This window comes from Sinohyriopsis cumingii, unplaced genomic scaffold, assembly GCF_028554795.1.
Source record: "Sinohyriopsis cumingii isolate HCF-2022 unplaced genomic scaffold, ASM2855479v2 utg000198l, whole genome shotgun sequence".
NCBI lineage: Eukaryota > Metazoa > Mollusca > Bivalvia > Unionida > Unionidae > Sinohyriopsis > Sinohyriopsis cumingii.
The window spans coordinates 4,326,311-4,460,007 of NW_028315875.1; the positions used below are offsets into that span (position 1 = coordinate 4,326,311).

Genomic DNA, 133,697 nt, shown 5'->3' on the forward strand with positions numbered 1-133,697 from the left:
ACGTTCAGGAGCTTTATAGATTGTTGCCAAGTGTGGACCAGAATGGATTGTATTTCAATGTGGTTAGGTTGGTCAGAGATTTGATTAGTGATAACCTCAGTGGTATTGGGTAGTGAGTCTATAAAATATGTTGCCAGACCCCCTTTTTGTTGTCCTTTGGACCTGTTTTTAAAGTATACAGCTGAGTACCCTGGTAGTTTTGGGACATTCTTGGTGTCCTTTGTCAGGTGAGTTTCCTGTAGATATATTAAATCAGGTTTTTGTTGTATTGACTCAACTTTATTTATTAGTTCGGGCATATTGTTAATGATCCCGCGGCAGTTCCACTGCAACATCATGAAGTTTGGGATGAAGTTTGGGATGCATAATGGTACCTTTTGTTTAATACTTAGTTTTTAATTTTGCTACTTGAGTGTTTGTGGGTGAACCTGAGTGTCTGGCAAGAATATTGTGGTGAGTTTATATATTAGCTGGTGCATACAGTTTGTTAGTACTTGTCCATTTTTTATATTTTGGAGGATGTCATTAGTAAATTCTTTTATAAATTGGAATGGTACTTATAGTGGGTATGTGTGTTGGTTTGCTCTATGGGATGTGTGGGTTTTATCCTTATTTGATTTATCTATGTCAGAGTTATTTCCCTTGCTAGCTCTAGTGTTATTTGTGCTGTTGTTAGTTTGAGGGAGGGTTTTATTGGTTTGATTTTTAGTCTTTACTGGTTTAGTGGTTTTATTTGGGCTGATGTTATTTTAAGGAAATGTTTTATTGGTTTGATTTGTAGTTTGTTCAGGTACAGTGGTGTTCTTTATAGGAGGGGTGGGGTATTGTGCTAAGAGATTGTTTTTTGCCTGGCTTGTTTATATCGTATCTGTTCTTGGTCCATGAGTTGGACAATTCCAAATTCCCTAATGGTGTAGTGACATTCATGAGACTTAGGGTGGTGTGGCCCTGTGCAGTTTGCGCACTTAAGCTCACTTCTTTTGCACCGACCCCGTGGGCACCCCCACAGAGGTTACACTTTGCTGAGTGCCTACAAAAGGTGGTAAAGTTATCCCTACCTTTACAGTTTGCGCAAAAGCGGGGTTTGTTTTGATATTCCTCTAGATGATAGCGAGTTCCATAGGGCCCTAGTGTTACGACTGACTGAGGTGATATATTGCATTCTATAATTGTGGTTGATGTTTTTTTGTGAGTTCTTAAATTTATATACCCTGTTTATGTTGTGACCATAGTATTTGAGTTCAGTTTCCAATTGTTCGTTTGTTTTATGCTGTTGGCTTTTGGGGAGTTTCATGACTTTTGTGTAAACTGTTTTGGAGTTGTTTGTTGGTGGTCTTGTAACAATGTAATTTCCTAATGTTATCCTATCTTGGATTTCGGTGGTTGTGGCGGTCGTGGTTTTCCTATCTACATTATTTTCTTCGTGAGCAAAATGCCTTGAGACTGTGACTTTTATTGATGACAATGATTCAATTTCCATGTATTTGTCTGCCTGTTTGGTTGTGTTTCATTTAATAATGACTTAGTTTATATTAGGCCTTACTATTGTGAGTCCAGCCCGTGAGACTTAGTGAGTTCACTCGCTATGGCTCTATGTCCAAGACTGAGGATGTTCGAGCTTTTACTTGCTATTTAAATAGTTAGATGAATGGGGTGGAATTTTTGTCTATGCCTAGAGTTAAATTCTGGTTGTTGTGGGTTTAGTTTTGTTTTTGTTGTGACTTTTTGCTTTATCCCTTGTTCAGTTGAATGATGTTTAGTTTTTTGGCATGCATGATTTGAGTTACGGTCTTTCCTGTTTTGATTGTTGTATTGGGGTTTTCTTAAGGTGTTTGTTTTTGTGGGGTTTTCATGGGTTGTTTCTCTTTGCCTATATAATATTTTTGGGTTGCCTGCTTGGTATTTGGGTTTTGAGTGCAGAAAGGGTTATCAAGTGTTACGTGTTTAGGCTCGAGTAAACAGTAACACAGAAAGAGTGAAAACAACAAACTTTTCAACATTTAACAAATAATTTGTTTTGTTGGAAAATTCTGTAAAAATAAAAAAGGAGAAGAACTTACGGTTTCAAGAATCAAATCCAAAAATAATCTAAGAATAATCCACGAATTAAATTAAAAAAAGTCTTAGTAATAATTGTTCTAATAATTTCAAGTTCGAATCCTGATGGAAAATCCAAGATAGATGACGATGACGTATGCTGCAATCAGTCCTGTGCTTCTCTACAGTTCCTTGTAGAAATACCAATAATGGCACTCCTGTGTTACACTAGCATGGCAAAACTCACTTTTAGATAAATTAATTGTCAAACATGCATCTGTGAGGTTGTCAAAGAATTTCGGAATTGTTGATAAATGTTCTTTGCAGGTGTCGTTGTAGATGATGACATCATCGATGTAGGCATCACAATTGTCTAGACCAGAGGTAATCATATTCATGAGGCGTTGAAATGTACTTGGCGACCCTTTCATCCCAAACGGCATTACTTTATATTGGTAAAGTCCATCTGGAGTCACGAATGCCAAAATTTCCTTTGCTCTTTCCGTTAGTGGAATCTGCCAAAATCCCTTCAGAAGGTCAAATTAGGTGACATACTTGGCATTCCCGATCTTATCAATACAGTCATCGATTCTTGGTAATGGGAATGAATCTGTTTTTGTCACACTATTCACCTTCCAATAATCAGTACACATACGGAAAGTTTTATCTGGTTTTGGAACAAGTATGCATGGTGAACTCCAGTCACTTTTACTGGGTTCTATAAAATCATTCTTCAGCTAATTTTGAATTTCCTTTTTCAAGTATTCCTGTTTGAAAGGGTTCATCCTGTACGGGTGTTGTTTGATAGGTTTGGAATTTACAATTTCAACGTCATGGAAAACTGTGTTTGTCCTTGTCGGAACATCTGGAAATAAGTGCTCATATTCAAATAATAACTGCTTAAGTTCATTTCTTTCTTGCTCTTGCAAATGTGAAAGTTTCTGGTCCAGATCTTTCATAATTTCTGAATTCCGATGATTTTGTCACTCCAATGTCAGTAGAATCTGATGATATTCCTTTACTTAAATCTTCACTGAGTGGGACAGGTACAACTAACCTGGATATCTCTTTCAAAATAATGGTACTCCTATAATTTATTTAGATCAAAGGAGCACTAATATTATAATTTAACTCATTTTCTTCTAAACTTTGTAAGGGCTGTAATATCTAATCTGAAGAAAAATTCGAAGAATGAGCAAAACAGACAGTACTCCATTATTACATAACTCCAAAGTTCTCTCCATTATAATTCTGCCAAAACATAACTTCACTTCTGACTTGAATTGCTGAATGCAAAGTTCAAGCAGTATAGGCTGAAAAGTTTCAGACCTAAAATTTGACTCTTGACCCAATTAGATAGAGTTAAAAAGGTCAAACTGAGTAAAAGACTTTATCACAGCTTTTACTATTATTTTAGATTTTATATTCCTCAAGGGAATTGCCTCTGGAAACCTTGTTGACACACACATAATGATCAACAGGTATTGGTTACCTGACTTGGTTTTAGGCCAGGGACCAACACAATCTGCCATAATTCTACTGAATGGTTCGTCAAAGGCAGGAATATGTTGTAGATGAGCCTTGGAAATTTTCTGATTTGGTTTTCCTACCATTTGACAAGTATGACAAGATCTACTTCATTTGGCAACATCACTTTTGATTTTTGGCCAATAGAAGTGAGTTACGATCTTGTGATAAGTTTTATCACAAGTATTTTCTAACTAAGTATTTTCTGTCTGTAAGATTTCGGAACTACAATTAGATAGTTCACTGACCATTCGTCATCAGCAGGTACTTCTGGAGGTCTCTATTTTCTCATAAAAATTACATTTTTAATGAAATAGACAGGAACTTCAGTAGCTTCAGTTTCACTAATGACCTTTCTAAACAAACAGGAGATCTCAGGGTCTTTTTCCTGTTCGACGACAAGTGATTGTCGTTTATCACCCTGATTAAAATAAAGAGAATGAGTCATTAAAAGAGGACCACTGTGATCAATACCTTTTGATTGATCCAAAAAATGTAAAAGTGACCTCATCAAAAGCCTGACCAATACAAGTGTCAGCCAAAGGAATACTTTCCCTATCAACGTCATTTCAAGAGCTTTCTTTGCCATATCTCTGGTAACTGCACAAGCTGTAAATACATGAGGAAATTCTTTTTCAATTGGATCGACTTTCTGATCCAAGCAAGGTTTGTCAGTTACAAGTGGATTAACCACAACTTTGTCTCCCGCTAGGTCGTTGCCTAGTAATAAATGAATGTTCTCAACGGGTAAAACAGAGACTATTCCGACTGTCACGTGTCCTGAAACTAAGTCTGATGAAACATTTACACAACAGACAGGAAAATCAACAAAGCCGCACTCTATTCCCTGAATAAGAACACTTTCATTAGAAGAAGACTTCTCAGAAAAAGGCAAAGTACCCGATAATAAAAGACTGTGACAAGCTCCCATGTTCCTTCAAATTTTAATAGGGATAGGTTTGGCCGAATCAACCAAGTGTGATATAGAACCCTTTGATATGAATGGTTCATAATTCTCCATAATCGATCAGACTGGGGTTTGTTAGACCCAACAATTGTATTGCTTTCAATACATGACCGTGACCTCGACCTCTTAGAAATAAGAACATTTGGAATAGGTATGTCTAGATTCTGATGCCTATTTTTCAATTTGTAGCAATCAGAAATAAGGTGTCCTTTTTTTCTTGCAATAGTTACACGTAGGAAGAGACAATGATCTTGAATCAAGCTTCTCCGAAGTTTGATTTTTAGAAGTTGTGCCAGTTTGAGTTTTAGAAGGGCTTATATTAGGCTGGAATACTTTTCTGCCAAAAGACTGTTGAGTAGAAGTCTTATTTACAAAAGGAACTTTACCAGTTAAAGAATACTCATCAGGAGCTCGAGCAGCATTTTCCAAGGTTTCAATCTGATGCTCATCAAGATAAGACTTAATGTCACTATAGACACAGTTTTTGAAATCTTCAAGCAATACAAGTTGTTTGAGACTTTCAGAATCTCGTTCAACTTTCTTGGCTAAGCACCATCTATCAAATAACAACTCTTTTTCTCTAGCAAATTCGACATGAGTTTGTCCAGCTTCTTTTCTATAGTTTCTGAATTTTTGCCGATAAGCTTCGGGGACTAACTCATAACCTCTTAGGATGCATTCTTTAACCACATCATAGTCATCACTTTGGTGAACTGACAGTGAATTATAAATATCACTAGCCTTACCAGTGAGTACACATTGTAATAACTGAGTCCAATGCTCCCTTGGCCATTTCAAATTTTCAGCAACGTTTTCAAAACGAATAAAATATTTGTCTGCTTCTCTTTCTCTGAAAGGGGGCACCTAATGTTCTTTGCAAGATCAAAACTTCAATTTGAATTTGAAGTAGGAATGTGTTTTTCACTTGCCAATTCCATTTCTTTCATTTTACATTGACATTCCCTCTCTTTCTTCCTTATCTAATTGCATTTGTTTTTCTTATAACTGCATTTGTCTTTCTCTTCTTCTTCTGCTTGCAAATGCATTTGTTTTTCTTGTTATAACATTGTTCTTTTTATTTTTCTAATTTCATTTGTTCTTTCTCTTTCTCCAACTGTAACTGCAATTGCATTTGTGTTTCTCTTTCTTCTTTCTGAAGTTCCAGCTTCCTCAACTCCAATTCTATCTTGTATTTTAATTCTAATTCCTTCATTTTTGTGTCAGTCTGATACAGACGTACTGACTGAAACTAAAGCACTTTTATCCAAATCATTCTTTTCTACCAAATACTGAACCAAAGTATTTCTTTTTTCATGTTTCGTTAAGGAAGCCTTTACTTCAGAAAGATCGTATTTTCTGGCAAGTTGAATCAAATCATCTTTTTCAAAAAGATATAATTGTTCCTGGGTAGGATTTAAAAGAAAGATTTCCACTTTTTATGCCATTTTAGAAAAAGCTTGTCGATCACACTAAAGATTTCAAAAACATGGAGAATTCAAATTTCAAGAAACCCAAAGTTTTCTGAAATATTTTAGCCAAAATTCAAATATCCAAGAATAAACGCCCAATTTCTGTGTTACGTTTGTAGGCTCTAATAAACAGTAACACAGAAAGAGTGAAAACAACAAACTTTTTAACATTTAACAAATAATTTATTTTGTTGGAAATTCTGTAAAAAAAAAAGGAAAAGAACTTCCGGTTTCAAGAATCAAATCCAAAAATAATCTAAGAATAATCCACGAATTAAATTACAAAAGTCCTAATAATAAATGTTCTAATAATTTCAAGTTCGAATCCTTATGAAAAATCCAAGATGGATGACGATGACGTATGATGTATTCAGTACTGTGCTTATCTACAGTTCCTTGTAGAAATACAAATAATGGCACTACGATGTTGGAAATCCAAATTAAATTTGTAAGCAATGTCTTTCAAAAGTTTCAGTGTGAGCACTCCTCAAATTTATTCTATAGAATAAAGAATTAATCCTTTTAAAATTCAAATGATCTGAAGAAAAATATAGCTCAAGATCTGGCTACAACAAATTAACTTGACACCAGTGTGCGAAACCCAAAACTGAGAAATCTCCCTCTACACATCTCTATTAAAACTAGCAAATGCGTTGTTATGGAAAAACCAGATTTGCGAATTCAAAGGGGGGCGGGTCACGTGATCATGTTTACATCGCGTACACGGATTATGACCTTGATTAGACCAATAATTTTCTCTACGAAAAAAATAAAAAAATAAATGTGTTTACATCTTAAATGTAATCCCATTATGACCTTGGAAACAACCAATCATTTTAAAATAAAATAGAACTTTGTTTACAAATATTGAATGAAGGTCAGAATTTAGATTAACACCTGGTGTTTATAAACTAACAGTCAAGGTCAACCAATTTTCTGAAAAAATATCATGTCAAGTGAATTAATTTACATTACAATAGCATGTAAGAAAAATAAAACTTTAAAACTGATATACAAACAATGAAATAAATTATATATATATATATATATATATATATATATATATATATATATATATATATATATATATATATATATACATCATCGATGTCTTGGTTTGTAGGTCCCTTAGATGGGCCTTTTGGCTACTGTGGATTGTTTCTTTTCTGATTGATCTGGTTTTGGGGTCAATTTGTTTTGTTCAATTATTTCAGAGTTGTGTGGTTTTATCCTGGGGTTTTGTACTGAGTCTGAAGTTAGATTCTTGATGGAGGTGGTTTCTGAGGGTCTAATTGTATCTTCTCTACATATTTGGATAGATGTCGCAGGTTTTTTTAGGGGGACTTACTCCAATTATTTCCAGGGCATTGCTTTGTTGTTTGGGCCTTGCGTAATGCTAGTATTTTGATTTGAGAGTGGTTTAGCTTTTGAGGTTTCCGTTGGAATTGTGTCATTTAGGTCAATAATTTCTGCCTTCGGTCCTGGTGTAATTTGGTTAAGGTGACCGGTGAGGCAGTTGGTAATGCAGGAGAATTTTGATATATTGGTTTGGGTTGTCGGTTGAAAGGGGTCCATGTCCTAGTTCCTGTGCTATTTACTAGGGTGGATGAGGTAATGGGGGAGGGGGATTGGTTGGCGTGAATTGGAGGGGTTGGTGTGTTAACATAGGTGAGGATGGAATTATTGACATGACCTCTGGTGACCTTTTATTGATGGTCGTACTGGTAGGGCTGTTATTGCAACCAAAAATGATCGCATCGGGTTTCGTGGTTGGTGCGTTGCTTGGGTTGTTTTCCTTATGAATTTGGTTCGTTTTGGGGCTTTGAGACATTTTCCTTTGTAGTTCTTGATATTGTTGTTATTTGTTTCATTTAGTTGAGACATGTACAAGCTTTGAGCTATTAAGATTGTTTAAATGGTTTGATAATTGAGTATATTACAGTTGGATTTGTGGATATATATATATATATATATATATATATATATATATATATATATATATATATATATATATATATATATATATATATATCACTTGGGGGAAAGTCTAACAGTGGTCAATAGGGCTTATTGACATGAAAGGAATCTACCCAGGCGGTTGCTAGGGTGATTTATAGCGCCTGTTGTGTTTGTTAGAATCAATTAGTCCAAAAGTTCGGCTCAATTATGTTTACCTAGGTCTTTCTTTGTTTGATAGCTTAAGGCCAGTATCACTCAGAGTTCAGCTGCCAATCAAACATATCCCAACATAACTAGCCTGGTTTAGACTTAGTAATTTTAATGCCGACCGAAGTTTTCAACTTCCAATCGGAATTGAGTTTATGTCTAGCTTAGGTAACTTAAATTGCGACAAGTTTATCTATATAATTACTGAACTACGGGAATTTTAGTATTGAATGAGAAGTTTGTAATTGATTATTTGCAGCTGATTTTTATTGTTTCATTTCACGTGACGAAAAATCTCACAGGGGTCAGCAAATTGTGCTTTCGTTGGCGTGCAAGGATTCCGTCCAGTCGAGTGCTAGTGTGGTTCCTAGCGCCTTTTTTATTTTATTTTTTTTTAAACAAGGTTTTCCAACTGCTCATATCAATTACTTTAATTAATTGTTATGCAATAGAATATGGGAGATCAGATACTAAAGTTATTGGAAATAGAATTTAAGGTTTCAGTCATTATTAAATAAACAAAATGATTTTACTAGATAAATTATTTGATTTATGAAATAAATTATTTGATTCTTACGTGAATTTTAGTTAGATGAATTAGTGGATGGATGTTGAGGTAAATGAGAAAAACAGCACAGAATATTGGTACCCTTTGGTTTAGTACAGACTTGCTATGTTTTTCCCCCTTAAGATCAAAAATGTCGTGTAGCGTATTTCCTTTGTTCTGCTGGGCAGGCCGATGGGCTGCGGGGTTGATTGTGTACTCTGCTGGGCTCCTGGTGGTGGTGGCTGTGGTGGTTAAAAGATTTGATACGATCTAACAATCCCTTCACTGGTATTCTGTTTTTTCTTAATCATAACCTTTTTTGGTATCAGGGCCCACTTCTGTAGAATGGTAACCCCGTTGGCGATATTGCGGTTGTGTCGATGTATTCAGTGTGACGTGCTCTTGCTGAATCATCTTCCAAAGAGGGCAATCCATACGAATCAAAATACTCCACACAATCTTCTTTAGGAATGTAGACGGCTAACCAGTAGGTTCTTGGAAGATGACTATCGTCCGTGTTGATGACATAAGCTTGATGGTCTTGAGGATTGCGATGAGGCAGTTGTTCTTTACAACACACAACAGGATTCCTAGAAGTAGTATACGAACGGTGGTTCAAAAGGTAATACAGTTCCCAGGTATCCGTTTTTGTGTTGTTTTTTATTGTTGTTTTTTCTATACAGATAATGATAAGTCATCAATTCAATCCTGACGTTTTGCTTGAAAATGTCTGACAAGTAACCGTTTCTTCGTTTCGTTTCTTCACTCTGAGCCAAGACAGCTTCAATGTAATGGATCCCCAAAGTCATCAGTGGAGGAAAGGAATGTTCACCCAAGTCTTTATACCACTGATGCAACACGGCTTCTTCTGAGATGAGACTCCAAGCTTCGTCCAGATACTCGTCAAATGTTTCTTCTTGTCTCAGCATCAGACAATTATCGTGTTGCATTTGACTGGGATGATTGTTTTGACATCCATAGCAATCCTTCTTGATCAATTAAGTAATTTTGCCTGCCAGGTGTTTGGCAAACAAGAGATTAAATGTTTTTCTTGTCCTGGCCATCTGGACTTCGTCACTATGTCCTTTTCGTCTTTGTCTTGGTGTTCTACTTCCACAGTCTCCTCCCATGCCATGTCCATAGATTTTTCACCATTCAAAGAGGGATTACAGTCTTCCATTGCTCTGATAGTCTAGAATGACTTCTCTCATAGTGTTGATTTATGTGGTATTGTCGAATTCGGCATACAAGATGACGTTCACCGTCTCGGTTGGAGGTATAGTAAATTGAAGTTCCACATGAATCTGGCCGGATTTTATAAGGTGGAAATGTCCTTCGTCGCTTGCCTTGGTCTGGAGTTAAATCAAAAGCCTATAAAGCATAGCCTATTGCGTAATCTTCGTACGTAATGTCGTGACTGGTGTTGGATCCTAACTGTCCGGTGGCTTCGTGCAGGGACAAGTACGATCTCAAATAATTCTCCTGGGCAAAGTTAGGTTCAAAGGGTCGGTACAGAAGGTTTTGCCATCGCGACTCACTTCGATTTTGGCCACCTTGTTATGCTTAAACTCAAATGGATTGGCAGTGACGACTCCGTTTAAGGCTGTATTGCTGCGATGCCAATGATTAAACGCTTGGGTAACTGGCCTTGAAACAGATGATCTTCGATCATGGATTGATGGTGAGTAGGAATGGTGAAAGTTTTCACTTCCACGCGTCGCATCGGAGACTTGGAATTCGTTCTGCTGAAAGTGTGACTGATGTCGTTTCCCACTTTAGGTAACACTTCCACAAGTCGCACGTTGAGTCGGGCTTCTTCGATGCTGGTTTTGTAATTGGTAACATCAGCCATCAAATGGAAAGCGACGCTACTGAGATTCAGGCTCAGGCGTACATCCACGCCATTTAGCAAATACTTTTCTTGCAACCACATGTTCAAATGCAAACGATCAATCAGTTCTATACTACGTCCTTGCTTGCTTTTCTGTCGTCGAGAGACATATTGTGAGGATCGCCTTCTTCTGATGATATTACTAAATCGTTAAACGTGTTTACAACTGCTGTGTCAGGTTTCCACACCACACAAGCATCCAGATGAGTGTTCTTAGCTTCTTTTCCGTACGTCAATAGATTTTCCATGTACACTCGGTAAGGGTAAGTATCCTTGCTGCTACTGACTAGTTTGTTATTCAAGTACAAATCCACTGAGCTGAGCAAGTAATGCATACAATTGTTGACGGAGCTACTTTGACATTCTCTCCCGGTTTGGTATTGTATGCCTCTTTTTTCACTTGGACTTTCAAGTACAAGTAGCTACTGTTCAGATCGATGTAATCTTCGGGCTGTCCTTTAATTGCAAACTCAATAGGTGCCGAATCTGTCAGTGAGGAGACGGGATAAGATTCGACCCATTGGGATTTTTGCATCGTCATTATGGTGGGTGGTATGGAAAAAAGACCCAGTTTCGATTGGAACAGGCGCAAAAATCTCAGTACATCATTTTTTTGTCTCCATGATTTAATAATCAAAAACGTCTAAGTCTCAGACGGTTCTTCTTTTCTTAGTCTTTCTAGCTTTTTGAGTATGAAGAATTCTGAAGGGGTGTTTTCTTCGTCGTTTCTTTCTGCCTTCTCCTTGCTGTGGTGTCAGGGAAGCAGGAATGCCCGACTCGGTAGCGCCCATGGCATTTATAGGCGTTTCTCGTCGACCCAAAATGTCTAGGCCTGTTTGCAACAAGACATTTTTGCCTGCTCTCAAGAAAGCTTCTTTAGGGTTTTGTTTGTCGATGATGACATTTTGGAGAAATTCTTTGTCTTGCGTCAATGCTGCGTCTTTGAAAGCGTGCAATCCTCGTGTCACCATCGGTTTCAACACGGGGGCCACCGAACGAAAGGCTAATTTCAACATATCTCCTAAGCCATGTCCTCGTTGTCGAGCGACGCCTCGGTACACTGGTTACATGGCTTACGATTCGTTAGAGAATATTTTCAAAAATAGAGTTTCACCGTGACTTTCCATTATTGTGAATGAATATTTTGTTCCATATCTTCTTTTATAGCAATGTAGACAGTGTCAATATACGACTTACTGACGGGTAAATAGTGAGGATGTACAAATTCACGGTGAACGTGATAGGTGTTTCCACTTTCCTCGTCAGAGTTCGTGACATAATCTACTTTGAAAGGAATGACACAGTAACAGCAAGGAAGTTTGTCCCACCACGTTGTATTCCACCACATCGGAGTATACAAAGGTCAAATTCAATCCTTGGTTCAGTTCTAATGGGGAACGAAAATATTTCACAAATTGCGAGTTGTGGTCAAAGATTGGTATATTTCTTATGCTCTTCACATCCTTGATCATCTTGAGTTCCCCTCCCAAACTGTCATACAATTCATGGCAAAACCTAATCCCTATACTTTTGTCCTCACTTTCAAATTTCATTAGTAGGCTACTAACCACTTTATGGTACTCGATGGTGACACGTTTTTTTTTTTAGTGTGGTCAGAAATTTGTCAAATGCTGCATTGAATCTGCCAGCAATCTCGTTCACCAGATGTTGACCGCTAAAATAATGTCCTGAGTTAATTTTAAACTGAGAGATGTACCTTGTAGGACTAGTGTCGGGTACTGGTCGACTCACAATCAATTTTTGATGTTGTTTAGTGTTAATTATGGTTTGTTGCACTGCTTCGTCCAAATCTTCGACCTCAAAAGTGTTTTGAGTTTCAGTGATGTTTTTGACTTATGTATTGTAAATCATTTCCACCAAAGCCACTTCCCAATAGGCATCGTGATCCAATTGGATGGCCTGAGGTAATTTGGTCGTCAACACAAAGTGTTATTGGATTGGGAAACACCTCCATGGAACTGTCACTGGGTAAGGTTAAGTAAAATTGATTGTTATTGTTCATAATTCCAGAGTTCTGCAGTTGTCAGAGGGGTCACTGGAAGTCAGAGGAGTGTCTCAGACCAAAATGTTTGAGGAGTATTTCATGGAAGGATTGGGAAGAAGGTAAACAATTCAACTGCTCAATACAATGGTCTACAATTGTTTGTCTCCTTGTTGCAAACTCAAATTGGCAATGGCAGCACCGATGGCACAATAAACCACAAACATTTGGCAGAAAAGACGATTTGCGTTTTAGGCACACGTTCTCCACACCACACCCACACGGGTTGCTTTTGCAGATCTTGCAAAGAAGAACTCGGTGAAGGTGTGGTCACTGCAGTAGTAGCGGTAGCTGAGACAGTGTGGAAGGGCATGCTGGTCACTTCTTTTTATAGTCTATGACTTGGAAAGTGTCGATCCAAGAATCAAAACTGGGAGGATATCCTTTCCAACGCACGTTGAATTCTTGTACACGGCGTTTTTCCACTTTACGGGTTTTTCGTTCAAGAATGCTTTCGATGTCGTACACGTCTTCTTTTTTGGTCCTTTTGTCTTCTTTTCTTTTTTCACTTCTGGTTTCCCTTCTTTTTTTTTGAGTTATGTCGAGGGAGGAGTGGACATAATCTTTTGAAAACAAGCTTTCATTTCTCCTCGTTGGGGTGTGGGGAAAGAGTAAACAAGGACGCTTTAATCTTACTAGGAATGGGAGCTGCTGATGATGTTTGAAAGACTTGTCGTGCCTCTTCTTCCTCAGGTATTCGTAGGGTTGCGTCTGCCTTGACCACTGGGGGTAGTAGTGGTGATGGTGATGGACTGTTCCTCAAGACCTTAAAATCTTTGAGAGTGGGCATAGCTGTTTCGTCTAAAGCTTTCTGGTGAAAGAGTTGTAGTCGTTGCAAGAATTGACCGTACATTTGCTATTTTTCTGTTTCGGATAAGTCGTTGCGATCGATCAACGACTGCGATTCGTGTTGTAACTGGGGCATCACGGTCAAATTCGGATTGGGAGGCAAATGCTGGGTCCATTGTTCTTGCCAACGATGGCATTCCATCCACCGAATGTAAGCGATTTCAAGGGTTACGTCTGAGTTTGTCGGACTCCAGAGGTCCCTTTTAGCTTCTTGGTCCTTTTTATCTTGCTTCCACGAGTCCTCCCACCATGGTTCCTAATACTCCTTTCAGCAAGGGTCCTAACAACAGAGGCAAAATTCCTCAGCGTTGTGCCAACATCTTTTTCTTTTGACGAATGGGGATTTTCTTTTGAACCATCTGGCGAAGAACATGATGTTTGGCTAAGCATGTTTTCTGGTGTTTAGACAAAGGTATCGTGCCTTTTAAGACGTTCAAACAATATTCGCATACGGTATCGATGAGGTCTTTGGAGGAAGTTTGAATGAGATTTTCTCGCATGGGTGGGAAAGCTTTGGACTGGACGGACAACATGTCCCCATGTTTGACTAAACGAAGAGGCAGTCCTTCCTTTTCTTTCCCTTGGGTTTAGAAGGGGATGACTTCTGGAGAGTGACATCTTTGTTCAGGGGCACAGAAAACAATTACGCCTTTTCTTAGCCTCAGGCCTTTTTTATACTGGAACGCGTCGCCACTGATTGTCTTTACGTCGTATCAATTTGATGACAGGCATCACGCATCGTGGAGGGGTTAGCAACGGACTAAATCGGGAGAGTTCTTGCTTGGACAAATCCAGTAAACTATGTGACATGACCGATCTCTCTTGGACGTTGCTTTCGGGAGCAGGTACTTTGTGAGCAGCTGCTACTGTAGCCAATGAGGAGGAGGGTGTCACCGCTGGAGGAGACGCTTTTGGAGACGTGGGTTTCCATTGTTTCATCAAATGAGGAAGAACGGGTGTCAGATTGGATTTGGCAGCATGAACAACAATGGAGAAGTTGATGAACCTGAGGCTACTGGAGACGCAGTCACCGTCGCTGCATGTCGTGTTTTGCGAATGTAAGGTTGCGTCCTGGCCGAAATGTCTCTTTCGTGGGTAGAAGCTGTTTTCTTGGGGGGGGGGCATTTCCTTTTTGGGTGACTTTTCTTTTTCTTTTTCTGTGGACTTTTCTTTTTCTGCGGTTGTGACCTGCTTTTTGACACCACTGCCTTTTTTCTTCTTTGCGCTTTGTTTGGCTTTTTTGGGAGTGACTTCTTTCTTGGGGAGAACTTTGGGGGCATTAGGATCCCATTTTTAGAGGGAGCGAATGATGACACCTCATAGGGCACCGTTCCCTCCAGGTTTTAAAGTGATTTGTTTTTTGGTTTGAGTGTCGATGCGGTGATCAGCCACTTGCTTCAAGCTACTTTGTTTCTCTCAAAAAAGAGTTTGGCTTGATGAGGAATGTGAATGATGCCTGGCAGTAATTGACTTCCTTTCACCGTAAACCATCGAAAGACTTCCTTGGGACTGGCTTCTAAGACACGAACACGTATTTGTGGATTTTTTCGCGACGGATGCCATAAAAGGTACGAATCAATTTAAGGGAAGATGAAACTGAACGGACGCAATGTTGATGTTGTGTGAGATAGATCTAAAGTGTCCGAGGTTTTTATAGATTTGTTTGGTTACGTCGACGACGGGGGCGTGTACAGGACAGGTCCTCCGTCTTGACACCAGTGGTGAAACAAATGGGTATGAAATCGCAAATAATCGTGGTGGAGTGGGTTGTAAATCAACGAGTAGATAGGCGTGTGTGGTTTGAGTGGCATCGTCGTACGCATGAGTCAGCCAGTGCGTTCCTAACTGTTTGGCTAAGACTTGCACTTGCGATTTATCTATAGGGCTTTTAAACAAGACCAAGTAATGAGCATTGATACTGATGGTGCGATGGGCTTTACTTTTTGAAACAAATTTTGAATAAAATGTAAATGACACTGGCATTACGATCATGCCCTTTGCGCGTAAACCACAGTTCAATTTCTTCTTCGTCTTCTCCTAACATGTCGAAAATGACTAGATGCGTTTGACTGGGGTCAGACACGATTCCATCGCCTTTGCTATGAATACCTTCCATAAACACGATGGAATCGCCTTGACTTTCTTGCAAGAGGCTGTACACCACATATGCCGTTGAAGTGGACGATCGATCGAATGATGTTTATGTTCGATCAAATTCGGTTTTGCCTGAACCACTGGGTCAGGCAATTAACATGTTAAAGGGATGGCGAAGATACAAGGTCTCCCACCAGGTACGATCTAAGTGTTTTTCAGGACACGTTTATTGCAAGTTAAAATGGAAGAACACGAGAGACAAAAATATATAAAAGCCAAATGTTTAAGTGCAACAATACAAAACACATCAAAACGATCAATGTGGAATATAAACTTGTGTTTGGTAGCCAAAGTGTCCTAGGGACAGTGTGTACTGTTCTTACAGTCTGTACATGGGGTGTAGTCACACAGGTGTTTCCCTGGAATGGTCTTTCGGAAATGTCCATGACAGCCCTGTCCTGAAGGAAGTGGTTGTCCTCGGTGACGGGTTCTTCTAGCACTGTCACTAACACAGGTTTAAAAGAGACCTTTTTCCTTGGATGTTTGAATTGAGTATCACAACTCTTGAGCTTTTGGGCCACTTCTTTGGTCCAAAACTCAAAACCCCAATATTTCGAGTCACGTATATTTGCCCAATGAAGGTGTAAATCACAAGCTACATGCACATCGTCATCCATATCTTCGGTACCTAAAAGTTGACGAATCTTTTTTTTTCCCGTAGAAGTCGTGAAGTATCGGATGAAAACGCAAAGGTTTGAACAATACGAGTCTCTAGTGGACTTTAAAGGAACCACTTTTATGTTTTATATGGTGACAAGTACTGTTCGTAAAGAGTCCACAAGGAATTGGCTGATAATCGAAATCCCAGACAGAAAGGAAGTCACTAAGACACACAACTTATGACGACCCAAATTTAATGGAGACAGTTCTCGTAATAAGATTTGGTAATCCTCCACTGTTTGAATAGTGTCATTGATTTCCTTCGACGGAATCTGTTTAATCACGAGTGATAACGGTCGGGGCATGGTAGCGTGTTTTCTACCTCTTTTTTGTCGGAGACAATAAGTGTACTTTCTGCATAGAGATGATTTTACTTTAGTGGCAAGTCTAAATGGTTTAGTCACTAACTTGCATATCATAATACACCGTTCAGAAGTTTCCTATTCAACTAAGTTTACGTTGTGTAAAAGATTTTATCAATTCTCTTACTCTTCCTCTGTAATTCGTTGCAGTAAATTTACCTTGTAGTAAAAAGAATGAGACACAACAATCCAATCCTTTGTGCCAATGGGTAGCTGATCAATGTCTGACCACTTGAACACTTTCATCTGAATTATTCCTTTTATAGCATTCAGGTACTAGTGGTTTAAAAACCGGTGACGTAACGGATGCAAACGTTCTTTGCGATTCACTTGTATTTTGATCACCTCTCGGTAAATTCGTTTTCACAATTCCACAGGCAAACCACTAATGTTCTCTTGTAAATTATCCATGATCATGTCCTACTAAACCCTCTTTTGTTGGCGGTAATATGTGTACTATTTGAACAGCATCGGTTTTATTTTAGTTCCGTATCAAAATTATTTAGTCACTAACTCATACACCACACGTCGTACAGAAGTTTCCTCTTCAACCAAGATTTCTTGGTGTAAAAGATTTTGGTAATCCTCTAACTCGTCTGTTGGAATTCGGTGTTATAGGATCACTTGGTAAGTAGAATGAGTGGAATCCAAAACTATGAATCTCACGCTAATCATCAATGTCCGACCAATGGAACACATTGAAATGAATCAGTCCTCTTATGCGATTAAGGTACCAGTGGTTCCAAAATCGGTGACGTAACGGATGCAATTGATCTTTTCGTTGCACTTGTATTTTGACCAGCTCTCGGTAAATGCATTCTCTTAACTCCACAGGTAAACCACGAATGTTCCCTTGTAAATTATCAATCCAGGGATTACTGATATCGTCCCACTAAAGGTAGATAGTAGTGACAATTCGGAGACCATCGAGCATTTTCCAGGGATGCTGAATCTTATTGTTCTCACTGGTGTAGTGACACACCACAACTGAAGCACCTAACTTTATACCCTTCGCCCAAGTAAAAAATCCGGCTCTAGCTAATTCCTCGGGGGTAGGTCCTCCAAGATATTTAGGCCATTTTCCTCGGAACGATTGAAAACGATTTTCAAAGTCTCAGTATTCAGGCTAACGCACAGGGAACGAATATTTGTCTTTCACAGGTTCGTTTCGATGAGGGCAGGGTGATATCGACAGGAGTTTGCCCAGTTTTGGATGACATCCGTCGGGTGGTAGGCGCATGGTCTCACGTGAAAGTTGACACTGACAATGAAAACCAGTAAAGAGTCCCCGATAACGAGTGGCATCGCTTTCACATCCGACAGGTTTGACACGCACAGCATCACTTTCCATGGTAGGTGAAGTGGTAATAGTAGTTATAACAAAGTTTCCATGATGCTTTACTGCATCGCTGTGGTCACAGTGTACGGCATCGCTCTCATCGCAAGGCAAAGCATCGCACTTATCGTGAGAATCACCGAATTTGAATGATGTCTGTATAAAAGGATTCATCTTTTTCGCTTGGTCTTGGTAGTTACAATGAACTATAGATCTTGTCCGTTGTCCGTTTTTATATGCTGACCAATATCGACGTGACCGTATGGTAAAGTGAAGTGGTTGGGAATCCGCACTCGCTTCTGGTACACGATTTGATACAGCTTTTTCAAGGGTCGACTGAAAATTTAGTGAGTGGGTAAACGTACAATCTTGTGCGGTTCGTAGGTGGTCACTGTAATGTTTCCATCCTGTCCAGTCTGCAAGGCTTCTTCCAATACGCCAAAGTTCACCACTTGACTGATGTGATAATTGCGAGTAAATCCTTTCACTTTACACTCGGTGTGCACTTCTCCTTGTTTTTCCCGGTATTCGTAGCCGTAATTGTTTAGGATTGCCACTAGCGAAACTTAAAATGTTCTCGTCGGGGTGCTCGTCTGTCCAGGCTCCTAAACGGTCTCCTTCGATATCAGGGTGACGTTGACCTGGGCGATCGACGTAGATGCAACTGTCCGTGTCAAAGTACACGCTTCAGCACAAGTTCGGCACAAGGGAAACATTAGTTTTCCTTGGCAATGGTGAGGTAACACCGGATGGTACCAGTCGGAAGACTTTACATTTGATCAAGCCTTCGTTTTGTCGAATGTTTCCCAAGTCAGTGTATTTCGTCAGCAATTGCGGATGCCCTACGGAAAAGTGACAATATCTACACTCGTAAGGATACAGCGAACACACGTCTAAATATTTGATTTCTTCTCCTTTCTCTTCGTCAGCGTGGTACAGCAAACAGGTGGCATTCGTCCGTCCTCCGTACAAACTATATTGAGGGTTTAGTGGGTCCACCAGCTTGTAACTTTCCACGATCCGTTTTTACTCGGGTTCGGTTTTCAAACTGTTCGTGTTCCCACATTTCCACCACATGGTATCCTTGCTGTTCCAACTTCAAACGCCTTTGACAAGTGGCCTTGTAGAAGTCTTCCATGGTCCGTTGTAAAAACTGATTTTTAGTGCCACGAGGGTAACAAAGGGTACATCCGTGAGAAAAGCAAACGTTAAACTCGTACACGTTTTCGGGGTTTTCTAAGTCGCAGCCATCCACCGAATACGTTCCGATGGTCTTTTCATCTCCTCGGCAGAGGCGTGCTGAATCCATTTTTCTTCCTTGTCGTACAAGTAATGTAGCCAACGTAGGGCTTTGACTGAGTATTGACGTTTGACAAAGTTCGTATTTTGAGGACTAATGACCGCTAGTGTGTTTTCGGGCATGAATCGTTGACGATACACTAAGGAACATGCTTTGGCAATGGTGCAGGCTTCTTTCAAAGGATCGATCTCTCTGTGTTCCATGAACAATTCTCGAATTTTCCACAGCAACGCCGTAAAATGTCCACGCCAGAACGACAGTACTTTAACATTTCTTCCTGAAAGTCGAAGGGGTCCGAGGTGTGAGCCTGGTACCAGCGAAGAAAGCTTCTCGTTGTTCGGTACCCATGTTGTCGGGTTCGTAATCGTGAGCCTCAGGCAAATGGGATAGAACGAAAAAATGCGGAAATAGCCTTTGGCCATTTCTGTCATTCCAAACGTTTTAGGCATTCGACTCAAAGACATGGCGAAGTAACTCATCGAATCTTTAAACTGTACTTGTCCTACTTGCATGGAAATGATTTTGGCTCCTTTTAAAGTCACTTTTGTACGTTCGGTTCTTTGTTCTGTATAGTATCTCAAAAGAAACTGACCATCTTATCCGAAGAAATTGTGAGCCATCACCGTGGCATGGCGATGAAAATCTCCATAACGTTCGATGTCATCTTGGTTTCATCTCTCGTCGATGGGGTCTAAGATCCCTTGGGCTAAATCGGCCAGCGTGTTTGGTCCCGGAAAGATTTTTTCACGTCCTCCAGGAATTTTGCTGCAGTAAGGGCAATGACTAAACATAGGTTTTTGGGTGCACTTCTCGCACGCTCGATGAGCCAAGCAGAAACTGGGAATGTGAATGCCGGCCTCTTGCATGCATTCGAAATCGAAAAGGATGAAATTGCCTTTCTTCTGATCATCGTCATAATATTTGATGTTTGGAATGGTAATTTTGAATGTAACATTGGTGTTCCAAGTCCACGATTTGGTGACCAATGTGATATAGTTTCTTTCCTGAACATACGTGTGCCTTCAAATTATTGGTACGTATACCTTGTGCACAAGGGGGGCACAATCTCAGGAGTTGACAAGCACTTTTCTGCTTGAACCTTGCGTCTTCAGATGTTGTTGGTAACAAGCAGGGCTGACAAAAGTGCGCTGACAAACGGGCAATGCACTCGTTCTTGTCCTTCGTCCAGACAGGCTTGAGAGGCCAAACATCCTGAGGATTTCGACCCACAACGCTTGTGTTGCTCTCGGTTATTATAACCATGGTCACATTTCTAGCAGTAATATCCGTATTCTAGGAATGCGGTGACACTGGTGATGGCATCGAAATGTTCATCGTGATAATAGACGTGAATGTGTTTTCCGTCTTTGAAATATTTGCCTCGAAACAGTAAAGGTCCGAACACTTCTTGAGGGTGCACTTTGAAGATGTAACGTGGAGCTAGGACCTATTGCACGTTTTGCATTCAGGAATACCACAGGATGTGTCTTTGGACAGACCAGCTTGCTGGAACAGGAGTTCTTCTCTTCGCTGTTTGGCACGATTCGATTTTTGAGTAGTTTGCCAAGCTCTTTTCCATTCTACAGTGTCGTTCTTGTCGGCATACGTTCGTCCCACCACGATGTTATGGGCTAAACACATCTGGTCTTGAGGGTTGTTAATTTGGACGAGGCTACGCTTGATACTACGAGGGTCGTTCACCAATAACACTTTTCCCTCTTGTCCGGCAGTGTCGCTTTTCCATCATGATGTGAAACTTTTCGTTTGATTGTCGCACGTGTTAATTCTTGTCGATGACTTTGGACGGTGTCAATTCTGCTGGGTTGCTAAACTTGATTCAAACGGGGGACTTCAGGCTGTCGTGATGAATGGAAAGTCTCAAGCGATCGTCTTTTTGGCTTCACATTGTCGTTTCAGTGTGGTTAACAAAGAATCCCACACCTCAGTGATGAAGCCCTCTGCTTTCTCCAGTGGTCTGTTGGACTTGAAATCTTTAAGCTTCACTGTGTAAGTGTAAGCCGTCGTTCTAAATTTTCTAGAGGAGCGCTTTTCCGTCTCTCGAATGTGGTAGTATTTTTCAGGCTTTACTAATGGTGGTGAACTTTGCCTGGATGTAGACTCTGGGTCTGGATTCTTGCTCACTCATGTCATCTTCAAAATCACTGACATGAATTTGTGTCAAGACTTCAGCTATTGTGCAAAGCGATAAATCACGTTTCTGCCTCTTACTTTCGTCTCCTTTCTCCACGACACAGACGCTAGCGCATCTATATAGGGAACGTGACGTCATAGTCCGCTCTCTTCGGATTGGAAGACTGACTTCGTTTTGTGACTGAATTTTGTAAAACGCGTGCTTGGATTGGTACATAGTCTCAATCCGTTTCGATCCGCCCTTCCCATATAAATAACCCCGTCCAGTTCATTCCCTTCACCTGTTCTCGTCACAAGATGTAGACAAACGTAGAATCATTTAATCTCGTATCGTCAATGCTCTTCCGTACGGACTTACCCATGTATGTGAAATCATCATGGACAATTATCAGGATCACCGATACGAGCGTTTAGAAAAGAAGAATTTATGTGGAGAGACAAGGCTATTTGAATAGAGTTCTCATCTCCGGCCTAGAAGTAAGAAGACGTTTGATGTTGTTGTTGTGGGGTTTAACGCCATTTTTCAGCACACGATAGGCTATACATGGCGGCCAGATTAATGGTGGAGGGAGAACCTGGGAAAACCCCGGAAAGAACCACCGACCCACGAGAAGCTACTGGCAAGCTTTCTTACATACCCACATTAGCTGAATCCGAGACTCGAACCGCCGCAGACAGAGGTGAGATGGCAGTGATCCGTAACGAAGAGCGCTTTAGACCACTCGGCCACTCGGGGCCCCAGAAGACGTTTGAGGAAGAGAAGAAGACTTATGCGTTGCCCTCAGTGTTAACGGAATGATGTTAGCATAAACCCATAGGCCTTTTTCAGGGCCACTCATATGCCTCGAAATGATTTGCTTTTTTGCGTCATTTTTGATTTAGTTGTATAGTTGTTTGTTTCTTTTCTATTGTCTGTTGTCTGTGTTAACTCTGTCTCTGTACCGCCAGTTCCGTTCCCGCCAAGCATTCTAGTATCCCCCCACCCCGTTTCGTTAATTGAGGTCAGCTTCTTGCAACATTGTTGCTAATCGTTAGTACCGCGACGTCACCTTCCCTGTTCCATTCCTCTTGTCCTTATACAGTCCCAATACTTTTGTCCGTATATAGTCCCAAGGTGTTTTTGTCCTTATATGGTCTGGGGGGTGGGTCTGTAATGTATTTTCCCATTGTCCGTATATCGTCCCACTTCACTACTTTTATCGTTTGCAGATATTCGTGAAAACATAAACTATGCCGTCTCCATTTTCTGCTTTTACTTATGTAGACCTAGATACACTTTGAAATAAACGTCAGTCATTTGAAGATGTATTTGTATCCATGGTCCCATGTTTGATAAACTTGGATCTGAAAATGCGTAGTATGCTTGCCACTGACAAGCATATACCGCGCTATAAAGAAATCCGTTTCTTGCTTGCTTGTTCAACATAAAGGTAGATTGTTCGGTAAACCTTTCTTTGAATTCTAAGTTCTATATATTTTAATTTTTGTCTTATTTATTTGGTTCCCACAACTGATTGATATTATCTAAATATCTATTCTTTTAGTGCCTTCGTCACGGTACCCTCAAAATATAATTTTAATAGTGACTCATTTAAAACAATATAATAGTATCTAGAGCGTACCTTGCGCATGACAAATTGTAGTAGGGGTGATCAACACACTCCAACTGCACATTAATCTTCAACTTGTATTTTTATTTTCAGCAATATGAAACAAATTTTTGGTATTCTTACATACACCTGAATAATTTCAATCGATCCCAGATTTTGCCATTTTCAGCAGTGGAAAAATAAACAGTAACTTCAAACCCAGAGCCACGATATAAGGTTTTCAGTCCAAACTGAATTCCCGCAAACTTTCTCTCACTATTTGACAAATAACTGTATATTCTGTAATGTTAATAAAATCTTAGGGTTGTTATATAAATATAGCTGAATACTAATGTATGTATATGTCTACATAAAATACGTACTCTACGGTTTTGATCATCTTGCTGTCAGGGTTGACATTGCTTGCTGTCAGAGCTGACACTGCTAGCAGTCAGGTTTGACACTGCTTGTCCCCATGTTTTCATCCCAGAATGTAATCTGTAAGTCAATATCTTTCCTGAAACACAGTATGATGTCTTTTATGATGTTTGAAATAGGCAACTCAACTTTCTCCTGAATCCTGTTTTGTGTTTCAACTCAGTTTGACCGTACTTTAAAATGTAATAAAGTACGCGTTTATTGTTTCTTGATGCAGAGATTGTTGCCATGTTAACTCACTGAATATTTATATAATGTCTCTCAAAACTGTGGCGTCTAGTACAATGTAATTCCACTTATTTTCTGTTCTGCTTTTTCAATACCACTGATGTAGCCTTTAATTATCATTTCCATCTGATTCAACAATATGATTTTAATTCGTCTTGGGCATGACATTACTTCAGTCATCAAGTCTGTGAAAGTTTTGAACACTTCTTTGAAACTCCATTTGGTGTTGTAGTCAGTGGCGTCGCTAGGGGGGTGCGGGGGGTGCGGACCACACCGGGTGACACCATCTCAGAGGGGTGACACCAAAATGAAAAACTGCAAATTTTACAGAGCACACACTGCTCGGTCTAGTCGGATTTCATAAGCGGATAGTTAAATACATGATTAGCTGGCACAGCAGTGGCGTCGCTAGGGGGATGCGGACTGAACCGGGTGACACGATCAGAGGGGGTGACACCAAAATGACATTACTAAGGATTCTGTATGGTCTGTTACGGAAGGAGGACCATGGGGGTGACACCATGAGCTACCACACTGGGTGACACCAACCCGAGTGACGCCACTGGTTGTAGTCGTCTCATGACAATAATTGTTGCTTCTTTATTGTTTGTTTTTCATGCAGAACTTAGTGATCACATGTACATATTGGGGTGTTTCAGTAGTAAGTAATATGAGATCACGATAAAGGAATAAATTAAACAGCGAATAATTATTTTGTATTTGTTGTTGTGGGTGGGGCGACTACCAAAAATAACCACACTATTTTAAGTGGAACTACTGATGTTCCGCACTCAGGGCCGCAGAGAGCCATCACAGGCCCTGGGGTAAGAAACACCCGTGCCTCTCCTAGTTCTTGTTCAAACAATTTTTTTCTTTTATAAAATTAAAAAGTGTTGTTCGGATCGGGCCCCCTTACAGGCCCAAGCACCGGGTATATATCCCCGGTTGCCCCCCTCCCCATTGTCGGCTCTTTCCGCACTGTCATACATTACCTACTATCATTTTAAATCACATGGGCTCGTATCGTTGCTTACAACTGGCCTGTCATACATTTACTATATAATAACTAGCTATTATATAGTACCATGTATGACCGGTCATTTGTAAGCAACGATACGAGCTCCTGTGTTTTAAATTAGGACTTTAATAAAGTTATATGAACTTTTGTCTTTTCCCCTTCTTAAAGAATGAAACTTGTATCGTATCGCATGTAACTCCAACGATCCATGCAAGACATTGCCTATCCTAATTGTTTACTTATCATTTCACCTAATATTGAGTCGCCATCATGGTTATATGAGAAAACTTGCCAGTAATTTCCCGTGGGTTGGTGGCTCTTCCTCCACCAGCTTTCCTTGTCGTCATGTATAATCTATCATGTGTTAAAAATGGCATTAAAGCCACAACAACAAACATCCTTGAACCTACAACCCCACCCCTTACTATTTATAAAAGTTTCTTTTCTTGTTGAACCACTTAAGTTTGAGTTACGTCCCCTTCTACAAGTGGCGCACGAGGCATGTATTTACGGAAGTAGACTGAGTGGTAAGGTTGCATGTTTGCGGACAAGCAGGAAGAATAAACCATGTATAAACTGACAGTTAACGGTAGTCGATCAAAATGTCTTTAGCAGAGACAGCCTTGCTCATTATAACAATGTGAATATAATACCAGGGACTCGAGCTCGACGTAAGTATTTATAGTGGACGTGTCCGGAAAGTAGTGGGCTACAATATTATTCGTTTCGGTCAGTAAGAAGAAAAAGAAACAAAATATTATTGATAACACTCGCTTCACTTGACTGGGAGAAGGGGGGTTGTTATTATCAAAAGTTTCTCTTTTGTATTGACAGTAACGAGTGCACATGCTGTTATTATATAAGTCAACGCTGAATCCGACCGATTGTGACTAGTACCTGCAATATTGGGAAGTAATTAGAAGGCTAGTCTGAGTTTCCCACCACATTTGAGATATTTGGACGGTTACATTGGGTCACCAGGCCAGAACATATTCGTCATCGAGACGGTGGAGTTTGCCGAAGTCGGCAGTAAAATAACTAGATACTGTAACATACCCAAACTGGCCTAACGTCATTTGGTTCATTCGTCAGCAGTTGGACTTTATTGCGCCAACGTTTGCCCAACAGTGCACACTGCTGAATAAAGTGGACCCAGCTTAACAGTTTTAGTTACTACTAATATTAGTACCCCGACCTCCATCGTGGATGTGGTACTGATTCTATCCCGTGTCTATCAGATGAGTATTCAGGTGCGGTTCACACCCATGCACTTGGGTAAAGATAATAATAATAACAAAAACAGATTTGGGGCTTAAAGGTCAGTTAAAAGGATCAAAGGTCAAGATCAGTGGCTAAACTAAATAATTTCTGCATAAAAATTGCAGCTCTCGACAATGTATTTTTGCCAAAGTTTGTGGATGACTTAAGATTTGTTAAGAAAGACACCTATCGGTATTGTGGTCAAATGGTCATGATGATTATAACTGAAGAATTAGTTTTATGTCACATATCTGGACCTAGCTTTGTGGATGGCTTGCATGAAGGATGCTGTCAAACATTATTGTGGCTAAATGAAAGATGGTGTTTGCAGAGAAATTTCAGTTTGTGACCATGTGCATTCATCAGAGTTTGTGGATATCTTATATATTGGGTAAAAAGAAGCATAGTAGTATTTAGGGTGTTTTAGGGTATTGGGGTCAGACAGTTAAAGGTCAAGGTGACTTTAACGGAAAAAAGAAAAGCATATTTTAACCAGAGTTTATGGACAGATTGCACTAAAGGCATCTAAGATGCCTATATAAGTGTGTGAAAGGTTAAAAGGTTGAATATTGTAGCCTACAAAAATGGGTTTTACATGATAACTTTTTGGAAGAGCAAGTGCCTTGACCAAACATTGTGGATAACTTGCACTTGGCGTAATGGTAAGTCTGTTAAGGAATTTATGGTTTCAGCACAGTATGCATAGTTAGAGACTGCATATCTTCATCAAAAGTCAAGTTATGGAGTCTAGTTTATTATACTCTCTAGAGCAATCCATGCACTTTAAGTACCAGCATAGAAACAGATGTACAATGTGCCATTTGCTATGATTATTTTTCATGTCAAAGATTTCAAATTAATGCATTCAGAATAAATGTGAATTTACTCTAAAATATTTTAAGATAATAACTTTGATGGCATTTAAAATGTCATCAATTTAACTTGACTTTTAAAAATATGTAATTTAGATATTATTATTTTTAGTATTATTGAGAATAATAATAATGATAATGATGATAATGATAATAATTATATTATTATTATTATATTATTATTAGTATTGTTATTATTATTAATATTATTATAAAAGATAGAAAGAACTATTACCATGCATGTGGAATTTAAGTAATAATCAAACTATTCAGATGACTCAGTGCTTTTTAACAATCAATGAAAAAGTATTTCATCTTAATTTTCAAATTAAGAAATTCAGTCCAATTTTGAAAGCAAGAAATCACTTAACCAAAATTACTGCTACTAATAATATTAATACTTTTTATTTATACATTTTACTTTTTTTAAAATCTTTTTTATGTTGCATTATTACAGTTATAGTAATAATAAATTCAGCTTTAAATAATTTGTATAGCATTAACTGACTTCTTAAATATCAGCCAAATTCCAAATTGTACAAATTTCTAGGTTAAAACCACTGTTATTCCAATCACATTATTGCGGAATGATTAGCATGTAAAAACAAATACAAAATCAATAAAAACTCCTGACTTTTTCTTCCAGAATTAACATTGATTTCGCATTGTACATGTTGTTGATCAGAATAGATCAAAGCTTTTATTAATGAAAGTAAATCTCAGGCCACACATAGGTGGTATATGAGAACACCAGAATTGCTAAGGTGATGTCACTAAGAGATACAAATCACCAAACTGGTCATTGCTATGGAGATACAAATCACATAACTGGTCAGTGCTATGGAGATACAAATCACATAACTGGTCAGTGCTATGGAGATACAAATCACATAACTGGTCATTGCTATGGAGATACAAATCACATAACTGGTCATTGCAATGGAGATACAAATCACATAACTGGTCAGTGCTATGGAGATACAAATCACATAACTAGTCAGTGTTATGGAGATACAAATCACATAACTGGTCAGTGTTATGGAGATACAAATCACATAACTGGTCAATGCTTTGGAGATACAAATCACATAACTGGTCAATGCTATGGAGATACAAATCACATAACGGGTCATTGCTATGGAGATACAAATCACATAACTGGTCATTGCTATGGAGATACAAATCACATAACTGGTCAATGCTATGGAGATACAAATCACATAACTGGTCAATGCTGTGGAGATACAAATCACATAACTGGTCATTGCTATGAAGATACAAATCACATAACTGGTCATTGCTATGGAGATACAAATCACATAACTGGTCAATGTTATGGAGATACAAATCACATAACGGGTCATTGCTATGGAGATACAAATCACATAACTGGTCAGTGCTATGGAGATACAAATCACATAACTTGTCAGTGCTTTGGAGATATAAATCATCACATAACTGGTCATTGCTATGGAGATACAAATTACATAACTGGTCAATGCTACGGAGATACAAATCACATAAGTGGTCAATGCTATGGAGATACAAATTACATAACTGGTCAATGCTATGGAGATACAAATCACATAATTGGTCAGTGCTATGGAGATACAAATCACATAACTGGTCAGTGCTATGGAGATACAAATCATCACATAACTTGTCAACGCTATGGAGATACAAATCACATAAGTGGTCAATGCTATGGAGATACAAATCACATAATTGGTCAGTGCTATCTAGATACAAATCATCACATAACTGGTCATTGCTATGGAGATACAAATCACATAACTGGTCAGTGTTATGGAGATACAAATCACAACGGGTCAGTGCTATGGAGATACAAATCACATAACTGGTCAGTGCTATGGAGATACAAATCATCACATAACTTGTCAGTGCTTTGGAGATATAAATCATCACATAACTGGTCAATGCTATGGAGATACAAATCACATAACTGGTCAATGCTATGGACATACAAATTACATAACTGGTCAATGCTATGGAGATACAAATCACATAATTGGTCAGTGCAATGGAGATACAAATCACATAACTGGTCAGTGCTATGGAGATACAAATCATCACATAACTTGTCAACGCTATGGAGATACAAATCACATAAGTGGTCAATGCTATGTAGATACAAATCAAATAATTGGTCAGTGCTATCTAGATACAAATCATCACATAACTGGTCATTGCTATGGAGATACAAATCACATAACTGGTCAATGCTATGGTTATACAAATCACATAACTGGTCAATGTTATGGAGATGCAAATCACATAATTGGTCAGTGCTATGGAGATACAAATCACATAACGGTCAATGTTTCCCAACATAGCAAGAATATTAAACATGCAAAGGTAATATGAGATCAGTTTGGTAGACATTATTATGACAGAATCCAGTGAGTATCCTGGAGTGTACAAAAGGAAAAAATAATATATCATTATGAAGTATGAAAAACGTTCACTTCCACAAATATTCTCCCGACACTAATATTTTTGTTGTTCCCAGTCTTAAAACTAAGTCATTTGTACAACATTCTTATGCATGCCAGGGTCCAGCGACATTGAATGAATTGTCCATTGATCTTAGATGCAAGGACACTGTGATCTCGTTCAACAGTACCCCTAAAACTCACCTATTTTGACTTCAAGAACAGACTTAATGACTTAATAATGTTTACTTCCTAATGTATTGTCAGTATGTTTTATTTTTCATGGTGCTTGTATTTGTCATCTTCTCATTGTTTGTATGTGTTATCTAATATTGTAAAGTGCTTAGAGCTTCTAAAGATTAGATGTTGTACTAAGTCCACATTATTTTTGTTTCTATTATTATTATTATTATTATAGCACAAAGCTTAATGTATTCATTATTAGTGGGATTGATGTGGCAAGATTTTTGAGATTTCATGATCATTGGTGGAAAATAAAGTTTGTAAGTTTGCAATAGAGGCTTCGTGTTTGTTATGGTTTATAAACTTGCCTTTTCCTTTGTGAAATTTGGGACAAATGAATAATTAATGATATTCATCTCTGATGTCATTTTTATCACAACAATTATATTTTCTCTCCTCAAATAGTGTACTATCCCAATGAATGGTTTCAGTGACTGGTTTCAAAAGAGAGTCTGTGATTAGAAGTCCTAGAGTAAACTGTATTCAGTGGTAAATACAGATTCCAGGTTACAGTAATAAGTAGGTTTTCAAATAATGTTTAAATGATTTTGCCAAAATGCAAAGGTTTTATGGTATGGTTTGAAATTTTGTTATGTATGAAATGATGAAGTAAATCAGAGCTTGAGTATACTTGTGCAATATAATTACTTTCTGTGATTGAAGATGAAGTACAGTTAACAATGGATCTGTTCCTATTTATGGTAATTGTTCTCCCAAACACTACATTTACCTTGTAGTTACAATTTCTGACCCATGTTCATTATATCTTATCAACACGATTCCAGTTAAATACATGTCAAAGGAGCAGTGATGTTTAATCTTGATATGTAATATATATTCAGAGCGAACAATGTTGAATACAAAACAACATGACGATTAATTCTTTCTGTGATGGATGGATGTCTTAATGGAGTTGCTGGTGTCTAATAAGTCATGGGTCTTTGATAGTTGCCACGCAGAACCACATAACACATAAAAATTACTTATTATTTTTGAATTAAAAAATTTAAAACATTTTCATAATTTGTTGCAGAGACAAAATGTACTTTAAATTAAGTGTAAAGTTTTTCTTTGTTTCAACAAAATGTAGTGTTGTGCAAACATGCAGTGTAACATCATTGAGTTGCTGACAGTGTGTAGCATGATTGAGTTGCTGACAAGGTGTAACATCATTGAGTTGCTCACAAGGTGTATCATCACTGAGTTGCTGACAGTGTGTAGCATCATTGAGTTGCTGACAAGGTGTATCATCACTGAGTTGCTGACAAGGTGTATCATCACTGAGTTGCTTACAGAGTGTAACATCATTGAGTTGCTGACAATGTGAATCATCACCGAGTTGCTTACAAGGTGTAACGTCATTGAGTTGCTGACAAGGTGTATCATCACTAAGTTGCTGACAAGGTGTAACATCATTAAGTTGCTCACAAGGTGTATCATCACTGAGTTGCTTACAAAGTGTAACATCATTGAGTTGCTGACAAATAAGACTGCCTACCTGATTCATAAAGCTGACTCATTGCCCAGCTGATTAGTACATTTACATGTTTCATTCAGTTCTTAATGTGGTTAAAATTGATTACCTAATTTTTGCATGGTTTGGGAAAGGAAATGGTCAACTGAATTGATATGTTTATGATGCTTAAACACCTAAACCTTATGAGCTGGGTATAGTCCAAGGTGTTGTTGTTCATCCTTTATTTTAAAGATGCCCAAGACATCACTAACTGCTTTGGTTTCTGTGAGTATGCAAGTTGCTGATCAGGTCAGTTTGTGCTCTGAACTATCTGTGATAAACTGGACTGGTTGACCTCTTGAGGTAGGTTGCTTGATCAGTAGAGGACATGCTGCATTTCCAAGATTTGCATACTGCAGTTCCAAGATTTACATACTGCAGTTCCAAGATTTACATACTGCAGTTCCAAGATTTCCATACTGCAGTTCCAAGGTTTACATACTGCAGTTCCAAGATTTACATGCTGCAGTTCCAAGATTTACATACTGCAGTTCCAAGATTTACATGCTGCAGTTCCAAGATTTACATGCTGGTACTTTAGCCAGTTTCTTTGCACTTTATGGGCAATTCTCCCTTGCTGATAGTCTGCAGCTTCATTATGGATGAGACTGTGCCATGTACGACTGTGCATAATCTTCCCAAGACTTGAGGGTCAGTGCTGAAATGTTTGAAAGACGATTTGAGAGTTTTTCAAGTTTTTTTCTGACCTTACTGAGATTGCTTTCCTGCCTTCAGCTTGCTATTGAAGATTCTTCTTTGGCAGTCATTAGTCTGTCGTCCTGGTGACTGCGACTGCCAATCTCAGCTGCAATGTTCAATTTTGAGGACCTCAAACCCCCCTCTCACTTTGGCAACTCAGCCTCCAACTTTAAATCAGATGGAAGGTACTGTTTTGTTCACTTTGACTGGAATGGTTCACTCAGTTTGAAAGCCGTGTGAGAGGTTCTGTCTGTGTAGATTTCTGCCAATGCAGCATATGCTCTGGGTGGTTTGCCATGTGACACTAGGTCAGTTGACTTTAACAGTTTCAGTTAGAGTTGGAAGATAGCAAGTTATAAATTTTGTTGATTTCTACTTGTGGTAGTTGATTAGTTGCCTCCTCACTGTTAGATTATTGATGAATGAGTATGTGGTTGAAGCATTTCTGCCTAATGTTGTAATATCTTTTCTTTGTCCATGAGCAGTGCGATGATGTCAGTACTAAGCATCTGATTGTTTCGGATGACTGTGGTCTGTAGAGTGCCTTCAAAGCATCAGAGAACTTCTTCATGTCATTCATGGCTGTGTAGGACTGAATTACATCTTGCTACTCTCAGAGTTTATCTTGTACAGTTCTCTTAATAATGGTTTAGGCTGCTTCTTTAGGTGTTGAAGTAATGTCTTCTAAACAGACCTTCTGTAGCCATTGTGTTGAAGTGATGTCTTCTAAACGGGTCTTTTATAGCCGATGTGTCTCATTCAGAATTCTCCGTATTGAAGCATTGTTCACATCAAACCAATCTTGACATTTTGTGTGGTTAGATCAAGTGTTGTGGATGCAGTTGAGTACACAGTCTCTGAAGGACATCCAGCTTGCCCAGATGTTCTCAGAGTTTGCATCAGTTGTTACTGATTTTCTGCACAGTTCTTCAACAAATGTCTGTTTCATATTTTTGTGTATCAGTTTTGGAGACATTGAAATTTTAGGGCATTTTTTTCCTTCTTGGTCATTTGTGAGGCTAAACATGGAAACTGAACTTGGAGATAAAGAGCCTGTTGTCAGTCCAGTATTGTGCATTTCTCATAGCCTTTGTCATATGAACATCCTGTGTCTTCAGATGATATCACAGTGGAGTGTGGGTTCTTCCACAGTGTCTTGTTGCAGTTTGGTTGGCAGAAGACTGTAGGTGGCAGGTGGTATTTGTCTTGTGAAAAGCACAAGAACTGATCAGTACTGATCATCAATCTGCAATTGTATGTTTCTCAGTATGTGTTTACTGTTAAGGGAAGAAACACATTGAAATGGAAGAAGGTTAAAGGTCATATAGGAGGGTAGCATATAATGTAAGTTTGCAGTTCATAGGTCAGATTGGATGGTGGCATTTATTGAGCAAGTCCAGTTTTTAGGTCAGATGGGGTGGGGACACATACTGTAAATTATAAATACATGATTTATAGATGAGATAGTGGTAAAGCCAATGATATAATATATGGGGGCATTTAATGAAAGAATAAAGGAACAACTAGCAAATGTGAGGTATGATTATCACATTCACTTGACTTTTGAGACATTATTGTGGACATAATGCCTCCTAGAATAGACCCAGCATATATTGTAAGCCCACAATTTATAGGTCAGACAGTAGGCTAAGTCTACAGTTTATAAGTCAGATAGTAGGCTAAGTCTACAGTTTATAGGTCAGATAGTCGGGTAACATGTACATTCTGAGTTGACAGTCTATTGCTCAGATATGTGGGTAAGACATATTGAAAGTCCACAGTTTATAGTTTACATATATATATATATATATATATATATATATATATATATATATATATATATATATATATATATATGTATGTATGTATGTATGTATATATATATATATATATTAGTCCACAATTTTTAGATCTGTAGATCTGTTAAGCAGAAAGTAAATGGAAATAACAGAATAGAAAAATATATAAAGAACATGAAAAAAGAGAATGAGGGGAAAAAAACGGGAGTATAATTATAGGAATACATGGAGTCAGTAAGAATCAATTTTATTATCATGAAATTAAACGAAGAAAAAAATGGTTGTTTTATTGATTCCATCTGAATTTTTTTAAAATAACTTCACCATTAAACTAGAACTGGGATAGCAGCACTGAACTTTAAGAAAACTTGCTTGGGTGGGTATGGTTATATACAGTATAACAAAACAGATATCTCATTGCTGTTGGATTTTTCTTGGCCATTAATAAATATTGTATTATTATCATATGTACTCAATTACAAGTCAAGTCCAACTGCCAGCAACTTATAAATATTGCATTATTACCATATGTACTCAATTACAAGTCAAGTCCAACTGCCAGCAACTTATATCCTGATCTAACATTGCATAATACAAAGGCAGATCAGGGTCTGTGCTTTTCGTTCGCTGATTACACTTAACAGACTGCATAGACCCAGATCTGCTGCTGTATTTTTTAGTTGGACCTGACTTATAAACAGATGTAGACGGTAATCAATTTCTATTTTGTATGCCAACTATTGGGAACTTTTGGTTGTTTTTTTTTATTGTTATTTGTCATTTGTTCTAAATCATGGAATTCTAGTTACTCCCTGTGAACATGTGCTCACATTTAGTGATTTAAACTTAATACCTGACTACAGTGGGGTGCTGAAAATATAAATGCCAGATTAAGTTGATGAACATCCATTTGGCTCAATCGCATACTGACAAATTTTCAATTTTATCTTGGCCCGTCATGTTTGCCGGTCACCGATTCGGCAACACACCTGGGTCACCGGATTAACTCAAAGCTGACGTCGCATGACGCAAAACTCGATGCATGCAAGAAAGGGAAAAAATCTTTTCACGGTCTGTTTGGTATTGGCATTAAACCGAATGGTTTAAATCCTTTGGTTGCTGCAAATGTAATTAAAAAGGTAATTTTCCCTTCAATGTTTTATGGAAGTGAATTATGGTGTAACATTTCAAAAAGTGACCTCGCTTTATTGGATAAAACTCTGAGGTATTTTGCCAAACATTTACAAGGTTTTCCAATACATACAAGATCAGACATTGCCCTGGGAATGCTAGGATGGACATCAGCGCAGTCCGAAATTGATAGAAGAAAATTGATGTTTTTACACAGATTGTGTTTAAAGCCTAACAATGTATATACTAAACGTGTGTTTAACGTTGCGTTATTTCACTTCATTCTGAGCGGATGCATGTCAAGCTGCGGGTTAATTTCAAATTTATATTATACCTCAAAGAAGTTTGACTTGCTCGGGTATCTAACTGATTATTTACATCATTCTGAAATTCCAGATAAACATAATTGGAAAGAAATTGTAAGGTCAAAAATTGTTGGTCTTGAAAATAGCCTCTGGAGAGTTCGTATGTCTAATCAAGCAGATTTTGATAGATTCTCTTCGATACACGAATACTTACGACCTGCCTCAGTGTGGCAGTCGGCTAAAACTAGACAACACACTAAGGTATTTACATATGTAGCTAAACTATGGGCTGCTGTTCCACAAACACAGCTTGATATGTGTATTAGATGTGGGAATGTTTATACAGACTTGATACTTCATTGTTGTGTTAGTTGTCCTTATATGTCGAACTTTCGAAATTCTTTCTGGGATTTCCTTACTGATAAATTTCCCCTGAGCCTGCACATTACGTTATTTAATGTAGAAGATGAGCTGCAACTACAATATCTTTTAGGTAAAAGGTTACCATCAGGAGTAATCGACAAAGAAAACTCCAAGCTATTCGTCCTGTATGCAGCATACTTTGTCATGCAGTGTGCAGCTATCTTCTGTAAATAAGGTACTGAAACTTGCAACTTATGAGTTGACGAACACTTTGTTGATTGATATTGTGTAAGAATTTGTATTCCAATATAGAATTTTTTTTTTTTTTTTTTTTTTTTTTATATTTATTGATTGTATTCAGATGATTTATTCTTATATCATGTAATCTTCCATGGAAGGAAATAAAGATGATGATGATGATGATATAAAGAACATGAAAAAAGAGAATGAGGGGAAAAAAACGGGAGTATAATTATAGGAATACATGGAGTCAGTAAGAATCAATTTTATTATCATGAAATTAAACGAAGAAGAAAAAAATGGTTGTTTTATTGATTCCATCTGAATTTTTTTAAAATAACTTCACCATTAAACTAGAACTGGGATAGCAGCACTGAACTTTAAGAAAACTTGCTTGGGTGGGTATGGTTATATACAGTATAACAAAACAGATATCTCATTGCTGTTGGATTTTTCTTGGCCATTAATAAATATTGTATTATTATCATATGTACTCAATTACAAGTCAAGTCCAACTGCCAGCAACTTATAAATATTGCATTATTACCATATGTACTCAATTACAAGTCAAGTCCAACTGCCAGCAACTTATATCCTGATCTAACATTGCATAATACAAAGGCAGATCAGGGTCTGTGCTTTTCGTTCGCTGATTACACTTAACAGACTGCATAGACCCAGATCTGCTGCTGTATTTTTTAGTTGGACCTGACTTATAAACAGATGTAGACGGTAATCAATTTCTATTTTGTATGCCAACTATTGGGAACTTTTGGTTGTTTTTTTTTATTGTTATTTGTCATTTGTTCTAAATCATGGAATTCTAGTTACTCCCTGTGAACATGTGCTCACATTTAGTGATTTAAACTTAATACCTGACTACAGTGGGGTGCTGAAAATATAAATGCCAGATTAAGTTGATGAACATCCATTTGGCTCAATCGCATACTGACAAATTTTCAATTTTATAGGTCACCCAATATTTGTGGACAAATATCCCAAAGATATTTTAGGAATAAAACATCTGAGTTTTCTCAAACCCTACTTTGAGCCCCGTTAAAGTTATGGTTTTGTTGATGTTAATACTTACTGAGTTAGGTGATAATTGAAATTGGGTCAGGACATTGTATTCAGACAATTTTTGATATAATCTCTTTCCCCTTGGTGTGATCTTTGTACCAATATATAAATCGTGATATTCACTGACCCATTCTATCTTTCAAGTTTCATTTTATGGGTCACTGTCTTTGTGTTAGTACCCAGTTTGTTTCAAGTTTCAGTTTTCATTGAAATAGTTGAGTGTTGTAAAGTGCTTTATATTTCATGGCTATAATGAAGTAGAGTGATTTTCTTGCACAAAAATAAAAAAATGAAAACACTGAAAAATTTCTGAAAAAAACTCTTCAAATTGTGTTAATGATAAGAATTCATATAACTTCCACATTTAGTATTTTTGTTAAAATCATTTTTAAGGATTTGGATGACAACCTGTAATGAAGTGTTACACACAACTGTTTTTCAGGAAAGTGAATTTGTTTTGTGTGACTAATGCATTTATAAAGTTGTATGACAGCAGTTGCAGGTATAGTGGAAATGTCCACTACTGGTCAGAGTACAAAGGCACTATGAAGTCACTTACTACACTAAATTAGGTAAAGTACATTTACTTCATAAATTCTTATATGTACTTTTGTGGATATATTGCAAGTGGTCAAGTCTGTCAGTATGCCACTGTACCATTAATAGTGCTGGCGTCTCAGTATTCTTTAGAAATACTTTTAAAATTTGTAATCTATAGAGAGAGATATGACAGTGATGATGATAATAATAATAAGAATAATAATAATAAAAATAAAAATAATGACTTTAGTTAAAGAGTGTAACACAATAAGCTAAGAACTAATCAACCTCAAGGCCCTCATACAAGGGAAATTTATTTATTTTAGCTGTGTCTCTGAAGCCACTGGATATATTGGGTTTGGAAGAAGGAAATAGAGTGTGCATTTCTAATCTCAACCAAAATACTATTCCAGAGCAAAGTTCCATAATATTGGAAACTTTTTTGAATAATTCCTTATTTGGTTTGGGAATTTTATATTGTTTGGTAGACATGGATTGCAGGTGTGGAGTATTACCAGGTAGCCTATACTGGAATTGTGATTGTAAATATTCAGGAGCACTATTAGTGGTTATCCTGTACATTAATTTGGCTTTTCTCAACCAGATTCAGTCTTTAAAAGGTAATACTTTTAACTTTGAAGCTAAATGTTCTTTGCTTTCTTTCTGGATTGATATTAGACCAAATACTCTTTTGAATATGTGCTAGCTTTACTGTTTTTTTATCATTTGAATTACCCCATACTGTATTACAGTAGTCTAGATAGGGTTCTATGTAACTGTTATAAAATAGTTTTCTGTGCCTTTCAGAGACAAAATATCTTATCCTACTAAGAAGCCATAAACTTGAAATTAACTTTTTTAATGACATGTTTGATATGTTCAGTCCATGATAATATCTACCAAAACACCAAGCAGTCTATCGTGACAGACCATCTGCAAATTTTTATCCTTCTATGTCAGAAATAGTTCATCACTATCAAGATTTGTTATTTTTTGCTGTTTTGATATAAGTAATATTTTAGTTTTACCAGTATTGACCACCATGCCATTGCATGTGCACCAGTTGTCTTGTTAGATTAGGGCATCCTATAAAGAAATTTCCAGTTCATGCTTTGTGTTTTGGATGTCTGACACTGTTGTGTCATCTGCATAGAGATCTGTTGATGAAAATGAGTCCTTTACTAAAAGGGGTAGGTCATTAATAAATAATATAAATAGTAATGGACCAAGAATTGAACCTTGTGGCACTGCATATCTACTTGTTCCAGGATGAGACAGAACATTATTTATGTAAACATGTTGTGTTCTCTCACTTAAGTATGAAGTAAACCATGTTATTGTGCTTTCATCACATTGTCAATAAGATTTATTATGTTAGATATTACAATTAATGGAAATAGAATAACTGTTGTGAACTTGTATGGGTGTAAGATCGTAACCCTAGCTTTTTTTAAGAAATCTAAAGAAGTATTGTAAGTATTTGAGAATTCATCAGTTATAATGTATGGAGATTGGAATATTGCTCAAGACCTAGATTTGGATACTTATAATATTTTACATGACAAACACCAACAGTCTAGAGTAGCAATCCAAGACTTGAAAATTGAACTGAAATTAATCAACCACTGGAGAAATTGTAATCAAGACTTAAAGATGTAAACCTGGAGGTAAGTATTTCCCTTGATACAAAGTAGATTAGATTATTGGTTCTTTCTTGTATCTGGTGATATATATATAAATATATATATGAATACAGATGATGTGCTTATCTTACCAGGGTATAAAACTGATCATTTAGTTATTGTTCTTAGTGTGGCTTTTATATTTCAAATTTTGCAAGGGGAAAGGATATTGGAAACTTAATGTGCAACTGTTGAGGGACTATAATTACACTGACTAGGTCAAAAAGTGTATAGCTGACACTGTAAATGAATATTATTTAGGGGGAAATAAAGAGTACTTTCTTCATGTTTCTCATTCTGCAATGATCATTTTTGTTCTTTGAAATTCTGAAAATGAAAATAAGATCTATTAGGAAAACAAATGAAAACGGGTGAAAATTGAACATGAAATATTACATATTCACAGGGGAATGATGGATTACTTATTTGGGGAAACTGGAAAATTTACAGAAAAAGAAAGCAGATATAGAGGAATCTGGGAAAAATACAATAAAAGGTGTTATATTAAGATACAAAGCTGGATGGTGTGAGTTGGGAGAAAAAAAAAGCATGAAGTACCTTTTAAATCTTTCAACAAAAGACATTATGTCAATAAAACAATAAAGGAAATTATTTTAGATGATGGGACAAATATTTCAGACAAAATATATATTTTAGAAGCCCCAAAACAGATTTTTGTAATGGAATTTGACAAAAGTAGAATTGTTCAGCCCAGATCGTAATGATATTCAAGAAACTTAAAATAGTTCTTTGATCACAATATTAAACTTAGTCAAGAGGAAAGAGACTCATGCGAGGTTCTACTTACAGTTAATGAATACAACAAAGAAAAAATTGTCTCAGTAATGGATGGGAAATGGGAAAAGTCCTTAGATGGATTTATGGCAGAGTTCTATAAATTCTTTTGGAAGGTTGTGGGGGAGATTCTATGCAAATCAGTAAATTATGGATATACTATAGAAAACTTTTAAGATTTTAAGACTTAAGGAATCATCACATGTTTACCAAAGGAACACAAAGACAGAAGATATTTTAAAAATTTGAAACATACATCACTCCTAACTATTGACTATAAGATCACATTTGGAAGCTACATGTATGCCAGGTAGGATTATAAAATGTACTTCCATCAATAGCCAGCAATACTAAGAAAGGGTTTATGAAAGGTAGAATCATTGGAGAAAATGCCAGGCTATTATATTATATGAATTAACTAGAGAATAAAAATATATATCAGTTTGTTATTGTTCATTGACTTTGAAAAAGCCCTTGATTCAGTTAACTGGAATTTTGTTGAAATAGCTTTACAATCTTTTAACTTTGGTGATTCTGTTTATAAGTCATTTAGGTTGTTTTGTTATAACGCTACATGTTGTGTTATAAATAATGGAAATATGTCCTCAGCTTTTAGACTTGAAAGTCTAGGGTGTCATCAAGAGGATCTTTTTGCACCGTATTCATTTATCATCGCTGTTGAGATTTTAGCAGTATAGAGGATGTTTGAAATTTAGGGAGGAGAAAATTAGAAGAAATGGCGCGTAAGCTCATTAAAAACAGAAAGATGAAATTTTGGCAGTACATGTATTTAGTTGGAAAGAGGATCTGCAATGTCCAAATGAGAATGTATCCCGTAGCATTTTAATTTTGTTCCACATAGAAAGTTCTGTGAATATAATTGCAGGAAAGGTGCTGGCACTGAAATTCTTAATGACTTAGTTGATGATCATGGTAATACCTATTGAAATGATAAAATGGAAAGAAAAAACCCTCAATGTGACAGTTGTTTGAATACTTATCGTTAATATCCAATTTTCCAAAATCTTGGAGGGGCCCCAAGTGGCCGAGTGGTCTAAAGCACTCCCCATTATGGCTCACTGCCATCTCACCTCTGTCTGTGTGGGTTCGAGTTTCCGATTCAGCCTTATAATGTGGGTATGTGAGAAAGCTTGCCAGTAGCTTCTCTTGGGTCCGTGGTTCTTTCTGGGGTTTTCCTGGGTTCTTTCTCCACCATCAGTACTGGCTGCCATGTATAACCTATTGTGTGCTGAAAAATGGCGTTAAACCCTACAACAACAACAACAACCAAAATCTTGGAAAGATGCAATCAAAAATCATTTGGCTCAGTACAAGTTTGATAAGCGAGAGGATAAAACAGTATACTTGCAAAAACAAAACTCACTGAAGTTTGCAGAGACGCTTTAAAAAAAAGGCAAAGAGGCAACACACTGCTAAGCAAGAAACATGGATACAATTATTAATAAAAATATAAGTAGTGAGGAGTGGTCAGCGATTTATAGCCAGGTGAAAGATACTAAGTATCAACGGTTGATCTCTTTTAATTTTTTATTTAATTCATAAAATAATTGTCACTAATAATTTTATTAAAATAATTAACATATAGAAAATGATAAATGCAGTTTCTGTATGAGAGAGAACAAAAGCATAATAAGAAGGCATATAAGTTTCATTTTTAAGGATTTGGATGACGCATTTAGTATTTTTTTAAAGTCACGTTTAAGGATTTGGATGACTGTGTGTAACGAAATGTTACAAATAACTGTTTTTCAGGAAATGTGGTGTTACTAAGTTTTGAGTGATTAATGTGTGTTCCTAACAAGCTGTCAAGTGGAAATGTTCACTACTGGTCAGAGTACATTCAGTTGTAATAAAGCACCCTGAGGTCACTTGCTACACTAAATTAGGTAAAGTACATTTGCTTCATATATTCATAGATGTGCTTTTGTGGATATATTGGGATTGGTCATGTCTTTTCATATGTCTGTGTATCTGTTGCAGTATCTACTTACAACCAACGGTTGGTTCTAGTGTAACCTGAACTTAATGATCGTGTTGGGGTGTTATTTCAGGTCAGTCAGATGACATTGAAAGTTTCTAATTGTGATGCAGCATTATGGAAGGGGATTGGGGTTGTAAAGTAAAAATATACAATATTTGGAATATTGCAATGGCTTTCTCTTTGGATACTTTTTGTCTCACTTGTAAGAATATGTGGGTTTCATGACAATCATCATTATCAGTGTTGTAGTACAATATCTATTTTTTTGAACGTGATTTTAGATACATTATATAGTGTCATGACCTTTCTGATTTAGTACGTTTTAGTGTGCTTGTTTTCAGTGAGAATTATTGCCCAATATTGCAGTTAACTTAAACGTCTGCTAGGTCGAATATCATTACTACATGTATGTATAGTTTAAGGAACAAGATACTGTCACAATGTTGCTTTAAGTCCATTGGAATTATGAATGTTAATCCATAATGTGACATTGATAATGCTCCTGTGCCAGATTTTACTAATTTCTTTTCAAGTAGGATTTTAGTACAGGCAACTTCATACTCTTTGATTGGACTAATTTTATCCGGTAGGAATAGATAGCTGGACATTTGGTTTTATCCGGTAGGAATAGTTAGCTGGACATTTGGTTTTATCCGGTAGGAATAGTTAGCTGGACATTTGGACATCACGATATGCAAGTGAAGACAAATGACAGTCATGGCTAATTCAATTCATGCAATATAATGATTTCTGAAATCAGCTGAATGAATATGACATTTAGGATTCTTTGATGTTTTCTCCACTGGGAAAGGGTCAAATGGGAGACTACTCTTACCATACATAATCTGGTCCTGCATGTGTTAGCAGCCAAACAAGAATTTGAACTTTGAAGTGAGTTTAAGTTTTATTTATTTATTTTTCTTTTAGTGCATAATTTCAGTCTCAGATCAAAATTCAATCTTCACAGGATTCCAGTATACTAGAGTTCAGTTTAGAGGGGTTAACTCTTGTGTATGTATGTGTGTGTGTGTGTGTCTGTGTGTATGTATGTATGTATGTATGTATGTATGTATGTACAGAGTATGGTACTATTATTATCTATATTTGGTGAACCTGAAGTTTATGGAACAAATTTACCAGTACTTGTAATTTGCTCATAAAAATCCTGGATCACTCATGTGGTCTAAGTGGTTAGAACATCTGCCTTGGCTGTGGTAGGTAGTGGGTTTGAACCCTGGCTGTGTCATATCAAAGACTGATAAAAATGGTACTAGCAGCTGCCTTGCTTGGTGCTGAGCATTAAAAGGTTATTGTTAGGACTGGTTACCCTTGTGTCAGGAGAATGTGACTGGGTGGGACATGATGCTATATGTTTGTGGAATGATGTCCCATTGCCAGACATAACTATAAACTGCCACACTGCAGACATCATAACAATATGACTAAAATTGTTAAAGGTACGTTAAAAATCACAAAATACACCCACCCATAAAAATCCTAATGGGTTAGCCACATACATGAGTTTGAAAAATGGGAAAATTGATTGTGGTTGATATACCTACATCGTTGTCCATGTACACATGTTTTTAAGACGTATTAGTGATGGCTGACTTTGAACCATACTTGTATTTGTAAAAGGGAAGTATTGGTGGTGGGTAGACTTGCACCATACATGTATTTGTAAATGAGAAGTATTGGTTGTGAGCGAACTTGTCCTGTACATGTGTTTGTAAAAGGGAAGTGTTGGTGGTCAGAACTTGTACTGTACAAGTGTTTGTTGTTGTTGTTGTTGTTGTGGGGTTTAACGCCATTTTTCAGCACACGATAGGCCATATATGGCGGCCAGTATTAATGGTGGAGGAAGAAACCGGGAAAACCCCGGAAAGAACCACCGACCCACGAGAAGCTACTGGCATGCTTTCTCACATATCCACATTGGCTGAATCTGAGACTCGAACCGGCGCAGACAGAGGTGAGATGGCAGTGATCCGTAACGGCGAGCGCTTTAGACCACTCGGCCACTCGGGGCCCCTCAAGTGTTTGTAAAAGGGAAGTATTGGTGGTGAGAGAACTTGTACTACTACATGTCTTTGTGAAGGGGAAGTGTTGGTGGTGAGAGAACTTGTACTGTACATGTGTTTGTAAAAGGGAAGTGTTGGTGGTGAGAGAACTTGTCATGTACATGTGTTTGTAAAAGGGAAGTATTAGTGGTGAGAGAACTTGTCATGTACACGTGTTTGTAAAAGGGAAGTATTGGTGGTGGGAGAACTTGTGCTACTACATGTCTTTGTGAAAAGGAAGTGTTGGTAGTGAGAGAACTTGTACTGTACTTGTGTTTGTAAAAGGGAAGTGTTGGTGGTGAGAGAACTTGTCCTGTACATGTCTTTGTAAAAGGGAAGTATTGGTGGTGGGAGAACTTATACTGTACAAGTGTTTGTAAAGGGGAAGTATTGGTTGTGAGTGAACTTGTCCTGTACATGTCTTTGTGAAAGGGAAGTATTGGTAGTGAGAGAACTTGTACTGTACATGTGCTTGTAAAAGGGAAGTGTTGGTGGTGGGAGAACGTGTACTACTACATGTCTTTGTAAAATGGGAGTGTTGGTGGTGAGTGAACTTGTACCGTACATATGTTTGCAAAAGGGAAGTATTGGTTGTGAGTGAACTTGTATCATACATGTATTTGCTAATGGAAAGTATTGGTTGTGAGTGAACTTGTACTGTTGTTGTTGTTGTAGGGTTTAATGCCATTTTTCAGCACACGATAGGCTATACATGGCAGCCAGTATTAATGGTGGAGGAAGAAACCAGGAAATCCCCGGAAAGAACCACCGACCCTCGAGAAGCTACTGGCAAGCTTTCTCACATACCCACATTGGCCGAATCTGAGACTCGAACCCACACAGACAGAGGTGAGATGGCAGAGATCCGTAATGGAGAGTGCTTTAGACCACTCGGACACTTGGGGTCCCATCTTGTACTGTACATGTGTTTGCAAAAGGGAAGTATTGGTTGTGAGTGAACATCTGTCATACATGTGTTTGTAAAAGCTAAGTATTGGTGGTGGGTGACCTTGATAAGCATAGGGGTTTGGCCATGTACATTTGTTTGAAAATGGAATATTACTGGTGAGTAACTTAAATAAGACCAAGGGGTAGTCCTTGTACATGTGTTCTATAAAGGGGAATTTTAACATCAGTAATACATGACCTGTTGCTGTTCAGTTGTGCCTGCACATAAGTGTAAGGGGTTTGCCCCCCTCCAGAATTTCACCTCAGTATATATATATTGGCCTTCATAATGCCTAACAGCTTTCCACTACATGTTTGTCCCCCCCCCCAATCTGTGGGCGCTCCTGTTGCTGTTGCATAGCTTACCCTTTCTGGGAATATAATGAGAATTCATCCTTCCTTAGAGTGACATCCAGAACTCAGTCTGGAAGACAACCTTGTGATCCAACGCTTACAAAGTTGTCCTACATGGTTAGTGGATGCAGTTATACTCTACAGGAATATTGCTTTCACTTGGCAACATGAATTGGGTATTTTTAATATGTGCATATTTATTGGGTGTATTCTTAATACAAGTGTTTTCCTTATTCAAAATTAATTCTCTTGTGGGTTGTTTTTACATTTTAGCTTACATTTGTTCATAACCATGCCTTTTATGCCACCCTCACCATATGGCTTTAGGGTAATATATTTTTATGACTTCATTATTTTAAGTTATTTTTTTTGACTTCTGGCAGGTATTTAGGCCTGATTAGTTTATGGACTCCTTTATCTTAATTTTGTTGAGAATGATGTAAATCTCCAAATTCTTTTCCTTGTCATTTATAAAGATTTTAACTGATGGAAAGAGGTCTCACACCAGCACTAATATTCACTTGTATGTTAATTTGTTCTCACACCTTTAGTCTAAACAGAGTTTAAAGGTGTGAGAACAAATTAACATACAACTGAAAATGAGTGCTTGTGTGAGACCTTTTTCCATCAGTTGAAATCTTTATAAATGACAAGGAAAAGAATCTAAATTAACATACAAGTGAATATGAGTGCTGAGACCTCTTTCCATGAGTTAAAGTCTGGTCAGTATGGACCAAGTGTTCTTTGTTCTTGAATTCTCATACAGTTCAAGGTAATTTCCATCCAAGAAAGAATAAGCTATACAGGAACAACAGGTAAGTATTTATATCAATAAAATTAATTTCTCCAAACCTCTGCACAAAATTGGTAGCGGTTGATCTTAATTATAATTAAAAGAAATGCTTTCTTCAAGAAATATATGTAAGATTGGGTAGTGTTTCTCCCATGTCATTTACAAAGGGTTCATGCCATCCTGTTATTTTCTTTCACATGGTCATATTTTTGTGCAATGGGCTTTTCATTATCTAGTGCTGATCTTTCTTAACCAATAACTTGTACTATTTTTTAAATTACAAAATTTGCAATTTTGTTTCTTAAACAGTCATTCATTTACACAGCTTCATTATTACAATTTGACAGTTATTACCGAACTGGTGGCCTAGTGGTTAGAGCGTCTGCCTCGGAAGCGGGAGGTTGTGGGTTTGATGCCCAGCCGAGTCATACCAAAGACATATAAAAAAATGGTTCTAACAGCTGCCTCGCTTGGCGCTCAGCACTAAGAGGTTAATGTTAGGACTGATTGGCCTGGTGTCAGGATAATTTGACTGGGTGGGACATCATGCTACATGTATGAGGCATGATGCCTCAGTCCTAGTCATCACTATAAACTGTCACACTGCAGACATGTTAGCGATATGACTGAAAAATTGGTAAAGCTACGTTAAAAATTCTAATCAGACACACACACTCACAATTTTTTAATGATCACAAGTGGCAAACACCTGTACCCAAACATATTCATTGTGTAGCAGGCTACTGCAAGTTGATACCGTGTGACGATGTATTAAGGGCAGTCTTTGTTTATTGAAACTGAACTGCTTGGGGCAGTGTGTACACTCACTGGAGAACACTTTGACATGTAGTTGAGTGGATATGATTTTTATGACTTTATAGCCTTAATATTTATAACAGAAAGGAAGTGGAACCAATAATTTGAGCAAAATTCAACAGACTTTTTTTTCCCCTAAGTTAGAAAGTGAAAATGGAAGAGGAACTTAGAGTATTGTGAATTAAATCCCAAATAGTCTTAACTCTTTTATCACAAATCCAACAGTATAGAATGTTTCAGATGAATTCCAGTACTCTTGAGCATCTTGGTATATCAAAATGCTTTTGAAAGAGTCCTTAATAATCCCAAAGTAATGTTTTAGTCTAAAAAGTCAATGAACACCCGTAATTCCATGAATAATTCAAATAAATAATTTCTCTCAAATTATATCTGAATACAGCTATAAACTCAGGTCTTAGATTCCTAAAGACTGATATGAAACAGGAATGAATATATATATATATATATTTCACTTTACCTGCAATACATTATGTTTCTCTAAGGTAAAAAAAAACAAATTTCCAATGGAAAATTCCATCAAATTGTAAACATGTTTACTTCCAGAACATTCTAAGCTTGTAAACAAGGTTAGGTCTTGAACTAAAATTGTAGCAAATATCTTTGAAAATATTACAAAAGTCAGGTAGGCAACAACTCTACCATCAGTCATGGACAAAGTCAACCACACAATATAGATGTGCATAACACTATATTCACAGTAATTATTATTATTACTGTTGTAAAGATTTAAAATTATGTATGTAACTTATGATGCATTTCATTTCCTTTCAGACCATTACTGCCATATGTATCTTTTGCCCATGCAAGATAAAAAGCTGAAGAAAATTAATACTGAGAAAGACCATGTCAAGGATTTTATTCTTGCCATTTTTTTTGTTGCATGGAATAATCAGAAGAAAAAGGACTTTTTATAATTTTGCAAGTATGCTACTCCATAATTTGCTCATTTAACAACAATATTAATAATAATAATAATAATAATATAAAAAATTCTCACAGAAAAAATGTACCCATTTGATAATGAGCTACACTTTTATAGTGCCCCATTTTTTAGTTTAAAGTGCCCCTTTTGGAGAGATGATTGCCCTTTTCAGATCTTGGGGAAGATGCTAATGGGTGGATAGGCTCATCTTGCATGGACTTATCATTCAACAGAGTACTGTGGTTTGTAGCTGGGATACATAGTACAGTGGTTTGTAGCTGGGATACATAGTACAGTGGTTTGTAGCTGGGATACATAGTACAGTGGTTTATAGCTGGGATACATAGTACAGTGGTTTGTAGCTGGGATACATAGTACTGTGGTTTGTAGCTGGGATACGTAGTACAGTGGTTTGTAGCTGGGATACATAGTACAGTGGTTTGTAGCTGGGATACATAGTACAGTGGTTTATAGCTGGGAGACATAGTACAGTGGTTTGTAGCTGGGATACATAGTACAGTGGTTTGTAGCTGGGATACATAGTACTGTGGTTTGTAGCTGGGATACATAGTACAGTGGTTTGTAGCTGGGATACATAGTACTGTGGTTTGTAGCTGGGATACATAGTACAGTGGTTTGTAGCTGGGATACATAGTACAGTGGTTTGTAGCTGGGATACATAGTACAGTGGTTTGTAGCTGGGATACATAGTACAGTGGTTTGTAGCTGGGATACATAGTACAGTGGTTTGTAGCTGGGATACATAGTACAGTGGTTTGTAGCTGGGATACATAGTACAGTGGTTTGTAGCTGGGATACATAGTACAGTGGTTTGTAGCTGGGATACATAATACAGTGAGAAGAATGACATTCTTTGACAGATCAGTTTTCATAATAGTAAATGAAAAGTTACAGTTTACTATGCTTTGATGGTAACCAAAGTAAACATGTCATATATGAAGGTGAATAATGTTATATTTCAGGTAGTTTGTAATGAGAATAATCTCTTAAACGAAGACCAATAACCGAGAGAACAAGTCCTAGAAGTATGGAAAACATTATCAAGCAAGGTTACCTGAAACGAGCCATCATAAGTGATGACTTTACAGTAACCTCATCAAAGAACTTTACCAACAGTTTTAGACAGGTAATTTCTTTTTTATTTGCCTGAGATAAATATTATTGTATGTAAATGTATATGTATTAATACGTATTGAACGGGGCATCATAAAACCAAATCTGCCAATGCATAAAGAGCCAGATGATCAAGGTCTACACTGTTTGCCCCAGATGTTACATATGCCAAAATGCACTATCACATGATAAGCCAGATGTCAAGGTCTACACTGTAAGCCCCAGATGTTACATATGCCAAAATGCACCATCACATGATAAGCCAGATGATCAAGGTCTACACTGTTTGCTTCAGATGTTACATACAGTTACATGGTATCAAAGAAATGCAAATACTCAGTCCTCTCATCATTATTAGACATTACTGCAACTACACAGTCCTCTCATCATTATTAAATTTTACTTGATGTGCAAATACTCAGTCCTCTCATCATTATTAGACATTACTGCAAATACTCAGTCCTCTCATCATTATTAGACATTACTGCAAATACTCAGTCCTCTCATCATTATTAGCCATTACTGCAAATACTCAGTCCTCTCATCATTATTAGACATTACTGCAACTACACAGTCCTCTCATCATTATTAGACATTACTGCAAATACTCAGTCCTCTCATCATTATTAGACTTTACAGCAAGTACTCAGTCCTCTCATCATTATTAGACATTACTGCAACTACACAGTCCTCTCATCATTATTAAATTTTACTTGATGTGCAAATACTCAGTCCTCTCATCATTATTAGACATTACTGCAAATACTCAGTCCTCTCATCATTATTAGCCATTACTGAAAGTACTCAGTCCTCTCATCATTATTAGCCATTACTTGATGTGCAAATACTTAGTCCTCTCTTCATTATTAGACATTACTGCAAATACTCAGTCCTCTCATCATTATTAGCCATTACTGAAAGTACTCAGTCCTCTCATCGTTATTAGCCATTACTTGATGTGCAAATACTCAGTCCTCTCATCATTATTAGACATTACTGCAAGTACTCAGTCCTCTCATCATTATTAAGTATTACTTGATGGGCAAGTACTTAGTCCTCTCATCATTATTAGTCATTACTTGTTGTGCAAATACTCAGTCCTCTCATCATTATTAGACATTAGGTGCAAGTACTCAGTCCTCTCATCATTATTAGACATTACACCACTCACTCAATAACTCATGCCCTGATAATTCGTAAACCCGCATATAATGTGGGTACAGGTGTGGATCCCATTTTGAAACCAGAAAATACCCCAAAAATTGATCCCTATTTGTTGAACTTAAAGAAAATAAAATCGCGATCAAAATTGGGTACGGAAACTTTGATCCATTGCTCATTTTTATCGTCAAAAATGGTAGATAGGACCTGGACATTTTAATCAAGATTAACAATATGTAATACGATATTATAAGGAAATTTTGATCAATGAAAATGTCACTTAACGTCGAGTGGAGGCAGTATTTTAATAAATAGATACAAATTAAATAATTTTTATCAATTGAAATTTGAGTTCTGGTTCTATCTTTTAGTTCCTTTTAAGTGTAATCGTCATAAATGCAATGTGTCCTCTTGTAATTAAAGGTAAAATGCATCAATCTACTGTAACAGCTATATGTCTGCGAGTGTTTCTCAGAGAACTTAATTAAGTGTTGACCATGTTTTTATAACTGACTTGCAGAAGTATTTGTTGTATTGTTGCACTGAATTAAAAGCTGTCCTCCTTTGTACTATCATGTTAATTATGTCTTTTGAATCAAATAAAGGAGGTGGAATAAAAGAAAAGTTAAAAGGCATGAAAATCCTACAGACTTAAAATCTAGCTGCCCAGTCATAATGTCAGGTGAACTCACTTCATTTGATCAATCAAAACTGTTATAAATGTTATTGTGTATGTAACATAAACAGCCTTAAATTAACCGACTCTTTCATAAATGTGATCAAACATAACAAGGCAGCCAAGCGAAATGAATACTTTGTAAAATAGAGTTTGATTTCACAGATACGGTCCATTGTGGGCAAGCGAGTTTCAGAAAATTCTTGAACTGACACTTAGATATATCCTCAAGGATGATAAGAAGTTTCATTATTACTTTCAGTGAAATCATGCCGTCAGTACTGTACTAATTTAACAATACAAAAATTGAGTTTTGATGTAGATAATTGTCTCGAAATAAATGTCGCTTGTTTTTTAAACAAAAAGAAATCTTGTTTGTTGGTGTATCAATAGTTAGTCTAGTTCCCAACTCTATGGCTCCTGATTTTACAGGATAGTATTAAACACCAATATGGGAACCAGACTGATCAAGAAAACAAAAAGCAGTGATGTAATACACAGAATTTTTGCACATACACATGATGGTTGTTGAACCCAGTTGGAATGATCTTTCACATGTTGGACATTTTGAAAATAAATGTTATTTAAACAGAATAACAAACAACTTCATTAGAAAAAGTGCATTATTAAAAATTATTGTCGACGTGATTATAAAATAAGGATTCAGTTATTAAACAGCAAAGTTCACTAATGCCCCCCCCCCCCCCCCCCCACGGTTGTCCCATGTCAAAGCAACTTTTTCAATTTTTGGAGGTCTCTGGGTAACTCTTGCCTCACTTAAAGCGCGGTCAATGTTTGTGGACACCGCTGTGTGCGTGTTATTGAGGTTTAGGTGTACTTGATGTGCGAATACTAAGTCCTCTCATTATTATTAGACATTATTGCAAATACTCAGCCCTTTCATCATTATAGTCATTACTTGATGTATGAATACTCAGTCCTTTCATCATTATAGACATTACTTGACATGTGTAAACTCAGTCCCCTCTTATAGTCAATACTTGATGTGTGAATACTCAGTCATCTCATCATTATTAGACGTTACTTGATGTGCGATTATTCATACTCTGGCAAGCGCCACAACACATTCTTGCAAGTGTTGAAACTCCAGCTATGAACTTAGAACTGGCTAAATATGAGAGGCAGTGCTCTCTACTTTGACCTTTCTTAACCCTTTAGCTCATACAAGCGCCTTTGGATGCCTGTACGCCATTCACATACAAGCGCCTTTGGACGCCTCTACCTGATCTCACATACAAGCTCCTTTGGACGCCTCTACTCGATTCTCATACAGGCCCCTTTTGACGCCTGCTGTAAACATCAGCCATTTTGAGCAGGTTTTCATAGTGCCACCTTCGAGGAAAAAAACCTTTTAGATACTACATTCATTTCTGTGAATGACCATTACATCAGATCACGTGGTTACTGTTTATGCTCTGGTCAAAATATGCTATTTAAAGTAACTGGGTTGTATTCTCCACTCTCCAAAATGGAGGTCGCAGATTTCGTTCAGTACTTATGAAGTTTTCACGATTAGAATCACAACTATGAAAGTTTCAGGAACTTAGGTAAAGGCTCTGATATTGATGTAGGCAGCAATTAGCTTTTATAAATTATCAAATTCAGATGACTTAGTGATTTAGACACAGACAAAGAACTTGTAAATTTCGGCTTCACTGACTTGATGGCGAACAAGTTCTCTCAAGATTTTAGAGCACATAACAATTTCTCCGTGAAAAATAAATACACAGCTATAACAATTGGACTTTACTCTTAAATTTTTCCAAACATAATATGTACCAGAAATGTAAAATGGTTAAAATTGCTGTTAAACGTAACATACACTACATTGCTTAACAGTTAACAGGCAGGCCTATGTGTATGGAGTCGAATACTGGTAGGTAACAGGTTGTTCTGTTTATATCGCACTGCACTGGGTAACTTTGCTACATGTATATCGAAGGATTAAAAAGCTATACACTCCATGAGGTAAAGGGTTAAGACCATCATAAAGTCAGGCGATGCTTGCAAATTTTATCATCTAATCTCCTCTTTAATGGATAGCTTGATGAAGTTGGCAAACATGCCAGCAAGGAGATCAATTTCCTTCCGTAATGGACAGCTTGATGAAGTTGGCAAACATGCCAGCAAGGAGATTAATTTCCCTCCAGTGTAATCAATCAGCAGATAGATCACAGGACATAAGCAGTTGGGAAGCAGTCCTACCGAATCTACAACTGCTGAAAACTGCAGTTCTCCTGAACAAAACAAACAAGAGGCAGAAAAAGAGCAATCGTTTGTACAAGCATTTCTCTCCTTAAGAACTTCTTATCTCAAAAAATTAAACCATCTTCAAGCCACCCTTATCACAGGTCCTGGTAGGGGGAAGGCACTAATTTGTTGCTGCCAAATGGGACAAGATATGTCACGATGACCTTTGACCCAACAAATGGTTTCTCAACGACTTTGTCACTTTCTCTGCACCTCCTCATTTGTCTGCTTTTTTCAGCTACAAACATGGCATTTTTTCACCCAGTCATTGACCTGAGCACACATGATCAGTTCATTCAAGCCTCATGGTTGACAATGAAAACACAATGAGTTCATAACGCCATCTAGGATGGAGATTACAAAATCATTGTGAACTTGCAAGATACATATCTTCACATGCCCAATCACGCAGCTTCCAGGAAGCTCTGTGATTTGTCTACAGTGACACCATTTACCAGTTTAGGGCACTCCCAATTGAACTCAGCATCATTTCCTGTGGTTTCACTTAATTGATGGACTGGGAAATAGTTCATGTCCAGACCACCTCCATGGCAGCGGCAACATCAACTACCTGGAGCAAGACATGATATCCCTTGTTACTCTCCTACTCAACCTTGGTTTTGTTGTCAACAAGGACCAATCTGACCTCATACCATCTCAACATTTCATTTATTTAGGTATGGAGTTCGACACTCAGTAAATGGAGCATGTCTCCCACAGGAACAAGCATTGCAGGAAAATCAGCTGGATTTGCTCAGTGCATCAGCTGACCTCTTAGTCCTAGGTCACATATTTAAGCAGTGATTACAAATTATTCTGTTGTCCAAATGGAGGTCAAAAGTTTGTGCAATGGAACAACTTCACTCAAACTGCACAAAAGATGCGATTCCATCTTAGATGATGGGGCAACCTCACTTTACTTATTGGGGGTATATCTCTGCAGTTCAGCCTCTGGAAATCACAATCTGTACTGATGCAGGCACAGAGGACCTGGAGGGGGGACACACTTCTTACATTATTCCATGAAGCCAGTGGAGTGTGGCACCCTCTTGATCATCGTTTACATGTCAACATTCTTGATATGAAAAATCTGTTTAAAAATCTTTACATTGGTGGCAGAAAGGTCTCATTCTGTCCAAAGTTCTTAGTCTGTGGTGGATTATCTCCAATGGCAAGGTGGGGTTAAGTCCCCAGACCTTTGCATTCCTGTTTGGGATTTTCTAAAGTGGCATCTTCAGTGACAAATCTATTTCCAAGTTTGTTTTATTTATGATTGACTAAATGTAGTAGCGGACTTATTATCCCAGAAGAATCAAATGATGCAAATGGCATGGTCTCTTTGTCCCTCGGTTTTCACTCAGATATGTTCCCAGTGGGATTGACCAATGGTTAACCTATCTTTGGCAAAATGAAAGCCAAACTCCCAACCTTTTTCTTGCCAGTCCCAGATCTGAAGGTCTGGGCAGTCAGTGTTCTTTCCATAGATTGGAACAGCCTGGATGCATAGGTTTACCCTCTTTCTGTGAGAGAAGTGAAGTTTCACCTGTAGTCCTGGTTGCTCCACTCAGATGAGAAAAATTGTGGCTCAACATCATCAATTTCACAGCAGAAATCTCCAGGAATTGAGACTGTCCCTCATTTGCTCAAGGAACCACAATGACAGGTGTTTTGTCCCAACCTAGAGTGGCTGAAGCCGCACATCTGGATCTTATCAGGAATAAACATATCTTGCAACCATTGTTGGAGAAATTGCTCAAGCGAGATGGTTCTCTGTTTTAAAAGCATACAGATTAAATGCAAAATCTTCACGTACTGGTGTGCTAAAGAACACATTATATGACTGCAGTCATCAATGCCCCGATTTTTAACTTACTAATACGGCTTTTTGTCAAGAAACAGTTCACACCAATCAAAATCAAAGGTTTCCTTTTCATGATCACTGATGGAAGAGAGGATATCAGACAAACAGAGACCTATCCAATCTTCTTTACAATTTTGATTACATACATCATGGGTACTAACATGTATGAGCAAGCCACCATTTGAACTGCTTTCAAGTAGCCTCATTGATTCACACCTATCATATGAGACCTGCTTTCAAGTAGCCTCATTGATTCACCTGTCATATGAGACCTGCTTTCAAGTAGCCTCATTGATTCACCTGTCATATGAGACCTGCTTCCTCACTGTATTAGTGAATGGCAGGCAGAATCTGTGAACTACATGCTGTATCAAGGCCATTGCATAGAGGAAGATCATCATAGAGGGGGAAGGGACAACATATCAGCACAGACATTTTCATCTTGGGATTCATAATGCATGTAGGAAAATAACCCTGGCCCAAATAAATTGGCTTTGCATCTCAGCTCACAATGCTTAGCCACAAACATTGCATTTGAGCAAAACTGTTCTGTTATTTTCCATGTTGTGGGATGGAGAGCTGATTCCATTTCTCCAGCTTTTCTCTCTCAGATCTTTCATCCTAAATGGCTCAGTTTTGATCTGGTGGGACCTGTAGCCATAGTGCAACAAGTTACCTTCCTGGGTTGTTTAACAGCTTCATACAAAACAGATGCAGCTTAACACATTAACCCCTGGAGGTTTTTGTTGTTTTCGTCTGAAATTTGAGTAGGAAACACATTTTGAAAGCTATTTCTGAATACATCCTAAAACACCAACTTCCAGGTGATCTTCCAATAACATACTGTCTTGTTGTGTTAGAAACATCGTTTTTCATTGGGTATTTGGCTTGCGCATGAGCAGAAGGGTAAAAGTTGGATTTTTTTCTTTTTTGGCTTAACAGACCCATTATTTTTGTATCGAGACCACTCTTTATTCTAAATGCCTATCTTATCCTACTTTTTGCAAAGGTTCATCTGTCTTTGCAGTTCATACTGGTCTGCCTTAGATCTGAGACCAAAAAGTCTAAAATCAGGACACAAAATCGGATTCCGATCATGGGCGAATTTTGGGTAGAAAAGTTGGGTTGAAAAAAAAAGAGGTTTTTCCTCTGTATTTTGTAGTGCAACTAGAAATTCCAGATTATTTGGTATCACTGTAGAGCTACATCTGTCTACCTTTCTATAATACCACACACTTTAGTGTATTATACATGACCATGACGCTACAGAGCTCGGCAGTAGGCTACTACCTCCTGCCACTTAAACTCATCACCAGGGGTTAATGTGTTAACAACTTCTGCTTGATTTGTGGGATGGAAAATATTTCCCCTTCAAAGCCATTCCACAAAATGTGGAATGTATTCTCCAGTTGGATTATCTAGAAGCTGTCTCACATACAATATGGAATTGGAGATCAACTCTCTGGGGTAATGGGATGTATCTCCCTCCATCTCTTACCTACTTTCCTTGACTATTATGATTTGATGATGTATTTGAAGAAGAATTTTTTGTATTATTTTTTTCTTCTCAATAATACTTCCCCCGTCATAATTCACATACGAATTCCCAGCCTCCTCACAGTTACATCCATATAGGGAGTGTGCTTTCCATTAGTAACTAAGTATTATGGGATTTTGCAACAATCCCTGTATCAAGGGGAAATCACTCTAACTGTGTCCTAGGTGTGCTGGTAAGTTTTAGCGTTTTAGCAGAAAGGTTTTAGGCTGGGAGGGCTGGATTTGCAAGGTAGTAGTAGTTCTACTAAGCTATTATGATTGGGTTAGTATTTTTGTGTTAGTAGAAAAAAGTGGCTTTCAGTATTTTTGGCATACCATTGTATAATCCCAAGCAATGGGAAGGACAGCATGCTGTCTTCCTTTGGTTGTATAACCATAAAGTACAGTATTTTTACCCTCATCCCCACCCTTTTGACTCTCAAGCAGGGTCAAGGTCATTTGAAAATCTTACTTATGTTGTTGGTTTTATATTTTCTGAATGGTCATAAGTCCCAAACACTGTAAGGGATAACTATCATACTTGGACTGTAGAATCAATATGCATATTTGTAATATTTGTGCAGTCTGGTGAAGCTGTTTTTGATATATTAATTAAGTTTTCAGCCAGTCACTTTGTTTGGTTGTAAGACTCAAAATTTATTCATAGTTGGTCTACGGAGGAATAGCTATTTTACTTGGAGTGTGAAATCAAGAGGCTCTGCATTTTTATATCAATTTACCCTCATTCCAGGTCAAGGTCATTGAAAATCATATTTTCTGACATGTAGGATCAGGGTCATTAACCCTCCTTGTATCAGAAGTTTTAGGCAGGGGAGAATACAAATACACAATTCCTTGGAATTTCTCATTATTCGCATCAAAGGAGATTAAGAGAGATAAGTTGATCTCCTGATCTCAATTTAACATTCATATGTACTCCCAACAAATAGTATGCAAGCATTGCTGATGCATTGTAGTAATATTGAAAGTTATTCTCATGTAACAGCTCATAATTATGTCAGAGATGAATACTTGGTTGTCGTGATCATTCTTTCCTGTTAGAGGAGAAAAAAGCACTTTACATTTATCTAGCTACTTTTATTATCATACTTTTATAAAGACCATACGTCCTGTTCTATCAAGGCTATCATAGAAACTTGGGCTTATGTAAACAGTCTATGATGGATATGTACTTGTTGACCCTACTCATAATTTATTCAGGATTTTTATTGTAAACAGAGTAAATTGGGGGAAGCAGTTTTAATACTGTATAGTATCTAGGAATATACCTTCTACAGCAAGTTTCAAGCAAGGATTGTGATAAATAACTTTGTAATGAATCAACAATGACACTCATCAGAGAAACATATCTCAATAATATTTTCCTGTACACGTACTTTTTGTAAAAAAGTGGGAGGTGATTTGTATCAAAATTGGATTAGAACTACTATAAAAAAATACCCTCCCTCTCAATAAAAAAAAATTTAAAGAATTAAATCAGGTTACCATTGAATACAATCTTTCCATTAGCATCGAAGATGAATGATATGTTCAGAGTTTTGTCATAACACACAAATATAAACATCTGTTGAAAATGTATGTGTGTTGTAGATCAACTATATGCCTCCTTTGTGTAAACACTTGAATATAAATATGTGCAGGCACTTAAGTCTTCCAGCCAGAAATATTTTAGGATAGGGTGTGGCTTGTAAAGTGTTCCAGCCAGAAAGTTTTTTTGCAATGGAGTGGGTCTGGTAAGGGCACTTCTTTTTGAGAAGGAGCCTTTGTTAAGAATTGCAGTGCCACACTGATATTTATAATTTCACAAAGAAACTTTGCATCGAGCATATAAAACATGCTCCAGGGCATAGGCTGGATAATTTTTAAATGTACCAATGGGTTTGCGATGAATAAATATAATTTAGAACTCTGAAACAAAATTAAATTAAACTTTAGACAAAATTAGATGCATTCACTGATATACTTAATGTCTCACATGATGACCAGTGTTTGGGCAGATACATAAAGTTGCAATATTCAGTGTGTTTTCTTGATGTAAATCAGTTATTCTCATTTTTGTTTTAGATTTAATGAACTTTTCTAAAAAAAGAAACTGATTGCAGGTACAATTCCTCCCAAATAAGGTTAGTCACTTTGAAGTGAAAGCTGAAAGTTTAGTATATTTGTCGTATAGGAAATATTGGTTTATATCAAATAACTCTGATCTGATTTTAATAACAAGACCTAATTTTGATGTAAACACTGCTTGAGCACCATTGGTTGAAATTGTGTTTGGCATTTCCTTCTTAAGGTTGCTCACACTTACAAGCCAGATGCAGTGAGAATTGAAGAACTCTCACGGGCCAGATAAAATCAGTTTGCATGCTGGATGTGGTTTATGGGCCATAGGTTGCACATGCATGCTTTACATTGATATTTTATTTTCACATTGTCCGAAAATTAGAATTCATAAGTAATGTAAAACGGTTTTCTTTAAAGACTTGTTAGGATTGGTCGAAAGTGCCCACCTTTGCTGATCAGTGCCTTTTTCCTCTGTCCATGTGGGTTTGAGTCTCGGGCTAATGGTCAGTGTAGGTATGTGAAAAAGCTTGCCAGTAGCTTCCCATGAGTTGGTGTTTCTTCCTGGAATTTTCTCCGGTTCTTACTCTACCACTTATGCTGCCTAATATAGCCTATCATGTCCTGAAAAATAGTGTTAAACTCACAAAAACAACATCAACAACAGCTTATTATGATGTCTAGTTGGTCCTAAATGTAAATGGTGCCAATCTGACATCCATTATGGTTGCAATGACATCAGTTTGAAATTCTTGCTTTTGCTAATCCTTCTGAATGGAAAGCCATATTGACATATGGTCTTCACAAGAAGACATCTTATGATGTCTAGCTGAGCCTAAATAAAAATGGTTCCACTCCAACATTCAGTATGCCAACATAATGACAATTTTCTTATTGCTACTCCTATCATATCAATGTGGGGTTTTCTTTAAAAGAGGTCTAGTTGTTCCTAAATGAAAATGGTATCACTCTGATGTCCAGTATTGCTGTGTGGCAGTCATCTTGGAATCTTGTTATTTCTTCTCCTGTACAGAAACACAGTGCCATGTTATTTCAACACAACAATTCTCTTGATGTCTAGCTGGCTTTAAATGAAATGGTCCTGCTCAGACTTTTGATATGGACACCACAATGGCTGTCTTGGTATGGACACCACAATGGCTGTCTTGATATGGACAACATAATGGCTGTCTTGATATGGACAACACAGTGGCTGTCTTGATATGGACACCACAATGGCTGTCTTGATATGGACATCACAGTGGCTGTCTTGAAAATCTTGTAATTGCTTCTCCTCCTAAATGGTAAGTATAACAAAATTAATGGCTGTTTTTAAAATCTTATTATTGCTACTTCTGAATGGAAAATCATCTCAACATGATGTTTTCACTAAAATATTTAGTTTATGTCTACTTTATGCTGATTTGACATCCAGTAAGGCCACCATGGCAAACATTTAGAAAATCCTGAAGGAAAGTCATATCGATGTGGTTTTCACTGGTAGACTTCTTATGATGTCAAGTTGGTCCCAAATAAACACAGTGTCCATCTTGAAACTGATTAACACTCATTCTAGATGTTAGTACACTATATGTTATTACATATATCAACATTGGATTCTTGTAATGTCTAGTCGGTCCTAAATAAAACGTGTGCCAGTTTGACATCAAAATATAGCTGCCTTGGCTGACATGTTGAAAATCTTATTTTTGCTACTCTTCCTAAATGGAAAGCCATATCAGCATGGGTTTTCATGGGAAGACTTTTTGTGATGTCTAATTGGTCCAGACTGAAATGATGCTGATCTGACATCCAATATGGCCAACATGGCAGCTATGCTGAAAAATATTGTTATTAGTACTTGTCCTAAATGGAAAGTCATACTGACATGTTGTTTTCATCAGAAGACTTCTTATGGTGTTTAATTGGGCCTTAATGAAAATGATGCTGATCTGACATCCAATATGGCCACCATGGTGGCCATCTTGAAAATAGTATTGCTTCTCCTACTGAATGGTTGATATGTGGGATTTCTAATAATATTTTGTTGGTACTAAATGAAAATGGTACTGATCTTACAACCTCTGTGTCTGTCACAGTTGTTTTGAAAATCTTACCATTGCTCAGAGATATCAGAGATGTTTTCAGCAGTTAAAATGAAAATTTTTGTTGAATACCTGAAAATTCATTAGGGTCAGTAAATCATCAGTCTCTGGATGAACTTTGTATGAGATCTGTAGGGACAGGGGGATTTTTGAGAAATACAATATACCTCCAACATTTACTTGAAAAATGAAATACACCTATTAGACAGTATGAAGCGGTAGGGTGGGTGTGTAGAATGTGATTTGCAGTCAGACAGGTGAATCAAGCTTAAAACTATTAAAACAACCAGTGTAACTAATTAGGCAGGTGGAAAATAACAGTGTTGATAAAGGCACTTATTCTGCAGTTCAAGAAGGCAGATGGATGCACAGAAAAGCAGGAGGTGAACATGGGGAGGGGGGCAGAGGGGCATGGTGGGACACCCCACTGTTTCTTTCTAGCTGGAACTCTATATTTAATTTATACACCAGATAGGAAGTTACATGTATCAGTTGAAATATTACATTCATGAACTTCTCTAAATCAAGAATATATTCAATCCATTCATTTTTGTAAATGTTTACTTTGTTAAAGTGTAGGTTTTTGCTAGTTTTTTTTATTGGTTCACCTTACAGCATCAACCATTTAGGCCTCCAGAATGGTGTGTGCTACTTTGATTACATCTACACCCAAATAAGGGTCATTTACACAGAAAAGTGGGGGGAAAAGCACTATGTAGCTAAGTTACTTTAAAATAATAGCTTAATGACTGATGTAAAAATTCATCAGCTTTGTACGGATTTTATTTTCTTTTGTTGTGTTTGGCACCATTTTTTTTAGCACAAGTTAGGCTAGACATGGCAGCCAGTATATATTTGTTGGAGGAAGAACCTGACCCCTGGAAGAACAATTTGACCCATGTGATGCTACTGGCAAGCTTTCTTACATGCCCGCAGTGGTCACGCTGAATCTTGAACTCACATAGACCAAGGTGAAATGTGAGCATACACAGAACAGAACCTGAGGGTCTCAGATCAGTAGATTTTCAAATTTTGATTAGTAAATTGTCTTCTAGTTCTTTTTATTGGCATACATTTTACATTCTTCAAGGGGATTGAAAACAAAATAAGTAAATATTTTTTTTGCCATAATATGTATTCTCTTTATAATAATATGAAACAGCAAGTTTTGATACAAATAGGATTTAGATTCTGATTTTACACTAATTAGTGCATTGTCAACTAATGGAAAAGGAAGAATAGTTTATTGTATAGTTCACTGCAATGATTTTACACTAATTAGTGCATTGTCAGCTAATGGAAAAGGAAGAATTGTTTATTGTATAGTTCACTGCAATGATTTTACACTAATTAGTGCATTGTCAACTAATGGAAAATGAAGAATTGTTTATTGTGTAGTTCACTGCAATGAATTTACACTAATTAGTGCATTGTCAACTAATGGAAAAGGAAGAATTGTTTATTGTGTAGTTCACTGCAGTGATTTTACACTAATTAGTCAGTGCATTGTCAACTAATGGAAAAGGAAAAATTGTTTATTGTGTAGTTCACTGCAATGATTTTACACTAATTAGTCAGTGCATTGTCAACTAATGGAAAAGGTAGAATTGTTTATTGTATAGTTCACTGCAATGATTCTTTCATAGCATCCACTAGCATTTTGTTTCCTTCCCACTATCACTGTCTGGTGACCACAGATGACTGTGATTACTCTTAACATGCTGTCAGTAGTTACCTGTTTATATTTATACAGAGAATGTATAATGCCATCGCTGTATCATCATTAGAATCTTGTAATGACAGGAAAACTATGCTCAACCAGCTAGAACTTCTAGCTTCAGTTTCCTGTTGCTGGGTTGTAAAATCTTACTGATTGCTTTCCAGTTGTTTGCCATTTAGTTATGTTCGCCCTATGGAGGAAGTTTCTGATATATTCCTGAGTCTAATGCTCATTGATTTTGTTCTCTTTGTGGCTCAGATCCAAAAATATGTTGACAAGTTTCACTGAGGTAAATTAAAAAAAATAAAGATTGATGTATACTTTAGGTAAGCTATGAAAAGACATGATATATTTATGCTTTTATGAATAATCTATCCCAATTTCAAAATAAATTTTCTTGTAATATACTGATAAATGATGTATTTTATAAAGGGATTGAACTAAATTGATGTGTATAGAATACAAAAGATGCATACCTTTGAAAGAAACAGTGCAAACTGAGGACCTTTGCTACTCACCTGTACATGCTTAAAATCTGATATCAGTGCACTGTAGAACTTGTAATATTTCTTAGCCAATGCTTTTTTAGCTTTGGGAGAAAGTACATGTGTCTGCATTTTGCCATGAGTTGAAGAAAAAATGCAAGAGCTGCCTTTAAATATTCCCCATAAAACATCTTGAACAATAAAGTAGCAATGAAACATGACATAATAAAAACATCTTCAACAATTTAGTAACAATGAAACATGACATAATTAAAACATCTTGAACAATAAAGTAACAATGAAACATGACATAATTAAAACATCTTGAACAATAAAGTAACAATGAAACATGACATAATTAAAACATCTTGAACAATAAAATAACAATGAAACATGACATAATAGAAACATCTTGAACAATAAAATAACAATGAAACATGACATAATTAAAACATCTTGAACAATTTAGCAACAATGAAACATGACATAATTAAAACATCTTGAACAATAAAGTAACAATGAAACATGACATAATTAAAACATCTTGAACAATAAAATAACAACAAAACATGACATAATTAAAACATCTTGAATAATAAAGTAACAATTAAAGATGACATAATTAAAACATCTTGAACAATAAAATAACAATGAAACATGACATAATTAAAACATCTTGAACAATAAAATAACAATGAAACATGACATAACTAAAACATCTTGAACAATACAGTAACAATTAAAGATGACATAATTAAAACATCTTGAACAATAAAATAACAATGAAACATGACATAATTAAAACATCTTGAACAATAAAATAACAATGAAACATGACATAACTAAAACATCTTGAACAATAAAATAACAATGAAACATGACATAACTAAAACATCTTGAACAATACAGTAACAATTAAAGATGACATAATTAAAACATCTTGAACAATAAAATAACAATGAAACATGACATAATTAAAACATCTTGAACAATAAAATAACAATGAAACATGACATAATTAAAACATCTTGAACAGTAAAATAACAATGAAACATGACATAACTAAAACATCTGGAACAGTAAAATAACAATGAAGCATGACATAATTAAAACATCTTGAACAATAAAATAACAATGAAACATGACAATTAAAACATCTTGAATAATAAAATAACAGTGAAACATGACATAATTAAAACATCTTGAACAATAAAATAAGAATGAAACATGACATAATTAAAAATCTTGAATAATAAAATAACAGTGAAACATGACATAATTAAAACATCTTGAACAATAAAGTAACAATGAAACATGACATAATTAAAACATCTTGAACAATAAAATAACAACGAAACATGACATAACTAAAACATCTTGAACAATACAGTAACAATTAAAGATGACATAATTAAAACATCTTGAACAATAAAATAACAATGAAACATGACATAATTAAAACATCTTGAACAATAAAATAAGAATGAAACATGACATAATTAAAACATCTTGAATAATAAAATAACAGTGAAACATGACATAATTAAAACATCTTGAACAATAAAATAAGAATGAAACATGACATAATTAAAACATCTTGAACAATAAAATAACAATGAAACATGACATAATTAAAACATCTTGAACAATAAAATAACAATGAAACATGACATAATTAAAACATCTTGAATAATAAAATAACAATGAAACATGACATAATTAAAACATCTTGAACAATAAAATAACAGTGAAACATGACATAATTAAAACATCTTGAATAATAAAATAACAGTGAAACATGACATAATTAAAACATCTTGAATAATAAAATAACAGTGAAACATGACATAATTAAAACATCTTGAACAATAAAATAACAATGAAATATGACATAATTAAAACATCTTGAATAATAAAATAACAGTGAAACATGACATAATTAAAACATCTTGAACAATTTAGTAACAATGAAACATGACATAATTAAAACATCTTGAATAATAAAATAACAGTGAAACGTGACATAATTAAAACATCTTGAACAATACAATAACAATTAAAGATGACATAATTAAAACATCTTGAACAATAAAATAACAATGAAACAAGACATAATTAAAACATCTTGAACAATAAAATAACAGTGAAACATGACATAATAAAAACATCTTGAACTATAAAATAACAATGAAACATGACATAATTAAAACATCTTGAACAATAAAATAATGAAACATGACATAATTAAAACATCTTGAACAATAACATAACAATGAAACATGACATAATTAAAACATCTTGAACAATACAATAACAATTAAAGATGACAAAGTCAAAATGCAAACCCTAGTGTGGCTGTTGAAATGGTAAGCTGATTTTCATCATATGATCAGAAAACATGACTCCTTTTATTCCTTTACTATTTATAGCACTTTATGCAGCGTTTGGCCTTAAACTACCTATATTCCAGTAATTAAGTAATCAATTAACAGCTTGTTGTGTACTCATGTTATCTTATATCTTATCTTCAGCAGTGGATCTGTAACACATAGTTGCACCAGTCTTCATACATTTCTGGTCCCCAAGTTGACTGTTCTGACAGGTTTATCTAATGTGTTGATAGACCAGTAAAAATGCTATCACATCAATTTATATAAAATCTGTCGTAGAGTTCACAGTGTCACAATATGTATTGTAAATAATTGCTTATAAGTTGAGTCAAACTGCAAACAACAAAGATCCTATCTGCCATATCATAATGTGTCTGTAGATCAGGGTCTATATTATTTGTTCTACTGATTACTCCTAACAAACTACACTGACCCAGACCTGTCTGTGCATTACGTGATGGCAGATCTGGGTCATTTGGACTCATAAGCAATCATACATAGTAATGTAATCATTTCAAGGATTGGTTTTACAAAAGCAGATCACCTTAAGATTGAATGTAACCTATTATACAAGTGCATTGTATAATGGCAGATCTGCATTTTACCAACAAAGCATGCATGTAGAATCCAGTGATCTGGTTGGCTAATTTGAACCTGTCTTAAAATTGACAAATCTAATGTCTTCAAACTGAACTTTAAGAATTATGTTGATCAAACTGGGGTTAGATCTTGGTCAGTACTTTTTGGAGTTGATAGTTGTCAAACCCACAAATGTAGGTGAGGTCTGAAGATTACTTTTCTGATGGTGTTGTCATTCAGTCTGATGATGTTGTCATTCAGTCTGATGGTGTCATCATTCAGTCTGATATGTTTCTGCATTTAGTGAAGTTTGTCTGACATTGTTTTGTGTACAGTCATGAAACTTGATAGGTATCAGTTGTAAAAATAAATCATAGTGACCCATTTTTCTTGCTGTTGTATCTTTTCAGGGTTTTCAGATTATTCTATGGAAGAGCAGGCTTAATTGAACCATTCCACAAACTTCTTGTACTAGAATTTGTTGGCATTTTAGAGTGCCAAAGATAAAATATTTACAAACTGATGCAAAGTGTTTTAGGAAACAGTTTAGAATTTAAAAAATGATCAGTTACATATTGCAGGCAATTCATCGTAAACTGTGCCATTCATTTACTTGGTTAAACCTCATGTTTAGGTAAAGGACAGTGTTACTTTCAATAAATCTTGCCCATTTACTCATAGTCTGACAAAGAGAAGTCAAATGAGCAACAACATATCAGATTTTCTGAAAAAAAATTGTGTGCATCATTTAGAATCCTTGTAGTATTGTATCTAAAAAATGTTCTGTTTGATGCAGAAATTGGAACCATCCCGCTGGTATGTGTTTGGAGTGCGTCGGAGACAACCATACTTGGAGTACTTTGAGAAGGAGCAGAGCAGTTTCACAGGGTCTCCAATAAGCAGTTATGATCTCACTGCATGCTCTGGCATCTCATACACTCTGGGCAACACCAACAGGAACTACTCCTTCTGTGTCTTTTTGGATGGACAGGTTCTGGAGCTTAATGCACCGTCACGGTAAGCGTGATCCTTAAGAAAGTCAGCCTAGTTCTATCTGCAGAACTAGGGTTGCCTTACCCACTGTGTTGACCTAAGTAGGAATGCTCTGACCTTTTGACCTCAAAGCTAACAAGTTTTATACAGAATTGATCTTAAAGACCCATGAATTCAAGCCTCAGAGTTAACCTTCTTGGACCATTTTCTGTGTTGTCTTCAGAGGAACATTTTTCATAATAAAATTCAAACAGCATCATAATATAAAACTGACCATGTGGTCATTAATCGACTTAAAAGTAGTTGACCCAGGAAGTAAAAATGTTTGTATGTTTTGTTATCTCTATTTTTTCTGATGCAAATTTTAATTTACTGCTCAAGTACATCTTTCTTTATCTTTGTAACATCTACTAAAACTGTAATATATTTGTCTCCACAAGTATGGTGCGATAGTAGTCATTGTCTAAATTCTTGTCAATCAAGGAGTCTTCCAACATGCATAAATGAGCCAGTGTGGCTCACTTTTTTGGCATTTAAGTGCCAAAAGTCTTTTTTTTTGGCAAACATTTTCCACATTTTGATTACCATATGATATAGCCATCCAGTGCTTTATGCACATTGCTGTGTCAGTCTCTATCATATTTGTTCAGTCATTGGCTGGGATGGGATTATTTTGCATGAAGTTATATTCTTGCGGATTGTTCAGTGCAGTCTGTTCTTTGCTTTCATTGTTGCAATCTTGACATGTTAAATTATTAATACATTCTAGGGGCTCATGCTGACCTTGCAAGTGAGTTATCTTAAAAACTATGGAAACAAACCTGTCCTAATTCCATATACAAATGTCTTGAGAAGAATCCAAGACCTAGTTATGTTGCAAGGACTGTGACCTGATTTTGAAGGTCACAAGGGGATATGTTGTGTTTGATGAAAAAAAATCAGCTTGTAAACCTTAGAGATCTGTCTGTAAGCAAGATATTTTTTATATGGTTTTGTCAAACTGGACCAGATATGCAAAGCAGATGCATTCTCAATGGGTGTGGGTGTCCCAAGACCTCAGTAGATTTTTATGACCTTAAGCAAATTTTCAGGGGTACAGGGAGGCATTAAGTATTACAGTTATGGTTCCTGCATTGTAGTGTTTTTGAGAGAGGCCTACTTAGTGTGCAGGCAAACTGTATTGACAGCAATGGAACCAGACCTGGCTTATTTCGATATTCAGGTGCCTTGAATAGGTTATCACACTTTTTTAGGTTCTGGAGACCATGTCCTAATTTTTCTTGGTCATATAACTTTTGAATTACATTTTGTTCTTACCATTCTTGCATACTCTATCATTTTCTTGGCAAAATTAAATCCTATCATTTCAAATCTCTGTATAAGCTGCATCTGTCCATAAGGGACACATTTAAGTTGTGTCTTAACAGGTTTGCTTAACTAGTATCACTTCCTTTAACACTTTTATCAGCATGAAAAGATGATATCATTTATCATCACAAATGGTTTTGAAGATTTTTTGCATACAAGTCAACCTCAGCTTCTTTTCACAAGTTATCAATTATTGACCCAGTAGATTTGTGCAAGGTCACCAGTATCAAAATTATGTCAGGTTCAGTTCACTATACAATATGTGTATGTTGTTGCATAGGGGCTTCATCCAGAACAAAATGACAAAATGTAATGCAATGACCTTTTAAATTAAATACTTTTGCACTACATTGCTAAGGCCAATACAAAAATATTTGATTTTGGTAGCAGTGTGAAAAAAATATAGGGGTAGGAACTTAGTTAATTTTTTTTGCTTTTACCTTATTTTTATCCAGCTTTGTTAGTTCGTGTCACAGTGTTGTAATATTTATATCAGTCTATCAGGATTTTACAAATGGAATTGTTGCCTATTTACAGCCTAATTTTAAGTTGTAATATTTATATCAGACTATCAGGATTTTACAACTGGGATTGTTGCCTATTTGCACCTTAATTTTAAGTTGTAATATTTATATCAGCCTATCAGGATTTTACAAACGGGATTGTTGCCTATTTACACCTTAATTTTAAGTTGTAATATTTATATCAGTCTATCAGGATTTTACAAACGGGATTGTTGCCTATTTGCACCCTAATTTTAAGTTGTAATATTTATATAAGGATTTTACAAAAGGGATTGTTGCCTATTTATACCTTAATTTTAAGTTGTAATATTTATATCAGCCTATCAGGATTTTACAAACAGGATTGTTGCCTATTTACACCTTAATTTTAAGTTGTAATATTTATATCAGTCTATCAGGATTTTACAAATGGGATTGTTGCCTATTTACACCTTAATTTTAAGTTGTAATATTTATATAAGGATTTTACAAAAGGGATTGTTGCCTATTTACACCTAAATTTTAAGTTGTAATATTTATATCAGGATTTTACAAAAGGGATTGTTGCCTGTTTACACCTAAATTTTAAGTTGTAATATATATATATATATATATATATATATATATATATATATATATATATATATATATATATATATATATATATTTATATATATATATATCAGTCTATCAGGATTTTACAAATGGGATTTTTGCCTATTTACACCTAAATTTTAAGTTGTAATATTTATATCAGGATTTTACAAAAGGGATTGTTGCCTATTTACACCTAAATTTTAAGTTGTAATATATATATATATATATATATATATATATATATATATTTATATATATATATCAGTCTATCAGGATTTTACAAATGGGATTTTTGCCTATTTGCACCGTAATTTTAAGTTGTAATATTTATATCAGTCTATCAGGATTTTACAAATGGGATTTTTGCTTATTTGCACCGTAATTTTAAGTTGTAATATTTATATCAGTCTATCAGGATTTTATGAATGGGACTGTTGCCTAGTTACACCTTAATTTAAGAAACATTTGACATTTGTTAAAAGTTGTAACTGTTTTTTTCAGAGAGGAAATGGTGTCATGGTGCTCAGTAATGGAAAGAAACCTTCGTCGTCTTGGAATTCTTGTGAGTAAAATGCCAGGAAACCATAACAGCAACTCTGGCAACATATATGAATCTATGTTGTGTTTTTACACCAATTTTTGCATTAAAACATTTGATAGCTCCGGCAGCCTAGTAGTTAGAGTGTCTGCCTCGGATGTGGGAGGTCATGGGTTTGATCCCCGGCCGAGTCATACCAAAGACTTACAAAAAGGGTACTAACATCTGCCTTGCTTGTTGCTCAGCATTAAGAGGTTAGCATTAGGACTGGTTGGCCTGGTGTCAGGATAGTGTGACTGGGTGGAACATCATGCTACATGTCTGCAACATGATGCCCCAGTACTAGGCATCACTATAAACTCCCACACTGCAGACATCATAGCAATATGACTGAAAAATTGTTAAAGCTGCATTAAAAATCCAAATCACACACACACATTCATTAAAACACTGAATGAATGATGTATCCATACATGACAATATCAAAATAATTTATGCAAATTTTACATGTCTCCATGGCTGTCATGTTTCTGGTTGCGACTAAAGCTGTGTACTTTGATGTACATTATGCATATGAGTATTTGACTGAATGACACCTATAGCAGGGTTAGCTAGACTGTTTTCACTGCTCCATTTTACAGACTTTGTATTTATCAATGTGAAATGATAAGCAGTCTTACTTAGTCATGACATGTAGATATATATGCTTACGAGAGATGTTTCACAAATACACTAGTGACTCTTTTGCAGTTATTCACCCAAACTGGAATAAATTTGAGTGTTACTATCCAAAGAAAATTGTTTTAAGACATTTCTCTTTCTTCTTGCAGTCCTCAGTTGAAATGAAATGAAACGAAATTATGGTAATAAAGTGATATACATGGTGTGCTATGACCGTAGTGAAAATATTGTCCATGTAAAAATATGTGTCTGTGTCACACAGTATAAAGACAGTGCAATGAAAGGTTGGTAGGGGGTTACAGTTTAAAAATGATCACAGTTTAGAAATATATACCTGGAGTGATTCTTATTTGCATGTCATTCTATGCTTGTTTTATAAAAATGATTAAAATTGCTATTCAGAACAATTTATCTAAGTTAACATAATTTTTCAGCACTGAGAAATGACCACATCATGGTTAATGGAACAAGAGGAAAACACTGAGTAAATTTTATTCAAAGTAAAAAGTTGGAAATAGTTGTCTTATCATTCTACATTAAGCCTAAGTCTTTCACAAGCAGACTATCATAAACATCAAATTTTGCTAAGGATCAGAAGATGCCTTTTCATTTGGGGGGACTATTAAACATGGAGTTGGCATATATTGTGTTGTTTTTGCACAAATCATGTTCCAGACCAATGTGTACGTTTTACAACTTTTAATTAGATACACAAAAATTCAAATAAATTCTCATCATGTGTCAGTCAAACTGGTTATCTTACACAAAATGGAGTTCCAACACAGTTTCCCCTTTTTCTGTTGCCAATGAGTGGAAGTTTGATAAAGAAGAATTGTTAAAAAGATATATTCATGCCCTACTGCAGCAAGTCAAAAGACAGCGTAGAGAATATTACAAAATGATTTTTGCTTGTTAATGTTTGACTAATGAATACAAATGATTTAGAAAGCATGAATGACATGAGATATGAACTACATTGTTTGGAAAATTTATGATGTTTATTATAGTCATTTAAGGTATGATTTTAAATTTTAATATTAATTTTTATTACATGTAGATTTACAGAAAATTATAGGTTTTGATTATATACGTGTTTAAAATGTAGGGTTGCATCTAGGCTACAGCTTTGTGATTCCCACAAAATGTGAAAAATATGTCACAAAATTGTGGTCTCCTTGCACCAAAAGTGATCGCTAACATAGGCATTATTTGCTAGTTATATGGACTGTGCACATTTTTCTTGTTCCGCACAGAAATCTATGCCTGATAAAATCAGTACATCAGTCCAGTTGTATCCAAGATCTAAATGCAGTTTGCTGATTTTTGCAGTTTATTTCATATTTTGCATCCAAAAATTTAGATCCATCCTTTAGGGTACTACAAGTCTGCAATATAGTGAGGGTGTTTATAAATCAAATTGACATCAAATTGATGTTCAGTTTTGCTTGCAGGGTGAAAATGTTGGCATTTGTTCAGGTCACATCCTCCTTCATGAGGATTAAATATTTTATTTTGAAACCAAGAGAAAGTACAGAATATCCTCTGCACACTAATCCAGTAATCTTATGGTAAATGTGATATAATACAATGCAGTACTCAGGTTGAAAAACCACCGTGTATGTTCTCTACACACTAATCCAGTAATCCTATGGTAAATGTGATGTAATACAATGCAGTACTCAGGTTGAAAAACCACAGTGTATGTTCTCTACACACTAATCCAGTAATCCTATGGTAAATGTGATATAAATATGGCATGATATCATACAATGCAGTACTCTGGTTGAAAAACCACCTTGTATGTTCTTTTGCAACATCCCCAGTTCAAATTGTCAAATTTGGGGAGTATGTCCAGTCCAATCTCCTTAACATTGAACATAATGTTCTCAGGTTCAAGTATATTTTTTTTATAAGCATCTCTAACGGTATGCAAAATTAAATTGCAACATTATAGGCTTGTTCCTATTCATTCCCACACTTTGGTTGACAATACATGCTGATAGTGTTTCAGATATTAAGCTAACTATACTCAGAGTTTCTAATATAATACATAACAGTTTCCTATTTCTCTGTAAGGACAAACATTCTAGAAGAGACCATATATACAGTGCCTTCCCTGTCAAGCCAAAGCCGACACCTGCACCCCAAACCAGCATATCACTTGAAGATGTCGTTCCCGCCACATCAGTCACATTCATAGACCAAGGTCAGAGACGGGAAGAACAGGTAGATATATTTTCACCATTCTGTATTTAAGAATAGTATATTTTAGTCGGTTTTGAAAATAACATTTCTTATACTGTTTTGTCGTCCAATCTTGTAAGACTGGTGATAACATGATTTTGCAGGTCACCCAGCCTTTATTATATTTTTGAAAAGATTTGCTATTCTGACCCCAATGCAAAACTGACAAGTCATGCATTTTATGCCTTTTATATTTTATACTGTTTTCATCTGAATTTTGTTTTTCATTTTATACAACCTTGTTTATAAATTTCCCTTGCCTTTCAACTATGTAAATGTTATGGTTTTCTCTTGGCTTTTGAGTTACACTCTTCTGTTACACTCTTTACACTATGTAAATGTTATGGTTTTCTCTTGGCTTTTGTGTTACACTCTTCTGTTACATTCTTTACACTATGTAAATGTTATGGTTTTCTCTTGGCTTTTGTGTTACACTCTTCTGTTACATTCTTTACACTATGTAAATGTTATGGTTTTCTCATGGCTTTTGTGTTACACTCTTCTGTTACACTCTTTACACTATGTAAATGTTATGGTTTTCTCTTGGCTTTTGTGTTACACTCTTCTGTTACATTCTTTACACTATGTAAATGTTATGGTTTTCTCTTGGCTTTTGTGTTACACTCTTCTGTTACACTCTTTACACTATGTAAATGTTATGGTTTTCTCTTGGCTTTTATGTTATAATTGTAGGCTCTATTAGCTCTCAACTTTGGGAAAACTGTGCAAATATTCAAAGTTTGCATTAGGGTGTGTGTGTATATATATATATATATATTAGAGGTTGTGAAATGTTTGATATGATGTTAAACATTTGTCTTTTAGTAGCAGTGGATGGGGGGAGGGGTTTATGGCAGAGCAAGTGATCTACCTTGACCATATTAAAATTTCCAACAACTGTTTATCTTAAGTCCTACATACTTGAATAATTTAATTTCGTAACAAAACTAAAAAAGATACAGCCATAAACAACTATGTAATATTGTAATTTTGAACAGTTGGAAGTTGAGATCATTGCATTCATCTGATTGGTGTTTCTTACATTAAAAGCAAAAAATCTTAAGCAGAAAATGAAATTGCTTTATCCAGACTTTAAATAGTTGTATTGTATACTATAGCTATTTAATGAATATTAAAATAGACATCAGATGTGTGCAATATTACAGGTAAACCAGTTTATACATTATTTTTCCCAGTGGTATGTACCACAGTACCTCGGTAGTTTTCATTAGTAAGGAATATATGGAATTTCATGGTAATCTTGCTACAAATTTATCTTGTTACATATTTAATGATATTAAAGGCAGGTTTCATTTCATAACAAATTTTTTCCCAATTATGAATGCTTTTACAAAATAGTTATATTTGTTACCAACTAATTTCAGATATTACAAAAATATAATAATAATTACGAAAATTGTAATCCCTTGTTTGACACATATCACGTATATCAAAATGGCAGCCGAATGGGATGTAGTGAAAGAAATTTGGGGCATATCCAACCTTTGCAAAAATTTCAGGTTGAAAGCAGAAAAAAGAAAAATTTATTTTAGTTATTTATTAGCATGTGTTGGTGTGTTATGTATTCCTTTGTAAGAAGAGCAGTTTTTATTACCTTTTTTTTTCATTAGCCCACGTGATCACCCAAATAAAATGTTTACTTATCCTACCTAAATTTAAGTTAAAATCAAACAGAAATCAGTATTTCATATTGATTAACTTCAACTCAAAACAATAATAACTGTATTTCACAGAGATTAATAAATGAATATTCAGTGCAGAATGTACAAAACAGCACAGCATCATCCTTCATCCATTTAATATGTTCATTTTTCCAGCATATCTGGTACTTTCTCAGTCTCAGTTCTTGATAATATTTGTGATGGCACTGTTTCTTGTTTTCACCTCATTTCATTGTTGGCATCTCACCTTGCAATTACTTCCACATGTTTCAATTGCCATTGCACATTGCACTGATTGTTTATCAACAAGAGAATAAATATTAAAGCACATTGTTTGGTGTAATTCTGGATTATTTGTTGAGTCGACAAACATGACCTTTTACAATTGGTCAATACTGACCTAAGTATGAGAAAGAAAGAGGGTGCTAGTTGAGAAGTTTGACAAATGGTACAAAATTTGGGGAGCACTTATGCTTTCTTCACTAAAATTCCTAGAGAGCCAAATGGTAATCCATTTAACAAATAGCATAATAGTGTATGTACACTTGCTTATACACACACACTAGCTAAAATAATCAAAAATAAAACCATTCAGATTGTTCTCATTATTACAGCCACATGTACTTGCATTTTTTATGTAGTTTTACTAAAGAATGAAAAGACAATTCACTATTTGTTCACAATGGATGTATGTCCAGGTAAAACCTGTTATAACTCAATTCTGCTTATAATGCGATGGCAGCATGGCTCCCATTTTTTAATGTTAGGTGACCTGTTTTTTCAACTTCCTAAATACATGCTCTTGGAAAAGCTGATTATTCATATCCTTAGCAGATTTTTAGTCCCACTACTGCGTTTAATGTTGCCTTAACTTCACCGTGCACAGTTTCCATCATATTGGCATGTATACAATTCAAAACTGAAGTATATTTTGATGTCTGATAAAACCCGGCAAATACAACAAACATTATATGATCAAAAGGAAGGTTAGTTCAAACTAATGACATTGAAATTTCAATGCATATTTTCTATGAGGAAGTTTTTCAAAATATTTGTTCACATGATACTGATTATATCGTTTGTTATACTATGAGCCCCAAGCATCACGTTCCAATGGGTTTTACCTCTGTGTGTGTGTGTATATATGTATGTATGTATGTATGTCTGTATGTATGTATGTATGTATGTATGTATGTATGTATGTGTACATGATTGTGCATATTTGCCTGTGAGAGAGTCAAGTTTTATAGACTGGAGTTCGATCAGGGTAAAGACAAAATCCCCCCCATCAAAGTGAAAGAGTAATTAAAAACACAATTTGTATGCTGTTTATGGCAGTGAGTGGTATAGATTTTTTTTGCTTGGAGACATGGAATACTGATCTGATTAAATAGGAACTATATAGGTGGAGTTTATATCTTGGTGTCATCCATCTGTGCTACCAGTTTCTTTTGTGAACAATAGCACAAGTTGTCCACATTCCACAGTTGTCCACATTCCACAGTTACTAAGCTTTGTGTATGGCTTAATCTTAAGGTAAGGAATAACCTCATACATTTTGGGATAAAGAGTTCAATGCATATGATTTACCAATCATTGCATATGATTTACCATTGCATATGGTTTACCATTCAATGCATATGATTTACCAATCATTGCATATGATTTACCAATCATGGCATATGGTTTACCATTCATTGCATATGGTTTACCATTCATTGCATATGATTTACCAATCATTGCATATGATTTACCATTCATTGCATATGGTTTACCATTCATTGTATATGATTTACCATTCATTGCATATGGTTTACCATTCATTGCATATGGTTTACCATTCATTACATATGATTTACCAATCATTGCATATGGTTTACCATTCATTGCATATGGTTTACCATTCATTGCATATGATTTACCAATCATTGCATATGATTTACCATTCATTGCATATGGTTTACCATTCATTGCATATGATTTACCAATCAGTGCATATGGTTTACCATTCATTGCATATGATTTACCATTCAATGCATATGATTTACCAATCATTGCATATGGTTTACCATTCATTGCATATGGTTTACCATTCATTGCATATGATTTACCATTGCATATGGTTTACCATTCAATGCATATGATTTGCCAATCATTGCATATGATTTACCATTCATTGCATATGGTTTACCATTTATTGTATATGGTTTACCATTAATTGCATATGATTTACCATTCATTGCATATGATTTACCATTCATTACATATGATTTACCATTCATTGCATATGGTTTACCATTCATTGTATATGGTTTACCATTCACTGCATATGGTTTACCATTCATTGCACATGATTTACCATTCATTGCATATGATTTACCAATCATTGCATATGATATACCAATCATTGCAAATGGTTTACCAATCATTGCAAATGGTTTACCATTTATTGCATACGGTTCACCATTCAATGCATATGATTTACCATTCAATGTTTATTATTTGCACTCTGCAGCAGTTTGTATACAGTGATTATCATTTCTTTGGTTTGGCATTAAATTACTGTTTGTGTTTTCCATAATTTTCCATTCTTTCCCCAAAAAGTTTGCATTGTAAAGGGACTCATAAATATTTCAAAGTCTATACAATAAGCTTGAAACCAATAATGCTATGAGCATACAGTATCTCAACATTTTGTAAATGTCTATCCAACCCCTGAGGTCAGGATTAAAGACAATGGAACTTTAAATAGAGGTGTGTGGCATGAACAGACAGATAACATTAGTCTTTGGACTCTTTTCATTAATTGTAGCTATTGAATTTTCAGTTTTATTAGCAGTATAGCTTTAAGACATTAAAAGATTAAGCTTTATTTGTGACGAATATTGGCATCAGGATTTTTCCTTACCTTAGGGATTTAATCTACATGCCTTTGGGATTTAATCTACTTGCCTTAGGGATTTAATCTACATGCATTGCCTTTGAAAGCTTCATCTTCTGATTATGACCCAGAAAATGTGAATCACATTAAAGAACAAAAATACATTTCACAAATGGACCATCCTGAAAATGTGAATCACATTAAAGAACAAAAATACATTTCACAAATGGACCATCCTGAAAATGTGAATCACATTAAATAACAAAAATTCATTTCACAAATGGACCATCCTGAAAATGTGAATCACATTAAAGAACAAAAATTCATTTCACAAATGGACTATCCTAAAAATGTGAATCACACTAAAGAACAAAAATACATTTCACAAATGGACCATCCTGAAAATGTGAATCACATTAAAGAACAAAAATACATTTCACAAGTGGACCATCCTGAAAATGTGAATCACATTAAAGAACAAAAATTCATTTCACAAATGGACCATCCTGAAAATGTGAATCACATTAAAGAACAAAAATACATTTCACAAATGGACCATCCTGAAAATGTGAATCACATTAAAGAACAAAAATTCATTTCACAAATGGACCATCCTGAAAATGTGAATCACATTAAAGAACAAAAATTCATTTCACAAATGGACCATCCTAAAAATGTGAATCACACTAAAGAACAAAAATACATTTCACAAATGGACCATCCTGAAAATGTGAATCACATTAAAGAACAAAAATTCATTTCACAAATGGACCATCCTGAAAATGTGAATCACATTAAAGAACAAAAATACATTTCACAAATGGACCATCCTGAAAATGTGAATCACATTAAGGAACAAAAAATACATCTCACAGATGGACCATACACAGATGAAATTTATGAATTTGCAAGTTTTCCAAACCATTGGTGCCAAATGTACCTAGTTATAAGGAGACCATAATACAGAAGGTATTTGAAAAGCTTGGGGATCTCAAGACATCTGTTAGTAATGGTAATGAATCAGAATTAAAGACTTAATCATGAAGAGTCTGGCCAAGAGTTTTGGCTTTTAATAATCACCAAATTTGACACCAACTATAATAAAGGTATTTCTTTAAATATATCAGGGAGTTAAGGAAGAAAGAGTTTTTTTTATAAGCTTCTAGTCCAGGGCTTCTGAGGGTATAGATTTAGTGGGATTTTTATTGTTCTTGTTGACAGGGTTTAATGCCATTTTTCAGCACAAAATAGTAGCAACCAGTATATATATTGGAGGAAGAACCCGGGAAAAACCTGGAAAGAACCACCGACCCACAAGAAGCTACTTGCAAGCTTTCTCACCTACTCACATTGGCCAAGCCAGTGACTTGAACCAATGCAGACAGAGGTGAGATGGCAGTGATCCATAAAGGTGAGCGCTTTAGACCACTTAGCCACTCAGAGCCCTGGTTTAGTATTACGTGTTTGTCATGAGTTCAGTTTAAAGCCAGGGTTTGATAAATTAACAAATCAGATGATTATGTGGCAAGCTTCCTTAAATAGAGAATCACATTAAATTCATTGATCCAGAATAGGCATCAAGACTGTTGGGGCTTAGAGACTTCCTGGTTCATTGTTATGAATTCTTATGGCTAAGATTCCCAGGCTACTTTGTATGAATTCTTAGGACTAATATTTCCCAGTCTACTTGTTATATATTCTTAGGGCTAATATGTCCATTCTACTTTGTATGAATTCTTAGGACTAATATTTCCCGGTCTACTTGTTATATTTTCTTAGGGCTAATATGTCCATTCTACTTTGTATGAATTCTTAGGACTAATATTTCCCAGTCTACTTGTTATATATTCTTAGGGCTAATATGTCCATTCTACTTTGTATGAATTCTTAGGACTAATATTTCATGGTCTACTTGTTATATTTTCTTAGGGCTAATATGTCCATTCTACTTTGCATGAATTCTTAGGACTAATATTTCCAGGTCTACTTGTTATATATTCTTAGGGATAATATGTCCCAGTCCACCTATTGTGAATTCTTAGGGCAAAGACTTTTCGGTCTGCCAGTGAATTCTTAGACTAGTATTTCCTGGTCAACTTGTTGTGAATTCTAAGGGATATGATTTCCCAGTCTACTTATTTGCTTCATGTCAGTTATTTCTCTTTATCAGAAAGAAAAGAATCCCTGCCAGGAAATGCGGTCAAATGTAGGTCAAGTGCATCAAGATTTTCCAGTCAGCATGGATACAGAATTGTTAGGAGCAACTGGTGGTGTGTCAGAGAAAAGTGAGAGACAAAAATATTATGAAGATGATGAAGAAATCCATGTTTCAATTGATTCCATTCAACTTGAGGATTTGCTTGCGGAAGAAGAGAAAAGAATCCAAGATTTAAAAAGAAAAACAGATGGCAAAGAAGAACAGCACAGTAATAAAGACAATAGTGGTCAAAATAAAATTGAAACAAACGATAAGAAAACAAGTATTTCAAAGGAAGTTAGCTCAGAAAACAGTGACCGCGATACTTCTGAAGATTCAGATTTTATTTCTGCCTCCTTTTGGTTACGCAATAGAAAACCTTCCATAACTGCAGTGCAAAGGGAGAAGTCAAAGGTCAATGCTGCCTTTGGACAAACTGGTCAGAGTTTGCTGGACAGTATCCTACATGATGAGGTAACACAGGAGCCACTTGTGCCAATGAGAAGGAGTTACAATTCTTCTGAAAATTCACACATGCAAGGAAAAAGAATGGCTTTGTCCATGTGTGAGATGTCCAGCAGTGGTCAGAATTTTGTAGGATTTGCACAGTCGGGTTTGAACAATAGTTTAAACTTATTCGGCTGTGACAATTCAGAGTACTGTGATATAAAAGGGGATGGGGAATGTGTAAATAAATTTAAAGACGAATCTGAAGAAGACGACAGTAGGTATGAGATGTTAGTTGATAAAATTAGTCCACCATTACCACCAAGGGACAGTAGAGTTCAGCAGGCAGTTTATGAAGCAACATGGACACCAATAACAATGGGTAAAAAAGAATACAAAGAAAAACTTGCTGACATTCAAAAGGGAAGATTGGCATCAAGCACGGGTGGCAATTCTTCAAGCACCAACCCTCAGTCTAGTCATTTATCTCCAACAAGCACTGAAAAACATGGACAGGACAATTTCTATTCAGATTTGCCATTGGAAATTCAGCAGACAGGAAAATTTCATCTACTCAACATTAATAGTGATTCAAGGACTATTGGAAAGATAGAGGAAAAAACAGATAAAGATCTGTCTTCCCCTGATCTTCCTCCACGATTGATTACAAAAATCACTGTGGGGAACCCAGAGCCACCTCCAGTAAATTCTATTCCTAAAAGAACAAATGTTGGTATGGAATTGGTTTCATATTTTCCACCAAAAGGTCCTGCCTCTAAACTAATGTCATTGAAAAATGGCCCCAGTTTTGACAGTGATGGAATGAATGACACAATTTCTTTGATTCCACATGAAGATGAAGCTTCACCTGTCCCAATAGCTCCTCCAAGAAGGAATAAGTGCCTAACTTTGGATCTAAGATCAGAATCAATGTCAGTTGCAAATTATAACTATCATAATAAAACTGACTTGATACCAGATGAAAACCTTGATCACATTGTGGGTAGCCGTAATCTGAGAAGTCCAGAGAAAAAATTAAGTAAAGTTGATGATTTACCTCAAAGCCCGCCATTACCACCACCAAGAGATACTGAGAAGAAAACAGCTCCATCTGTCCCACCATTGCCTAAGAGAAATGTACAGAGTTCCACTCGGAAAATAAAAAGCCAAGAAATTGAAGACCTTCCATCAGGGCGCAGGAATGGTAAGAATTTTACTTTGTGAGTGGGTGTTGTTGTGTATATGTGTGCACACATAGCTAGATTATTGTGTATAAATCCATACAGGAGACCCAAAAATTTAGGCTGGTATATGAAGTTTGACAGATTACTGTGAATTTTTGGTGGGGTCCACTTTTTCTCAATTTGATGGTTGCTACAAGCCATGAATTGAAAGAACTAATGAACAATGACCCTTCACTAGAAAAAATGAGACAACACCCTCCAGTAATGAAAAAATATTTTTTCATGAAATCTTGAAAAGTTATAAATGTTTAATAAATTCACATTATTCAGGGCAAGGAATGATAGATGAACTAAACTGTATAGTATTTAGGGTTAAATCTAATGCAAGGATTGGAGGGCAAACCAAACTGGGCTAAGTACTTGGGGCCACACTAAAAAGGAATCAGTACAGTAGATTAATTTGCAGAATCAACATATGTTGTAAACATCTTTGCTACTTATGCAGCAGACTCTGGTTTGCTAATTGGTCTTAAAGCACTCACCTTTACAGATCACTGCCATCTCACCTGTCAGCATCAGTCTCAGGCTTGGCCAATGTGAGTATGTGAGAAAGATTGCCAGTATCTTCCACTGGGTGGATGGTTCTTGCCGGGGTTTTCCCTGGTTCTTCCTTCACACCTTATTCTGGCCTATCATGTTCTGAAAAATGGTGTTAAACCCAAACTTACAACTATTTATGCACTGCATACAGCAAACCATGATGCATCAGTTGTCATGATTATATAAAATCGTCTGCCGTTGTCACTATTCTGATTTCTTTGTCAACATTAGTGTTAAGAGTAAAGTCTGTACATGATGGTCCATACCTCCTACATGCTAGTGCAGCCATTACACCTGGCACCATCTTCGTCTTTAGAGTAGTACATGTTCATGCATAAAGTCGGCCTCAGTAACCATCTTTTAATGTTGCATTGACTATATAAAGTTTGCCCATTAATTTACATTCTTTTGTCTCATTCTCTGGTATCCAAAACAATGGATTTTCCTGCCTGACATTTTTTCCAGCAAATTTAGGCTGTGTGAAATTTAATACAAAAACAATCAGAGGAAATATAAAAATTGTAATAAAAAAGAACGTTTGCTGTTGTTCCAATTTTTGTATTAACCTCGTTATCTCTCCGACTGTTGATTTATCAGTAATAGCGTGTGGGGGTCTGCAAGATTTTGTTTGAAGTTAAGAAGGGGTCCTTTTAGTTGAAAATTTTGGGAACCACTGCAGATAGAATTTCACCCAGTAACAGTAGTTCATGCCAAGCAGACTTAATGCCTTGAAGTGCATAACACTTAATTGACCAACATTTCTGGTACACACTCTGGGCTTATTCTTCAAATATAAGATTTTGATAATTTCAGGAGACAAGCCTTTATGCTAGTTTTTTAGATAATTGGGAAAACATGGCTTAATTATTGGAGAGAGAGAGAGAGAGAGAGAGAGAGATGTGTGCTGTATTGATATACATGGTATGTTTCTGATATTAATTCCCAGAGATACAGACCCATATGTAGATCATTTGATGTTTGGATGTTCATATACTTTAGTGACTGTTAATTTTAGGTATATGCCTGTGTTGTCATTAAAGCATATCCATGCAGGCAAGCTTTAATATTCACTTGCTTATAATGGTTTTCTTCTGTTGCCTGTATTAGTAAGTCAGCAGTGTGGTCCAGGTATTTTACTTTGCTTTGCCATTTGTTTTGTACTTATATTAGTGGTTTATAATCAAGGCTTTGCATTAGATTACTAGATGACTTAATTAATCATTCTGGGCAGTTTATAACCAAAGATGAAGTTCACGATTACATTTTTTTAGTGTTATAAGGAACATGGTCAGAAGATGCAGTTCAGGGTTGGGTTGTATAGTGTGGTAAGGGAGACAATCAAAGACGAAGTTCAAGGTTAGGCTGTAAGGTGAGGTAGAGGATACAGTCAGAAGATGAAGTTCAGGGTTAGGTTGTATACATGTAGTGTGGTAGGGGAGACAATTAAATGATGAAGTTCAGAGATAGATTGTAGGACTCATGGAACTAATTCAGTTTCAATAGTAAACCTATGCAAATACCATGATATTAAAAATTCAATAACTTAAAATTTTTGAGTGCTCATGATCAAACCTATATTCAGTGTTGAGGAAAGGATATGAGCCGTGGCATTTTCTGGACCTGCATGTGTTTGAAACATGTGCTTTCAATTCTGCACCAAAGAGTCAGGTGCTAATTTTAGTAATGAGTGTTCCAAACTCAAGATTGTTAAAGGATGGAAATTCCATCAATAAAACAATGTCTCTGTTTTTATGTTTCACTTACAACTAGGATAAGATCTCAAAAGATTCTTTTTCCTAAAACATAACACATTATTAGCCAATCCTGGTCAGCCAAAGCCCATATATACTCTATTTTATGTTCACCCATTTCCAGGCTAGTTCCCATTTTTCAATATCATTAGTACCATGTGTCCTGTATGGTGTGGGAGGGGAGACAATTAAAAGATGAAGTTCAGGGTTAAGATGTATACATGTGGTTCAGTACTGGAGACAATTATTATTTTTGTTTCAGGTATAGAAAAAAATAGCAATGCATGAAAATTACTTATGTGGTATAAACAATTAAACATTTGATAATTTTGTTGGTAAAAACACTCATAGTAGAGGGTTGAGTATGGTACAGAAAGTCAGTTATAAATACTTTTATTTTAGGGATGGAATTTTTCTTCAAATTGAAAACCAACAACGGAAAATTAAATACTGATATCATTGCCATCACTTGATAAATACAATCTTTTCTAATCATTGCTGGAAAAATTCCTCATCCAATAGAGAAGTAATAGAATTCATTGGGAACCAATGTTTCTACGGATATTAAATCAAAGCAATAAATGTCCAGTTTTCATTTATTTATTTATTTGTTTGTTTCTGATGTATTTAGATTTTTGCCATTCTTGAGTCATTTATTATCTATTGATTTACTAGAGACTCATGTGGCAGCCCGCCCTAGATCCACTCATCTGTCTTTCCGACAACAGCTGTCTCCGTCTCCAGGAGCATTAGTGGTCATGAATCTGAAGCAGAGTCAGGTGGATATTTTGAAGGCTGAGATTGCCACAACACAGGGATTAATTGTTAGAATTCCCAAACAGCACTTCCAGAGTGGTCTGGCACTTGTGGAATGCTTTGGGACTATATGGTAAGTCATTAATAGGGTTCCCACGTTACAGGGAAATCAGGAAAAAGTCAGGAGAACTTATACTTTTTTTTTCCCGGCCGTGAAAAGTCCTTGAATTTTGCAAATATTGATGAAAGTCTGGAAAACCCCCGGGAAGTTTCCTCCACAACGTGACGCACAAAACAATTACGTAATTAAGTCGTAACTGAAATGATTGTGAGTTAAATATATTGAGTTCTAACCAGAATATTTGGAGGTTGCAGTATGAATCATTTGGGTGCTTGCCATAAATATATTTGTTGAGACAGTCCAGATGCTCAGTGGATTAGATTTGTTTGAATTTGCTAGGCCCTCTGGTAAGCTATCTTATGGCGGCAGCAGATTCTAAATTTTAGATATGTAATTGCTCTGAAACCACACTCCATACTCCATACTAAATGGCCAGTTTTAAAAATGGGGTTGGAACATTCAGAGGAAACCCAGATTAGAAAAATGTTGAATCTCTGAGCTGAACTTTGGTGCAAAACTATAAAACAAGGACATGTAACTTGAAGCATTGGTTTCAGATCTTAAATGGAATGCTGGAGAAATTGGAAATTGTCGTCCCTTTTATTATATATTAAGAAACGATAATGTATCAAGACAGGTTTTGGGACTCGTTAATTGAACTACAAGAAGACAAGTTGATTTTACAGAAAATTCAGTCCTTGATTATACTACAATATATAATTTTGAAGGTCTTTTGTCAAAATTTAAATCAATCCTTTTGTAAATATCTTTAAATGATGGAATTTTTAACCAAATTGTCTTAAGGAGTTTATGTTGGTTGAAAAATCTTGTTTGAAATTTTATTGGCACACATTAAAATTCAGGGTTAAACTTTTTTTGTTACAAGATAAGATTCTAATACTTTGCATTTATTGGGGTTTTTTTCATACTGTGATAGGAAATGTTTACTTTGTATAACGTGCACACATATTGCTCTTGAATTCTTTAGAATTAAAGGTTTGAAAGGACACAAAATAATTTATGCTCATTATGTTGTTTCCATGTAGCAACATAATGCAGGTCAGCAAACTAAAGTTAGAATTTGTATTCTGTACAATTGAATGGCTGTAAATGCCAATTTATGGGAATATAGTCAAATTGTTTCGAGTGACTCATTTTGTGGTTTTGTACATGATCATCTTTATTGACATATATGTTTTGGAGAGTCCTGAAAGAGAAACATCTTCAGATACGGAAAATTCATGTTTTATAATCCAAAATGTTCTTTAATTCCATTCAGTAATGGTCATTTGTTAACCTTGAAAAAATTAATTTCATCCTGGAAAAATCCTGGAAAAAGACCTGGAAATTTATATTTAGAAAAGTGTGGGAACCATGCATTAAGGAAATAATACTAAATAAAATAGGAAAAAGTAAATAATTCTCAGTATCACAGGTAAGTTAATGAACATATTTTTAGCTTCTGTCCAATCATGTAGAAGACTGATATCATGTTTGTGATTAAGAAAATTAGGCTGAAGGAAACTATTGCCTAAACCTTTATCCAGATTAGTAATTTCCTGTTGGCTAGGAATTCTGTCCTATTATGCATGTTTGACATGAAGTGGATTGCAGTTGTCAGCTACCTGATGGAACTTGTAACAATTGATGTGATGTATGTTGACATTAGGATCGAAGTTAAACTATGGTGTTTACAAAAGCTTCATTAATTTCAGCATTAAAATGATGATGGATTTGATTTGGAATGAATACACAATATCATGAAGCACTACCTGAAATAATTATGCTGCTTATGGATAATGGTATAACAAATTGAAGTAGGTACATGCTGACTCATAGCAGGATTAATCAGCTACCATATTTACTCACTTTTGAGTCTAATCAAACTGCAAACAGCAAAGATACATATTTGCTGTTGCATAATGCACCTGCAGATTAGGGTTATGTTATTTGCTCCACTGATTACTTGTAACAAACTGCACAGATAAACATTATGAGACAGCAGATCTGGGTCTGCACAGTTTGCAAGCAAGTACATACGGTACTGGCACATGTTTCCGACTTTGTAGAAGCAGCTTGTTCAATATAATTATCATTATTCAATGTTATGTATTATTATGTGCTTTACATACATGTATTTTCCTTGAAGTTGACTGTCCTTTTGTTATAAAAATGTCATGTATTTCATTGATGAATAAGCAATATAAGTGTATTGTAGAGGGTCAATTCCAATGTTGATGTCAAAAGTACAGGATAACATTATAAAAATGTTTATCTTAAATCTGCCAAATTATTAGCCTTTTGGCACATAATCCGTGCTGAGCTTACTTGGGCAAATGCATGTACCTCTGCCAGGATTAAACCATTAGTGGCAAGACATATGTTTAGTTTTATTTTCATTGAATGGTATTCATCAGATTGTAATGATCTGTTATTGATCTGATGATTTTTCTTCCAGCTACCTTGATGGCATCAATTTATTGAGAAGTTAATCAAATCTTATTCACATTTTGGTAAATCCAACAGTGTTAATTGGAAAGGTTTGCAAATGATTAATACAGTTAGACTCCATGTGCAAAAATACTTAAATAAATATAAATGAAAGTAAACACATCGTGCATCATTAAAGATACCTGCTCGTTATTGAAAAGCCAAGCTGTCTAGATGCAAAAGGGAGGTAACTCTTTCAGCATCTAAATTAGTAATGACCATAATATAATCAGCAAAGAATTATTTTAAAATTTAAAATATAGAAATTGGATGCATATTTTAACAATAGAAGTGTTTCATTTTTAAAATCAAGAATTTTGCAATATTATGTTGATTTTGTTATCAGGATAGCTGGTTGGGATCTGAAGAAATATGCACGCCTCTTTGACAAGTTCCATATAGGAGATCAACTTGTTGCCATTCAGGATGTACAAGTTTCAGATCTTTCTTTTGTGCAAAAAGTGGTTAAAAACTGTCAGAGTCAAACCATGGAGGTGACAATTCGACGTCTTCCACATGCACAGGTGTTTGCAATTCGAAGAAACGCTGAGGGTGAGAACATTGGGATTAAAAGAGATGATGGAACAGCTGAGGTACGTTTTACACAATAACCTTTATCTTCTTTATTGATGAGGAACTCTTCGTGAAAAAGTCACCATTGCATTGGTAGCACATACTAATCATTTTTGAACAACTTTTATGAATTCTGATGTAATGATTATAAAATGTAGACTTAGAGCTCAGTATTTATTTATCTATAGTTACTTCACCTGAGGCAGGATATAATGCTGAATCATTACATTTTCCATACAGTTTTAGTTGTGATATTATGTTTTGACTACTGTGGCAAATATTATTAGGTTATATTTAAGATTTATACTCATATAGGTGAGAGAGAGACACAAAACAATGGTAAAATTCAACAGAAATAGCAAAACTGTTAAATTCTTGACCGTAATTTGGACAGAATTGAAACAGTATCCAGCTTGGACAGAATGGAAACAGTATCCAACTTGGACAGAATGGAAACAGTACCCAACTTATTCTAATTGCATGACAATCATACATACATTCATTTCATGTTAGAAAAACATAATACTATAGCCTTCCCAGATATAGAGCATCAAGTGAAAAGAACAGAAGCTTCTTAATTTCAGATGAAGCCTACAGTTACTTATCAGCATACTAGTAGTACTTGTTGGCATATTATTTCTATAGAGTCAAATGTCTGCATGTACATACTAGTCGTATTTGTTGACATATTATTTCTATATAGTCAGATGTCTGCATGTACATATATACTAGTCGTACTTGTTGGCATATTATTTGTATATAGTCAGATGTCTGCATGTACATATATACTAGTCATACTTGTTGGCATATTATTTCTATAGAGTAAGATGTCTACATGTACATACTAGTCATACTTATTAGCATATTGTTTCTATAGAGTCAGATGTCTGCATGTACATACTAGTCGTACTTGTTGGCATATTATTTCTATAGTCAGATGTCTGCATGTACATATATACTAGTCGTACTTGTTGGCATATTATTTCTATATAGTCAGATGTCTGCATGTACATATATACTAGTTGTACTTGATGGCATATTATTTCTATAGAGTCAGATGTCTACATGTACATACTAGTCGTACTTGTTGGCATATTATTTCTATAGTCAGATGTCTACATGTACATTTTGCACAGAACTTTGTGAGCAGATATTTTTATAAATCAATGAATTTTTGTGAAAATTGGTAAAAAGTGGTTAAGATATTATGAAATGGATTTGCATATAATATTGATATTGTTAAAATTTGACATCTATATTTGTATGATTGTTTGAATTTCAGTTTCCAGGGCTTTGTAAAAATATAACCATTGATATAAAGTGATACTTGCCTATGCAGGTTTATTCCGGGGTACATATTATTTTAATGAGTTACCAATGTATCAGTTACTTGCCTATGCAGGTTTATTCTGGGGTACATATTATTTTAATGAGTTACCAATGTATCAGTTACTTGCCTATGCAGGTTTATTCCGGGGTACATATTATTTTAATGAGTTACCAATGTATCAGTTACTTGCCTATGCAGGTTTATTCTGGGGTACATAGTATTTTAATGAGTTATCAATGTATCAGTTACTTGCCTATGCAGGTTTATTCTGGGGTACATATTATTTTAATGAGTTACCAATGTATCAGTTACTTGCCTATGCAGGTTTATTCTGGGGTACATAGTATTTTAATGAGTTATCAATGTATCAGTTACTTGCCTATGCAGGTTTATTCAGGGGTACATAGTATTTGATTGAGTTATCAATGTATCAGTTACTTGCCTATGCAGGTTTATTCCAGAGTACATAGTATTTTAATGAGTTATCAATGTATCAGTTACTTGCCTATGCAGGTTTATTCAGGGGTACATAGTATTTTAATGAGTTACTAATGTATCAGTTACTTGCCTATGCAGGTTTATTCCAGAGTACATAGTATTTGATGGAGTTACCAATGTATCAGTTACTTGCCTATGCAGGTTTATTCCGGAGTACATAGTATTTTAATGAGTTACCAATGTATCAGTTACTTGCCTATGCAGGTTTATTCTGGGGTACATAGTATTTTAATGAGTTACCAATGTATCAGTTACTTGCCTATGCAGGTTTATTCCGGAGTACTTAGTATTTTATTGAGTTACCAATGTATCAGTTACTTGCCTATGCAGGTTTATTCAGGGGTACATAGTATTTTATTGAGTTACCAATGTATCAGTTACTTGCCTATGCAGGTTTATTCTGGGGTACATATTATTGTATTGAGTTACAAATGTATCAGTTACTTGCCTACGCAGGTTTATTCTGGAGTACATAGTATTTTAATGAGTTACTAATGTATCAGTTACTTGCCTATGCAGGTTTATTCTGGGGTACATAGTATTTTAATGAGTTACTAATGTATCAGTTACTTGCCTATGCAGGTTTATTCTGGGGTACATATTATTTTAATGAGTTACCAATGTATCAGTTACTTGCCTATGCAGGTTTATTCAGGGGTACATAGTATTTTATTGATTTACCAATATATCAGTTACTTGCCTATGCAGGTTTATTCTGGGGTACATATTATTTTAATGAGTTACCAATGTATCAGTTACTTGCCTATGCAGGTCCATTCAGGGGTACATAGTATCTTAATGAGTTACCAATGTATCAGTTACTTGCCTATGCAGGTTTATTCCGGGGTACATATTATTTTAATGAGTTACCAATGTATCAGTTACTTGCCTATGCAGATTTATTCAGGGGTACATAGTATTTTATTGAGTTACTAATATATCAGTTACTTGCCTATGCAGGTTTATTCTGGGGTACATATTATTTTAATGAGTTACCAATGTATCAGTTACTTGCCTATGCAGGTCCATTCAGGGGTACATATTATCTTAATGAGTTACCAATGTATCAGTTACTTGCCTATGCAGGTTTATTCAGGGGTACATAGTATTTTAATGAGTTACCAATGTATCAGTTACTTGCCTATGCAGGTTTATTCAGGGGTACATAGTATTTTAATGAGTTACCAATGTATCAGTTACTTGCCTATGCAGGTCCATTCAGGGGTACATATTATTTTAATGAGTTACCAATGTATCAGTTACTTGCCTATGCAGGTCCATTCAGGGGTACATAGTATTTTAATGAGTTACCAATGTATCAGTTACTTGCCTATGCAGGTCCATTCAGGGGTACATAGTATTTTAATGAGTTATCAATGTATCAGTTACTTGCCTATGCAGGTTTATTCTGGGGTACATATTATTTTAATGAGTTACCAGTGTATCAGTTACTTGCCTATGCAGGTTTATTCTGGGGTACATAGTATTTTAATGAGTTACCAATGTATCAGTTACTTGCCTATGCAGGTCCATTCAGGGGTACATAGTATTTTAATGAGTTATCAATGTATCAGTTACTTGCCTATGCAGGTTTATTCTGGGGTACATAGTATTTTATTGAGTTACTAATGTATCAGTTACTTGCCTATGCAGGTTTATTCTGGGGTACATATTATTTTAATGAGTTACTAATGTATCAGTTACTTGCCTATGCAGGTTTATTCAGGGGTACATAGTATTTTAATGAGTTACCAATGTAACAGTTACTTGCCTATGCAGGTTTATTCAGGGGTACATAGTATTTTATTGAGTTACTAATATATCAGTTACGTTGGCTGTCCAATGTGGATATATATTTCATCAGGGTTTATAAGAAATAGGTATTGTTATGCACTGTGTATCAATAATGTCATGATACTGAGGAAATAATGCTTTTTTCTGTGATAATTAATCCTGAATATATATTTCTCTTTAATTAGATTCTTTATGTAGACCCATTGGGTCTTGCTGCAAAGCATGGTTTGCCCTCAAGAGCCCACATGGTGGAAAATGATGGCTTATGTTGTTGGATGTTAACAGAGATCAACAGCCGTCCTCTTAATCTCTTCTTCAAGGATGCAGAGGTACCATAAAACAGATGAGTGAAACATGACTCTTAATGTCTGACCTAAATTAGCCTGTTTTCACAATTGTGGGAAGAAAAAAAACAACACTTTATTTGGCATGACTTTCTTTAATTTTTATGTTAATTAAGCAAAACGTGTTTTGTTTGACAAGTCTTTTGTATCCCTTAATTAATGACTTGGACATTTTTGTTGTTGAAAATATTGTTAACATTATCTGTTTTATCTAGTTTTTCAAGAAAAGGGTGTTCTGTGGCCCGTTATATTGAATTTATAGGGGTCGTCTTGCTTTCACCTGCACTGTCTGTTATTACTTCATTTACATTTGAATTCAGTACTTATATTAACTTCACCTTGCATTGAATTCCTGTAAATTTTGTAATAATTTCCTAAGGTTATTTCCTGTTGATACTAATTTACCATCATATCATGGTCACATGTAAAATTAAAGTAAAAAATAGTCTGCAAAACGGTGACATTTGATGTACATTAAAGTCTCCAGATGTAACAAATTCCAACATTTATTTTATTATATACTTTACTTGACTTGATGGATAATCTTCTAACCATTTTTACCTATAATTTTGCTAAGTAAATGAAAATACATTTGTAACTATACATTAGGGCATGTCAATGACTTTGCATTAGGGCATATTAATGTATTAGGGCATATTAATGTCTGTACATTAGGACATGTTAATGACTATAAATTAGGTATATCAATGACTATAAATTAGGGTATATCAGTGAATCTACATTATGGCATATTAATGACCATATATTAGGGTATATTAATGACTATACATTATGGCATATTAATGACTGTACATTAGGGCATATTCATGACTATTCCTTATGGCATATTAATGACTATACATTAGGGTATATTAATGACTATACATTATGGCATATTAATGACTATTCATTATGGCATATTAATGACTATGCATTAGGGTATATTGATGACTATACAGTAGGACATATTAATGACTATGCATTAGGGTATAATAATGACTATACATTATGGCATATTAATGACTGTACATTAGGGCATATTAATGACTATACAGTAGGGCATATTAATGACTATGCATTAGGGCATATTAATGACTGTACAGTAGGGCATATTAATGACTATGCATTGGGGCATATTAATGACTGCATTATGGCATGTTAATGACTATACAGTAGGGCATATTAATGACTATGCATTAGGGCATATTAATGATCATACATTAGTGCATATTAATGACTATACATTAGGGTATATTAATGACTATACATTTTTGCATATTAATGACTATACATTAACACATATTAATGACCATACATTAGTGCATATTAATGACTATACATTAGGCCTATTAATTACTATACATTAGGGCATATTAATGACTATACATTATGGCATATTAATGACTATACATTAGCCTATATAAATGACTATGCATTAGTGCATATTAATGACTATACATCAGGGCCTATTAATGACTATGCATTTTGGTATATTAATGACTATACATTAGGGCATATTAATAACCATACATTAGTGCATATTAATGACTATACATTATGGCATATTAATGACTATACATTAGGGTATATTCATGACTATACATTATGGCATATTAACGACTATACATTAGGGCATATTAATGACCATACATTAGGGCATATTAATGACTATAAATTAGGGTATATTAATGACTATACATTAGGCCTATTAATTACTGTACATTAGGGCATATTAATGACTATACATTAGGGTATATAAATGACTATGCATTAGTACATATTAATGACTATACAGCAGGGCCTATTAATGACTATGCATTTTGGTATATTAATGACTATACATTAGGGCATATTAATAACCATACATTAGTGCATATTAATGACTATACATTATGGCATATTAATGACTATACATTAGGGTATATTCATGACTATACATTATGGCATATTAATGACTATACATTAGTGCATATTAATGACTATACATTAGGCCTATTAATTACTATACATTAGGGCATTTTAATGACTAAACATTATGGCATATTAATGATTATACATTAGAGCATATAAATGACTATGCATTAGTGCATATTAATGGCTATACATCAGGGCCTATTAATGACTATGCATTTGGGTATATAAATGACTATGCATTAGTGCATATTAATGACTATACATCAGGGCCTATTAATGACTATGCATTTGGGTATATTAATGACTATGCATTAGTGCATATTAATGACTATACATCAGGGCCTATTAATGACTATGCATTTGGGCATATTAATGACTATACATTAGGGCATATTAATGACTTTAAATTAGGGTATATTAATGACTATACATTATGCCTATTAATTACTATACATTATGGCATATTAATGACTATAAATTAGGGCATATTAATGACTATACATTATGGCATATTAATGACTATACATTAGGGTATATTAATGACTATACATTATGGCAAGTTAATGACTATGTATTAGGGCATAATAATGACTATACATTAGGGTATATTAATGACTATACATTATGGCAAGTTAATGACTATGTATTAGGGCATAATAATGACTATACATTAGGGTATATTAATGACTATACATTATGGCAAGTTAATGACTATGTATTAGGGCATAATAATGACTATACATTAGGGTATATTAATGACTATACATTATGGCAAGTTAATGACTGTACATCATGGTGTATTAATGACCATACATTAGGAAATATATAGATTATATAGTGTGATAAGTTATTTTTAACAGGTATACTGTTTATTTTACATGTAAATGAGTAGGCATTAGAAGAGTGTCTGCATATATTTCATATGAAACATCAGTTGCTCATCAAGGTAATTACTGATACATGGACTGATGTGAGTAATAAAAATAATTACTGACATGTGGACTAATGTGAATAATAAAAATAATTACTGACATGTGGACTAATGAGGCTATTAAAAGTAATTACTGGCATGTGGACTAATGGAAGTGAGTAATAGAAGTAATTACTGATACATGTACTAATGTGGCTAATTACAGACACATGGACAGATGTGACTAACAAAGTAATACTGGTGCATTAAATTACACAGTTGTATAAACAGGCCTGATTTAACATGAATGGCACACAAAGAAATAAACTTACTGGTGGTTATAGTAACCATTACTTTAATGTTACTCAGATTTTCACTTTTGTGGCGACTTGGGGTGCGTGGTGATAGTAGCTTCTGAAGCAGGTTTTTTTTTATGTTAACAGTGATTTCTTATAGTTCTGATGCTTTGATATCACAGATAAGAATGTTTATTTTATTGTTTTATCACTGTTATAACCTGTTAAAGGGGCCATAGTTTTGTCAATCAAGATTGTTTTAATCTGAATTTATTTTATGAATGACAGTTATTGTTTACAATGGCTGATGGAGACGACTAAAATTTGCATTTAGTCAGACTATATAATTGTTGATACATTGTAATTAATTTGTGAACTTCTACGATTTCAGATTGAACATCTACTGTCAGCTGTTGGACTAGATATCTCTATCGTGGTTCAACCCTCAGATTTCATCAAGGAGTTGAAAAAACAATTGAAGAAGATTAAAGGCTACAAAGATTTTCTTGTGAAGTAGCATCCTGACAGCAATTTTTTCATGTGGGCTTAACCAATAGGACTATATGTAGTGCCAGACTTAATTTGATTGCCTGGTATAATCTGCAACGTCTAAATTTTAGAAACAGTGTGCCCAGGGGTGGAGTTTAACCTGTTTTAACACTTTTTACCTCCAGTAGTGCTAATTGAAAAAGACCAAATTTGACAGAAAGCATACTGGCATTAAAGACCATGTAGATTTATACCAATAATGCCCATCTGCTATAAAATGTGGCCAAAATTACTAAAAGCAGAAAGCCTTGAAATGATCTCTTCATAAATATTGCTGAATATAATTTGACCAGATTCGACAGCATTCCTGCAGAAAAGATTTTAAAATTGGTGTAAACGATGGCAATCCACCATCAGTTATGGCTTCCATTACTAAAAGACTTCTTACCAAAGGTGCTAATTAGAATTTCTACCCTCTTTAAGAGAAGCATCAATGCATAAAATCCCTTAAAATGTATTTAAATGATGTCAATGCACCATCAATTATAACTTCCATTACTGAAAAATTGACAGACCTTAAAATGACTTTTCAAAACTGCTGAACAGACTGAGCAGATTTGACACAAAGCAGTTGGGCTTGAAGGCATTTTTTGATTTTGCAGATGGTGCTAATCCGTCTTACTAAAGATAGAAAACCTTTAAAAGATTTATTATTATTAAAAAAACGTCTGAATTCATATTGACCAAATTTGACAGAATTTATTCTTGCATCTTTTGAAAGGAAAAACCATTAACCAATGAATCTATCACACTGACTGTAAATAATGAACCACTAGAATAGGTAGAGGAATTCACATACTTTGGAAGCAAAGTGTCCACTGATTCATCACTAACCCCAAATCATTTGGGTCTCCGAGTTCATCACATGTTTTTCAAAGACATAAATGCAGATTCTGTCTAAAAACAACCAGGGTCTCATCTAGAAATGTCACCTTTTCTAGTGTTATTGTTAATGGGTTTAACACCATTTTTCAGCACATGTCAGGTTATACATGGGAGCAAGTATATTTGGTGGGGGAAGAATCACCAACCCACAGGAAGCTCCTGGCAAGCTTTCTCACACACCCATGTTGGCCGAGCCCAAGACTCGAACCCACAAAGACAGAGGTGAGATGCGGGTGATCTGTAACGATGAGCAATGTAGACCACTCAGCCACCCTGGGCTCCATTTTGTTAAATAGTACAGTTTACCTCTACATGAGCGTATTCTTTTTTTTTACTAACATTTGAAATGGTGAGTGTCTTTTTGACTTGTCACTTGTTGTAGCCAAAATTGCTGAAAAAAATGAGCTGAAATTTCTATTGGCAGTGGTGAGTTCATAATGTTAGTCGATGCCGACCCCTTCTCCTGTTTATATCCATGGTCTTCAGAAAGACACCATGACAAAGTCTTCCTTCCACTTTTCCAGTCATTTTCCATCAATGTGATTGAATGTTGCTTTAGAAACTTGCACTTTTGTGGATTAATTTACATTCCTACAAATTTTGCAGTTTTCCATTCTGAGGTGGATAGGTGTAACATTTCACAAGGCATCATACTATTTTCTTTTATATGCTGCATTGTTGTATGTTGTACTGCTGGAATGCCCCAATAACAAGAGGTGAAACAGTGAAATATGAAGAAGAAAAAGAGAGGATAATGTGCAGGGGTCAACTGCTATCCAGGGTGGAGATCTGTTAGGGTGGTGGGCCCCAGGAGGGTAGATCCCTGTGGAGCAAAATAAATTTAAATTTTTGAGATGCAAAAAAATTATTTTCATTACTCTATTCTGCATTTTTGTTTTTAATGTTGACCTGCACATTATGAAATGTTCATTATCCACGTTTAGCATACACTTCTTTTCAGTTTATGTATATTTAGCATCCACTTCTGAGCTTTTTTTCGATTCCATATATTTAACATCCACTTCTGAGCTCTTTTTAGATTCCACATAATTATATAGCATCCACTTCTGAGCTCTTTTCAGCTGATTCTTCTTTCATCACAGCTTTGCTGATGATTCTTTTTTTATTGACATTAAAATTAGTCATTTATTTTATTTTTATTATGCTTGGCTTCTTTTTCTTTTTTTTGTATTTTGGGCAGCAAGCCTTAGTTACAAAACATGTGTCTATCAACAGGATAAAACTATAGGTCTTTTTTTCCAACATTTTAACTGCAGTGTTATTTCTTGCAGTTTTTATTGTTTGCACTGAATGACCTGTAAGTTTCATTGTGTAGGCTTTCTGATTTTAGATTTCTGATAACACTGAATGAGGACTTCACCATTTGGACCATAGAAATGGAAAGGGCTACACATTACATAGGCATGTTTTTATGCCATTGATATTCACTCAGATCAGATAATAGGCTTGGCAACACCTAATTGGGCTGTCTGTCTAACCAATTTCTCATTCTTTATCATCAGACAGAATGATTATCTATGTATCTTGGTATCTTGTAATCAGCCCTTTTAGTCCTACATATTAACTGTGTATCACAGTATCAGTGTATTCAACCCTTTGAGTCCTCCAGATTAACTGTGTATTGTGGCATCAGTGTATTCAGCCCTTTGAGTCTGCCAGATATCTGTGCATCACAGTATTAGTGTATTCAGCCGATTGAGTCCTCCAGATTAACTGTGCATCATGGTATCGGTGTATTCAGCCCTTTGAGTCCTACAGATTAACTGTGTATCACAGTATCAGTGTATTAAGCCATTTGAGTCCTACAGATTAACTGTGTATCACAGTATCAGTGTATTAAGCCCTTTGAGTCCTACAGATTAACTGTGTATCACAGTATCAGTGTATTAAGCCCTTTGAGTCCTCCAGATTAACTTTATTTAACAGTATCAGTGTATTCCGCCCTTTGAGTCCTACAGATTAACTGTGTTTCACAGTATCAGTGTATTCAGCCCTTTGAGTCCTTCAGATTAACTGTGTATCACAGTGTCAGTCTATTCAGCCCTTTGAGTCCTACAGATTAACTGTGTATCACAGTATCAGTCTATTCAGCCCTTTGAGTCCTCCAGATTAACTGTGTATCACAGTATCAGTCTGTTCAACCCTTTGAGTCCTCCAGATTAACTGTGTCTCACAGTATCAGTCTGTTCAGCCCTTTGAGTACTACAGATAAACTGTGTATCACAGTATTAGTGTATTCAGCTTTTGAATCCTCCAGATTAAATGTGAATTGTGTTGTCAGTGTGTTATCAGTGTATTCTAACCTTTGAGTCATATGGATTAACTGTGTATTGTGGTATCAATGTATTCATTCCTGTGGATTAAATGTGTATCATGGTATCGGTGTATTCAGCCCTTTAAGTTCCATAGAGTAATAGTGTATCATGGTTTCAGTCTATTCAGCCCTTTAAGTTCTATAGAGTAATAGTGTATCATGGTACCAGTGTATTCAGTCCTTTGATACATATGGACCATCTGTATATCATGGTATCAGTGTATTCAGCCCTTTGATACCCATGGATCATCTGTGTATCATGGTATCAGTGTATTCAGCCCTTTGATACCTATGGACTATCTGTGTATCATGGTATCAGTGTATTCAGACCTTTGATACCTATGGATCATCTTTTTATCATGGTATCAGTGTATTCAGCCCTTTGATATCTATGGATTATCTGTGTTTCGTGGTATCAGTGCTCTTAGTACTTTGCTGAAAAAGAGCAGAGAGAGTTTTCTGCAAGTGCTGTATGTATTTAATATAGACTGGATGCATGCTTGAGGAAGGTGTCTGTCACAGGGACACCGTTACTAGTCTTTCAGATATGATGATACTATTGTATTATGATCTCAGTGACATGATATGCATTATATTGCAATGCACAGCTCTACTTGTCAATAGCAATACTTCCACACACATTATTTCTTTGCACTCATTTGAAATATTTTGCACTCCACAAGACATGCTTTTTGCAGGACTTAACAGGAAGCAAACATACTTAACAAGGTTGGAATTTAATGTCTGTTTCCGAGTTTATGGGGTGTTTATAAAATGTGTCAGACTTCACTGTAACCTGATTTCTGTTATTTGTATTTTATCCTGGTGATGTTTTATCAGGTGCTGAAAATATGTCAGGCCCCCTCTGTCATAAAACTGGACTCCAGACCTTGAAACTGTTCTGACCAATGAGAATGCTGCATTTGTTGATATGGAGTAAGATGTATATGTTGTTGTAGGATTTAATGCCATTTTTCAGTACAAAGATAGGCTATACATGGCGGCCATTGTAAATGGTGAAGGAAGAACATGGGGAAAACCCCAAAAAGAACCACTGACCCACGAGAAGCTACCGGTAAGCTTTCTCACATACCCACATTGGCTGAACCCGAGACTCAAACCCACAAAGACAGCGGTGAGATGGCAGTGATCTGTAACAGTGAGCGCTTTAGACCACTCGGGGCCCTGTAAGATGTATAAGTTTAGAATATTATTTATTGCGTGAAATAAATGTGGGTCAATGTATTCAGCCCTTTGATTGGGGGGGGGGGGGCAAGGTCATACACTGTATATTCCAAAATTGATTATTTAAGGTAGGCAGTTATTATTTTTGAGTTGGTTGTTTATTTTTCTAGAAACTGCTTAAAATTTAGTGGGTAACCAAAATTTTATACTGAAACTGGTCCCAGTTCCATATTACCCAAATTATTAATGTTCAAATCTTCTCAGAATTATTAAAATGTTTTGCATTAAGAATGATTTTAATGACTCTGTTTAAAAGTCATATGAAAATATTTTCATCTTGTATTTTGTAGTATTTTTCCTTGAAACTGCTGGTCAGTTGCAATATTGTATTTTGCCACATGCAGTGGGCTTAACTATCAGCTGGTCATTTGAAGTACTATATTTTGTCATATGATCATTTCTCCATATACATGTACAGTTGGCAAAATTAAATGTTAATCCAGATATAAATGAAGGCAACTTTTTCAAAACCTCCATCACCTATTGAATTTTAATTATATTGGTCAACGTAAAAGATGCAGAATGGTTTTGATTACATCAGCTACTCATGTATTTATTAACAGAAAGCCTTGCATGCCACCCTGTTGCCCATCCCACATTTTAATTCTGTAATAACCATTAAGAAATGACCTTGATTACAAGGGCAGACTCCATTTTATACTTATGCAAGTTGTAAAGTGAGATGCAGTAGGGTAACAGGTAATGATAGATGTCAGGGATATTAACATTTGTGTAAAGTTGGACATGAGTTGTCATTGTGTGAAGTTGGACATGATAGGACATTTGTGTGAAGTTGAATTTCACAGTATTTCTGCACTCTTTGTTTATTTAGGGCCATGATCTTTAAATTAGATTTTTGAATGCGAGTGGACAGTGACCAGAAGTACTTACATGATGGATCTGTCCTCTGTTTATCTGTCTATTAGCATTTCTTTGTTATTACTACTCCTAAACTACTAGAAGGAAAGTCGTGGAACTTGGTATACAGTTTCATCCTGAGGTGTAGTAAGTCACAAATGAAAATGGTTTCCTTAAACAACCATATTGCTACTATGGTGGCCAGTTTGAAAATATTTTTATTGTACATCTCCAAAATATTTATCACATTGACATGGGATTTCCATATAGTTCTAAATGAAAATGGTCCTGGCTGACAGCAGTACTATCTGGTCATCAAGAAAATCTTGTTATTGCAATTTTTTTAATCATGTTAATGTGAAGTTTTCATGAAAAGAATTTGTATTACTTATGGATGGTCCTAATTAAAATGTGTGCCGATCTGACATCCAACATAGCCACCATGGAATCCATCTTGAAAATCCTCTTATCACGATTTCTGTTGAACATATGCTGATATTGGGGTTTTCACTAAAAGACTTTTGATATGATCCTAAATGAAAACAGCTAATTTGACATCCAGCATGGCCGTAATGGTTGGCCATCTTGTAAATCTTGTTATTGCTTCTTCTGAACTGATGGTCATATTCACATGGGGTTTTCCTCTTTAAGACATTTGCGAAATGTAAATGGTTTGAAATGAAAGTTGTGTAAATCAACATAGCCTTAATAGCAGCCGTCTTGAAACTCGTACAAAGGACGGTCATATTATCATTTTGATTTTTGCCAAGATGTCTTGTGTTGTTGGACCTGCATGAAAATGATTCAGATATGAACCCATTAAGGCCACCAATACAGTGTTGACCATGAAAATCTTGTTATGAATACTTCTTCAGAACAAACGGTGATAGTGACTGGGTATTCCCAGAAAAGACTTCTTGGCACATGTTTGTCCTAAATTAAAATGATGCAGGTCTAACTTCCAAAATGGCTGTTGTGGCAGTTGTCTTGAAAATCTTCGTGGATACTTTGCCTGAAGAGATGGTTTATATAGACATAAGTTTTTGACTAAAACACTATAACAGTGTGTGGCTGTCAAATGGGAAGTTTTGACTAAAACACTATAACAGTGTGTGGCTGTCAAATGGGAAGTTTTTGACTAAAACACTATAACAGTGTGTGGCTGTCAAATGGGAAGTTTTTGACTAAAACACTATAACAGTGTGTGGCTGTAAAAGGGAAGTTTTTGACTAAAACTATAACAGTGTGTGGCTGTAAATGGGAAGTTTTTGACTAAAACACTATAACAGTGTGTGGCTGTCAAATGGGAAGTTGTTAAAGATATTTGGACAAAGTCTAACATTTAAAAATATTTGGGATTTAAGAAAAGAAAAAAATGCCAATTTTGTTGTTGTATACTGGTGCATGTTAATGCGATAAATACCTGGATTCATTTATATGATTGAGAATGATCCAAAGAAGTTGAGGAGATTCTTGCTCTTGTTGAATTATATGTAATTTCTCCAGTCAGCAAATATTTTCTTAGCTGTGTTTGTGGGTTTTTTAGGGGTTTATTTGTTTACTGGCCATCTGTGATAATATCTTACCTTCCTGTTGGCATCCCACACAAAGTTTCTCTGCCTGTTATAACAGTAGTGTCACAACAAGACTGCAGGCATCAGTGTCAGTTTTCAGCCATAGGCTTTTATCGACATAATGTATTTAGCATGGTGTCAGCTGTAATGTAATCTGAACCATTCCACTTTAGTTAAAGTGTTTAAATGACAGTATATGCCACAATTAACATACTCATAGCAAATTCTTCTGCTGTAAAGTAAATGTAGTGTATTGTGGTATATACAGCAATACTGCAGTACAGAATTTTTTGTGGTACCCATCTATAATGTTAACTCAGACCTATAAGAAAATATTTTTGTTGGCAAACATTGAATGTTGGAGTTGTTCAAGAAGGTTTGATATGGCTTAAGTACCACAACAGTTTAAGGAATGAAATGAGCTTATTGTGAATTTCTGGAAATTCCTTTCAGCCAGTAGAGCAGGGGTGCACAACCCCTGGCCCATGGGCTGACCGGCCCTCAGGGCAAATTAAAACGATGCAGAAATCTGGCCTATGAACAGTAATTATATATTTGTGGCCCTCTTAGAGAATGCAATCTGGCCCTTGGCTGATAAAGGTTGTGCACCCCTGCAGTAGAGCATCAGTCCCTTCAAAGCACTCTTGTCTTGTGGTGCCAATCAAAAGTTGAAGCTTCACATTATTATTAGTGGCGCATGACAATATTGAATGTTAGTACAATATGGTATGAACCAAGCAATACAGATATTTATGTATTCATTTATTATATCGATATGAAATGATGTTGACATAAAATTAGAACATTCTGACGAAAGTCTATTATTTTTGTACAATTATTATTAAGAACATATTCCTGTGTAACACACTCTTGATGAACAGGGTCTACTCTGAATAAGCATGATGGAAAATAATTCTGTATTTATAAATCTTCATCATTGTGAAACTGCAGTGAAATCATCTTGTTATCTTACCATCCATTATGATCTTGATTCCATATTGTTGGCGATACATACTATGACAATTTTGTTAGCATGTAACGTTGTTGATGTTGATCACTTATTGATCTTGACTTTAATCCACAAAGTAAGAGATCGTCAAGGGTAGATGAATATGATAACATTTACCCGAGGATACTGTCATAGAGTATAGCTGCAGTAAACTCTAACCCATGTGTGTAAAGCCTAGTGAAATATTCTGTAACATCAAAAGCAAAACACAATGGATGATTATTGAGGCTGTGGGCAGCCTGCAGAGTATATGATGTTAACATTAAGTTTTCTTTATGAAACTGCAAACAACTCAATCGATTAAGTTGAGATGTGTATTTCAAGCAAAGACCAAGTATTTGGTTCCTATGAGCTTATTCTACACAATTGCAATTATTAGTGTTTGCAGGTAGTTGATTTCAGTAACATAAGACAACTTGTTGTTTCTCTCAAATCAGTATATTACAATAATTTAATTACATTATTTCATACAGTTTTAAATATTTCAAAAATATTATTTTCACCCACCACAAATAATGACAGAGCACTGAGTGCTTGGTACACATTTATTTGTTTCAGTTATTTTGTGTAATGAGTGGAATTGCTTGTAAGCTTTTTTCATTCAAGTGCTGTAACTCTGTTTTCAGAGAATATTGTGTAAAGCAAATAGTCTGCTATTTGGCACAACCATTTTTACCTCCCCTGCATGAATGTGCTGAAGAGCTTGTAATATACACCTAGTATTGTTGTCATTGGAGTGAGTATTGAGATGCCACCGTTGTTTGGATCAGTTTCTCGGGTACTATTGCTTGCACAATGATGAAACATTTTGGATGCATACACCATACTAAATTGAAGTCCTTGTAACCTACTTTTAATGGTCCATTGATCATATATATTTTATATTTATGTCAGATTCTGCATGCACAGTCTTGAAAATAGATATGTGCATGCATCTTAAAGAATACTACAGCACCATCTAAAAGTAGGTTGCTGTGACTGAATTTTCATGCTACATTGATCATTTACATTGTATGTTGACATCACTTTCTGGGACATTTTTGTATAGTCATGAAAACAGATATACGCTTGCATCCTGATGAATACCAATGTCCAAATCAAAAATAGGTTGCTGTGACCTGCCTTTCATGCTGTCATGATCATGTACACTTTTGGTATTTGGTTGAGTTTATTGGAGTTTATTGTTGCTTGCTAATCATGATACCTGATATATGTATGCATTAAGTGGGGCACTATGCCTCAGTACCAAAGGTAGGTCATCATAACCTGAATTTTACTTTAAGGTGATTATTTACACCCTTTGATGTTTAAGGGAGATTATTGGAGCCTATTGCTTGTATGGTGCTATCAATCTAGATATGAGCATACATCCTGAGAAATACAGCATTGCCATATGAATGAAAAGATTCACTCATTATGGATGATCTAGAGTTATTACAAATATAAAACTATTTATGTCAGAATATATATGGTTAGGTTTTCTAACAGCCTATTTTTTATGTACATAAGGAGATGTATGCACATATAGTTGTATTTCATGATAGTAAACAGACATTTGTATCCCATCGTGTTCTTTGTGCAAATTGTGTAAAATACAATAAAGCGTTTGGATATGAATGCATTATCTTTTGGTATACTTTTTTTTATGTGGGGATGTTATTTCTCACTTAATTGTACGGTATTTTTATGATGTTTATTAAAGGTACATTGTAGGACACATACAGTTCTCTTTATCCCCACTCTTTAGTGAAGAATATTGTGAGACATTCCATGTGTCCATGTCCACAGCTCCTAAACAACTGACTGGCAGTTTACCAAACTCAGTACATAGGTTATCAATGTGCTGATTAAGGGGTATGACTTATGGATCTCTCTGCAGTTTGTGGGTACATCAATCTGTATGAGGCACAGTTAGTGTTTGTGTACATCAAATTATATGATGCACAGTTAGTGTTTGGGTACATCAAACTGTATGATGCACAACTAGTGTTTGTGTACATCAAACTGTATGATGCACAACTAGTGTATGGGGACTTGGAACTATGTGTACATGAAACTATGAACCACAACTAGTGTATATGTATATCATATGTCTATCATATTGTAAGGCACAGTATGCGTTATTTCAACTATATTTTCTTAAACTAACAGAAAAGAGCGAAAGCCAACCAGTTTTGGAAACTTCAACAAATAATTTCTTTCATTAGAATACAAAGTTAAACTTTATAAAGTACTTACAGTAATGCAGATTAAATCCCAAATAGTCCTAAAATTGTTATCACAAGTCCAGATGTATAAAATTCCAACTAAACTCCAGTGGTATTCCAAATATGTTCCAATATTGAATGTGTTGATGTGCCTCTAGTCTCAGATATGCTAATATGTGAGTGGCCTGTAGTGTGGGGATGTGCTAACAGTCTTTTGATGCATCGCAATAGCATAATTCAAATATGTTCTTGTCTGGATCACTATTATTCCAGATTAATATTCCAGTCCATGAATATTATAGATGAGCACTTTGTATTTCCAGTGAATAATAATCTGAATAGATAATTCCACCCAAATGAAATACTGAATACAACAATGAGACTGATTCTGATTCAAGATGTTAAGGCAAGATTGTTTGAGTAATTTCTTAAGGTGACTCTCTACAGTTCCATATTTTGCATAGGTTTAGACTTTTAAAGAGAAAGAATTTCCCTGTGTTTCCTCACTAGTTATAGTGGCTGTTTTAAAAAAAAATGTAAATCTTGGGTAGTGTTCAAAGAACCTTTAATTCCCTTTATTTTGGTGCATGATTGATGGTTGTAGTATGGGTTATAGAATATCCAGTTTGGCCTTACTTCAAATGTGCACATCACAAAAAGCTGCTAACTCCTTTTGGTCATTTTCACTTCCTGGACTTCAGCTGCATCATGGTTATAGGATCAATATATTATGTACATAGAAGTATAAAAAACAGGTCAATGAATGCAGAATTTTATTGGCTAATCAGGAGGTTATTTATAGGTACAATTTCTTTGAAATTTTGTATACATGTATCGGTTCTGTAAGTAGATTAAATAATACAACGAATAATCTGTGTTTTTCTTCAATTATAGAATAATTCAGTTTTGCTACATATATGAAGGTATACATTACAAATCTAAAAACACATTTTCTATGCATATATCAACAAAACTATTAGTCAGATTGAAAACTTTGCTTTTTCTACAAGTGAATTTAAGAATAAAAGTTTCAAACCTTGAATTTCCTTTAAAAATTATCAGTATGTTTTGAAAACTCAGTTGTGTCATTATACAGATCTGGCAACAGTTGCAACTAATATAAAGACAGCTGAAAAGAATTTATAAATATATTTGTATCGAACAGAAAATGAATACCTATGTCAAATATTTTTTATGCTCATTGTATGCAGGATTTGTTGTTTGCTTGTCTCACTAATGCTGCTGTTTACTTCAGTGTCATGCTCCTTAATTCTTATAAACCAGTATTCCAGATTGTTTTATATCTGGAAGAATGTCTTTCTTGATGTAACAGATGGGAAAATGCATGTTTTGTTTTCTAGTCGAAATGAAATGATAATTCACTTAATCATAAAGAGAAAGCATTGATATATCTGTAATTTTCATTAACAGAATTAGTCATTGTATCAGAATCAGGTTGTATCATACTGCAGGCAGATATTATCCCATTGATAACCCTGTTTCGTAACTTCTACCACTTCAGATGCCGTTTCTTAGTGTAATTGTAAATCTGAAATCTGTAGGAAGAACAAAAGGATACAATGGTGATTGAAAATGTTAGTACCTGAAAATCAAGTGTTATTCTAAATTTCTTATTTTAGTATTTGGAAATCAGTTATGTGTAGTATTCTAATTTTTTTCTGTTCTATGCAATAGACTGAATAGCTTGTGTTGCAGTGATATATGCATTACCAAACCTGATCATGTGACTTTTCAAGTTTTTCATGCTTTAATTTGTTTGTCCTTACTGGTAGCCACAACTGTTTGAACATCAAGAGAATCCTTTAATGTGAAAATATCACCACTACCTTAAAAAATATGTATTTTTATAATAAGCTTTCTTCCTAGATTGTTAACCACTGCGTTGTTAGTATCCCATTTCACTTATATAAAATGAAATAATAAAATCGCATCAGGTTCAGTTAAGGCATTGGGCCGTAACCTATGTATTACCAAATGTAATTGTTGTTCAGGTTGTACACAACTTAAAGTGTGTGTAATAAGTGATGTGTTGGATTAAGATTTTAAAACTTTGTACCATTTTAACTCTGGGTGAGTAATTTTTTGCCTTCCATATACAGTATATATATGTATATAAATAATAAACATTAGCATACATTATAACAGCACTGAATCCATACATCTATATTTATAAGCTAACAACGTATCGGAAGACTGGTAAAAGTTTATTTAAGTTATCTAGGTTTCACTGAAACAGCACGATAATGAGTAGAAGAATATGGAGAAAAAGCATTATCCAAATTATTTATGTTCTGAGTAACCAAATTTGTATTCTCATTGTTACATTAATCTAATCAAATGGCTTCTGTTTTGTTCTGCAATTCTTCAAAGATTTATAGTGGCTTCTTCTACAGTATGGAATAAACAATATAAACATAAACTGATTTCCTTTAAATGATAAAGAAGTACCAATTAAAGCTACACCAGTGATAATTGCAGATATTTTATTTATTACTTAATATATTTAATGGTGTTAAATTTGTTGCCAACTATTATCAAAGCATTTTGTGACGCTATTTCCATCTGTTTCATTCCAATCATGAGTTTGTAGTTTTCCTGCAAGATGGTTTTAATTAAAACTTTGTTTATTTTATTGTGATCTGCTTTAAATGCAACTGTTCTTTTTATAGAATTGTTTTCAACGTATTCATTCTTATCTCTTTGCATTTGTTTTGTTTAGCAATGAGTTTTGATTTTTGGAATTGGTCATATCTGATTATGTATCATGTTGATTTTTCCACCTCGGGTGCAGGAGGTCACATGTTCAAACCAGGGCCAAGTCATGCCAAAGACTTATAAAAATGGTACTAACTGCTGCCTGGCTAGGCGCTCAGCATTAAGAAAATAGTGTCTGGACTGTTCGGCCTGGTGTCAGGGTAATGTGACTGGGTGAGACCTGATGATACATAGTTGTGGCATGATGCCTAGACATCACTATATACTGCCACAATGCAGACATTGTAGCAATATGACTGATTTGTTTTAAAAAGTTACGTTAAAAATTCAAATCACACATCACTTAAATGAGTAAAAGATAGATCAAATGCTACTATGACTCACATTTATTTTGCTCTTATTTTTATCTATATTTTGTTATTTTGGTGAAATCATTTTCTTATTGTTTTGCAATGGCAAGGAAGTATTGGTGTTAGGAGTCAATTTATCTTCCAACTTTGTTAAAATAACTTTGAAGTCATCAACTACCTTTCACATGTCTTCATCATTTTATATTCATTCGTATGGTTTTATTCTTTACATAAATGTTGAAATCGGGCTTTGTATGTATTGGAATTTTCCAGAGACTTTTTAATTTACTCCATGCCGGTCTGTTATTAATGTATTTCAGCATTTATCATTTATTTATTGTAGTAAGTTTTGTTGAAATGTTTCGAATTTCTTTGGATGTTTCTCTAACAGTTTGTAAAGCTTGCAACAAAAGCGCAGGATGGAGTGTTTAATCTCTGGATAACTTAATCTTGAACATGCAAAATCTTCTTGTCATCTACAGTTCAGTAATATTGGTTGTTTTATTTATTATTTGATTATTGTTCTATTGTTTTCAATTTATCGTCTACCTGTTCTCACCAGATTTTTAAATAGTTATCATTCCAAAGTTTATGTCTGAATTTTAACTCTGCATAGGCCCTACCTATTAAAGTGTCAGCATAGGCCCTACCTATTAAAGTGTCAGCATATGCCCTACCTATTAAAGTGTCAGCATAGGCCCTACCTATTAAAGTGTCAACATAGGCCCTACCTATTAAAGTGTCAGCATAGGCCCTACCTATTAAAGAGTCAGTATAATCGATATCTATTAAAGTGTCAGCATATGCCCTACCTACTAAAGTGTCAGCATAAACCCTGCCTATTAAAGTGTCAACATAAACCCTGCCTATTAAAGTGTTAGCATAGGCCCTACCTATTAAAGTGTCAGCATAGGCCCTACCTATTAAAGTGTCAGCATAGACCCTGCCTATTAAAGTGTCAGTATAATCCCTACCTATTAAAGTGTCAGCATACGCCCTACCTATTAAAGTGTCAGTATAATCCCTACCTATTAAAGTGTCAGCATAGGCCCTACCTATTAAAGTGTCAGCATAGGCCCTACCTATTAAAGTGTCAGATTTATATAAGTTATCTGTTACCTTGATAATATGATTGTTATTGGTGTTTAAGTCAGCATTTATGTCTCCTAAAATTGTTTTCTTTCTCCAGGATTAATATCAACAGGAATTTTTAAAAATACTTTTACATCTACTTAATGTGAAAAACATAATTACTCTCATGGTATTTACTATCATACCATGAAAATTTAATACATTTTCTTCATCTCTGATAATGATTTCTTTGAAATTACTTCCATGGACGATATATATATATATATATATATATATATATATATATATATATATATATATATATATATATATATATATATATATATATATACTTAATCACCGTACAAACATATTTAACAGGTCAACACCCTAAAAAGCTTGAATAATTTTATGTGGAAGACTCCACTTAGCCGTTGTTGCCATTCTTTTTATATAAATAATAAAAATCCAGTAACTATCCCTACAATTCCAGCAGCTGAAAAACCTGTTCTACTTGAAACAGTTGCCATACTAACCTCGATCTAGGTTAAAAGCTCTACAACAATCTTTTTTAAATCTTTTTTCCAACCTTAAAATGTATTTAAAAGTTTGTTTTCACGAATTTGTTCACCTCTTGCATTACATTTCATTTATTTTTTAACAAAATGATCAGATAATGTTAGAGACAATGTCTACTTACTTAAACCTGTTTTAAGAGTAGATATAAAGCAGCATAGACCATTTTGCAAATAATGAACACCGTCTTTTAAGGAAACATTTTTGTCAGCCTGAGTTCATTTTGCAATCATTTTGAAGGTAGCATTAGTACAATTTTGCTAGTTCATTGTGACTGAAATAATATTATAAATGGAATGGAGACTAAGAGAAACCCCAGATGCAATAAGTAAAAAAAACAACACAGAGTTCAGAAAAATCAATTATTGTAAGCCTTATTACAAAATATACCTCAACAATTGGAGACAAAATTAGAACTAATATAGAATTTGTAGTAAAAAGTTTACTAAATGTGTAAAAGAAAGTACCTAAATCAAAGGTACCAGAAGAACAAAAACCATAGGAAAACTTTATTACCAAGATGAAAAGGCTACGAAAGAAACACCAAACCTACTTCAAACTTTAAAAATACTGGGTGGTCCATCAATTGAACTTGGCAGCCTGATGGTGCTGACGTAATCTACCTAGATACAAATCATGATATTCTCAGTTTTTATTTTGGGCTTTTTGATTTTGAACATATAAAAGAAATGCATTCACTGGCCAGACACAAGATACACAAGAGTTGGTGATAACACGTTTAAAATGGATAAAATGTTATTGAAAGCATATATCGAAGAAAACAGTAAAACATTGAATCATAAATACCTCTTACTTAAACATTGATAAGTTTCTGATCACGTGCTTTCATAATGTTTTGCTTTAGTCTAATTTGTTTGGATCTGATAGATTTAGTTTCTTCTTCTCTTTATCTCGTTGATTTAAATATGTGGTATTCATACACTCTTGTACTAGCAGCACTTGGCACAACCAACGCTCAGTATAACAATGCAATAATACAAACATCTGGTACAGATCGGTGTCGTATTTTTTGCAGTGTTCAATTTTAGCTGTTTTGTTCTTCATCTGCCTACACGTTTTGAAAATTATGTATCTAAAAGTTGTCAAGGTAACTGCTACTGGATGCAAATCGAGGTAATCCAAACCTTGTACATTAAATTTACTCAATAAATATTTTACTCCTAGCGTTACGACATTCTTACAATTATTCAGATATTTTAGCATTGACGCATATTTAGTATGTCATTTTGTTATCCATCCATTTTATCCCCTCATTTTCGTTAAATGTTTAATAGTTATTTCATTCTACTCACCATTTGCTATATTAATTACTGCTTCTTGTTTGTATTCTTTTGTACTGAACTTATTCGCTGTTTTCTTCTGCACAATCAAATTCTTTGTCACTTTTTTCTTTCGTTCTGATCCATTTAAAGGACTTGGAAATATCTGAAGTTGATAGACTTGGAAATATCTGAAGTTGGTAGAGTGGAATTTGATAATATTATTTACGATGAAGATTTTGATGAAATTTATGATAAAGATGATTACGGGGAACAAATTACTTATACAATAATTCAGGAACGTGTATTGATAATTTACGTAATGAGGAGTTTCAAACACGTCAATAACCATCTTTTAATAGTTTAGTTGATGACTAGTAAGATCATTTTATGCATGGATGAAGATCCGTATAAACTTGTTTGGTCTCATTTATGCAGAAAATTTCTTGAAGGGTAATCGAAGTAAAATGTTAGTATCTAGCTCGGTAGCTTTACAAAAGGCAAAGGTGATTTTCTAAAGTTTTTAGGATAGGCAACTTAATTTGGTTTGGTGCTCTAAGGCAACATAAGTAGGTTATTTAATGCAGAGGCAGATCCGATGGTAGGATTCGGTCGTAAATCCGGCACACCAATCACTGAGCAAACGCGGCTCCCAGGATTGACAACCAAAAGAACGGAGAGAAGCCATCAAATGAGAATAACGAGATGTTAACAATTAAATGTGTACACAAAACTGCATTCATGCTTTTTCCTGAGTTGGTGGAAAGAACGAGTTTGATATGGCATATGGATACGTCGAGGCCGTCAGACTGAGACACATTCATAACCAATATTAAACGAGTTGATTCCTGAAACTCCTAACAGAACACGAATGCGTCTTTGTATTTATTACATACCCACTATTTTACGCTTTCTAGATATTATTTTTAGATTTCCTGTATGAATGATATTAAAAACTAGTTGGGACTTATAAAAATTCGATTTATTGTGTCTGAAACTAAGCGCAGACGTTACAAAAGAAATTTAAGTAGTTTGAATCTGGGTGTGTGATATGGAACTACGGACTGAACAACAGTATCGAACACCAGATAAAACGTGTAAGATTAAATGGGCTTGTGATAAAATGAGTAAACTGTTACAAACAGAAAGAGGCAAACGGTAATAATTTATGACCATACAGATTTGGTAAAATTGCGTGACCATTACACGCTGATTTTAACCATGGAAATACCTTGATTTTAAAAATGAACTTGAAAATGATAATTACCAAAACAATAAGAAAGAGGTTATTCTCGAGAAGTAAATGTTGACGAATTATTTCATCCAGAAGAAGAGAGAATTGCAAGGTTATGTATATGCTGTAAAATCAAAATTAAGGTTGGTGAAATCAAACGCTGAAATGTACGACAAGCAAATAAAAGGTAATCTAGAAAGATCTCTCTCTCTCTCTCAAAAGAAGACACGTTGTGCAGTCGCATCGACGGCGGTCGCGCGTGTGGCTCTGGAGTCCAAAAGTCCGATGCACACAGGCGGTTTCAGGTGGGGCATGGGACACCGGTGGTTAGGGGTGGCTGGGATACAGCTCTGTGACGTCACTCACGAGCTGCAGCAAGACACTGGCGGCGGTTAACCTCGAAGGTGGAACAGGCTTTTATTGTCAGGGCTCGCCAGTGGCTTTTGCCTGTGGCAGCGAGCTCGAGCTGGTAGGGTTGAAGGTCTGTCCATTTGATGTGCGTCTTGAGATTGTCTTTGTACCTCATGCGAGGGCTGCCTTGGTTTCGGTTGCATTGGACTAGTTCGACAAAGAACAGCAGCTTTGGGATTCTGTTTTGACCCATGCGGATGATATGGCCAGTCCAACGAAGCTGGGTCAGGATTAGCTTGGCTTCAATGCTTGTTGTGTTGGCTCTATCAAGGACTTCCTGGTTGGTGATTTGGTCCTGCCACTTGAACTGCATGATGGATCTCAGGGAGCGCTGGTGGAATTGTTTCAACTGATATGCCTTCGGCAGACAGTCCACGTTTCACAGCCGTACAAGAGAGACATGAGGACAACTGCATTGTACACTATCATCTTTGTTGACAGGCGTATGTCCTTGTGCTGCAAGACCTTTGTTCGGAGTCGTCCGAGTGCTTGACTGGCTTTTTGGATCCTCGCAGTGACCTCTTTGTCCAGGAGCCATCACGGGATATTGTGCTGCCAAGGTATTTGAAATTGTCCACATTCTTCAGCTGCGTGTCGCCAATGGTGATGCGGGGTTGTGAAAGGACAGAGTTTGGGGTGGCCTGGAAGGGGACTTCTGTTTTTCCCAGGCTAATTGTGAGTTCAAATAGGTTGGAGGCTTCCGAGAACCTGTCCACGATTGCCTGTAGGTGAATGTCTTCATGGGCCATGAGGGTACATTCATCTGCAAAGAGTGCTTTAGTGAGTGATGAGTCTTTCTAGCGTCTTGGTTTTTGCAGCTAGGCGACGGATATCAAACACTGATCTATCCACGCGATATCTAATGTAGATACCAAGGTCAAGGTCACGGATGGCATGGAGCAGTACCTGTGTGGAGAAGAGGTTGAGTACCGGAGCGAGTACACAGCCCTGTTTGACACCGTTAGATATGGGGAATTTCTCAGAGGGTTCACCGTCTGAGAGAATCTCTCCAGTCATGTCATCGTGGAAGAGCCGGAACGATATCACCAGTACAAAATAATAGCACAAACTTGTGAAAGCAAAGGAGTACAGGTTACTATTATGAGAATACTAAAGCAACTGTTCAAAGAAAACGGTGTACAAATTGCTGTTATTTTTAGATGGCAATGTTATTTTTGAAAGGTTTTCAGTAGATGGAGATGGAACAAGTACTGTGTATAACTAATATGGAGGCAGCAGTGATGCGGGTAGTTCCTGAGGTTCATATGATGCTAAATTTAGAAGAGGTATGACAAATATTGCCGAGTCTCAGAGTGGTCCAAAGCGCTCACTGCCATCTCACCTTTGTCTGCGCGGGTTCTAGTCTCGGATTCAGCCAGTCTAGGTCTGTGAGAAAGTTTGCCAGTAGCTTCTGGTGGGTCGATGGTTCTCCCCGGTGTTTTCCTGGGTTCTTCCTCCACCATTTATACTGATCACCATGTATAGCCTATCTTGTGCTGAAAAATGGCGTTAAACCCTACACCACCACCACCAACAATAACAAAAACAAATATTGCCAACTATTTGTCTGAGCTGGCTATAACAGCAGCATCACTCCTTTCTATCTTTGGCAGTTTAATAGGCTGACCTTTTACATTAGCTGCAAAAGATATTTTCCTTATTGGCTGATAATTCCACTTTGCCAAGTCTTGCATGACTTGTCTTATTTGGCTGTTGTTTGTTTTGTGCAATTTTACTTAAAGGTTTATATTTGGTAATCAAAAAGAATAAATAGAACAATGACTCCAACAAACGTAAAATAGCTGTTCGATTAATATATTTACTCGATCTATTTCAATAAGTCAATTTACACGACTCTTGCAGTCATGGACTAATTCTAAACCTTTGTCTTGTGAGAGATACAAAGAGGAACAAGCAAACCAAGTTCGTAAATGATTTTGTCTCGACTCGTTGCAGTGCACATGGTTTGCATGTTGCCGGAGTTGCATTTATACCACATACGTTTTCAATCCTAGATTAGATTTATCTGATGACTTTGCAGATGTAATTATAGCCAATAATGCTACTTTGTTGTTTTTAAAAAATGGGTGAATAGCAAGATAGTGGTCTGGATTTTGGGGTCTGTATTTGTTTTTGACAAACTATTTTAGTGGATAATAAGGTGTCCGGCCAAGTATATTGGTTTTCTATACCAGTCTGGTTGGCATGCCTTTTTTACAGCAGAAGCGGGGAGAGGAGAATGACTAAATATTTACAACGTTTGAATGTCAGTCTAGGCAATCATGGCGATTTGATCTCAGGAGTGTGTGTATTGTGAATAGAAAACTGACATTTATAAAATATACACCCAGACAGACACACAAATAAATTACTTTTGAAGAGAAGTTATTTTAACATATAGATGCAATATTGGCTGTACTTCAAGTTGAGTTGAATTTGTTTGCATTCTCCTCTCTCCATATTATGTGTATTTAATACAGAAAGTATCGAGTCCTTCAAGTACTGACATTGATTTGAAAATACCTTCTACTAAATCTCGGAACGCATTTCTACCCACCCCCACCCTCGAATGACATAAAATCTTCGTACTAATCTATAAGACACTCATACAGAATTAGGACCTTTTGAATCTTCCTTCTTTGTTTATAGGTTTGCAGTATTGATTTGTTATATAATCTTTCAACTGACAAATTTATCCTTTCCAGAAATTATTTGCATAAGCATGACACTATTTGCAATGAACTCCATCTACTGTTAACATAGTTCTAATAGATTACCAAGAAAAAGCCATTTAAAGCGTGTTTAGGAGATATTATTAGCAAGCACCGTTGAGATCAACACAGTGTCTCTCAATTATGCATTTAACTTCCCAGTGGCCTTGTGGTTAGAGCATCCCTTTCGGATGCGAGAGGTCGAGGTTCGATCCCTGGCCGAGTCATACCAAAGACTTATAAAATGGTACTAACAACTGCCTCGCATGGCGCTCAGCATTAAGAGGTTAGTGTTAGGACTGGTCGGCCTGGTGTCAGGATAATGTGGCTGGGTGGGACATCATGCTGCATGTCTGCGTCATGATGCCCCAGTGTTAGACATCACTAAAAACTGCCACACTGCAGACATGGTAGCGATATGACTGATTTTTTTTTAAAAGCTGCGTTCAAGTCCAAATCACACACACATACACACACAAACACATCATGCGCGCGCGCGCGCATTTAATTTCTATCGTTACCTTTACTAAGATACGAATTATATTGATCATAATAATTGCTTTATCGAACATTCCATTTTTTCACTGAGTTTTCTTTATCCACCTCTTTATTCTTGTATTCAGGACTCCCACTCCTGAAACAAAAGAATGAATGTTTATTCGTCGATTGAGAAAGTAAATTTCACCATCAGTACTTGTTTTAGAAAATTACGGATTTCGTCAATTCTGCAGAAAAGCGCATTTATGGGAAAAGTATTCTTGGTGTATTGATTAAGAAATAAGGGCCTAACAACTGGTGATGTTGGGTTCTCAGTTCAAAAGATAAACACGTTACTATATCAATCCTTGTACATCACACATAGCGCATTATCAGCTCTCGGTAGGTTTTATGCTAGCACATTTTAATTGTCGCTGACAACTGTAAAGGCGCTTGTGAATTCTTTAGTGAAAGAAATCGGTTTTGTGCTTGTTTGAAACAAAAACAAAACAAAACCAAAATCTTAAAAATAGACTTCATTCTTAAAATTTGGTTTGTTTTGTCATCACTTGGTTTTGAAGAATACAACTTGATTCAGTCATGGTTTTAAGAATGTTATTTTAGATTAAATATATACTGAGGCAAATAATGATAATTTGGTTGGTCTGATGGTGTTAATCGATGAAACACATAAGGATAGTTTAGAGCAGAAACAAGTCTGTTAGCAAATGTAGATTCAGACATATCGTTTAGGGTCATTTTTTAGCGGTAGGGGCTCCGTGTTTAGTATCCTTTTCCCTAAGACACACTACAACAACATACATGGAGTGAATGTTTGGCCCTTTGGCCAGAAATATAGATGTTCTCTATCCGTTATTAGCACGTGTTGGCAATGTTTTTATAACGTTGATTACGATGACGATAAACGAAATAATGTTTATTAATTAGTTGAACCAAAACTCACCTAATCATCTTATTAGTGATTTAGATCTAACCATGGTTTTTTTTTATCATACTCGTCAAAACGTACTCCTGGCATTGACTGGTCTCATAAAATGTGGCTTGTAGTGTTAACAAAACCTCTTGGTTGTGCCAGGTTAATATTGGTTATCATCGATCGTTTACTCTTTCCATTTACAAAGAATAATAAAGAATAACACATTCTCTTCTTTTATTATTATATGCTAATGCAGGGTTAAAGAAGAATAAAAATGCAGTCTACTTATAGTTTCGGAATATTTGTCACAGACCTAATAATCTTGACGTACAACTGCACTTATTTTATACGTTGGCAACAAATCCAAGAAGAATTTCTAGACTCTGAACTATTTCATTTCTATCGATCGATCATGTTTCTGGTTCAAAAAACTATTTCTTACATATTGTTGTCTTTGATTTGTTGTTGCATTATTGAAAATTATGACTGAAGGATTACATATATAGACATCCTAAAATATTAATTTTATAAAACATGTATTAAGAATCTTTGATTGAAATCTTTATCTGAGCCAGAAATAGACTTGTTTGAATTCAGTAAAACATTTCTTGAGGTTAGCTTAACTTAGCTAGTATTTGAATTCAGTACTACGTTTCATCCATCTTCCTTAACGTCATCTAAACCTTTTCCACTGGAACTTTATTTATTCAAAATTATTTAATTCTTGGAAACAGAGACTTTAAATTATAGTGAAATTTTAAATAAGGATTTAATTCTTGGAATATATTATTGTGATCCAACAAAAGAATGATGTTACATCAGCATTATACGGGCAATCACTGGCAAATCAATACCTTCGATGTTGGATTTAATTTGGATTTCCGCTAAAGTTTATACAGAACTTCCATTATTGGGACTTGTGTCTGTAATTCTAGGATTATTTGGAATTTAATTCGCAATAGAACTTATAATACTTTTAGGACCATTTGAAATTCAAATGACACTAGTGCAAGTTCTTTTTATATTTTTACTTTGTATTCTAGGTAAATAAATTATTTGTTGAATTTTACAAAGCTTCTTGTTTCTCACTCTTTTCTATTACTTTTTCTTACAACCAGCGAGTTGCAATAGTATGAAAATAAAACAAATTGAATTAACATGGTTGTCGTTCAATTTTTGTTCTTTCAGATTTAGTTGTTGTGTGTTTCTAGGGTTTAGAGACGGTAGGTCGTAGAGTTTTAATACGTTGCTTAAATGTTTTGGGTTAAGCTGTTTTGTAGAAGATCTATTTACATGCTGCTTTATTTGCAAGATTTAGCTGTCTCAATTTTTACCAATATTTTTTAGAATTCAATCTAATTGTATCAATACATTAGATCGGTCAAAGATGAGTCTTTAACATTGTCCGTTGATCCTACACTTGATTTAACGGTATTGGTTGCATACATCGTCGGAGAAAGTGGATAAAATGTCAGATCCATGAAATCAAGTCGAGACTTTTATGCAACTTTCGAATGAAGAGAAACCAAAGGCTCAATACCTGTTTAGTAGCAAGGAATCATGGCAATATGTGATTTATAGCGCCTAAGTTGTCTATTAATACCGTTTCGAATACAGTTTAAAACTGTAGACTGGTTTAAGTTTTAAAACCCTTGTAGATATGTTCCAGTGAAGTCTGGAGTGGTCATCAATACGAACTCATTATACCTTATTCATAATTATAAATATGTTCAATCGTCTACATCCATACATGGTCAAAACGAACTCTTTAGACCGCCTTCAAATAAGCGTTAAGAATTAAAATTTAATTCACATATCAATCAAATCACATCTAATTTTAACATAATAATCGCGCGTTGTAACCGATACCAAAATTATACGCGTACATAAGGATACTTAATTCTCACGTGAATGCTGATGGAAGACACAATTTATATTAATCATGCATCCAAATCCGATATTTGCATTTTTGAGTTTACAATTTGTGAGTACCCTAGCAATACGACTGAAAAGGGACCCAAGCACACATTATGAGTACATTAACAACGCCACTGAAAAGGACTATTTTAAGTGCCCTAGGAACGCAGCTGAAAAGAACTATTGTAAGTATCCTAGCGACGCCACTGAAAAGGGATATTGTGAGTACCTCTGCAACTCGACTGAAGAGGGACCTGCAAATGAGCATTGTTGTTGTTTCGGGTTTGATGCCATTCCGCAATACCCTACTAAGAACCACCGACCCAGGGAAGTTACTGGCAGGCTTTCCCACATACTGACGTAATTCGAGTCTGAGACTCGAACTCTTGGGAACGTAGGTGAGATGGCTATATTTAGTAAAGGCGGGCGATTTAGACCACTCGAACACTGAATTACGTCAATGCATTTATGCAGAGGTAGAAGCTGTAGGTGAGGAGAGTCCTCTGATTTTAAACCATATTTGGAATAAAGTTCTTAAACAAATAACACGAATTGATGCCCTGTGTGTTCAGTAGATGTGTGGGTGTTGGTCACTCCAATTCCAAGCAACATGAGGCTTGAATTTTCCATGTTGAAGCCAATTGATATGGTCCGTGATCTTTGTAAATTGACACTTTCGTAATAGCTAATGTGCTGTTTTCATATCATGGTGAAATTCAGTGGTATTTAGACAGATACCAACCTTACAAACACGGTTTTAATGGGCGGTAAAATATTCGTATCACATGCTATTCCAACATTTCGGCTATGATATCGCCCATTGCTCGATTCAACAAGTATGTAAGTTAAAATTGGCATCACTGTGTAACAATATTTACCGATTTGGTACCAAAGCATTCAATTGTTGTTGTAATTTAAGTGTTTTTCCGTTCAATTTAGTCTGATTTGTTCAATGTTTTATATTATCAAATTCCTTGCAAAATATTTTTTTTTGTATTATAAAATTTTCTAAAAAAAGTAATATTTTGTTTAAAAATTACGCCTTTATCAAGAATACACTTTCGTAATCACTTTCGTTCATGTATTCTTTCGTACTTTAATTAGATTCTTTCGTACTTTAATTAGATTCATTCGTACTTTAATTAGATTCTTTTAATTAGAGTTGTTTTTTATATAAAAAAGAAACATCAGCAGAAGTAGTTACAAAATGAAGAAAATACAGTAAATAAACACACAAATGGTTACTTAAAATAATAATTTAAAGATTTAATTTAAATTTTGAATCTATCAGTAAATAAAATTCTATATATATCGGATGAATGACCAGTTATTTTAAATGCATTGAAAACTTAAGAACTATAAAATATGCCATCCAAACCCTTACATATATTGTTGAGTTGAACAATGAAATATATAAATTCACTTTCATCAGGGCTGACTTTCAGCATATTTTGAGATTTCAAATACAAACGATACCACTTTTAACATTGTAATATGTTTATTACAACTAAATTAAAAACCAATCAAACAAATGGATAATTGCAGATGAATATAGCACTTGTGGACCCAACATGTATTATGCTAGTTTGTTTATATACATATAAATAGAATTGTTATTTTAACTTAGTATGCATGCATACAAGTATGTATGTATGTATGTATGTATGTATGTATGTACGCATGCATACATGCATGTACGTTCGCACGCACACACGCATGTATGTATGTTCCATATTTTCGCGTGAGCATTTCATTTCTTGATGTTACGACGTGTTAATTTCTGTTATTAGTTTGTTTCGATGCTGTTGAATTTGTTGTATGTATTTCGGTACGAACAATCCTAAGGTAGTAGAATTTTTCCCACATCTTTGCATCATATTTACGATTTGGTAATAAATTATGTTTTAATTCAAGCCAAATATAAAGATTTACTTATGACTAACAACACGACAAAATCTACTTTTGAAGCCAAAGAAAAATGTAAAGTATTTCAAAGAATTTGAGTAATTATTGCAATATGATAAACATGATAGAGAGACGAACATAAAAGACGGGCAAGAACTTAATTTTACAATCCAAACACAAACATTTATGTTGCAAATCCTGTATGGAACCAGGAGGGGTTTACATTTAAAATAGCGTATTTCCTTTTTTCCTCATCCAATATTTTTATTGTTTAACTAAACTGTTAGCCATAGTCGACTGATAAACATGTTGGCAGAATGTGAAATGGAAACTAAAGGGGATAGAGGTCTTGATTTGTTTACAATAGGATCATATAAAAATATAGGGGAATATAGAAGTTAGTTAATTAGTTTAGAACGGGATCATATAAACATTACAGAGGAATATGGAAGTTAGTTAATATAGTTTAGAACGGGATCATATGGAAGTTATAGGGGAATATGGAAGTTAGTTAATTAGTTTAGAACGGGATCATATGGAAGTTATAGGGGAATATGGAAGTTACTTAATTAGTTTAGAACGGGATCATATAAAAGTTATAGGGGAATATGGAAGTTAGTTAATTAGTTTAGAACGGGATCATATAAAAGTTATAGGGGAATATGGAAGTTAGTTAATTAGTTTAGAACGGGATCATATGGAAGTTATAGGGGAATATGGAAGTTAGTTAATTAGTTTAGAACGGGATCATATGAAAGTTATAGGGGAATATAGAAGTTAGTTAATTAGTTTAGAACGGGACCATATAAAAGTTATAGGGGAATATGGAAGTTAGTTAATTAGTTTAGAACGGGATCATATGGAAGTTATAGGGGAATATGGAAGTTAGTTAATTAGTTTAGAACGGGATCATATGAAAGTTATAGGGGAATATGGAAGTTAGTTAATTAGTTTAGAACGGGATCATATGGAAGTTATAGGGGAATATGGAAGTTAGTTAATTAGTTTAGAACGGGATCATATAAAAGTTATAGGGGAATATGGAAGTTAGTTAATTAGTTTAGAACGGGATCATATGGAAGTTATAGGGGAATATGGAAGTTAGTTAATTAGTTTAGAACGGGATCATATGAAAGTTATAGGGGAATATAGAAGTTAGTTAATTAGTTTAGAACGGGATCATATGGAAGTTATAGGGGAATATGGAAGTTAGTTAATTAGTTTAGAACGGGATCATATGAAAGTTATAGGGGAATATGGAAGTTAGTTAATTAGTTTAGAACGGGATCATATGGAAGTTATAGGGGAATATGGAAGTTAGTTAATTAGTTTAGAACGGGATCATATGGAAGTTATAGGGGAATATGGAAGTTAGTTAATTAGTTTAGAACGGGATCATATGAAAGTTATAGGGGAATATGGAAGTTAGTTAATTAGTTTAGAACGGGATCATATGGAAGTTATAGGGGAATATGGAAGTTAGTTAATTAGTTTAGAACGGGATCATATGGAAGTTATAGGGGAATATGGAAGTTAGTTTTGTTTATAAGATATTTAAAATCTAAGTTATGCCGCTTTTCACATCGTACCCTCTGTGTTCAGTAGATGTGTGGGTGTTGGTCACTCCAAACAGCGTTCAGAATAGTAGATAAATTGGTGACGAGTAGTACATAACCGTGCGGTGAATCTTAGATCATTGCATACTGGTTACGCAAAAAGGCGTGTTGAACAGCAGGAAAACGGTGTTAGATAGTAGATATCTGGATGTTGGTAAGTCAAATTGTATGTTCAGCAAAAAATACATTTTTAACATCATCGTCATGTTAAATTCTCATAGTACCCAGGTTATCCAATATTGCCACTCTTGTGTTGTGCTATGGATATTTTACTCTCTTATTACCTTAGCTGGTATGTGTGTCTAGGAAAGTTTAGAAATCTATAACAAATAATGTCATGTATATTTTTAATTGTGTATGTGTGTTCGTACATGTAAGATTTAGGCATACGTTGCTACTTGTGTGATAATATTATGAACTAGTTTGAAAGTTTCTGTGGCAGGAACTGATGACAACCACACTTTACGGGATACAGCATACGTCATCGCCTTCCATCTTGGATTCTTCGTCGTGACTAGAACTGAACTTGAAATCATTAGAACATTTCATTATTAGGACTTCTAAAATGTTATTCGTGGATCATTCTTGGATTATGTTTTTCTTTCATTCTTAAAACCTTAAGTTCTTATTTTTTCTCTCTCACTTTTACACTATTTTTCCATGGAAATAAATTATTTGTTAATTGTTTCAAAGCTTGTTGTTTTTACTCTTTCTTTTGTTGCTGTTTATTCGAACTTAAACACGTAATATCATAATTTCATTTGAAGTAACCTAGACGCTTTGGTGGTTGATTTATACATAGATGTAGTCATTTACCTTTTACAACATTTTAGGTTTGCAAATATTGGAAAGTACACCTTCAGATATTACAGAGTCGGTCAAGAGAAGAATGTTGGAACTGTTTTGATGTATTCCCACCGTAAATGAAAAGAATTTTCGAACTGTTTTGGTGTATGCCAACCCTACCCAAGAAGGATGATTGAACTGTCTTGGTGTATAACCCTAACTGAGAAAAACATCTGGACTGTTTTGGTGAATATCCATCTTTGTTGGGAAGAATGTTCGGACATGTTTCTTTTCTAGTACAAAACTCCTGCTGTAAGTGTTACATTTGTAACCAATACATGCATTCAACACACACACAAACACATACACAAACACACATATATATGTGTGTGCTATGATTAATAATACATTGAGGGAGAAATCATGTCGGTCTTTTCCTTTTATTGAATTCTGCGTGTTTTGTATAGCACCGGGAATCGAAAGCCATTTCCTTTTATTGAATTCTGAGTGTTTTATATGACATTGGGAATTGTTATATTGATCAAAGAGTGTATACTGTACTTTCTAAGGACAGGAAACATCCAGGTAAGGTAGAACATAAAGTGAGAGAAATCTATTTATGTGCTAAATCGGATATCATATATCTGCAAAATTCAAATAGTGGCAATTGGTGCAGCCACCATCTGGATGATAATAATAATAATAATAATAACAATGATGATGATTTTGTATATAACTGATTCTTTGCTTATTTTGTGGTCGATGTTGTCATTGTGAGGTAGTATATTGGACTTATTTTACATGTACACTTTGTTTCACAACTTCGTGAGCGTCATGTGTCCTTTTGAACGTCTTATAATTGTATCGTGTTCTGATCTCGTGAATAATTTCGGAGGTAATGGTCAGCACTAACACCATCTTGCAACACCAGGCATTAGGACTATATCACTTTTTCTCTAGATAATTTTAGCCACTTTGACATTTTGTCCTCTAAACGTTCTTGTTTTATTGTTAAAGATTGTTTATTAGCCTAGGAATATCTCTGTTGGTTATCCCAGTGTTGGGTTATCTTCAAACTCCAATTTGAACGAGTAATTGGTTTTCATCCTTTTCTATCCAACGGTGGTGCCCATTTTAATTCCTATGTAACTCAACAACATGAACAGCATGGTCAAATTTCTGTTTTTTATCAATCTATTATGTATTGTTGAAATTTTACAATGCTATTTATCAGTGTCATAACCATGTTGCCCCCAAATTAATAGCTCCATTAACGTTTCTGGCAGTGTCTGATACCGTCAAACAGACTTTGTAATAAGCATAAATCATAAATCTCATCCTTTAATTCAATCTTGCATTTTTGTCTCTCAAATGACAGTAGGAAATCGGTAACCACTGTTTGCCATCTACACTTCCAAGTTTATCTAATTCTGTCAGAACATCACGCTACATTGTGATCTGTATGTTTTCACAATGTCATCACTACCAAATACTACCGTGTAGTTTCAAATATTTTGTTGGAAAGAATATGAGAAACAAAAATCGTCACAGGGTAGCCGGAATGCAAATGGCAATATCCAGGTCAAATTTCAGGAACTATGTACTTTCGCCTCGTCTGTCTGCAGATTAAAGACACGACGAATGCTATGCTCGATATTATTTAGAAAATAAATTATATTTCTATCGATTTCTTGCAGATATATCTCAATGAAAGGTCGTTCAAGTTTGCTAGGCCGGCTATTAAGTGGCTACCCTATGCCGACACCAAATGGTGTAGACAGATTCCAACTTTTCGATAGGGAGTTGACTCTGACCTTACAACTCAACACGAATGTCCAAATATCAAAAATGGGGTGGCAAGGGTCAGAGGAAACTCGCACTAACCCCACCATATTCCAGTTTAATCACGTCTCATATACTCAAATTTTGCATCTCTGTCATTTGGTATTTCATTTACCCATTTCCTCCGCCCGTTTTCCCTGTGATATTTGAAACATGTTATTCGTGTTCCATCGTTGTTGACTCTGCTAGCGGCTGCACCGTGTCATGGCGTTGCGTGCATCAAAATATCTTTATATTATATAAGAATAACAATATTGATGGGTTTTGTCACCAAGTACAGCTGACCATAGATTTGATAACGATCATAGTACAAAACTGCTAATTGTCTTTACATCGTCCCAATGCGGATATCTCATGTCAAGAAGATGTCCACTGGACCGAAGCTATATCCAGCTGTAGCGGTATTTGAATTGTAATTCTTTTTTCTTTATCGTTATTCTTACACGTGATAAAATTATTGTTCATGATATTGAATGTTTATAAATGTATTCTAAATTTCTATTATCAAGCCACATTTTTGTTACAAAACGCCATCGACTAGTAAAATGGTTTCAAATTATGCATTTTACAGCTTAACATAAAAGTTGAATTCACTTATGCTATACGTATTAAATGACGAGGAAGGGTCGAGTGTTTATAATTCTGTTCGATTTTGTTTTGTCGGAGACAGATTATGTACGAACATTGTTATTATTTAAATAACCTCTTACAGTCGTTCTCATGAAAGAATCTAATGTGTAACCATGTCAGTTTGTGTGCATGTTGTGTAAAGAATATCATTGTGTTCGCACTCAAACGTGTCTCATGTAGTACATGGCTCAGCTAGTGCACAGGTGCTCGACGCGAGCTTGATGTTGAGGAAAAAACCCACAACAATAATCTAAAGGAAAAAATCATACAGAGTGACAAAAATACACTAGATTACCCCCATGACCCGTTCTGACATAGGACCCTCTCTATCATAATATATAAGAGAGAAGGTACCGAACTTCCAAATACTTCGTTTCACCCATGACCCTTGATTTCCTTCTACTATTTCCGTTTTGAAAGGCACACGAACATACTGTATGGCTTGTTTTACTCCTGAGATATTTTTATATCCATCAAGCCATTATTGACTTTTCTGCGTTGTAACAAACTAAAGTTACGGGCTCCGAAACGTGCAATTTTTGCGATTTTTTTGTGTGGACAAGTGCGTGTACATGTGAAAACCGGTGAAAAGTGGTACATGTACCATGTTTTCAACTCTATGGTGCATCCCTTCTTGAATTACAGAACAGTGGTAGATGCAAAAGTAAGTTTTTACTTACCATTAACTCGATTCAACTTTAGGGATCCTGTTCCATGCAAGAATTAGACATTGTCTTCTTCACTGCACATACATTGTATACATGCGACTCTATTTTCAAAATAGGTAAACCTTGCGGCACACACGTCAACGCCGAAATATGATTGGCTCAAAAGGTTATACTTATTATCACATGAACTCGGAATTGTCTCAGAGTAAAAATTCGCGAAAATTGCACGTTTCGGAGCCCATAACTTCAGTTTGGTACAATGCAGAAAAGTCAATAATGGCTTGATGAATATAAAAATATCTCAGGAGTAAAATAACCATATAGTATGCTCGTGTGTCGTTAAAAACGGAAATAGCAGAAGGAAATCGAGAGTCATGGGTGGAACGAAGAATTTGGAAGTTCCGTACCTTCTCTCTTATATATTATGATAGAGAGGGTCCTATGTCAAACGGGTCATGAGGATAATCTAAGATATTTTTGTCACTCTGTATGATTTTTTTCCTTTAGATTATTGTTTTTTTTTTCCCCTCAACATCAAGCTCGCGTCGAGCACCTGTGAGCTGGTGTACCTTTAGCTGTAACGAGCAGTCGCGGAACTCCGAGATGTAATCATACATCACGAACAATACATTGATTATGTCTGTTGATAATTACATACACCGATCATATCTGTCGATAAATCCATGTATTGATCATATCCGTTCAAAATACTCTCATTTGTGAGGCTTTAATCGTGTCAATTGTGAAAAGATACCGTTTTCTTGCATCCATTGTTGAACTTTGAGGTGGAAGTAAAGGTGTGACTTAATGCTTCAAAAATCAGTCATCATTAGCTTACATGATAAATGAACATCATATTCACATGCTTCTATTAAGCGTCTTCACTATATCCAATCCCAGATAGTTTCATTCTGTTGCACTGTTGCCAGAAGTAGGATTAGATTAGGAGAAACATTGAGAATGGTTTACATAGGTCTTGACTCTGGTGCTCTTTTCTCTTACCTGTTTCAGATTGTAACCCCTCTGATAAGTGATAATGCAAGTGGGGTGAGTGAATATCTAGCTCACGTTTTTCATTTGTAATTCTTTATATGTACATAAATAATTCTGTTGGTTTTTTTTTGCCTTCTAAGAAGAAAGCTACGGTTGTTTTGCATGTTGTCTCCATAATTGTATGTTTCACTTGGTAGTGTAATGTTAAAACGTAGTCTCGTTAGATATGTCCAAAACGCTTCGTTCGAGATCCACACGTTTTTTGTTATATCAGACAATTCTGTATGGAAAATCCCATATATGACTTAAATACTGCAAATGGCAAGGGCTCCACACTCCCAAATACAGCAGAGTTTTGTTTTCTAATCATGCAAGCGGTCGAGACTGGGTCGCAAGCGTCAGTGAAGAAACAATCAAAATAAATTGAAAGTCCTGGAACACGTTGCCGATATCTCACGCAATGAATATATATGCCAGCAATGGCGAAGTGAGCGTTGAACGTGACTGCTGAGAAAATTGTGTCCGGTACATAGAACATTTCTAAACGCTGAGGAAGTTCAAAAATTTTAAGCCCGAAAGGATAAATGTACTGATGGAAATTCTGTCCATCATGCGACCTTTGCCAGAAGAAACTGTTGAAGTGTTGCCCTCTATATTGTGCGACCCCTATTTACTGTTACAGACTAAATTAGACTGGTGTATCTTCACCCTAGTGGTTTATGCATCAAAATACTAAGAAGTCATAACATTACTAACTGCTAAAACGCAACGTTTCGCCTGGGTACCTTTTAACATTTTCAGTAAAGTAAGCATACCTGAGGAGGTTCTCAGAGATTCTGGGTCTAAGTTTACATCATAACTTGTGTCCAAATTAATAGGTTACTATCAATTAAATGGAATCGGTGAATATTGAACTTGTAAAGCTTCAAATATCTTATGAATGTGCCGCAGATGTCTATTTCGTCACTATCCCTATAAAGACACAATCTCCGAATGAAGAAAGATAGTTTAAATCATCATCAATTTAGGGTCGTTATGCAGAATTTTTAAAACATTAAACAAATATGCTCGACGTTACAGCTAAGGGGTTTTTCAGATGCCATTTTGAAAACATTTCCATGTGCGTCTCAAATAATCGAATCCGCTACTACATGGCCGCAAGATGTGCGCGCGCCTAATATATGTAATTAATATATATGCAGATACGTGAAAGTACGAAGAGACTTGTGTATTTAAAGAAGACACATATCTTCTGAATTGTCGAAACAAACTTAACCAAAGCCTTAGCCAGCTCTTGACAGCCGTAGCTGCCAGAAACGTTACTGCTATAAGTCGCTACATTCGAATTTGGACTTTATAAAGTGTCTTTTAATGAAAAATAAAAATATTCATCCTGAACGTCAGGAGTTATTAGAAGTTATATTTAAAATAATTCTTTCATATTGTTTAGTTTTGTGTCCATAAAGTTTTGATGCTCTGGTGATTATCTTCTTTCTCGAACAGCTACAAATTTTTAGATTTCACGTTCTAACTCAAATTTAGGCAATCGTAAAAATATAGTTAAAAAAGATCTGCCATATTTCTCCAGGTCATTAAATAAACTCGGTAGTTGCAGAAATACACATCAATTTGACGTGTTTGGTAATTCTTAACCGGCGTCGTGCACCGCATGTGTTACGACAGCTTTTGTCTGCCTCCGCTGCCATATTGTTTCATATAACAAAAGTAGTTCAGAATATAGTTCTCAATGGCGACTAATTACTTCCGATGTTTATTTCTCGTCTTGATGGACAAGACCGAATCGCTGTACTTTTTCCCATGATGCACCGCGATTGTCTGCTTTCCTGCTTCATATACACCTAGCTACTCAAACCACTAAAATACTAACTATTTGGGTAAGCTTCATAAACTCCGGTGTTTTCCAATTCTTTTTGGGTATTATGGTATTGTGGACTTCACGCAAAGTTTACTTGCTTTCGAAATTGAAGAACTTGGCAGCATGTCGCCTGGTACCCTGGGCTCCCATACTGATCCGCACAAGAGTTCAGACACGCACCGTTGAATAAGCTGATAACGGTGGAGAAATTCAAGATGGCGGAAGTAATCTATATAAATGCGTTAGCAATAAAGAAATAACATTAAATCAGTTATTTCCAGCTGAGCCATCTTCACTGGATTTCTCTTATCGCAAATAAGAATCGAGTATTTGTTTAAAGTGTCACTATGCGATACTTTCATTTTCAGCCATTATGGATGGCTTGGGGACACGAGTTGGGATACGGTGAGAAATTGCATATGGTTGTGCTTTAATTGTGTTAGATATTCTTATTTAACTGAAAGTCGTATCGATTATATATTACCGTTATTATATGTTACATTTTTCGATTGTGTTTTACCTTTATTTTACATTTTGATTCAATATTTTATAACATGCCAACTTTCCTGTCATGCTGCATACTAGTATTTTAAAACGCAACAATGGAACAGATAATGGGGCCGGGAGAGTGGAATTAGGTTTGGAAATGCAATATATTCCTATTATACATTGCAAATTTTAGAGCTTAATACGTTGTTTATTTATATATCTCTTATTTAGAAAAAATAATAAATTACTAGTTGCGATGTGAAAGCCACAGCAGAAAATCTAGATAGGTCGAGTATTAATATTAGTCTTCATGCAATGCATGTTCAAAAAATCGATCTATATCTTCAATCAGTGATTTGCATTGACCCAGAAATTATTAGATATATCAGATACTAGCCGAGCAATTTTAACGTGAAATAAATGTGCTCCTCTGACGCTAGGTTTACCTGATACCTGTTAAATGTACTCCTCTGATGCTTGGATTACCTGTTACCTGTTAAATGTGCTTCTCTGATGCTAGGTTTACCTGTTACCTGTTAAATGTGCTTCTCTGATGCTAGGTTTACCTGTTACCTGTTAAATGTGCTCTTTTGATGCTAGGTTTACCTATTACCTATTATATATATATATATATATATATATATATATATATATATATATATATATATATATATATATATATATATATATATATAGAGAGAGAGAGAGAGAGAGAGAGAGAGAGAGAGAGAGAGAGAGAGATGAGTCTCATCTGAATTACATTTGACTTATTATTGCCAAGCTATAAAATAACAATGCATTATTAAAATGCAGAAATGTACCTTTATTCCTCACAAACAATATTGCCCAATGTCCTATAAAAATATTCATATTAAAGACAAGAACACACAGATATGCAGTGAACAATACACTTAATGTATTTTACACCCTCAGCATGTATAGTCATTCAATATATGTGTTTACCCCATTGAATTTGTTTAAAAAATATTCCTCTTAGCAAATACTTTTTAGTTATCAAGTCCGACTCACTTGCCCCCTCAGTTCATTGTCTCAAAAGCTGAACCAATGACGCATGATCTCGAGGCATCAGCACATGCGTAGAACAATGTGAAATAACTATAATTGTACAGTATTGCAGAAGCGATAATTAACATAAGTAAATGCAGATGTTATAAAAATATATAAAATATATATACCCCTATATTACTAAAATATAACTGAAATAAACTACCAAGTGTATATATAAGTCTTCTGAATTATAGTCATTATCTTTCCCCTTTGGGTATGTCATATATGAACTAAATGTATTTTAAACTAAACATGTGTCCTATGTTTCAAAGTATTCCTTTTTTATTACATATATACTTTTTAATTCTTGCCAGTAAAGATTCTAAGCATTGCATAAATAAGTATATATTGTATTGCCAACTTAGTTATACCTACCCGACCCCGTTATCTATACAAATAATGCTTTTTATTTAATTGCTAACCTATTTCTACCTACCCGACCCCATTATCTGTACAATTAATGCTCTCTATTGTATTGCTAACCCATTTCTACCCAGCCGACCCCATTATCTGTACAATTAATGCATTCTATAACATTAGTATTTGTAGAAGCACAAATACATTCATTATAACCTGTTGAATTTAAAATAATGGCATAACACAATAGATAAAATTATCATTCAAGTAAAGCATCCATGACGTGCAAAATGCACATCCATACAATTTTCCCAATCTCTCACCGTAATTCCAACCCCAACTCAAACACAATTGTTGAACATGACAATACAGCAAGATGACATTTCAAACAAACGCTCAATACATCTTTAATTTACATAGTTGTGACTAATACAATGAAAAAGATAACGGCAACACAGCTAGAAATAACTGATTTAATACTATATTTTATTGCCGATAGTTTTTGCATTATTTTCATCATCTTAATTTATTCACTGCTATCAGCCATTCAACTGCCTCGTGCATCACGGGAAGCCATAGTACCAGTATATATAGCATGCACAACTATTGTTACAACTCCATGATCCTAAATTAAGTAACCAAACAGAGCGAAAACCAAATAATTTTGTAAAATTCAGGAAATAATTTATATCCCTATATTCTCGAATGTGCTTATGTGCCAACTGTCTGGAATGCGGTAATGTGTTAACACTCTTTTCTTTTGAATGTATTACAATAATATAATACAAAATGTCCTAGTCTGAATTCAGTGAAGTTCCAAATTAATGTTTTATACTAAGAAATAAATAAATAAATCCATCCAAATTAAAAAATGCACCCAACAATAAGACTGACTCTGCTTCGAATGTAAGGGAAAGAAAGAATACTACTAACACAAACAAATTTTCATACCCCTATACTTGAACTAGGTCACAATTAACATTTTCCAGAAATACTATGTCAACCTAATAGGAAAATTCCTTTCTGGAAGTTTCTAAGGTCAGAATGAAAACAATCTTTAACTCAAACCAAAGTAAAGAAGCTTATTATTGATAATAATCTAAATATTAAATCTACAATCGTAGAGAAATACTAGTTATGTGCTATGATGTTAACAAAATAAAAGTCACTGTTCAGGTACACCAATAACATAATTTCCGAACTAAGAACTAAATACAGATGTAAATAACATAAACAATTAAGAAAAGTCAACAAACAATACAAACTAAATATTGATAACACTATTCACCACAAACACCAAAGATTTGACAATGAAATTATTCCAATAAATGGTGGCAATCTTATGTTGTGCAAAAACACGTAAAACATTTTGACAACGAATTTTACTTAGTCTCAATTAAAATGACTTTAGCAAATCATGAAACTGAATAAAATTAATGAAGCTGAAAATTTATGATGATTTAGGTACTATTGTCGTACAGAGATAGCACGCAATATTGGATTAAAGCAGCGCTTACTTACCGGCAATGATGCAGAGTGCTATTTGGAAGACAAGTTTTACTGGTTTATGTTCCCGGTATCAAGGAATATCTTTTGCTGTGAACACAAACTTCTCATTACGTATGGCATAGACACCGACGAAAGTGACTGGAAATAAACTTCGGATGTAATTCGTTGCCTTTGATAATTATATATTGAGCTACTTTTGTTAACATGGAATAGCATGGCGGCGGAAGGCGAGAAAGTCACAGCTGGAATAATCTCTACCGTTGCTATCGTAACGTAAGAGGCGAATCACCAAACACATTAAACTCATGTATATTTCTAAAACTACTTTAAGGTTATTTCACGACCTGACGGAAATGGCCGAGCATGGACTCGATCGCGACTACACCTTCTTGAATCGAACTAATAATTTGAAAGTAATTTTCCAGTACCCTTTGGTGCTCGAACTGTCGAGAATCTAATGCATAACATTTCCCTGGTAATTTTGCTTATTACATCCTAAGATTTCGATGAGCGTTTACCCTTGATTATGTAAATGTTCCTGCTCTGTCTATACAGATATTTGCACTAAACCAACAACACTACAGTGTAACCACGGTTTGAAGGCGAGTAGTTAATTAGCGTAATATATACATTCTAGGGTATGGGATGGAGCTCTGTGAAACTTGTTGAGTCGGAGCACCGTCGCAACACAACCCAATAGTACACAGAATTGTTCGTTTTCAATTTCAATTTTACGCGTGATGTGCACTAATGCATGTAAAAATATTCGACGTTGTATACAGATTCGTCAATGTGACAAAAGAATAAAAATAAGCAAAATATATTTATCCTAATACAGAACCCTTAAAATCTACATATTTCACTCTCCTGAATATTAACCTTCGACCTCGCCATCCGATCGTATTTGTAGCCTAGTTGACACACATAAAAGCTTTGATTTTTATCCCGAAATGAATTAAGGTAGAGGTTCGTTAGAAGCTCAGCTGATATGTTAAGTGTCTCTTTTGATCAATGGTGTAAATGAGATTTCTTTAACACACACACACACACACACACACACACTGTATTGCAGTAGAGCAATTATAATTGCAGATTGCTGTTTGAACTTCCTATTTTTGAATAGATTACCTGCTCACCTTCCCTTTTTGTATTATGTGGTACCTGCATCGTCATGATGGTGATGATAATGACGATGATTATTATTATCATTATTATTATTGTTATTATTATTAAAGTCCTGACATAATTTCATTTTGTAGCTG

The 133,697-nt window shown here is 35.4% G+C and overlaps 2 protein-coding genes across 3 annotated transcripts; one reads left to right on the plus strand and one right to left on the minus strand.

The window, feature by feature from the left end:
* Window positions 1-25,264: 25,264 nt before the first annotated feature.
* Window positions 25,265-104,406, plus strand: LOC149774601 (uncharacterized). Of its 2 annotated transcripts, XM_089945061.1 has the most exons (11): window positions 25,265-25,422; window positions 47,495-47,645; window positions 48,629-48,792; window positions 66,439-66,659; window positions 69,605-69,665; window positions 72,399-72,548; window positions 79,300-80,977; window positions 83,984-84,197; window positions 87,022-87,268; window positions 91,056-91,199; window positions 94,726-104,406. In XM_089945061.1, the coding sequence occupies exons 3-11, from the start codon at window positions 48,694-48,696 to the stop codon at window positions 94,849-94,851; spliced, it is 2,940 nt and encodes a 979-aa protein (XP_089801187.1). In that variant the 5' UTR covers window positions 25,265-25,422; window positions 47,495-47,645; window positions 48,629-48,693; the 3' UTR covers window positions 94,852-104,406. The 2 variants fall into 2 exon arrangements, with proteins under 2 accessions (XP_089801187.1, XP_089801186.1); XM_089945060.1 differs by lacking the exon at window positions 47,495-47,645.
* An 8,195-nt stretch (window positions 104,407-112,601) lies between these two features.
* Window positions 112,602-112,967, minus strand: LOC149774602 (uncharacterized). The gene has a single exon (XM_089945029.1). It carries the CDS (start codon window positions 112,965-112,967, stop codon window positions 112,602-112,604), a length of 366 nt encoding a protein of 121 aa, XP_089801155.1.
* Window positions 112,968-133,697: the final 20,730 nt, after the last annotated feature.

Excerpts from the sequence above, each read along its gene's own strand:
- LOC149774602 (XM_089945029.1), bottom strand. The coding sequence starts at position 112,967 with ATGCAGTTCAAGTGGCAGGACCAAATCACCAACCAGGAAGTCCTTGAT.
- LOC149774601 (XM_089945061.1), top strand. The coding sequence starts at position 48,694 with ATGGAAAACATTATCAAGCAAGGTTACCTGAAACGAGCCATCATAAGT. Across the intron at positions 87,269-91,055 it reads GAGATGATGGAACAGCTGAG|ATTCTTTATGTAGACCCATT; the intron begins GTACGTTTTACA and ends CTCTTTAATTAG. Across the intron at positions 91,200-94,725 it reads TCTTCTTCAAGGATGCAGAG|ATTGAACATCTACTGTCAGC; the intron begins GTACCATAAAAC and ends CTACGATTTCAG.